Source organism: Cyprinodon tularosa, unplaced genomic scaffold (genome assembly GCF_016077235.1).
Source record: "Cyprinodon tularosa strain WSP-4 unplaced genomic scaffold, ASM1607723v1 ctg788, whole genome shotgun sequence".
Classification (NCBI taxonomy): Eukaryota; Metazoa; Chordata; class Actinopteri; order Cyprinodontiformes; family Cyprinodontidae; genus Cyprinodon; species Cyprinodon tularosa.
The window spans coordinates 1-144,179 of NW_024039549.1; the positions used below are offsets into that span (position 1 = coordinate 1).

At 37.7% G+C, this 144,179-nt stretch overlaps 5 protein-coding genes across 9 annotated transcripts in view; 2 read left to right on the forward strand and 3 right to left on the reverse strand.

The window, feature by feature from the left end:
• Nucleotides 1–4,118: 4,118 nt before the first annotated feature.
• Nucleotides 4,119–56,370, reverse strand: ank2a (ankyrin 2a, neuronal). Its single transcript, XM_038271012.1, has 37 exons — nucleotides 56,251–56,370; nucleotides 51,514–51,615; nucleotides 44,196–44,294; nucleotides 43,570–43,668; nucleotides 43,372–43,470; nucleotides 43,064–43,249; nucleotides 41,796–41,894; nucleotides 41,219–41,317; nucleotides 40,637–40,834; nucleotides 40,449–40,547; nucleotides 40,256–40,354; nucleotides 40,066–40,164; nucleotides 39,241–39,438; nucleotides 39,047–39,145; nucleotides 38,758–38,856; nucleotides 38,384–38,581; nucleotides 38,157–38,255; nucleotides 37,674–37,772; nucleotides 37,255–37,353; nucleotides 37,063–37,135; nucleotides 36,894–36,944; nucleotides 31,093–31,204; nucleotides 30,604–30,682; nucleotides 30,412–30,515; nucleotides 26,637–26,861; nucleotides 24,078–24,176; nucleotides 23,030–23,153; nucleotides 22,377–22,584; nucleotides 21,907–22,003; nucleotides 21,567–21,795; nucleotides 20,886–21,008; nucleotides 20,743–20,775; nucleotides 20,636–20,657; nucleotides 5,871–5,948; nucleotides 5,120–5,251; nucleotides 4,427–4,567; nucleotides 4,119–4,333 (listed from the first exon to the last, which is right to left on the reverse strand). Exons 1-37 carry the CDS (start codon nucleotides 56,368–56,370, stop codon nucleotides 4,119–4,121), a joined length of 4,434 nt encoding a protein of 1,477 aa, XP_038126940.1.
• A 24,884-nt stretch (nucleotides 56,371–81,254) lies between these two features.
• LOC119773838 (histone PARylation factor 1) lies at nucleotides 81,255–91,966 on the reverse strand. The gene is made up of 8 exons (XM_038271019.1): nucleotides 91,870–91,966; nucleotides 86,496–86,679; nucleotides 83,421–83,607; nucleotides 83,208–83,306; nucleotides 82,949–83,102; nucleotides 81,987–82,074; nucleotides 81,735–81,907; nucleotides 81,255–81,566 (listed from the first exon to the last, which is right to left on the reverse strand). Exons 1-8 carry the CDS (start codon nucleotides 91,906–91,908, stop codon nucleotides 81,432–81,434), a joined length of 1,059 nt encoding a protein of 352 aa, XP_038126947.1. The 5' UTR covers nucleotides 91,909–91,966; the 3' UTR covers nucleotides 81,255–81,431.
• A 2,888-nt stretch (nucleotides 91,967–94,854) lies between these two features.
• ppp2r2ca (protein phosphatase 2, regulatory subunit B, gamma a) lies at nucleotides 94,855–106,990 on the forward strand. 2 transcript variants are annotated; one of them, XM_038271017.1, is made up of 10 exons: nucleotides 94,855–95,072; nucleotides 95,611–95,804; nucleotides 97,265–97,362; nucleotides 97,480–97,663; nucleotides 97,907–98,019; nucleotides 98,189–98,366; nucleotides 100,557–100,721; nucleotides 100,822–100,991; nucleotides 103,712–103,803; nucleotides 104,036–106,990. In XM_038271017.1, the coding sequence occupies exons 2-10, from the start codon at nucleotides 95,741–95,743 to the stop codon at nucleotides 104,331–104,333; spliced, it is 1,362 nt and encodes a 453-aa protein (XP_038126945.1). In that variant the 5' UTR covers nucleotides 94,855–95,072; nucleotides 95,611–95,740; the 3' UTR covers nucleotides 104,334–106,990. The 2 variants fall into 2 exon arrangements, with proteins under 2 accessions (XP_038126945.1, XP_038126946.1); XM_038271018.1 differs by having other exon boundaries at nucleotides 94,855–95,068.
• A 226-nt stretch (nucleotides 106,991–107,216) lies between these two features.
• wfs1a (Wolfram syndrome 1a (wolframin)) lies at nucleotides 107,217–118,006 on the reverse strand. Of its 3 annotated transcripts, none has more exons than XM_038271015.1 (12): nucleotides 117,907–118,006; nucleotides 116,777–117,280; nucleotides 114,194–114,270; nucleotides 112,469–112,613; nucleotides 112,201–112,374; nucleotides 111,931–112,011; nucleotides 111,724–111,848; nucleotides 111,507–111,626; nucleotides 111,161–111,406; nucleotides 110,799–111,077; nucleotides 110,275–110,438; nucleotides 107,217–110,172 (listed from the first exon to the last, which is right to left on the reverse strand). In XM_038271015.1, the coding sequence occupies exons 2-12, from the start codon at nucleotides 117,273–117,275 to the stop codon at nucleotides 108,981–108,983; spliced, it is 3,102 nt and encodes a 1,033-aa protein (XP_038126943.1). In that variant the 5' UTR covers nucleotides 117,276–117,280; nucleotides 117,907–118,006; the 3' UTR covers nucleotides 107,217–108,980. The 3 variants fall into 3 exon arrangements, with proteins under 3 accessions (XP_038126943.1, XP_038126944.1, XP_038126941.1); XM_038271016.1 differs by having other exon boundaries at nucleotides 111,931–112,008; nucleotides 114,194–114,273; XM_038271013.1 differs by having other exon boundaries at nucleotides 114,194–114,273.
• Nucleotides 118,007–120,777: 2,771 nt separating this feature from the next.
• crmp1 (collapsin response mediator protein 1) overlaps nucleotides 120,778–144,179 on the forward strand; it is a 29,385-nt gene continuing 5,983 nt past the window's right edge. The window contains exons 1-9 of one of the 2 annotated variants that reach the window (XM_038271021.1): nucleotides 120,778–121,303; nucleotides 137,940–138,028; nucleotides 138,983–139,167; nucleotides 139,251–139,415; nucleotides 141,191–141,252; nucleotides 141,397–141,477; nucleotides 142,773–142,841; nucleotides 142,924–143,044; nucleotides 144,105–144,179. The exon at nucleotides 144,105–144,179 is cut by the window's right edge and continues 82 nt beyond it. In XM_038271021.1, the coding sequence (XP_038126949.1) occupies nucleotides 120,953–121,303; nucleotides 137,940–138,028; nucleotides 138,983–139,167; nucleotides 139,251–139,415; nucleotides 141,191–141,252; nucleotides 141,397–141,477; nucleotides 142,773–142,841; nucleotides 142,924–143,044; nucleotides 144,105–144,179 (1,198 nt within the window). In that variant the 5' untranslated portion in view covers nucleotides 120,778–120,952. Of the gene's footprint in view, nucleotides 121,304–136,751; nucleotides 136,995–137,939; nucleotides 138,029–138,982; nucleotides 139,168–139,250; nucleotides 139,416–141,190; nucleotides 141,253–141,396; nucleotides 141,478–142,772; nucleotides 142,842–142,923; nucleotides 143,045–144,104 lie in introns of those variants that run through there. The other variant, XM_038271022.1, reaches the window with a different exon arrangement.

The window sequence follows — 144,179 nt, forward strand, 5'->3', positions numbered from 1 at the left end:
GAGAAGTGTAAAGTCAAAGTTAGAAGACACAGAGTCTGGGGACATTGTCCTGTTGCTGAATAACTTGTCCAGTTCAGAGTCTGACACAACTGACTGGGGGGACTCTGGTCTTGTGTCTTGAAAAAGATTGTCAAGACACAAATCTGTGCCTTCCCAGTCTGATAATGTGGATTCTGGGGAACAAGACCTGCTTCCTGATAACACCATACTGCAATCCATGCAAGCACTTGTGAACTGAGGAACAGGCGACTCTGGAGACATGGGTCTAAATTCACTACAAGACCCCACTGAGCTAGGAGAATGACGGTTTAGCTCAGAAACCCAACCCTCGACCGACAAAGGGCGATACTCTTCCTCTAACAGGAAATTGGATGAAACATCTGTAGACTCCAGCAAACTGACACCAATTATAGGCTCAGACTCCGTTTTAAAGGAAACACCCCTTACAACATCTGCATATGTCATAGGCCTGGCAGCAGCATGAAGGGGAGATGAAGTTAAAGTTACTGCTGTGTCTTTAAGTCTTGGAGGAAGTGAATCTGGTGATTCTGTGCGGTTGTCAACAAACATCTCCTGATGACAAATGTCAATCTCCTCCGCATCTGACAGCATTGATAGCACTGATCCTGGTCTATCTACTGAATATTGCAGGTAATAACTGCAGTGTTGCTCATGTAACTCACTGAAAGTTTCAGACAAAAATTGACCTTCAAATGATGCCAAAGACTCTGGAGAGGAAGCTCTAATATCTAACTGAGGCCTTTCAGTGGAAGGAGGTGTAATCTTTCCTTCCATGGGAAGTGTGTTTTTGTAATCAAAAGTTGGAAAATGATTTGAATGGAGTCCTTTGGCCACATCATCTTCAATATTTCTAGTATCTTTACATTCACAACTTATACAAGTTCGTCTAGAGTCACTGTTGGGTAGAAACAACAAATTTTCATCTGATAGAGCAATGGGTGTATTCTGAAATTGTAAAATATATTGTGGTTTCTTTACAAACTCAAAAACTAAGGGAGTGTTGGTTGTTTGCGTTTTTCTTACAAGTGTAAAGGTTTTAACAGCCTTTTTACTTTCTTCATCATTATATGTTTCTGAGGATCCCACCTTAAAATTGACACATACATTTTCTGGTTTCCCTTTTTCCATCACATCATTTTCTGACTGACCTAATAATAATAGGTTTTTAGAAGATTGTGACCTAAGAGTTAACTCAGAGGAACCCAGGTAAGTTTGTACATTTTTATTTGGTTGTGTTTTGGTTTTGTCACTTGTAAAAGGAAATAAACCAAATGTTCCATCATGACAAAGAACTTCCTCACTTCTGATATTTGCAGGAGCCTCACCTTTAGAATATTTAAAATCCACAACTGCAGTTTCCTCATTCTTTTCTTTCTTTTCTTTTATCTGAAGTGTTACTGAATCTGGATCCCCCAAAGTTTTTTCACAATTCCAATCTCTGAAAGATGGTATTGGAACATTTTTAGACACTTCAGTATCAACACAATCATTATCATAGTTTTGTGAACATGGAATAATTGATGAAAGATTGTCTTTGGATGCGTTAAGAAGCAACATAGATTCATAGTCTGAGTTGACAAATTGTTTTCTTAAGGACATATCTGGATACACTTCCTCGCAAGGCATTGCAATCTGAACATCATTGATCAGTGTTGGTGTTGGTTGGTTACCACCTGAATAAAGTAAATAGTAGTTACAGTATTGGCTTCTCAGTTGCGAGCGGGATGGTTCTGAGTATATGAGATCAAGAAATGAGAAGCTACACTGAGAGGATTGAGATTCTGGGGAAAACGGTCTACAATCCTTCTCTGATCCTGGAATAGAAGTTAATAACTCATGTGAAAATTGACTTTTATCGCACGTAAAAAGCTCAATTAAAAAATCATCAAATACATCTGAGGCCACAGGCATTCTCTTTTCAGCCTTCATATGTGAAACATCTGGAACAGTTTGACCATATGTAGGAGTCTGAGAGTCAGAGGACAGTGGTTTACAGAAATTCCATATATCTGAATAATGGGAAGTTGTACCCAATTCTGAACAAATGTTTTGTTTATCTTCATATGTAGGTAGGTACAAATCATTTTCATTGTAGTTTAGAGTAATATCTGGCAAGCTGAGTCTATTGGGATTTGGAGAAGGTGCCCAAGAATCTTCCAGTGTGTTGGAAAAGTCTGTAGGAAAAAAACATTTTGTACACAGGGGAGAATCAGGAGACATTGCCCTGTAATCACTAATTGACATTACCGATTCAGGAGATGATGCCCTAAACATACAGGTGTTTGTCATCAATGTATCAGCTGTGAAAAGGCCTGGTTCACTAACAGGTGAAAAAGAGTCAAACTGTTCTTCTGACACCAAGAAATCAGGGGTCAGAGGATGAAAATCAAAGAAATTTGATGGTGTTGTCTTAGTCACTCTTTGATCAATTTGAAGTGGAATGTGTGAGACAAATGTAGGACAAAGGTTTGTATATCTATCAGTTGAGTCACATTCCAAATGAATGCAGCAGCTGTTTGTTTGATTCTGTGGAAAACTAGCCTGATTTTTCCTTTTTTTGTCTGGTTTCATCATGCTGCACAAAGCTGTACCAATAATAGATCTATTCGATATGTCATCTGTTTCAATGTTTTCTTCCTCAATGAAAGGAATTTGTTGGAGATACCCATCCTTTTGTGCTTGTTCTTTAGCATTATTGTTTTTGTATGACATGACAGCTTTGAGTTCCAAATCAAAACATGAAGCCTGTGGAATCTTGTAATGACTTGACAAGACATCATCAGGTTCCTTCTGAGATATCCTACTTTGGCGCACTACATCTGTGGCATCTTCGGTCATGGCCAAAGTTGGCTTATTCATCTTTAGTTCTATTGCTGGTGACACTGGTTCATAAAGTTCAGTTAAAATAGATCTTGTTGCTTCTGTATTTCCAAGCATAAGTGTGCAGTCTAACTCTTCAGAAAGCTCAGTAAAGTCACTTTCAGCTTTGTCTGACTCAGACAGGCTTAAACCAAAGTCCCTGATAGATATAGATAAAGGTACATTCATAGCATTTGGTATCTGGTTTTTCTTATCCATAAACCCGCACTGCTTCAAGGGTAAGGTCTGACACCTGTCCAGTTTGAATAAGAGGTCAGCTTTGGCAGACCTTACACAATCATCTTTATTACAGCAGGAAACTTGGGCCTGAGCTGCTCGGCTCTTCGATGTCTCTTCTTTTTTACTGAAGCATGTACTTACTCGCTCTTCTGTATTGTGACTAGCAGAGTCTTGTGCCACCATGTCTTCTGAGTTCCATAGATTGGGATTCAATTCACTGTTAAAATAAAGAGATAGGTATAAAACAAGATTTTGATGACAGAAAATAAAGGGTAATAACTAGAAATGTAAAACAAATCTGGATCAGTTGAGGAGACAATAAGGACATAATGTCCCACACAGTGTTTGGGGTTGAATTTGCCATGTCATACCTTGATAACACTTAATTACACTTCATTTGACCAATCAAACCCAAATGTGTACATGTGCACCTCTTGTATTTGACTGGCACTACCACATGGCAATGAAATCAACAGCTGAAGTGTGAAACCTTGGTTAGTTTCCTTGGCACTGACTCTATCAGAGTGTTTTCGTTTTTTCAGACAAATTTGAGCTTTAATAGGCAGCGGTTTCTTACAAACAGAATGATCTGGAGCAGTGTATCTTGCCATATGAACCTGTGTTTAACTTGATGAGCCTAGGAGACCAAATTCCAGTCAGTTGTCTGGAGTTACATGCCACTGGCACATTAAAGTATAGGTCAAGCCCTGCCACACCTGACTTGGGCCTGGCAGGGCTTGATCCACAATTAAATTGTTAACCAGAGCAAAAAGAAAAACCTGATGTGAATAACATTTGATTTAAAGTATTATCTTTGGATTAGACATCTCTTTTATTGCGGCCAGTCCATTGAGTCGCTTGATGAGGAATTTTCTATAAAAATATGGGCCCCAATAGATTCTGTTTACTGACATTCCAAAGGTTTGCAAGTATGAAAATAGTTCACATTTCAGGTCCAAGCAATATTGCAGATTAAAGAATAAATTCAAATTCGTGATTTACTGTGGGATTTCGAGCTCCTCCAATAAATCCCCATGAATGCTCTCCGAACGGGTTTGTCCTGCAGGTTCTGCCCATGAAGGGATGTCCAGTAAGGAAGCAACTGAGAGGTCTTCTTCAGAGACGGCTGGGGGTGGTCTCCGGTCTGACTCTACCCTCCTCACAATTCTGGGGCTGTCTGTATCATCTTGAACTGAAGATAGGGCTACTGAGACTAAAACAAAAATGAATAATGGATTAGACTACAAGAAAACTGACACAAAGGTTACTGTAGTGTTTAAAAGGACCCTCAAAAAGGTTCGGCTACCTTCGCTGTGATCAAGGGTCTTTTCTATCTCTGCATAGGTCCTTGAAGTTTGCTCTTGAATTGACTTGCTCATCTGGGTTTCAATGAGATGGACAATATCCATACGGTTGATCTTCGTTAGTCTTTTTATCAGACAGTCCTCTGCAAAACATATAAAAATAATTTTAACAACCATTTACTATTTAGGTCTGCGTGATTTTTTTCAGATTTTTAAATTATATCCAAACACTCTTTGTATCTGGTACTAGTACTAGTAATAAACCATTAAAAACATAATAGAGAGATTTATAAAGTTTCCTGTCTACAAAATAGCTTTTCAAGTATTAATGTAGATTATGTCAGTAAAAAAGGGTATACAAAATGTCCTTCAACAATTGGTGAACTATGTGATGGTGAGATTGCTACATTGCAAAAAAGTAAGTGATGGAACCTAAAGCATTAAGGAAATTGAAACTTTTTTACAGCACATATTTTTGTGACAGCACAATTCAAAGAGCTGTATATGAAATAAACATAAGAAAAGAAAACCAAACAGAGAAAAAGCGCATCACAGTGGAATAACATAGGGAGAGACCCGATTGCTAAATCTCCCTTAGAGTGTCTTAATGTTCAGTGGCTAAAGTTTGTATGAACAAATGCAACAAAATCTAGAGATTGCCACATTAAAACATTTGTGATAGCATTTTTAAATACCTGTGGCATGTTTGCCTTCGCGCTCAACCCATCTTTGCAGCAAGGCATGACTCTGCTCTTGCAGGGAATTAGGATTCTCTATTCTTACTCGCTGAATATCATCCTCGCTGAATTCCAGTTCCCTTGCCAGCTCTGGGGTGATTTATAAGAAAGAGATTAAAATTCTGAACACAATATACTGTAGTGAATACAGGGAGGTTAACAGTGTTGAAAGTGGACAATGAATTACACTATATACAGACACACAAACTTTCTAAGTAGCATTCATTTACAATGGCACCTCTGTTCAGATTTTGTTTTCACTAACAGCTTCCTGTTTAAAGAGATAAAATCGTACTTTTTTTCTCATGAAACTACAAAATTTTTGTGTCTGATTTAAATATTCAATCACAAATAAATCGGAAATGGTAATGCCTATAGTACAAGTTCCACTGAAAAACTTTATTTTATGTGTCACCTTTGCACTTATACCGAAGGTAGGCATTTGGACCTAATAACAGTGATTCTATTCTTCATTTTATTTCTTGTATATTCTTAATGTGAATACCTCACAAAAAAAGGAAAATAGTGGCTTTGTAAGATTTTGATCAGTCTGGTGAATTAAGGCACACTCTACCTGAGGAAAATGAAAGTTGAATCTCCAAAAATCTAATCATCTTACAATTATATATATATATATATATATATATATATATATATATATATATATATATATATATATATATATATATATATGTAATTAACTGCTTACCTGTCCAGCTGAATCCAAGAAGATCTGCAATTATTGTCAATGTTTCCTCTTTCCTGTCAATGTCATCCTGCCAGTCAGCTAAAAAAAAGAAGGCAACCATAACTGAAAAAATAAATGGGGATGTCCTCCTGTTAAAGACAACAAACTGTCTCATATGCAGCATATACAAAACATAAAAAATATCCCTTTGTATGGCAAAACATAACTTCCTCAGGAATCAATGCTATAGGCTGTAAGTTCAATGAGGATATGTGATGTATTCATGGATGGTAACACAAAAATTGGATTACTTACGAACATAAAGGTCACATAAAGAAAACATGCTTTTAGACCATCAGTGTTAGCGTTGTTATTAATGTGTTGGTTAATATGTAAAAATGTAGAACTAGGTTGGTTAACATTAGTAAATGTGGGTGACTGTTACTTATGATTCCAACTGTATAATAATGCTGCATCAAAATTTTCAGCTTTTGTATCTTGAGATTGCATTTTCCCTCCGAGATAGTGGGAACGGATTAAATGCAATACTATTACTAATGTGCAACTGTGCCAAAAGAAATAAGGCAAAAGTACAGAATGGAAGGAACCAACTCCAATGTCAAAATAACAGCAAATGAATAATGGTGAGACTGTTGTTTGGAAGAGGAAAAGGACCTTGCTTCTAAAGAAAGAAGATAGACTAAAAGCCAAATTCGCCTTGAGCCATACCTGCTGTAAATTCTGGAGTCTGATCATCAGCGATTCTCTGCATCTGAGTTTCCACTGTATCATCCCAGGCAGGCCTCGATTCAAACACATCCTCTGTTCCACAAGATGGATGCACAACTGGCAGCTGACTGCCATCAGAATCTGAACTATGGGAGGCTTGTATGTCATATGTAAATATAACAGAATCTGAACTCATGTGACTGGCGCTGCTCATGTCATCAGCCTCTAAGGAAGACCTCAATGATGTTTCATTTATTGGTGGAGAACTTGAAATCTTATCACCTAAAACTTCCTCTTGGATAATTGTATTTGAGTTGGATGGGAAAATAGTTAATATGTTTGAGGGTTGACTGCTCTCAGAATAACTCCTACCATCTTTAATAAGAGCCCTGGTTGGTTTATCCTCAGATCTAGTTCTACGACTTGATTTTAGGATTCCTTCTGCTTTTTTACTAGTCTGAACCAGCTCTGAAATATGTGGTTCTCGCATTGATGATTCCACTGCAGCCTTGGGAATTTTTTGGATTTCCTGGGGTGGGGGGGAACCTTGACGATATGTAATTTCTATTACCGAGCACTGGTCTTCATCTTCATCAAATTCATCATCATCAGAAGACGAGGAGTCAGAACAAATCTTTTCAGAGTCTATCAAATGGTCAGCAACAGAGCTGTCTGATTGAAGATCAGCTATTGTTGTGTCCAAATAGCCTAGGCCAAGGCATTTAAGACTTTCAGCCTCTGCAGAAATATCTGTAAGACTCTTAGGAGCAGTTGGAGAAACAAGGTTAACGTCTGTAAGGCCACAGGGATCAATGTTTTCAAGCGATTTCTCAATTTCTGACCTTTCAAGAGTGGTTTCGGTGAAAGGTTCAGATGTAGGACTAGAAATTACATCACAGACATCCTGACTCAGATGTGGTTTTAGAGTTTCTTGAAGGGTTGTATCTGAAATAGCTGCCTCCAAAGCAATATACCCAACTTGAGGCTCCGTAATGTGAAAGAAAGAATATTCTTCCTCTTCTTCATCATCGTCCCTTTTTGTCATGTCAATGGCTCCACCTCGAGTCATTTCAAATAGTTTTCCTTCCTGAAACTGAAAAGGACTGGGGCTTTTCTCTCCACCTGGTTTCTGAATAGGTACTTTTTCAGGTGTTTTTTCCTCTGCACTTACAATACATATTTGTTCCTGACCTACATCCTGTTCCTTTAAGTCTACAGAATTGCGACTATAACACAATGTTAACTCTTCAACTTCTGAAGTTGTTCTGTAAGCCTTGAGTTTATTAAAAAACTGTGCCCCTGCTACTGGGGAACTCTCCTCTTCTGTCATGTCTTTGTCTAATTCTGCTATCAGGGGCACTGCGATGCTTTTCTTTGCTACCTCTTTCTGACTAGAAGTTACACACAATGAATCATCAACTAGCTGGATAAAGCTGCTCTCTTCAGCATATTGTTCACAGCTGTTGTCCAATATATCTTTGGAAGAAGTTTGTACAGCAGGGTCAAATTTTAGATCTATTCTGCTTTCCTCATGATCACCTTCCTTGCACAGTGTAGGGGCATCTAACAATTTGTCTGTCCTCACTTTTGATTCCTGTTCCATTTCATCAAATGTTTTTATCTTTATGGCTATCTTAAACATCTCTTCCTCTGGAGTGTATTGTTTATTGATGGTATCACTCACACTGTCATTACTATGAAGGGAGTCTTGGCTGATGATTGAGTGAACATTCTCATTTGAGCACATACTGACCCCCATTATTTGGTGTGTAGAGCTGGGATACTCATCATCCTTTATTTTACTTTCCACTTGTGGGACTACAGTTTTGTTCTCTAGTGCATTTTCAACACATTCATCTGTGTCAATAATTTTATCAGAAGCAAAACATGCTTTGAGCTGGGAAGCATAATCTTCATACACAGCAGTCCGTACTGGCATCGGTAATTGATTTTCCTTGGGTTGAGTAGGACTTCCTTCAAGAGAGTCTTGACATGGAGATTCTGTGTTAGGGCTTAGCTCAATTGAATCAGGAGACTTCTTTGATGACCTGTCTTCCATCACAGGGCTGGCCTCTAATGAATCCAGGTGGTATGGCTCTGGATCTGATTCATCAAACCCCTGAAACTGAAGGTTCTCTAGATCAGATGGTCGCTGTAATACATTATGAGAACAGGAAACCTGGAAAGAACCTTGTTGGAACTTTGAAGTAGCCTCTTCATATTCAGTGACCTTAGCTGAATCTTGGTCAATGTTTCCATGTTTGTCAATCATCTCTTCTAAATTGTCCCTTAAGAGGTTTGTTTCTTTGCAGGTCTCTCCGACCAGATCCTCTTCATAAAAGCTTTGTTGTGTCACAGATACTTCTTCAACATATTCATCTAGGTTACTTGTGAGATGAGACAGCATAGTTGATATATCTTTTTTGGCTACACCTTTTTGTGGGCTTCCTCTTCTTTCAACATAAACTTGATCAAGTTCAGGCTCAGACATTAGGGTTTCTTTTTGTTCTTTGACCACAACTCTGTCGGTCTTAATCTTTCCCTCTTCATTAAAAATATCGTCCATTTTATGCTTTATCACTTGCATTTCTTCGTAGCTCTCTTTGACCATATCTTCTTCGTGGTGACTTTGTCTTGTGACTGGCATTTGTTTAACATATTCATCCAGGTCACTTGCGAGATGAGACAACATGCTTGTCACATCTTTCTCAGAAATAAGCTTTTGTGGGCTTCCTTTCCTCTCAACACAAATTTGGTCAACTTTTGACTCCAAAACAATGTGATCTTTGACATCAGCTAAATCCAAATCAATGTTTTCATCTTTATTCTTGTCTTCTAAATGGTCCCTTAAGAGTTTTGTTTCTTTGCAGGTCTCTCTGACCAGATCGTCCTCATGATAGCTTTGTTGTGTCACAGATACTTCTTCGAGATATTCATCTAGGTCACTTGTGAGATGAGACAGCATGCTTGACATATCTTTTTCGGTTACACCCTTTTGTGGGCTTCCTCTTCTTTCAACATAAACTTGATCAAATTCAGCCTCAGAAACTGAGGGCTTTATTTGTTCTTTTACCACAACTTGATCATTCTTTATCATTCCCTCTTCATTAAAATTATCGTCCATATTATGCCTTACCACTTGCATTTCCTTGCAGCTCTCTTTGACCATATCTTCTTCGTGGTGACTTTGCCTTGTGACTGGCATTTGTTTAACATATTCATCCAGGTCACTTGCGAGATGAGACAACATGCTTGTCACATCTTTCTCATACATAAGCTTTTGTGGACTTCCTTTTCTCTCAACACAAACTTGGTCAACTTTTGACTCCAAAACAATGTGATCTTTGACATCAGCTAAATGCAGATAGATGCTTTCATCTTTATTATTGTCTTCTAAATGATCCCTTATGAGTTTTGTTTCTTTGCAGGTCTCTCTGGCCAGATCCTCCTCATAATAGCTTTGTTGTGTCACAGATACTTCTCCGATATATTCTTCCAGTTCAGTTGTAAGATGAGACAGCATGCTTGACATATCTTTTTCGGCTACACCCTTTTGTGGGCTTCCTCTTCTTTCAACATAAACTTGATCAAATTCAGCCTCAGAAACTGAGGGCTTTATTTGTTCTTTTTCCACAACTTGATCATTCTTAATCATTCCCTCTTCATTAAAATTATCGTCCATATTATGCCTTACCACTTGCATTTCTTCGCAGCTCTCTTTAACCATATCTTCTTCGTGGTGACTTTGTCTTGTGACTGGCATTTGTTTAACATATTCATCCAGGTCACTTGTGAGATGAGACAACATGCTTGTCACATCTTTCTCATAAATAAGCTTTTGTGGACTTCCTTTTCTCTCAACACAAACTTGGTCAACTTTTGACTCCAAAACAATGTGATCTTTGACATCAGCTAAATCCAGATCAATGTTTTCATCTTTATTCTTGTCTTCTAAATGGTCCCTTATAAGTTTTGTTTCTTTGCAGGTCTCTCTGACCAGATCGTCCTCATGATAGCTTTGTTGTGTCACAGATACTTCTTCGACATATTCATCTAGGTCGCTTGTGAGATGAGACAGCATGCTTGACATATCTTTTTCGGTTACACCCTTTTGTGGGCTTCCTCTTCTTTCAACATAAACTTTATCAAATTCAGCCTCAGAAACTGAGGGCTTTATTTGTTCTTTGTCTTCAACTTGGTCAGACTTAATCTTCTCCTCTTGATTTATATCTTCTAAATTATGCCTTACCACTTGCATTTCTTCGCAGGTCTCTTTGACCATATCTTCTTCATGGTGACTTTTTCTTCTGACTGGCATTTGTTGAACATGTTCATCCAGGTCACTTGTGAGATGGGACAACATGCTTGTCATATCTTTTTCATAAATAAGCTTTTGTGGACTTCCTTTTCTCTCAACACAAACTTGGTCAACTTTTGACTCCAAAACAATGTGATCTTTGACACCAGCTAAATCCAGGTCAATGTTTACATCATTATTCTTGTCTTCTAAATTATCCCTTAAGAGTTTTGTTTCTTTGCAGGTCTCTCTGACCAGATCCTCACTTTGGTGGTTTTGTTGTGTCACAGATACCTCTTCGACATATTCATCCATGTCACTTGTAAGATGAGAAAGCACGCTTGACATATCTTTTTCAACTACACCCTTTTGTGGGCTTCCTCTTCTTTCAACATAAACTTGATCAAGTTCAGGCTCAGACATTAGGGTTTCTTTTTGTTCTTTGAGCACAACTCTGTCGGTCTTAATCTTTCCCTCTTCATTAAAAATATCGTCCATTTTATGCTTTACCACTTGCATTTCTTCGTAGCTCTCTTTGACCATATCTTCTTCGTGGTGACTTTGCCTTCTGACTGGCATTTGTTGAACATGTTCATCCAGGTCACTTGCGAGATGAGACAACATGCTTGTCACATCTTTCTCATAAATAAGCTTTTGTGGACTTCCTTTTCTCTCAACACAAACTTGGTCAACTTTTGACTCCAAAACAATGTGATCTTTGACATCAGCTAAATCCAAATCAATGTTTTCATCTTTATTCTTGTCTTCTAAATGGTCCCTTATAAGTTTTGTTTCTTTGCAGGTCTCTCTGACCAGATCATCCTCATGATAGCTTTGTTGTGTCACAGATACTTCTTCGACATATTCATCTAGGTCACTTGTGAGATGAGACAGCATGCTTGACATATCTTTTTCGGTTACACCCTTTTGTGGGCTTCCTCTTCTTTCAACATAAACTTGATCAAATTCAGCCTCAGAAACTGAGGGTTTCATTTGTTCTTTGTCTTCAACTTGGTCAGACTTAATCTTCTCCTCTTGATTAATATCTTCTAAATTATGCCTTACCACTTGCATTTCTTCGCAGCTCTCTTTGACCATATCTTCTTCATGGTGACTTTTTCTTCTGACTGGCATTTGTTGAGCATGTTCATCCAGGTCACTTGTGAGATGGGACAACATGCTTGTCACATCTTTTTCATAAATAAGCTTTTGTGGACTTCCTTTTCTCTCAACACAAACTTGGTCAACTTTTGACTCCAAAACAATGTGATCTTTGACACCAGCTAAATCCAGGTCAATGTTTACATCATTATTCTTGTCTTCTAAATCATCCCTTAAGAGTTTTGTTTCTTTGCAGGTCTCTCTGACCAGATCCTCACTTTGGTGGTTTTGTTGTGTCACAGATACCTCTTCGACATATTCATCCATGTCACTTGTAAGATGAGAAAGCACGCTTGACATATCTTTTTCAACTACACCCTTTTGTGGGCTTCCTCTTCTTTCAACATAAACTTGATCAAATTCAGCCTCAGAAATTGAGCGGTTTATTTGTTCTTTGTCTACAACTTGGTCAGTCTTAATCTTCTCCTCTTGATTAATATCTTCTAAACTATGCCTTACCACTTGCATTTCTTCGCAGCTCTCTTTGACCATATCTTCTTCATGGTGACTTTTTCTTCTGACTGGCATTTGTTGAACATGTTCATCCAGGTCACTTGTGAGATGGGACAACATGTTTGTCACATCTTTCTCATAAATAAGCTTTTGTGGACCTTCTTTTCTCTCAACACATTCTAGGTCAACTTTTGACTCCAAAACAATGTGATCTTTGACACGAGCTAAATCCAGGTCAATGTTTACATCATTATTCTTGTCTTCTAAATCATCCCTTAAGAGTTTTGTTTCTTTGCAGGTCTCTCTGACCAGATCCTCACTTTGGTGGCTTTGTTGTGGCACAGATACCTCTTCGACATATTTATCCATGTCACTTGTGAGATGAGAAAGCATGCTTGACATATCTTTTCCGGCTACACCCTTTTGTGGGCTTCCTCTTCTTTCAACATAAACTTGATCAAATTCAGCCTCAGAAACTGAGGGGTTTATTTGTTCTTTGTCTTCAACTTGGTCAGTCTTAATCATCTCCTCTTGATTAATATCTTCTAAATTATGCCTTACCACTTGCATTTCTTCGCAGCTCTCTTTGACCATATCTTCTTCATGTTGACTTTTTCGTCTAACTGGCATTTGTTGAACATATTCATCCAGGTCACTTGTGAGATGGGACAACATGCTTGTCACATCTTTCTCATATATACTCTTTTGTGGACTTCCTTTTCTCTCAACACATTCTTGGTCAACTTTTGACTCCAAAACAATGTGATCTTTGACACCAGCTAAATCCAGGTCAATGTTTACATCTTTATTCTTGTCTTCTAAATCATCCCTTAAGAGTTTTGTTTCTTTGCAGGTCTCTCTGACCAGATCCTCTTCATGATGGCTTTGTTGTGTCACAGATACCTCTTCGACATATTCATCTATGTCACTTGTGAGATGAGAAAGCATGCTTGAAATATCTTTTTCAGCTACACCCTTTTGTGGGCTTCCTCTTCTTTCAACATAAACTTGATCAAATTCAGCCTCAGAAATTGAGCGGTTTATTTGTTCTTTGTCTACAACTTGGTCAGTCTTAATCTTCTCCTCTTGATTAATATCTTCTAAATTATGCCTTACCACTTGCATTTCTTCGCAGCTCTCTTTGACCATATCTTCTTCATGGTGACTTTTTCTTCTGACTGGCATTTGTTGAACATATTCATCCAGGTCACTTGTGAGATGGGACAACATGCTTGTCACATCTTTCTCATAAATAAGCTTTTGTGGACCTTCTTTTCTCTCAACACATTCTAGGTCAACTTTTGACTCTAAAACAATGTGATCTTTGACACCAGCTAAATCCAGGTCAATGTTTACATCTTTATTCTTGTCTTCTAAATCATCCCTTAAGAGTTTTGTTTCTTTGCAGGTCTCTCTGACCAGATCCTCACTTTGGTGGTTTTGTTGTGTCACAGATACCACTTGGACATATTCATCCATGTCACTTGTGAGATGAGAAAGCATGCTTGACATATCTTTTTCAGCTACACCCTTTTGTGGGCTTCCTCTTCTTTCAACATAAACTTGATCAAATTCAGCCTCAGAAACTGAGGGCTTTATTTGTTCTTTGTCTTCAACTTGGTCAGACTTAATCTTCTCCTCTTGATTTATATCTTCTAAATTATGCCTTACCACTTGCATTTCTTCGCAGCTCTCTTTGACCATATCTTCTTCATGGTGACTTTTTCTTCTGACTGGCATTTGATGAACATGTTCATCCAGGTCACTTGTGAGATGGGACAACATGTTTGTCACATCTTTCTCATAAGTAAGCTTTTGTGGACTTCCTTTTCTCTCAACACAAATTTGGTCAACTTTTGACTCCAAAACAATGTGATCTTTGACACCAGCTAAATCCAGGTCAATGTTTACACCATTATTCTTGTCTTCTAAATCATCCCTTAAGAGGTTTGTTTCTTTGCAGGTCTCTCTGACCAGATCCTCTTCATGATGGCTTTGTTGTGTCACAGATACCTCTTCGACATATTCATCTATGTCACTTGTGAGATGAGAAAGCATGCTTGACATATCTTTTTCGGTTACATCCTTTTGTGGGCTTCCTCTTCTTTCAACATAAACTTGATCAAATTCAGCCTCAGAAACTGAGGGTTTTATTTGTTCTTTGTCTACAACTTGGTCAGTCTTAATCTTTTCCTCATGATTCTCAACACAAACCTGATCAAAATTTGACTCCAGAACTATGTGATTTTTTAAAACAGCTGAATCTGGCTCAGTGTTTCCATCTTTTTCAATTTTGTCTTCTAAATTATACCTTAAGAGTTCGGTTTCTTTGCAGGTCTTTCCGATCGGATGTTGACATTGTTCTACATTGAAGTCCCCCGTTTTAGAAACATATTCCTCTTTTTTGTCTTTACTTAAAGGAAGACCAAAAGTTATTTGATCGCAGCTTTGGTGGATATCAGAATTTTCTACTTTCTCTGACCTGAAATGAGAGGTTGTTGAGTCACCACTGTTGTCTGAGTCTGCCAAGCCTGCATGCTCTGGACTTTCAGGACTGCTGGAGTTGATGTCTCCACTATAAAAAGGGCTGTACTGAGACTCTAGATGTATGTCAATATCGCTTGATAACTGTTGGTCAGTTTCATGATCAAACAGTGGATAACTGACATTTGATAATGTTTGAGTCTGCCTAAACTGCTGATAATGAATATTTTCTTCCAGCTCAGCCTTTATGACAGGACTGAAGTCCTCAGAAGGTCTGCGATCTGGGCTGATTTGTGTTTCCTCAGATAAACCCCTAGCAGTGCTCAAGAGTGATCCATCTAAATGCATTTTCCCTGGGCTCATCTCTGACAACGCTGATGTCACTTTCCCCATGCCTATCCTTTCATCACCGATAGGAATTCTCTCAACCTTTTCATCAGCCTTTCTAGAGTAAATATCCTCAGAAATGAGTTGGGATTCAGTTTGAATCTCCTTTTGCATTCCAAAAAGAGAACCATCTGAAACTTGCTCAGATGCATGTTCATTTAAATCTGCTGGTTGATTCTCTGTGTTGCTGTATAAGATGGGATCACCATGTGAACTCAGATCTGTGAGGCTCTGAGCTTGTTCCCTGGCTCCAGATTCAGACACAAATGCTCTACCAGAAGAAGCTAAGACCTTTTGAGGTGAAGGTTGTGAAGCAGTTTCTGAAAGATCTTGTCCATTTTGGAAAATTTTCATACGGTCCCTCACAGACAATGTCCCTTTGTCTTGCAGCTCACTTTCTATGCACTCAGACGTCAGGCCATCACTCCTAATGTCAAACTGAATTGTGTCAGCAAACTTTACTGTCTTACCAATGGAAGGTTTTTCTGATATAAACTTTGTTTTCTCAGTAATAATTTCGATTGAGCTAACCTGTTCATCCCTTATGCCCCTCTTGACCATTTTACCCACATCTGTTTGTTGATTGAAAATTATGTGGCTTCCATATGCTGAATCTTGCTCTACCACCTGTTTTTCTTCAGTATCTGTAAGCTTGTTTACAACAGTTTCACTATTATAAGAAACGGGTGCCTTATGCTCAAAAAGCCCAGATTTAGATTTTGATGGGTTCTGTCCAGCCTTAAAAGCTTCCATTATGTCAGTCACAGACATTGTCTCCTCTAATCGCTCTGTCTGAGATCTTGGAGATTTAGGGGATTTGGGAACTTTGGGAAGTTCTGGCATGACTCCCTCTTTCTTCTTTTGAATGACTGAATACTTTTCATCATGTGCTACACTTTGAATAGTTTTTTGTGAGTCCCCTTGTTCAACTTTGACCTGTAAAGCTTTAATTTTGTCTTTTACTGACCCAATAGGTGTCTCAACAACTAAAGGAGAAACAGGGGGCTCCATAACAGAGCTAGATGGTAATCCACTTGTTTTAAGGATCGCTTCACCATCCAAAGATTCTTCAGAACTCACCCTTTCCAACTCTCCCTCTGAACTGCTACACCTGGATAGCTCTCTTTCTCTAATTTTTCTCCTTACAGGTTTTTGTATATTTGGCGGATGTTGTCTGCTGTGTGGTGCTGTTTTCGCGATGGTAGCTTTCTCAGATATGTCCTGGCCAAGATCTTCTTCAGAACTGTATCTCACATCAGGTCTCTGCCCAAAAATGTCTCCCTTGTTTGTGTTGACTTTCGAGACCATGCCTAGCATTCCTTTCCCTAACTGACTACTATAAGTAAAGTCTTCTTTTTGTATCCCCCCTGTCTTTTCAGACCTATCTTTCAAGGGTTCCACTTTGGCAAAGTGAGGTGCCACTGACACTACATCTCTAGCTGTCTCCTCATCGACATCTGCTGGAAATACTGATATGTCTGACAGAATGTCCGGACTTGCAAGAGTTGCAGGATCCATAGGTTGGTTTGTCTCAGTGAACTCAGACTGATCATCTTCAATGAAAAAAAGTTTTCAGAACCAAAAAGGGTAGATAACATATGGGACAAATCAAGTGGGAAAGAGAGACATCAGAAAACTTTCATCAAGACAATGCCATCAAATATCCATCTTCAGTTCACAGTGAAAGGAATCTGAAAGGGTAGAAGATAAGGAAATCTTGTGGGGAAAAAAAGGCCAAAAAGGGGACAGCGTAGTCCAGAAAGATTTGAAAGGACATAGAGCAGCAACAGCATAAGCAAAAGCCAAGATTGGTGAAATAAGGTAGAATGTGGACAAGAATCTAATGCTATTTACAATACATTTGGGTTTCTACCACAAACTATACCAAAAGCACTGAAAGTAACAAAAAAAAAAAAAAATCAGTGAAATTAATTGATAAGAAAAAATAACAAACATTGTCAAGATTATTGCTGACATGGTCATATCTAACTATAATTTTCAACCTTAAGTAAATCAGGAAAATTACTATGTTTTTGTAATAAATCAAGCATTTTTGTTACTCATAATTAACTGTGCTCTTTAGGTATCCTAATGTCAGCTTCAAGATTAAAATAGTATAGTAGTTTTTAAGATCTAAATTAGAATTATGGAACTACATTTTTACAATTTGAATAATACAAGAGAACTGGAGGGAAATGTTTACTTGAAGCTACTATTTAGTGCAGGGAGGATTAGGCAAAATGTGTGATGTTAGCTAGAATAATGTTTTTGTTTGAACAAAGAACGAATAAGATGATGTTGTTTGTAATATGCAACCCAAAATCAAAAAAAGTTAGACCTTAATTTACAATACTGCTTTAGACGCAAAAATGTGGGTTTCTACATTGAAACTGATCTGATGTAACCAAAGAAAGCAATACTCAACTATAAAGAATATAATAATAAGTAGGCTATAAGAAATCCAAGCCTTTGTGGGTTTTGAGATATGCTGGAATTTACTGCTCTTGGAATGTTTCTTCCTTAATGCTTAAATTCAGAGCAAAATGGAGTAAACTATATTTTAGCTCAGTAGTAGTGTATTTAAATTCAGGCACTTGACACTTCCTCAGTTTTTAACATGTTCGTTTTTGTCCAAACCAAAACCTCTGAGGTCTGTGTAAGGAAGTCTTGGTGGAGAACTTCTCCACTCAGATTAAATTTTTGACTCTCTGCCTCCTCATAAATTTGATTGAAGTCCTTTGCTGCCATGTATTATGTTTCTTTTTATCTGTTTCCAATGTGTCTAAAGTGTTACGTAGGGAAGACCTCATCTGATTGGCAAGCGTATGTATAGTACTTTAAAGAAAAAAAACAACTCATTTAAATTTGTATTTATTGTTTCATTACAATACAGTCATTGTAATGTTCATTTTGTTTAACTTTCAACATAACTGAAGAATTTCAAATTTGGACAGTAAACCCTATACTATAGGCAGAGCGAGTCTGCAGAGCAAACTGCTATTGTCTGTGATCTCAAGAGGTTAATAAAGCACCTAGAAACTGTCTTTAAAGTCAGAACTGCATAACAATTAAGTGGTGTGACCTGAATAACAGATGTACAGAATAACAGATGTGATAGTATAAGGCATGACTCAGGAAAATATCTATGCTTATTATCTGCTCTACTGTCTAAAATAAAAATGCATGAAATGTTGTAAGAAATGTAGAGGGCTTTCTTGTTTTGGATGATTCTAGTGTTGTGTAAAAGAATAAAAAAAAACTTTATCTGTGAATCTAATAACAGCACTTTTTGAAAGGTTCTTAAAGGAATAGTACACCCAAAACATGATTAGCCTTCATTTTCTACTCACCCCCATGCTGAACAACACCCTGGAGTACTTTTTTGATATCTCAAATGCATCTGGAGATCTGGGAGGCTTCTTGCTGTCTGCTGACATTCAAATAATGGAGGTCTATGGCGCCCGAGACAGAAAGGTCCACAAAAGTCCACAAAAACGTGTCAATATTCCTCCATACTGCTCGTCCAATGTAATCCAAGTGTCCTGAGTGGGTAACGTCCATAATTTACTCGAAACGAAGTCATTTAGAACGTTTTAGAGCATAAACAGTAGTGTATAGGATTTCCTAATAGCGCCCCCATGCGCGCTCACGATTCTACGGAAGCCGGCAGACCAAACCAGCGCATTCAGCTCGGCAAAGAACTCATGCTCTTCCTCAACACTGAAGTCCTCAGACATTTTTCTTTCGTTGTTTCTTTCTTTGCACAGGTAAACAGCACATTTCTTCTTCTACGCTTGCATTATCGGCAGAGCAGACGCTGAATGCGCACTTTCTTCCGGTTTGGTCTGCCGGCTTCCGTAGAATCGTGAGCGCGCATGGGGGCGCTATTAGGAAATCCTATACACTACTGTTTAGGCTCTAAAACGTTCTAAATGACTTCGTTTCGAGTAAATTCTGGATGCTACCCACTCAGGACACTTGGATTACATTGGACGAGCAGTATGGAGGAATATTGACACGTTTTTGTGGACTTTTGTGGACCTTTCTGTCTCGGTCACCATAGACCTCCATTATTTGAATGTCAGCAGACAGCAAGAAGCCTCCCAGATCTCCAGATGCATTTGAGATATCAAAAAAGTACTCCAGAGTTTTGTTCAGCATGGGGGTGAGTAGAAAATGAAGGCTAATCATGTTTTGGGTGTACTATTCCTTTAAGAAAATTGTCCTGGTAAGCTGAATTGATGACAGTACGGAGATAAATAGAAACACATTTTGTCATATTTTATGAAAATGCAACATTAGAGCAACATAAATGGGATTTAGTCAGTGCTCCTGTTAAGGACTAATCTTTGGAAATCTTTGAAATAAAAAATGGAAGGAGGGCTTAGTTTAACCTCACACCTAAAAAAAACAAAAACCTGAAGAACGATACAATATAATGGCTGCACTTTTCTCCTATACATATCCTTAAAGCCACAGGATATTGTATCAGAAAGAAATGACTGCATTATAATATGGAATGCATTAAATTTATTGGGTTGATTAAAATAAATTAAAAGCCAGTTTAGCATTCATTACTTATTTATTTGATGGATTTGTTTTTTTCCTTGTCGGACATTTCAACATTCTTTGATCTTTACATTTTAAGTTAAATGTTTGAATGTTCTTATTAATGACTTGAATTATTGGAGAAGGTCTACTTCTGGTAGTTTGACTGGCAACCTCACATGTGGTTGTACTGCTGAACAGAAGTCAAGTTTTGTTTGCATGCTTCTAATGATGACATGAATTGGGTATAAACAGAGAAACAAGTCAAAATGAATACTTTCTCTCTTTTGTTTGCAAAAATTGTTTATGAAAATATTTACTATAGACATTAAATTAAATGAATTAAAACAATTTTATGCCAAAATGGAAAGTATTATTTTGACCATAACATATGATTGTTAAAAAAGCAAAGCAAAACAGAGAACAATACAACATGCTAAAACATGGAGAGGGTTAGTTGAGTCTGCAGTGAGGGGAACATAGCCATAGCATAGCTGCCATTAACCATCATATTACTACACTCTGTGTTAGTGGAGCAAAGTAAGAAACACAATTCATTCAAATTATTCTATCATTTTACGCTAACAGCAGTTAATAAAAATTCAGTTACAGAATGAATTTAGAATATCACTTTATTACAAATAACTGAAAACAGTTTAATATCATATAAAGCCCTAATATGATCTTCATGCTTGATGTTTTAAGTTATAACTAAATAAAAACTTACATTTCTTATCACTCTTCTCACTCTGAAAAGAAAGGATTAAACAGTCATCGTTATGACCCAGTTATTCTCATTGGTACTTTAAAATATGAAGAGAAAATCTTACTAACCTCGTCTTCCCCGTCTTGGTCTGAATCAGGGTCCTGAAGAAAAGAAAGAATAAACATTACTGCAATCTCTAAGATTTGAAAACATAAACATTCCTGTAGAAATCACAATTAATTAGAATAGTTCCAATTCTTATCAAAACTACCTTTGAGTAGGTAGGAAGAGTGATGTTAAGGTTGCAGATAGCATTGTGATGAAGGCTTCGGTATGTGCGGGGTTCCTTGGTGAAGGACAAGCGACCACAGGGCTCCTGGGCAGTATCACGAATCTGTTCATAGAAGAAATGGTTGTATGTAGGACATATTCAAATACATCTTAAAGGACACCTCAGAAATGTGTATTTGTTATATGGAAATACTTTAATAAAGAGTGCCAGTCTGTTCTCTTTAAAGGCAAAGAAACTGAACACATGGTGCTGTCCACTCTTTGTAAGAGGAACAAGGTTTCCGAAGCAGTCAGCATATATGGGCTTTCCCTCCAGCACCTGTGGGTGGATAATACATGCATATGATACAAAACCATAATTGTTTCATTCAGTGACATAACCACCTTTTTAGTACTACTTTCATGAAAAAAAATGCTTCTCTGCATTTATTTACACATAAAATATTAAATAATTATACGTTTCACACCTTTAAATGAGTTTCACCCCTTTTTCAGACATAAGCACAGAATGTTTGTGTGTTAAAATTGAAATTTAATGGAATGTCTGAAATAAAGTCATTCATTTTTTTCATCAATAGAATTTTCTGCTGAAGGTTAATTATAAGAATAAAAATGCTCTTCCCTTCTGGAATCTTTTTATCCTAAGCTTTTCCAATCGTACCTCAACATCTCGGCTACGCGCTACTTCAGTGAAGTTTTCCTGCTGCTCCAAGGTTTTGTCCATCTTGTCATCTGTCATGCAGAAACAACGCAACCGTGCCTCTATTGGATCCAGCGTTTTGGCAAAGATGACAAACTTAGCCATGTAGGGTACACAGATGAGTTCTCTGTAGAGCTGTGTTCCAAAATTAACAGACTCCTGGATCTGTCTGCAGTCTATGAGCCAGAACCTGTGAATTTCATTGACAAGCAACTGGTAACCAGCAGACTAATGAGAAAAGAACATTGAGTTTAAAACACAGCTGCAGCATTCACCATCTGCCCTACAAACGCCACTTTACCTTGCTGACACATTGGTAGTGAAGGAAACACATTGGTTAACAAAAGTGAGTGGTGTGGAGCCAGTGATATCCTCCCATTGGGCAGGTGTGGTTCCACCTAAAACACAGAATAATGCCTTGTTAAAGAACTGGCAGTACAATAAATTACATTACAGCAATCAAACCTGACATGAAAATGTGTTGATAATAATCTCATGTTTTCAAATTACAATGTCATCTCAACAAATGTTAATAAAAAAAAATCACCAAATGTTTAGTGAACTTCAAATGGGATCCTATGAATAACTGATACTGATTATCTAGAAATGTATTGACCTGAATGGATAAAAGCACAGACTGTTTTACTATCCTTTTAACATTAGCAGTTCATTTATCTCAAAAATTAATTTGAACTATTAATTTAACTTTGTTTTGTTTTTTATCAAGTAGTATAGGTGTGATCATTTCACAAAATGTATTTGCCATATTACCTGTTATACTGCAAAGCAAACGTAAAGTGGGAGTCTCTCCACTAAACACAGCATTAGGTCCATCAGTGTTGGAGGTTTTTGGGATGGGGATAGTCATGGTGATCGGTTTATGGAACTTCCTCCGTCTCGGCTCTAATGTAACAATTGGGCTAAAAGTGGCTTTGTTGCCAAGAATCTTTTTCACAAGCTCTTCATCAATTGGTTGAGCCTAGAAAGAGAGAAACGTTTGTTATTAGGGTTCTGGAAACCTAAACTTACCGATCATTTTTGAAAATGATCCAAACACCATAATAATCAAAAGTGGAGGTGCAGCCAGAAATCATCTATTGATTAGAATGGGAAAAATTTCAGGTTTATCTGGACCTGAACAATGACCAGTTATTTTAAAAAGTGTATCCAATTCCTTAGCACTACAAGACTGGACTAAAAACTAAATTATTTTATGAATATAAAAAAAACACACCTGCTTATGTTTACCAAAGCCAACTATTCTAACCTTAGTAAAGGCTGCTATAAGTCTAAAGATAGATAAATTCATTAACTGTAAAATTCTAAACAAAATGTATTATACTGTATGTATTATTGGTATTATCTAATGTATTGTTAGCCATATCTAAAAACTCTCAAATGATTTCTTTTTCACATGTATATACCTGTAGCCCAACTCTGATCTTCTTGGTGAGGGCGCCTTCGGGGAAGACCGCCTGGACCTGGGGTACTAGAGTACTACTGAGCACGCCACCGTCTGGACCAATCAGATGGCTATCCTGCTTAATCCTGGATACCACAGCGAAATACTGAGGAAAGTCTCTGGTGATAATCCGACAAATTCTCTTCTTTTCGAGCTCTTCAGGAGAATCAAGCTCTGGAAAATGTGACAAATACTCTCCATTACTATTTACTCTCTTTAATCAATGAATTGTTTAATCATATAATATATATTGAAATCAACATAGCAGCCGTTATCATGATTTGACGCTAAATTCTAGCCTTTTTTAAATTAATCTTCATAAAATCTTTCCTTTTACAAGCTGTGAGATCTTGTTTTCTATCAATGTCCCTTACTTTCATCCATGCCATTAAGAATCTGGTTCAGCTCCTCCTCAGTGAAGTCACAGTGATGTTCTTTCCAGTTTTCTCCTGTTTCACTCCGCAAAATCACAAGTTCCCTTTCAGTACCCCGTAGTGCGGCAAAATGGGGAATTTCTACAATCACAGGCCTGGTATGGATTTAAGAGGCAAAACAAAAGAGCACAAGTAGAATTAGAAATAACAGAAGCCTCCCAGGGCTTATTTTAGATTTAGAAAGTTATACAATTTATGAAAAATCCCATACAAAAAAAATAAATGTTATAATCTTGAGGATTTCATGCTAAATGTAAAAAACAACAACATCATGAAATAATGAAAAACAATGATTATAAACAGCATTAGCTATGTGAGATTGGCAGAACGCAACAAAAAAACAAGGGGTAACTAAGCAACTGAGGATAGCAGGTCAGGAGTTCTCGCATCACAACATTTTTCTTTCAGGTAAAAGCAAAAACAAAATAAATCCAACTGAAAAGGTATAAAACTTCAAAAATGTTGTTAAAAAAAAAAAAACTTAATCCTAAAGTAATCGTAGTGGCAAAAAATAAAAGAGTGTCTATATGACCCAGATTCCAAGATGGCAGTGTTCCCCCCTTCCAATGATCCTACCCGAGGAACTTTGTTCCTGGAGGACCCAGCTGCAGGATGCGACTGACCAGGCTCTCGCCCTCATTCAGAGGGGGCGGAGCGGTGGGAAGGTGGAGCTTACTGATTCCGTACGCAGCACAGAGGAAGGAGTGAAGAAGAAAAATTTGAACACAAAGCTCCACTGAGAGTACACAAAGTAAGACACATGTACTTGCAGGTGGGGGAAATCTACTTTAAATTGTATTTATTAACATAAGAGATTTGTTTTATTAGGTCTCGTAATTTTTACTATTTCATTTCATAAGCTAAGCAATTCTATCACAGGCTTCTTAATGTGCGTTAAAATATATACAGATGAATCTAAACAATAACATAAACAATTCAATTATTATTTTCTGTCAGTATCATTCAAACTGAGGTATATTTTGTAAAAAATAATCATAATAATAATAATTTAACACAAATTTCTACAAAGGAAAAGTGACGGATTCATGAATAAAGGTTCTGTTTTTATTATTAGTTTATCCAGTCTCTCTCTCTCTCTCTCTCTCTCTCTCGATTTTTTGTTTGTTTTAGGTTTAAGGTTGGCAGAAAAGTGAAAGGAACTTTAAGTTTCATAGGGTACACTGCACGTACATCTTGTGAAATAAGCCATAAGATAGAGCCATATATAGAACAGGAAAAAAGTATCAACTGTGTTGAAAAAGAATGTTTACTTTTTGAAACTACTTGCTTTTCTGTTTTGTGGTTCTGCCACCTCATTCCTTCTTTCAGCTTGGAGGTTTGTGGCTTTAGGTCCAAGGAGCTTCAGTCAGAGGTAACCCTCTGCTATGACTAGCTTTGGTATCTCTGAGGCTCCTTATTTTCTATCTGAGGTGCTTGAACCATTTGAGGTGCTTGTTATATAGCATGTTAAGGATGTGAAGGAAGACCATTTCATTTTACTGAATTTGGCATTTCATTTTACAAAACATACAAAATACACAAATATTACAAAGCAAACACAAAAACGTTTTTTGTCAGGGCTGGAATATTTATCAGGCTTTCTGGCTGGATTGTGCAAAAACCTCTGGCTGTTTCTTTTTCTGTCTTCTGATCCAGAACTCAGCTGCGTTGCTAGTCAACAGCCTCCAGGAAGGAGACGTCACAAGGTTCCTGACGTCAATGGACTTTAATGAGCTAGCGGTATAAAATAATACTAGATCTACTGCTTCTGATTAATGCAGGGAAAACCAAAGAACTAGTGGTGGACCTTCGCAGAAGCAGATCCACCCCACCGACACTGGTGAACATCCAGGGAACGGACATTAAGATAGTGGACTCTTAAAAGTCCCTAGGTGTTCACCTGAATAACAAACTGGACTCACAACACATAGGAAAGGTCAGAGCAGACTCTTCCTGCTAAAGAGACACATCTTTTTGAGTGCAGGGGGCGCTCTTGAAGACCTTCTATGACTCTATTGTGGCATCAGCCATGTTCTGTGGAGATGTCTGTTGGAGCAGTGGCTTATCTGTAGCTGAAAGAAAGCAGCTGGATAAGCTGATCAGGAAGGCCAGTTCTGTGATTGGATGCCCTCTGGACTCAGTGCAGGAGATGGAAAACAAAAGGATCCTAACTAAATTAACATCTTGGTTGGATAATCACATCACATGCATGAAGCTGTTGCAGAAATTTAGAGGTCCTTCAGTGACAGACTGTTGCATCCTAAATACACCAGCGAGCGTTATCACAGATCCTTCCTCCCAGCAGCTGTAAGACTCTGTAACCACCACTGTTCCCAACAACCTCAATAAGATGTTACATTCATGCTGATTTTGCAGGTACTATCATTGTCAGTTAAATAACATGCTGCTGTCATTTTGCACATCTCTGATGTTGCTGCTTTTTAAAAATATACATTACTGTAAAAATGTCCATAGCTGTAAATCAGTTATTTACTCTCCAGGTACTGTTTTCATATTGTTAAAACACTTTACAATACTTTATTTTGTTGTTTATGTTTTCACTCTTCACTAGTATGTGATTCTAATACATTTTTCTATGTTCCACATTTGTGTGACCATTATTTCTATGATCTATTTTTCAGCTGTAGACACCAGAATTTCCCCATTGTGGGACAATAAAAGGGATTTTCTATTCTATTCCTTTCTACATACCTTAAAAAAAGACATTTATTACCTAGTTTTCCAGCCCTGCTTTTTAAACACAGGAAACAACCTTATTGTTTATTTATCATAGTGGATAAAAATCCATCCATGTATTTGAGGGGTTTCTCATTCAAGAGTTAAATTACTTACTTTATGGTAAATTAAAATAAACAAAATTTTATTGATTATTATTAACATTATTTCTGTTTTGAATATAGCAGTTGCTCTTGTTTTCAACTCTCACGTGTGAAAAAGAAATTAAGGACTCGAGACATTAAAAACATTGTATAGATGGTTAATTGATTGAAATGGTCTCCCAATATCATATTGAGACCTTATAAATTTTCAAGGTATTTGATGAAAAAAAAATTGAGTGTATTAGAAAAGCCAGATTTTAGAGTTTGTGTTCATTATACTTAAACATTGACCTACCCGAGGAACTGAGCTCCAGTTGGTCCAACCTCTATGATTCGACCAGCAAGCCCCTCGCCCTCCACCATGGGGGGCATTGAAGCCAAGCGATGTCTCTTAACCAGCCTGCAAGTCACACGAGTAGGTGCCGAACACTTCCTTGGCGGCACGATGATCCGTAGGCCGTTGTGACGGCACCCCCGCATGGCTCCGCCCCTTGCATCAACCATAAAGCTTACCAGGAAGCTAAAGAGAGGGCCCAGAAAAAAGGGTTGGCAGGGTTTAAATACATCTCCACACAGAGAAATTGGATGGAAGAGAAAATAGGTGGAGACATTTACAGCAATTAAAAAAAGGATTTTAAAATCAGATTTCCAAATTTACATACACTGTATTGAAGACATATGACCATATTTTTATGCTATCATCGGACTTTACCTTTTACTGTTTTAGGTCAGCTAGGTTTACCCTACACAAATTAGAAGTTTTCATAAATTTCCTATGAATTTGTCAAAATTGCCTTTGGCTTTTGGAAATTCTTAAGGAGGCTTAACGTTGTAGCTTTATGGAATCTCAGCCCATTCATTTTGACACAACTGCTCTGTCAAGTTTTGGTGGGCTTGACTCTGCACAACTTCCTTTCTAGCCAAACATCTTCAATGGGAAAGAGATAAGGAATTGGTGATAGTTCCTCCAAAACATGAACGCAGTTGTCCAAAAGTCACTTTTTTTTTTTCAAATGTGCTGTATAATTAGGATAATTTTAGTCAAGAAGACCGAGAGCTGTGTTAGTAAACAGAAAACCCCACATAGATGTCATAATCTCACGACTGTATTTTACCGAAAATTGTGCTTTAAAGTTTGCATCCTCATTTTTCTCCAGATACAATGATAGATTTTTGGGCCAAAAAACTTTCATTTACGTGATGAGACTACTTACTTTGCATTTTATTATGCTTTTTTAGAAATGCCTTTTACTTCTTTAAGTGGCTTTTCAGGTCTGGACATAACAGGAGTTGTTTCACTACAGATGATGATCTTAACAGCTTAAACTAGTATCCTTGTTAATTGCTTCAACAAATTCCCCTTAACAAGAATAGTGTCATCTTGAAATATTTTTAGAGATGGGTGAGAAGTTAACTGACATTTTGTGAGCTGATCAGAAATGTACAAAGAATTGCCTTTATCTTCTGGGCTATCTCAAAGCTGGATGTAGCATAATCTTGGTGTATACCAGGAATCTTTCATTCTAATTCTCAAGATCCATATCCTGGATCTGACTTTGAGAAAAATTGTCATTTTGGTACTGCTAACTGACTCAACACAGGAAGAGGCTGATTTGTTGTCCGATGATGAAAGAAATCAGGTTACAAAGGTCTTTAATACAGTGTATATAAACAGTAGAATCTATTCATTTATAAAACAGCAAACAAACATTTGCCTAAAGTAACTGACTTTGAATGTTCTATATTAATACTGGGAAAGAAAACGGATTACTGCACATTCATGAGAACCTTGCAAGAAATACAGCAGAAATATACTTTTTTGTAAATAATTATATTATAAGTATTTCCTTTTGACAATATATCCATAGATTGCAAACTATAATATTTCTAGAGGATAAAAAGGCAACAGTTTAGAGCTACTTTTTTTAATTTCTAAAACCAGTTCATATAAAGTCATGCATTGGCAAACCATGCAGAGAAATAGGATGGAGGTAAAATGTCATTAAAGAGGACTGAGGTAATTGGATACAAGCACAAAGGAGCTTCACCTGCTGTTGTCATGGTCTAGGCATGGAGAGGAACGGCTAGAAGCAGAACACAGCAGTGACACATACAGACACGCAGTCACAGACATAACCAAGAGAAGACAATGGAAAGAAGCAACAAGAGAAGAAGAGAATAAAGAATGAGTAAAAGTGGAAACAAACCCAACCAGACATAACAGTACACTCAAGCATACATGGAGAAAAAACAGAAAACGCACACCAAAAAAAGAAAAACAACAAAAGAAAAACTGCTGGCTTATTCCATTAATCCAAATGCTGGGTTCATGTTGTGGTAATATATAATATATATATAATAATATAGGTTAGGCCATTTTGATCAAAGGTTTGGTCAAACTTGAAACTGAATTTGATCAGAAGAGACTAAAATGCGCTTCATTCTTCTTCTGACCTTATCAAAAACTTGGTCAGACTGAAACCTCCTTGTCACCATAAAATACACAAATGTTAAAAGATGCAATAATTATAGATGTCACCGAATTTGATTTATGACTAGTTCCCATTAGACAACACATTAGCTTCTGCAACCTATGTTCAACATCCTCTTTTTACCAGGTTTTCCTTAAATCTGTTCAAAGCACCACGATTAGTCTAAGCTGCGTCGATGTAGTGCTTCCATTTGGCAGGTAATACAAGATGTCTTGAGGTGATCAGTGATACTTATACAGCACAACATATGTTGCTTTTTTCAGGAATTTATTATTACACAGTGATCTTGTCATTTCTAAGGAGTTACACTAAAAATCAAAAAATTTTTAACACTGTTTAGTATTCCAGATTATGTCTGTAATCACTGAAGTTGACATTCTGTTTTGAAATCTAAAAGGCTGAGTCTCAACCCATGATCCAACTTAACTATGTTAGAGCAACCCAGGGTTTGGATTAGTACCTGATTGGACACATAAATGCTTTATAATATAACCTTAATGAACATTAACCCGGCAGTTTTCAAAGTGAAGGAAACATAGTTGTGAAGGACTGTAAAAATATAAAAAGAAAAAAGTGATTGTGACAGGGCTTCTTCACATCTAGTTATGAAATAATTATAGCTAATATGAGGTTAACATTTAAAGATACATATTTTGTAGCATTGCAAAAGCTACCCCAAGGTTCTAATCAAGTATGGCTGGTGGTCAAGAAAACAGCTATTTGCCTTATATTACACATGTCTTCATTCAAAAATAAAATTCAAGTTTCAGTTTAAAATGACTAAAATTATGAAAAAAATAGGCTTAATTAGGAGTTTATTTTGTTTATATTGCCACCAAACACAGTGTGGATGATGGTTAAAGGGGATTTAACATATAAAGAAACCTATTGGATATTCTATTAAAATAACTACAGTATTTAATTCAAGTTTAACATTTAATTTTTACGCTTCATCAGACAGTGTCTGAAAAGGTTGCCTCCAAATCTAATTACTATTCAGTCATCAGCAGATATGTCTTAAAACAAAATCCCATTTACTGTGAAGCTGCTGAAGGCCTGATTAATCTGATTGTTTTGAGGAAAATATAGCAACATAATCACATGTTCGTACTACAAGCAAGACAACAGATGCTCACAAACATGAAGCAAACATTTGCAACTGCATGTATACATGTAACAAGTACTCTATTACTAAATTACATCTAAAAGTCTTGTTTCTGGATGCGCTATGGCCACACATAATTTATTTATTCCATTTTCTAAAGCTGGCAATGCTGTTCAAATTTGAGTGGGTTACATGTAGTAATAATAATCCTATTCAACATGCATTTCAGTGGTTTAAATCCTTTCATTAAGTAATTTTTTTCCCGAGGTTTTCCCACTGGGATAGTATTTGCAACATGTTCTTTAAAACTTTTTCCCAAATTGACAAAATATACTCTGTGCCATCGGCTAGAAATTTGTTTGATAAATGGGGTCAAAATTGTTATTAGACCTATATCTTATAACATTTTACTTATATTCATATTTTATTAAACTACATCAAAACATTGAATATAAGGCAGGGTGTTCATATACCCAGAGTGCAGCAGACTAGGAGGCAGCATGACGTTATCGAGGTGTTCAGCACCCCAGCTCAGTCGGAAAGATTCCTTGTCATGCTCTCTAGACAATGCTGATACCTAAAAGAAAAACATACATGGTCAACTGGACTGGGAAAAAAAACAACTCTGGGAAAGCTTTAAACGACATTGCTACCTATTCCCTCACCTGGTGGCTCTTCAGGATATCTTCAATGAGAACTTCATCTCTCTGATTAAAACTTTGGTGAATAGGAGTGTGCTGGGTCCTTTAATAAAAAGCCACAACTTCAGACAACCTAAAAATATGTTTATTTTTAATTTAAATGACGTAGGCTTAATAGGAAAACAGTTGTGGGAGATACAATTGACACATTACTCCATGCATTTGTTCAAACGGCAGAGTTTCCTCTATTTGAAGAGCTTCTCTATCACTTGGAGTGTGATTTCCTCCTGACATGCACAATCATGGCAGCAACAGAAAAGATGACACAGCCACCTACAAAATGAGCTATAAAGTGTTGTGAGGACAGCAGCACTCACGTTCCTGTAAATAGCAGCCATAACTGTTCAAGTCTGTATAGATCCAGATCTAGATAACAGCCTAAGCACTTTAGTCCCATCAATGACAGCATTCCTGGGTGAAATGGTGCAGTTGCATGCATGTTTTTTTAATCACCTGTCCAAGGAATAGTTCATGTAGCTGAAGCTGTCCAGAGAATCGTCCTGCAGTTTCCATATGTCCTCTGCTCTCAGGTATTCCCCTCCATCCCCCGTCATTGTATCCTCACCTGGAAGCATCATATGTTAGCTTAGAGAAGCATTTTGTCTCCTATTCTTTTTATGTGTACATGGATATTTATTAAAGCATCTGCAACGCTGTGGGATAAGATGTGTTGCTGGTAAGCAAAGAAATATCAGCTCCTCTATGCAGATTATTTGATTATTTCTAGTCCTTTATGTTAGGAATCCAGTTTGTGTGGGTTGTTTGTGTGTTTTTCTCCCTCCACCACCAGGGGGTAACCTGTTCCTCGTTGGGCCTCCCTGCACACCTGCGGCTCATTGGATCATTACTGGAGGAGTATTTGAGCAGTGGGCTGTCACTACCTCGACGCCAGAGTGTTTGCCAGTTTTGGGTACTCTTTAATTCTAGAATATGGAACTGTTTTAGCTTTTTTTTTTTTATTTCTGAATTGTATTGTTTTATTTGATTTACTCATATTTCTATTTGGACATATTTGAGTCTTTAAAAAGTAATGATGATAATGAGCAATTGTTAATAAAAATAAACTTTGATTCAAACAAGTTTCAATCACAGTGAAAACATCCCTCTTACTGTAATCTCCTTAGTATAATTACCTCTGTACTGTAGGCTGCTAGTAGTGACACAATAGTGGTACTTTACTCTTTTTTAATTGTTTGCTCTGTTTTTTATTATCTAAAAAACATAAACGTATAATCCTACAACAAACAGAGAATCTTCAAATCACAATGTCTCGTTTATAAAATCTTCTTTTTACAAAAAAGGAGCTGTTATATATCAAATAGCATCCACAACATCAGTAAAGTATTAAAATTCCATTATACTAAACTGTATATTCTAAATCTAAAATGGGCTGCAAATTAAGCACTGCTTAACTGGTCTGCTAAGACATTCCCCATAAAATCTACAGTCTAACTTGTGGCTCACATTTTGTTACCAAATGCAAACTTAGAATAGCAACATTCAGGTAAACTATAACACAGATTACACCCGACTACATCTCTGAGATACCAATTTGTGGCAACATACTTAATCCTCAACTTACGGCAATATAAATCAACATCCCCATCTTCAGAATAAACAAGGATATAGTCAGATTACAAAGAAAGAGTCAGCTGGCGGAAAATAACATTTGACAGTGTATTACACTTAAAAAGGAAGCCTCTCTCAGATGAAATGCTGTGATGAGTAAATATTACTCCATCACTACTCAAATAGGAATAAGAAGAAAAAACTATTCACTACTTCCAATAAGTGTAACTTCTAGGCTCTGGTTTAGCTGAAAACACAAACAAATTGGACACTGAACCCTTTTTCTTATTCTACAGCGTTGGTAAAGGTTTCATTAATGGCATCCTCATCATATATAACATTTGAGATACAGAGAATAGAAAATCTAATAGAAAATCACTTTATTGTCCCACAATGAGGAAATTGTGGTGTTAAAGCAGCAGCAGCAAAAGGTTATAGCAGAAGTGGTCACACAATGTTAGAAAGTGTATAAAAATAACTGTATAGATATATATAGATATATAAAAGTACTGCATAGAGTTTTACAATACTCTGTATCTGTAGAATAAATAATCAATAAACAACTATGAACATTTTTACAGTGATGGATGTCACTACCTGATCCGTCCCAGAAGCACGTTCCATTCTGCGCATGCGCGAACATATATACATCTGGGCAGCGGCGTAGGAAGCGGGGGGGACGGGGGGGACATGTCCCCCCCAATATAAAAGCCAGGTGGATATGTCCCCCCCAAAAAATTGTACCGCAAAATATTAGATTTTGACATTTTTTAACTAGCGTGCTTTTATTTTGAAGGCGCAGCATAGCGTTACGTCACTGTACTCCCCCTCCCCTCTCTGAACTGCTGAGTGAGAGTGAAGGGAGGGAAACAGCGATACAGAAGTCAGAAACTTGTGAAAGAGGTAGAATGGTCTGTCGGGATGCTGCCTATTTGAAACGTCTTTGTTGTCAGTTCACTTTCATATATAGAAACTGAATCTTTTTGGTTTAGTCATCTTAGTCTTGTACGAAAGAGGATTAGGGCCACTGGAAAAAAAAAGTTAACTGATTTTTAAATTTTTTAACATGGGTAAAAAAGTAAGAATTCTGACTTTTCTCAGAATTCTGACTTTTTTCTTCTGACTTTTTTCTCAGAATTCTGACTTTAATCTCAGAATTCTGACTTTTTTCCTCAAAATTCTGACTTTAATCTCAGAATTCTGACTTTTTTCCTCAAAATTCTGACTTTAATCTCAGAATTCTGACTTTTTTCCTCAAAATTCTGACTTTAATCTCAGAATTCTGACTTTTTTCTCAGAAATCTGACAGATGATTAATATTTCTAATCAATTTACAGTGTTTTTTTTTTTTTGGGGGGGGGGGAGGCTTGGGGTACTATACAGATATATAAAAACAAGAAGGTTTAACTAAAAAAATAACCAGAATATATGTTTAGAGTAAAGATTTACTACTTGTACACAAGCACACAATTTCAAATCTGCTGAGCTTGCTGTGCAAGAAAATGTAAAATATACGTATAAGGAAATATAACAGGAAGTACTGCTAAAACAAACTAAATGTTAAATAATGTAGATATTGGTTTAAAAAATTCTTCAGATTTGGAAATTTGGAAGGAATACATAATTTTGAAATTAATCAACAAATCTGGTAAAAAATAAATAAATAAAAAACAAAGTTGCACTTTTTTACTTGAGGAATTTGTTGAATAACTTCATAATTATGAGTTTAACTAGTTGGAGGTAATGCTACACTTCTCTGCTTCCTGTCCTGCTCATAAAAGGTAAACATAATAAACCCACCATTCATTTTCTACACTATTTGGAAAACACAACACAAATGTAATATAACAAAAGTATGTTTAAAAACAAACATGTTCGCATCAAGCCATAGCCATGTCTGTTTTAGAGACTAGCTCTCTTGTTTTAATGACCTTCTGCTCCTCCATTTATAAGGGGGACCCCTCGGGCACGTAAAAAGTTGCCTAATTCTGTAATTTTTCACCAATATGTCACTGGCCACCTCAAACAACTCACATCTTTATCAGTGAAGCTGAGTGCTCCACATCTCTTCCTTCATGGTGACCATCTACATTAAGATCCAAAATTCTGAGATTAAAGTCAGAATTCTGAGAAAGAAGTCAGAATTATGAGATTAAAGTCAGAATTCTGTGAAAAAAAGTCAGAATTCTGACTTTTTTCCTGTATTAAACTGAAATAAAATTTAAAAATCACTTAACTTTTTTCAGTGGCCCTAATCCTCTTCCGTAGTCTTGGGCTGATCACTCATCCAATATTTAACTGCTAACTTTCTCTAGATGTTTGCCACGCTAGCCAAAATGTTATTTTTTTATATATATCTCATTTCAGTACAATGCCACCACCAACTAAAAGGCTTAAACAGCAGTAGGACTTACTCAGATTTTAAAAAAAGAGAAACGTCAGTGTGAGTAACAGTCACCTTACACAACTTGTGTTGAAATTAGCCCGGTCTGGGATTTTTTATTTTTTGTGTGGTTTTGATTTGCCGAAATGGAAAGATGTTATACCTGCCGCGCTCCTGATCGTTAGTTAAAACCACAGGGAGAATTAATTTTAATTCTTAGCAGCGAACTGCTGCACAACCACTAATTAACCAACTAATTAACTTCTGCACCTTTATTTCCTCAAACTGCTGGCTCCTCTTTTTAGACTATAAACAGATTAACACAACATTGACAACTCTGTAGTTTTCTCTGTTCTGTACTGCAAATTGGAATTAAAGACGCCATTTCTACCAAAGGTCGGGACAGTCTGGCGCACCAGCACCTCCTGACCCCACTAAGGGACAGGGTGTACAGAAAATGGAAGGATAGATGGATTTCTACCAAAGATTTAGAATGCGTTTTTGAACCAGATGCTTCAAAGCGCCCTGTCCATAATTCTTCACCACACTGTCAGCTCCCTCTGTCAGTCAATCTATATAAATTCATTTTTGACCATTATTGCAAGTTTGACAAAATAAAACATATCAAACTTTGCACTTGTGTGGCCTACTGAATTGTTTTTAATCCAACTGAAATATTTGATTTTCTAGTGCGTATGCGGACACTAAATATGCCAAGGGCTGAAGCCCTTGAAAGACATCTCCCTTTGCTTAATAAAAGACTCCAGTCATTTTGTTTGGTGATATGCCCACATCTTATGAACAAATGCATTATGTAAATTTTAAATGCATTATTTTTGCAAGACACATTTATAAAGGAATAAAGTAAAAGATTAAATAGCCTTTTTTTAAAGTAGCATACTTAAGATATGTTTCTGTTGAATATTTACGAATCTCAGATTTCCGACATGTGTCCCCCCCAATTGTAAACATATTCCTACGCCCTTGCATCTGGGTGTCCATAAATAATGTAATTATGGTACTAAAACTACTTATTTCTATCCTTAGCTCACTAAAGAATAGCAAAAAAATTTATGACTTTTGTAAGACAAGTTTTATGCTTTTTACATTCTCTTCATTAAACTGCTTCTCTGATGTCATGACGGGATATGCTCAGAGCAGTCCAGTGAAATATGCTTAAACCATGTTTATCTGCATTTTTGTTGTTTCTTTCTTTAGATTACGCACTATATGACATAAGGTTAAAAGGAAACAAAAACATAAAACTCAAAAACACTAGATTTATGTTTAAATCCAAAGCCTAAAAAGTTAGCTCCCGGAAGTAGCGTAGGATCCCATTTCCGGTGCAGATCGGGCACAAACAAATGATAACACAGAAAGGATTTTAAGGCATTTATTTTCTCAAGAAATTGATTTATTTTCTCAAGGGTTAGGTAGTGACAATGGATATGTGAAAATAGCAGCAACACCAGAGATGTGCAAAATGACAGCAGCATGTTATTTAACTGACCTAGACAGAAACTGCAGAAATCACCACGAATGTGAAAAAAAAAAAGGATTTTTGATAACGTTTTCTGGTGTATTCAGGGTGCTTAACAACTTTAACAGATATGGTTAAAATAGTTATGTCATGTCAGCATTTTAATTAAAGCACTGTTATTAAAAAAAAGAAAATGACCAGAAAATGTACTTGAATTGAGCATTAGGTTCTATATAACCTGTAGCAAACTCTGATCAGTTGAAAACCACTAGCTTAAAATGCAGCCTGGGATTTATAAAATATATTTTGCATGTTACTGAATGTATTTCTGAGGCTCTTAAGTCCCCACACTCTTCTATTTGAGACCATAAGTTCTGTTCCAAGAAAAAGTTTGGCTCAAACTAGATCATGTGTAATTGTTAGAAAACCATATTGCTCATTCCTGGTTATCTGCCAAATACATATACTGTATCTTTTACTTATCAGCCATCAAAATACTTAAAGGTAATCAAGATGGCAATACCAAAACCTCATGGAAAGATCTAATGACTATAAATTTATGCATGGTACAGTAAGCTGATATAATCAACTCCACAACCCAATGTCACTACAGTAAATTTTCATGCAGTTAGTGCTTTGCAATTATGGTCAGAATTGAAATAAGAAAGGTGGTTGATCTTTAAAAGAAAAAAAAAAAAAAAAGATTAAACATAAAATGGATAAACACAACCAAACTTAATTAACTTAATCTTTTAATTTTATATTTATATAGTTATTTCATGGTTAAATAAGTCACTGCACACCATGCTGACAGAGCAGTACCTTCCAGGGAAACAATCATGTCAGATAATGGTTCATCATCCACCTTCAGAACTATGGGACATAAATTTTTTAGACGCATAAAACTCCATTCTTTATTACTATTTGCCAAATAAAAAAAAGAGAGTACATTCTCTACAAAGTTGTTTTATTTGAAGCAACTTTAACTCACCTTCCTCATCTGATACATCTAGGATCTCCGTCATTGTCTCAGGAACGTTGAGTTTGTGTTTCTCTGTCACCGTCTGACATGACACACGGTCGCAGTCACATTGAAGAAGGATAAATCATTAAAAATTTGGAAGCTATGCAAAAAAAAAGAATCCAAATTAGTCTAAAATCTGAGATTGTATCACAAACCTACCGTTGTGGTGGTGATGATCTCTTCTGTGACGACTTTCAGTGTGTCCACCACAGAGATGTAACCCAGGCGTTTAGCGATGGACAGAGCGGTGTTCCCGTTCTGAAAAATTAACAGACATACAAATAGTATGAAGTTGATCAGTTTATTGTCTAGATGACAGACGATAAAAGGTGACAACAATATAGTCTTACCACTGTAGTTGTGTTGGGTTTGGCCCCATGTTGCAACAACACATTAATTATGTGTGTGTTCCCTTGTTGAGCTGCCTGGTGGAGTGGAGTGTAACCATTCTGTAAAAGAATAATAATAATAAAAAAAAGTGAGATATTTTTGATAAAAGGCTTGATCATGAATATAAAGTAAATATATTTTCGATTTAGCTGAGTTTGTCTTTTTTAAAGATAAAAAGAAAATTGTACCTTGGTTTTGGCATTGACGCTGGCACCCTGCTGTAGCAGGAAGTTAACCATTTTCAGATTTCCATAATGACATGCCACTATTAGAGGAGTATATCCAAGCTGAAAGGGGAAGGATAGCAGGATAAAATGTTGATTTCCTGACATGACAAAATTTTTATAGAAATTAATTAAAAGGAGAAACATTCAATAATGTTATATGAACCTTCTTATATAAGGAGTTAGGATTACAACCAGTTTTATTGGGATTTAATTTATTTATTTACTCATGGTAAAATAAAAGTTTCAATGGTTTTTATAATTCTTTTATTTATTTTTCAAATTATAGGAATCCTTACGGTTTTACCCCGTCTAAACTCAACTGTACCCAAATATCTTTTAGAAGTCAGTTAAGAGGTATTTGTGCAGCGTTTTAATTCTCCTTAGAAGTCAGAGTGGCATTGTTTAGTACTTTGTTTCTGAGTACATAGAAGAGTTTGTTCATACTTTTGTCTGCTGGTCCAGGTTTGCATCATGTTTGGCCAGAACCTCTGCTGCATTCACCCTCTCCTCCTGGGCTGCTAGATGCAAAGCTGTAAGTCCACTCTGTAGAGCATAAAGTGCATAACTTATGAGGTTAGCAAAAGCAGTTGACACAAATTTTATACAGCATACATAATTTGTCATTACATAAAGTAATTAAAATAAATAAATGTGTTTTTTTTGTGTAAGACCTTGGTTGCAGTGTTGACATGAGCTCCTTTGCGCAGGAGTAGGCTGACCATATCAGCATGTCCTTCCTGGGCTGCCAAGTGCAGGGGACTGACTCCCTGTTTGGTCAGAACATTGGTCTCCGCTCCGTACTGCAGCAGTGCTACTGCGATGTTGGTCTGGTTTTTTTTGGCTGCGATGTGAAGTGGGGTGTAGCCATTCTAGACAAGACAGGGGATTAATAGTTAAATGTTGAAACGTATTTTTTTTTTTTTAAAACAAAACCACCAAATCCCTGATAGATTGGGGCAGGGTGTTGGTGAGAAAACAAACTGCTGAAGAGCATTTACGCTCCCTCTTACACAACATGGAGCCTTTTTGAGAAACTTTGACCAACCTTTGCAGTGGAATATGGTGAAGCTCCCTTATCCAGCAGCAGCAGAGCCACCTCCTGGTTGTCATAATGAGCTGCTACATGTAATGGAGTCAGGCCATTCTGTGAAAGAATGCATTCATGTAAATCTACCTTTATCATTTTATTACCTAAATTCATGTCAATTATCAGTAGAGTCATACTTCTTTCTATTGTTTTAAACATTCAAATACATTTTAAATCATCTGACACATTGTTAGCCTGAAATGAACTGAAAGATGAGAGAAAACACAGCTATATATCTTCTGCTCACCTTGCCAGCGTCGTCAGGAAGTGCCTTCCGTTGAAGGAGAAGTTTAGCTACATCAAGGCTTCCATATTTTGCTGCTACATGTAAGGGTGTGAATCCCTTCTGCAGGATTTGAAATTGAGAAAACAATTATATTTCTTTGTTTTCAGGCAGTCACCTCTCAGTCTATAGGCATCATTGTCCTTCCCCCAGCTCACCTTAGTGGCCAGTGAGTGTGAGGCCCCGGCCTCCAGAAGCACAGCCGCCGTCTCTACCTGACCCTCCCTGGCTGAAATGTGTAGAGGAGTGTAACCATTGGTGGTGGCAGCGTCTGGGTGGGCCATGTGCTGCAGCAGAAGCTGAACAATATCGGTTTCACCCAAACGAGAAGCAATGTGGAGAGGTGTCTGGTCCTCCTGTTGATTGGTGTAGGCAAAAATATCATATTTTAGCCAAGAAAGAATTTGTTTAAAGAAAAGTTTTTTTTAGGTTTCCAAACTGGAAAGCAGTAGGGCTCAGACAGCAGTTTGAGCACACAGATCGGTAAATACAATACAGTGTTTTGTTGGGATTTAATTTGATAGACAAGTAAATGTAAAATATAAGAAAAAAAAAACACTTTTTGCAAATGATAAGTAAAACAACCCACAGCTAATATAAGGAGAACTGATGGATGTGTGCCCTACAGATCTATCCTGTTAGAAAGAGCAGCAAAAAGAAAGGCATTCAAGAAATCTATCAGAAAATCCCATTTATAGTTTACAAAAAGCCGTTTAGGGACACAGCAAACTACTGTAGGTATTCTGAACTCCAGCAGGGAACAACAACTTGTTTCAAATCCCCTGAAATGTTTTATTTCATTATTATATATATATATATATATATATATATATATATATATATATATATATATATATATATATACGTAATTATATAAAATGTTTAAAACTTAACAAAATGTGGAAGACTTCATGGTTCCCTTCCTCTTACAATAACATTATCAGTTTTTTAAGAGGTTAAGTAATGATTTTGAGATGACTCACCCTGGCCATAGCATCCACCAGAGCTCCATTTCTCAACAAACAGCGGACCACTTCCATCTGACCGGCCCGTGCCGCCATGTGGAGTGCTGTCTCCCCGCGCTTATGTACAGCAAAAGCACAACAGTCAGCAACATTAACACACTAAGCTGAGGAAAAATATTACAACCAAGCTGCAAAAACTACAACTCACAATGTTGCGGATATCAGGAGAGGCTCCATTCTGCAACAGCAGCAGAACGATGTTGAGGTGACCCATGAAAGCTGCTACATGGATGGGCGTCAGTCCGGACTGGGATAAGGAAAAGTAAAAAGCAAAGGTGAGAGATGTTAGTGGGAAACACGGGGTTGTTCGTAAACAAAAATCATACAAAAACGTACTGTACCTCTGTAATGGCCTGGATGGAAGCGCCATATTTAATAAGCAGTTCCATCACCTTCACTCGATTCTTCTTACAAGCTATATGGAGAGGAGTAAATCCATTCTAACGCAAAGGAAATTGATAGATTAATACAATTATTTTATAATTGCTTAAATACAAATCTATAAAATAATTTTTTTTTTCTTTCTTACCAATGCCCTTGCGTTAGGGTTAGCCTTTTTGTCCAAGAGGAGTTTGGTGACTCTGTAGTGGCCACAGTGAGCAGCAACATGTAGTGCTGTCAGGTAATCCAGTGTGACATCATCAACAGGTGCCTTGTGCTGTAGCAGAAGTTTTACACACTCTATGTGATCTCCCTGGGCTGACATATGGAGTGGAGACAGTCCGTTCTGTACAGGGCAAGAATAAATGCAGAACATTTGATAATACAGCTTTTTAAAAAGTTATTGTTTAAATGAAAAAAACAAAAAAACAAAGAAAATGAAGCATGAATACACAGTAAAGGCACAGCAGTGTTTTACCTTAGTTCTAGCTAAAATGGGTGCTCCTCTTTCCAACAGGAGCTCCAAGGCCATATCATGTCCACTCCTGGCAGCACAGTGTAATGGGGTAAGGCCATCCTGTAAGGGAATTAGATAGACATAAATAAATAGTAGAACCAGCTAATCAAAAAGTAGTAGTCATGTCAAGGAACTACTGAGGTTACAAGTTGACATCATAAAAACCGTTTCATTCAATAAAACCTGTAGCCGCAAAATTAATACAAGCCTCACCCTCGTTTTAGCATCTATCTGAGCTCCTCGATCCAACAGTAAAGCCACCATGTTGGTATTTCCTCTCTTGGAAGCAACATGGAGAGGAGTTATCTCATTCTGACAATGAAGAGAAGACGATAAGATTGTCATTAATACAAGTTATTTATATGTGTGCATTCTAAGCAGTAAGATACAGGTACTTAGGTATAGTACAGTATTAAAGTATTACTAGTTAATGTCTTTATTGTTGAAATCTATTGATAGCATAGCGAGCTGTGTAAATACGATAAAACATTCAATAGATACAGCTATCAATATCAATTAGGTATGATGCAAATCAGCATCATCTGGCATTAGTGGGCATGACTGTTGTTAAACTAAATATTTAGTGTCATGAAGTTAAATAATTTTTTGTGCTTTTGTTGCTTTTGCTGGACAGTTTTAAAACTGTATTACAACATACTGTAGCTGTTTGTCCAATTCATTCTGATACATCTCTGAAACATGCTAAACAAATTAAAATATAAAATCTAGCTGTTCTAGAGTTTTACTAGTGTGAGACAAATTGTTTTGGAGAAGGGAATTGAGACTCTACCCGGGCTGTAAAGTCAACGGCAGCTCCTCTGTTTAGCAGCAGTGTGGAGACATTGACGTTACCGTAGTGAGCTGCAATGTGCAGCGGGGTGAAACCGCTCTGTTCACAACAGACAGGTAGAAAGCAGAGAAGAACAGAATTAGATAAATTATCAGAAGTAGACAAACCAAAAACCCTGAGAGCTGAAGCCATATAATAGCAAAGATGCATGCTTTTGAAATACAGAAAAATGCAAAAAGCCAAAATATCTCATGCACTGCTCTCTATAGCAAAACCCTTACAAATATTTCATGCAAAAAAAAGCAAACAAACAGACAAAAAAACAATTATTTCTGAACTTTTAAAAAGACTATAAGCAAGTTGTAATGAAAAGAAAATACAAAAAAAAAAGTGATTCTGCAGAGACAGACAAATGAATCCTATTAAGCTCCAACAGATCTGCTTAACACACTAAAAGTATGTTTAACTCCTTACCTTCCCATTCTGGTTGACATGGTGCAAATTAATTAAGAAACATAGTTAACTTAAAGATAAACAAAGTGTTTCAGAGAATAAAATCAATAATAACATGCTGAAAAGTACACATGCTGTAGGTTTGTTTCTGATTAAAAAGAGGCATGAACAGTAAAAAGAAGAACCACTACCAATAGGTATTTGATGAAAAACTATGTAACAAAGAAACGGCTTGTAAAGAATGATCAACTACTACAGAAAAAGAAACCTCTAAAAATTAAACATGATGTAAGCTCCTGGAGTTGAATCAAACATTCCTCTTGGATCAGGTAAAACAGCGCAAGTTTTTCTTTGTCAGCCATGCAGTGTGTGATCTCCATGCAACTGTATTAAAGGTACAGAAGTGTAACATGCGGGAGTTGTGGATGTCACAACAACTCCCATGAATTTAGGGAAAAGTTTTAGGATAAGCTGAAAGAGATGGTCAGAAGTGACAAAAAAAATCAGAGGAAGAGGTGACGAGTCTGTATACCTCTGTGGTTCTATTGACCATCATCTGGTTAGGAGGCATAGAGAAAGAGGAATGGGGTTTAGGGTTGTTAGAGAATGGATCTCTGAATGTCATAAAATGTACAAGGCAAAGACACTGAAAGACAATGAAGAGTACAAGGCAAGGGGCCAGAGGACTAAAACTGGCATGCTTTTTGTTCATTATTGTTCGCTCCACCCTGCTTCATTCTGTCAGGTAAATATGTCATCATGTGTGTTTTATAACCACTCCATTTATCAAAATCAGCATGTTTACTCTCACTAACCTTGGATTGCACATCAGCGTTATGGTCATTCTGGAGCAGGAGAGCAGCAGACTTGGTGTCGTCTTTGCGGGCCGCTATGTGCAAGGCGGGCAGGCGAACCTTACCCTTGGTGTCATGCTCCAGAAGCAGCGAGACCACTGAGTTGTGGCCCTGTTGGAGGGCGATGGCCAGAGGGGTAAAGCCATCCTTCAAGAGCAGTGAATAGAAAAAGGAAATAAAAACTTGGTTCTATTATTTGAGTAACACTAAATAAAATAAATATTGTAAAAAAAGAAAACACATAAAATATATTTTAAATGCAAACCCACTTCAGTTGCAATGCTTTGGTTTCCCTCATTTTCCAGCAAGTATCGCACCACCTCCAAATGATTTTCTTGGGCTGCCATGTAGAGTGGAGTGAAGCCATTCTGCAAAGACAAAACAAAACCAAGTCAAAACATGCACACACCTATGATACAAGTGTTACACAGATTTAATTAATAATGTTTATGCTTATTAAGTCTCACCTGTGACTGAGCATTCACATCTGCCCCTCTGTTCACCAGCAGTCTAACTACTTCTTTTTGTCCAGCCAGCGAGGCAATATGGAGGGCAGTGTTTCCCTTCTGCAAAGGAGAAAGGAAAGTCAAGCAAGTTTGGATCCTGTATAAATGTTTCAAAAACTGAACTTAATTTAACTTTATCAAAACATCCAGTAGATGCACCAAGTTCTATGTTAAAACACCCAGTCATTTTTAGGACATGAATGTTGCAAATAACCCTGTGCTGATATATTGATTCCAGTCCAAGGACACAAACAGCATGGTGACAGATGCCATGTTGACTGTTTAGTGTCTCATAGTGAGCAGATTTCCAAGCAGCGTACTAAATGACACTCATCCCCCTCAGTCTGATTCACCCAAAGTGAAATATGAACTATAATCTAAGTATGGACTCACTCAACCCTTTTTAAAGTTAGGTAATTGGAGTAACTGCAAAAAGAAGAGGACATCCCCTTTACTTCCTTTGCTTTTACATTCCAAATATACTTGGTAGCTAAATATCAAAATGTCTATGTATATATCTATATAATAAACACAGAACAATATAATCATTGATAACTTGTTTGTGTACCATTGATAACATTGTGTACCTTGGTCGAAGAGTCGACTGAGGCTCCTCGTTGTAACAGTTCTTCTACTAATTCTTTGTGTCCCTCCTTGGCTGCCAGGTGTAATGCGTTGAGCCCATTCTGCAGTAAAGACATTAATGTAGGTTTAAACATTGGAACACTGTTACTAGAAAAACAAAACACTGATATAAATTAAATCTGTGGATAGGTTGTTTGGTTTCTCCAACAACAACCTCTCCACAGACGGATGGCCCAACACAGAAGAGTGACCTCCTCTGGACAAGACTCTGCAGTACATCTACATCTTGTGGACAGAGGACATTCTTTTGTGGACCAGAATGTTCACATTTTGGACAAAGAAAATAGGTGGTTTGAGAGGGGTGTGAAGAAAGCAATCTATGTTAAGAGAGAAAAACCAACCTTAAACATAAGGGGGTGGACTCAGATTCCAGCTCTGAAAAACCTACAATTAAGCAATTGAGTTGATTCCTTCCAGATGTCATCGCAACCCCCATCCCATTACAGTCAAACAGAGCACCTCACCTTCCCAGCCAGGTGAACAATCCCCTTTAACAACCCCCCTTTCAGAATCATAGAAAGATTTCAGGTATTACAGACAAATGGAACCAAACAACCCCTACTCTAAAGGGGCGGACCCGCTCCTCAGGTTCAATTGGCATTTTCTAAGCAAAAACAAGGCTTGTTTTTGGTCCACTCTATAAAGCCTCAAACTCAACTCATCCAGACATTTTGAAGTGATAGAGCTTCCTGGATGAGGAGCGAAACGTCTTCAAACTTGGAAAAGAAAAGTCCAGGGGATTGTTTTTTTTTTTTTTTTTTGAAATGACTATGACCTGAATGACTTAGAATCTTCACCAGCAGTGGAGAAGCTGCAAAGTTAGTGAATTATCAATTACAATGGGGAGTTTACAGAGTCAGAGGAAGCATAGTTGTGAAAAGTCATTTAAAATCAAACAGTATTTTCTATAGAGGCACAACTAGATTTTAATAAATCTAGTTTAATAAAAATTGAAGCATTTAAACAGTGAGAAAGGCTGAAATCTAGGAGCAATTAGGAAATCTTAGAAGTAAAAATAATAATCTACATTATCTACAGGGGCCTCATGGACATTGTTGTTTTGTTCATGCTAGCTGGGCTTATCCAGTAAATCCCTAATATAAGACCAAAAAGATGGTTTAAAATATAATCTCCGTATAATTTTGTCTTTGGTTTAAAATAGCAGTTTAACACAGTTTCACAGCAACTCTCTCTCTCTCTCTCTCTCACTCATACACAGTCTGATGTCTTGCTATTGTAAATAGGTAATGGTCACTTACATGAGGAATCCCTGAAAGCAAAAACATTGAAATTTTTCATACTGTTTAAAACAAAATAAATAAAAAAAAGAAAATAATTCAGGACTGGCCTATTTTGGTTTCTGCAGTTCAAAGCACACACACACACAAAAAACGAAAATATTTCCCAAAACTCCTAAGGGGAGGTTTTCCTTGAAAAGCCGACTTATTTTTAGTTTTGTCCTTCTTTCAGAAATAGCAAAATGCATCTGCAGTTTTGGAATTCTGGTTTCGATCTGTCCTACATTTGTACATACATGGGAAATTTTTTAAAGGTATAAAATCATTTCTCTATTCTTTGACAGAAATTAGTTTTACAAAATGAGGTAAACTAAGTGTTACAATATAAAACAGAAATAAACTGTATCATGACGTGCATGGCTGTAAGTCTTCAATTCCTCAAAATCTATCTTAAATCTCTAATAGAAATAACACCCAACAACACAAGACATACAGAGGTTTTGTTTTACCCTCTAGTGAACCAAGTTATTTCCTAGTCTAAAAAATGTTTTGGCCATGATTAATCCTGTGAGAAGTTATAATAAGATACAATCTCTGTCTTGATGGGAAAATCTACATTTTACATCAAACAGTCCATTTGCAGCAGCAAAGTAAGTAACTATTGAAGTAACTACTTCAATACTTATTAATGTGAAGATTTTAGAGATAAAGTATCCGTTCTGTAGAAGAAACACATAAATATATATAATCTCTAACAAATAAAGAGAAGAATGCACCTCATCCTCTTTTTCATCCATTCTCTTTGATGCGTCTTCCAATCTGAGAAAGAATATATAGCCAAATGTTCACGCCTCAGATTCTTTGCTCTTTTAAATCCTCATTCCTCTCAGGCGCAGTTTCCCTTTTGCACCAGAGTGTCTTTTGATCTTCTCTAGTTTAATTTTCCTCCAGTTCTTCTGTGCATACTACCCAAACCACTGCAGGCACAGACGTATAGATTACAGAAACAGGAGGAGCTTCTGGAGGTTCTTCGGGTGGATCTGATGTAGCAGAGGAGCCGTTATGTCGCTAAGGGCCTACATCTTGCACAGCATTGGTGTATGCAAATAAACACTGCCAAATAAAAAAATAGACACGTGCCTCACACCAGCTCCCTGACTTGTCAAATGTCAAACAGCCAGCAGGGGTTTAAAGTTTCTGCCCAGTCATAGGGAGCATATGGGACACACACAGACATAGATAGTGGCCATTTTTAGGGGTAACTAATATATGTCAACCGCTCAACAAGGAAAAATTGGGCAAACATTAAAGGCAAAGGGTTCTTTAAGTGAAAAAAGATATAAATTAAAATATGATATGTACTGATTGATACGGAAACACAAAATTATTTCAAATGTCTTGGCGTAAGATGTTTTTTAAAATTGTATATTGTCTTTGTTCATCCAATTCAAATTATCTAAGAGAATTTAACTGATTCTGTCTTCCATTTACGAATATTAGAGAAGACAGAGAAGTTGTGTCAGTTCTAAAATGGCGGACGATGACACAGCAAAAAAAGAAAAATACCGCAACGTCTTTGTAGTGTTTCAATCACATTTAAACCATTATGTGTTCAGGCAGAAATGGGCAACAGACACACATATGTGTGCACTCTGCCACAGACTGATCTAAAGCCCCTTTTCCTCTCTGCGCTGAGCCATAAGCGAAAGCTTCATTTAGCTAATGGACAGCCTGCGTCACCAGTTCGGACAGAAACCGCTGAACTGTCCAACACAGATTAATATTCATCTGCCTTCTGATCGTTGACCTTTGTTATGATCACACATAAGTGGTCATAGTTAATTGGGGTAGATTTAAGGACTGGAGTGTCACTTGAGGATAAAATTTTGATGGCAAAAATAGGAAATGCAGATTAAAGAGCAATATCACTCACAGAGGATTAACACAGGGCAGATTAAAGGGAGATTCTGGTCATTGTACAGTAAGGACGAGAGAGCCCAAGCAAATAAAGCTGATTCATGCAGATTTTGCTACACACCAATAGTACCTTAGCAATTCCAAGATTATAAAAGTTTGGGAATAATATTACCCCTTTGTTATATATGTAGCCTTCATTCATTCAAGCAGTACGAGAGGTATCTTTGGGCCACTACAGCTCAGGCAGGCTAGAAATAGATCTCTTTCCTTCTCTTTTACTGACTTGGAAGGTCCTGTCTTTGGCACGAGTCACTGGGCTCCAGTGTGGTTGTTGCTTTCTAGGACTGAGTACTTCAGTATGTAATAAACTCTTTGCTGGGATTTCAGCTTTGACAAGTTGTGTATTTTACAAATATAAAGACTGAATAAAACTGTTTCTGCAAAAATAGTCCTATTTTGTTATTGATAGCATACAAATAAACTAGGATTAGAGAAAATCCTTTTAACAGCACTTCTAATAAAGCCTTCAGGGTTCATAGAAATTCATATTGGTCTTTATTATATGACCGTTGTGGCACTGTTAATATCATTAGGGCAAAAAGATCTGATAGAATGATTTTCTTTATAGGAATACCACAATACTGAATAAAATATTAAAAAATAAGAAAAAACACACAATAAAATGGCATTTAAAAACGAAAATGCAGCTAAAATAATATACTATAGTAATGTTTATTATTAATATGAGAATGTATGGCCGTGGCTTTCAACAGATATTTACATATACAGTATTGAATGAGCCTTGAGTTTTGCAATGTCAGTCAGACTAGAATCCTAACTGACCTAAAACAGGAAGAGATTTCTTGTTACGCAATGACAGAAACAAAATTATTTCTTTTTATGCATGCATGCTTTAAGCTCTATGTGCCTGTGATTTACTATATTTTCTTGCTTTTATTTTTACACAAATATACATAAAGAGCCATTATTGAAACACCACTGAATGTTAATTAAGTACCAATTCACCTATTGAAGTTCCTAGCTCCAAAATACATGTTTCTTCAAGCAAAGTATTTCTTTATTTAGTCTGTTCTCTTTAAATTATCAGTTAAATAATCAGGTGTTAGCTAGTTAATTTGTAAGGGAACCTGCCCTGCTAATGAGTTGCTCTAAAATGCAAACTCTTGTAATCTTTTGCAAACATTTTTCCATAAAAAAAAAAAAAAGAAAGAAATCTACACCCTTAAAAAAGTAATGCACTTATAACAACTGACTAAGCTTGGTTTGTGCTCGATGCATGTGCAATGTCTGTTCCTTTAAATTACGGAACTTTTGAACCGACGCCCCTATGCTGGATACACATATGTTCCACAAAGAAATGAGACACAGTAGCTACGTTTACATGGACACAACTAATCGGATTGAAGGCCTGATCAGATCAAAAATGTTTCATGTAAACATGTCAGACTGAAGATTCTAATCCGATTCGGTCCGATCGGATCTAAATTTAATTCCGAAAGAGAGAGGTGGTTTTTGTCGATCGCCATTCCGATTGGCGTCCATGTAAACACCCATTCGGATCTTAAGAGTAAAATAATCTTCACTGCGCATGTGTGCGACGTCAGCGTGACGTTTTTCCGCCTTGTCAACAACAGGAAACCACCGGTCGCTCTCGCTCTTGTTGTGAACAACATGGCGGGAGGAGTCTAGTCTTATACACTCAAGTTCATTTAAAGCTGCAGGAAGCAGGAATTTATCCTCCTCCTCTTCCTCTTTTCTCTCTCCACAGCCCACTCGCTCTCCCACGCCGGTTCAATCTCTCATTCTCTACATTTTCTCTCAGACATTTCGCTGCCAAGCGCTTTTTTCCTCCTCTCTCCGTTTTTCTTTCCGCTCGCTCCGAGCGCATCGTTTGTCAGGCCTCCCAAAAACCAGACGCAGACAGAACTGCCAAGTTTGGCAGGAAGTTCTGCGCATGCTTAAAAGATTTAATCTGATCCAACGCTTGGTACATGTATACGCACGTCATGATCGGATCATTTCATTTAGTGTCCATGTAAACGGAGATTTTGAATTTCCGATCAACCAAGGTTTGGATCGGATCGGGGAAATTTTACGCATGTAAACGTAGCTAATGTCACCAGCTTTTATACTCTGTGCAACTTTTCCCTATTTACCCAACATTCTAGCCAACTCTAGGCATAGCATAGGTATTTTTTAATACTTTTAAAGCCTTCTTGTAGAGTAATCTTTTACCAAAAGTTTTTCAAAATCTGTTATCGTGGTGACATGTATGAGCTAAATAATAAGATGTTTATATTAGTCAACCCACTCCAGCAGAAGCTGCGGCTCGTCCATGTTTTTCCATGGAGAGCTTTTCATTCAGTTACAAATTTTCCAAGGTTTATTTCTACCAAAATTATTGGTAGTTCACCAACTTACACACTGTTTTTAAACAATAGAAGTTTAGGTGGAAGGTTTTTCAGTTATAAAACTCAGCTGAATGATAGCTTCTGCCATACACCAGAAAATAATAGAAATATATAAACTATAAAGAGTACAAAGCCCGGAATCAAGCGTAGTTAATTGGACTTTACCTCCCTTGACTCTTGCAGGGGCTCAGAGGAGATTTCAGGGATAATGTCAATCACATTTTTAGTCACCTGACAGCATCTCACATTTGGTCATCTGACCTGAAGAAATACCTTCAAAGGCATGGCTCTCGTGTTACAGGGTCCTGTGTTTGTGTGTCTGTACTTGTGTAGCCAGTCTTTCTCCCCGACCCCCAAAACAAAACCATGGTCCCCATGGTAACAAGCAGTACAGCAATGGGTGGGCATCTGTGCTCCCCGGGCTACAAACCAATTACAATCCAGTTTATAAATATTTGCTGTTAATTCATGCCAGGATTCTGAAAGGCCAACAGAAACAACAACGGGGAATGTAACGCAGGAACTCACACACATAATACACATGCTCACGTAGGCCCACTCGATATCCATCTGTGGGTTGTCTTGTGACTGCGGCAAATCACAATGACACAGAGGGGTTGACAGAGCTACAAACAGAAGTACCCCCCCTGTAATACTCCGCTTCCTAGAAAAGAATGTGGCTAAGTGTGGGCAGTCGGGGGGGGGGAGAGCATCTGTCAGTGGGCCACAGACCCCTAATATTATGCAGAATGGCCCCATGTTTGTTTGGTTATTTATTTACAAAGGTAATTATTGTGATGCTTTTGCATGAGTGCAAAAGCTAGCATTAGCAAATAGTTTTTCTCTTATGTACCTTTTGTTTTTTGGTGCAGCCGATAAAAAGATACCCAGTACAGGTTTTGGTACAATGCAAAAACTCATCAAATATTTTAAGAATAAATCATATGCTGCTTCAGTTAATGTCTCATTCAAACATTTTCAGAGCCCCTGAAACTAACTTCAACTTATTTTAATGGGCGATTATGCGACAGAGCAATAGAAAGTACGGCATACTTTTTAAGTGGAAGGAATACATCTGAACCAATCTTTTGCAGTTCTATCAATTTATATAATATAGAAATGTGGGCTTTATAAATCGTATGTTTAATATCTGTCTGATGTTATTTTCAAAAGATACTTTTAATCTGATACATCAGTATCATATGGACACATTTTCTTTTGTTGTCTGACCTGTTCAAATAGTCACAGTATGTAAGCTCTTTTTTTAAAACTTTGAATACCTGGTCAATACTTTGTGCATTTGTTCTAGTTCATTTACAAGTGCAAAATGTTCTTTCAAACTTGGCATTAAAGATTTAGGACTTTTTAGGTTTGAAGGATGAAATCTCCAATATTTATAGATATGTAACAACTGTTGATCTCTTGTTTTTGAAAAACTGCCTGTGCAGTTCAAGATAAAATTCAGCAGCTTGTAAAATCTTGATTTAGAATATCACTGGCTAATATATTTTCTGACCAACATATGGTAACAAAGTGCTTGTAAAACAATACTTACTTAATTAGATACATTACATATGGCACCTTAGCTAAATTGTAAAACTATGCACCCAGCACAAAGCAAAAGAAAACGACAGATGTAAAACAGTTGTATTATTTGTTTTAAATAGTCTTACCTGGTTGCAAGTGCAGATGTCTACTCCATTTTTGAGGAATTCAAGGACTTTGTCAGTGTTGCCGGCACGGGCAGCCCGAAGAAAACTGGTGTTACTGTCGGACTGTAGAGAAAGAGACATAAGTAAAGATAATACAAATCATCAAACCAACTTCACTTAAATGTTGTTTAAATAAATGATCATTTTTAAACGAAAAAGAAACAATAAGACATTATCATTACATTACATTACATTACATCATTGAAGAAATTACAGGGATTTAGGGCAGCAGAATGTCAAGAATCCAGTTCAATTTTGATGCCAAATGCAATCACCTTTAAGGGTTAACTCACATTTTCTCCCCAGTTCTTCCCACGGCCTTTGTCCTTCTGTGAGCTTTAGCTTTCAGCAATAACCCTTTTAATCAGAGGTGGACCTCAAGGGCACTGAGATCACTTCCAACTGACCAGATCTGGCGTTAAAAGTGTATGATTGCTTGGGACTTTCCATGTTATAGACTATGAAATAAAAGCACCTTGCAGTGGCATTTATGCACATTGATATTGCATTGATGGCTGTGATTTCACATATTATAAATCTATACTTCAGTCCTATTAAAAGAAATTAAAAAGTGTAGTAATTTCATTTGCATACATCTGCATTAAGACATTGCTTCAAATGAGAAGGTGTTGTGCAATTTTGCAGAGGGTTGTAAGATAAGTCTGAGTAGGCCATTCTAAATTTAACCATAAAATCTGTTCAAAGCAGCAAAACACAAATTTACACCATGCATCTCTTCCATTGTCACTCCCACTGTTAAAATTAGAAATTTAAAACTCATTAGCTTAACTTAACAGCAAAATAAACACTAACTGACGCAGACTGCTACTATCAAATATTACTTTCGCTCCTTTGAAAAAGCTGTTATACCTTGTGAACATTTTGTTATTCCGGCATGCTGCAATCACAATCTTGAAAGTAAATATTGAAAATAATATATATATTTTTTTATAGATAAATGCGATATACAGTACCCTTTGTACCCTTTTTCAAGTTTATCTATTGAGACCATCCATGTCAGAGCTTTGAAGAAAAGTATTTTTCTATAAATAAAGTCAACTAAGTGATTATACTTTGTAGTCCTTACCCTAGCATCACAATTCTGGTTAAAAACAAGGACGAGGGAAATAAAACCACACCCCCTGTGTAAGGTCAGAAGTCAAACCTCCTAGATCCGAGGTCATCCCACAAATAAACAGAAACACCACTAGCAATGAGGTCAAAAATAGGCAGAACTCTGTTAGTACAGGACACCAGAAACAAAAGACACTAAAGCGACAGAGATTTTACTATTCCTTCTCTTACCTGGAAATCAACATCCTCAGGTTTAGAGTCTGCAGACTGGTAGCATTCAGGTAGTTGGTTTGAATCACTATCACTTCCATCACTCTTTGAGTTTTGATCTGATCCACAGGATTTACAGGATGTGGAATTACCCATAGTAACCATTACATTTCTCACCTATACAGTACATGAAGTCCTAAAGTTGCTGACTGCACATCCTTTGGTAGAATCCTTTTCATTCTGCTTCGAGGGGTAAATGCGGCAAAAACTCACCAAATTCTTTATCCTAACTTTCAGAACCAGTTAAATCAATTAATAACTCCATAATGACCTTATTATTTTTATAGCATTAGAAATTCCATGTTCCACAACTTAGCTTAGTCTCCGTCCAGCATGCATTCAAGGCCTTGGCCTGCCTGGTCTGCCTCTAAGTCTCTTTTTTGCAGGTTAAGCTCTCCAGCTTTTGCTATTTTTAACATTTCAGATCATCAATTCTACCGTGTCCGCAGACCCTTGCAGCTTGAGGCCGGAGTTGGGTGGGTTGGGATGGTATGACAGCTGGGGTTAAGAATCAGAATATGGACTGCATTGCTTGTGGTGTTCCATAATACAACCCAAAGAGACCAGTTCGGATTTTTTGGAATAATTTAGACTTAACTGTTGTCATAACTTCACACAACTGTAAAGTGATGCCTTCAAATGTGTCTGTCCAATTTTCTTTTTTATTTCCGTGTTTTCCAGAGTCTTTCAATGTCTTTCTTTCAGTTATTATCTACATTAGGGTCTTCTCTATTTCAGCCATTTATGGGCTTTTGAAAACCCTCTTCACATTTCAATATAATTTTATCAAAGTAATCAAACATTCCCAGCCTACACTTTTATGGATTAAAGGTCTTGTTCTGGCGTTTGGATTTTTTGGTTTAACTTTGGGATTGTTTATAACAGCACTGTGTAAGTTTTGACCCATTTAAGCTATATCAAATGATTTTTAGGTCAGCAGTGAGTACCCATGCTCTGTGCTCCCTTCTCAAAAACTCGCCAATGTAACTTGAGAAGAGGGTCGGATATATGGCTGTAAGTGTCATGCGACCTAGACTGCCACTTTCCGTCAGCGTGAGCTATGCTATGCTAAAAGTTATTGTTAGACAACAAAACAGATGTGACACAATAAATAGAAAAGAACAATTGGGCAGGGGAATGAGTTCAGTTAAAAGGTGATGGGGGGACTGGCGGACTAGTGGTTAGGGCATAGACCACAGAGCTTGGTTCTCAGTTCGAGCCCCACTTCCACAGACTGCCACTCTTTGTTTCTGAGCAAAGACCATAACCCCCTATTGTTCCCCGAGCGCCCCAGGATGGCAGCCCACTGCTCCCCAAGCGGATGGGTTAAATGCAGAGGTACATTTCTAGAATGTGAACTCAATAAAGTTCAGTTACTGTTATCAGCGACATTCCATCAAAATGGTACATTAATTCTTGCAAGAATGAGAAAAGACAAGCATACAGTCAAACCAGTGTCGAGTTACTCATTTTTTTAGCTCCTTCAGAGTGTAGCATAACTATTAGCGTATTATCTGATTGTGATACTTGATACTTGTGATTAGAATTTATTATTATTAAACCAAATTATATTACAGCTATCTTTCTTTATTACGCTACGTTATCATGATTCTGTGTGACCTTTATGATCTTAACCAGTAAAAATATACATAAATTGGGCTTATATGGCCAGTTCAACTGTGAAACTGGAGACTTTACTCAAAATATAATTTACCACCAAATATTTATCCAAGAAGTTCTTCGCAAATGCAATCCTTAACTAGAGATAGAACAGTATATTCGGCTGATATTTTGGACTGATATTGATATTTGTTTCCTTGCATCAGAATAAGCCATGCAATTACTGATTCATTAGTACATTCAATAGCCTTGCCTTGAGATCAAGTGAAGCGCTTGTATTGTCACTTCTATATACTATCCAGTGTTAATGTTTTGATTGATTTGTGTATAAATGTTTATCTGTGCAGCTTTTGTTATAATTGTGTCATTTCTATAATGTAAATGAAGGAAGAAAACAAAATATTGGCTTCAAAAATTTGACCCCCAAAAAGCAAAAGCAGATATTGGGAATTGGTTATACTGATGTCCAAATAGTATCGGCATCAGCTTTAAAAACCTGTACAGGTAATTTTCTATAATATTGCTGATAAATGTGGTTTAATACATCATGCTGCTCTGTTTAATATGTAATTGTCTTTCTCAGATTATCCTGATCATATTTCTTAGATTAGACAAAAACAAACGAAAGTAGTCATACTCTTGGCTTAATTGCTCATTTCATTCACCTGTCTAATTCTGCCGGGTTTCTCGTTGCTGCTCATCTGATCCACCTGCTCATGGCTCTATTTAAGCTGCCTCATACCAGTCATCAGGGCCATATTATTCTATTGTACCAGTGAGAGAGGGTGTCCAGCATTATCTTAAAGTTTCTGATTAACTGTTCTGCCTCTCAACCTCTGAGCCTGCCTGCTCATGTTATGATTCTGTTTGCCTGACTAGTCTTCGGAGTCCTGCTGGATTCTGCCCGTTAACCTAAACTGGAACCCCTGTTACAGACCTGAATTTCCCTTCGGAAACTCTTCGGACCTCTGATCTTCTAGTTCTGAATCAACGTCCTCCACACCGGCTTTGAGTTCACCCTGTGGATAATCCTGCCTACCTTCGTCTGCTCAGTTCTGATCTCATGTCTGTCCTCCGAGCACACAGCGGAGTTCTACACCAGCGTCTGGCACTCTCTGTGCAGCAACAGCTGCGTCCTGTCAGCTACTTCTTGATAATCATCCTTTGTCAGATTATCATGGCCACTAACCTGTGTTTCCTTTCTCCAGAGGTTCCTGCTTTAGAGCTGTTACTGTCCAGCTGTTACTGCAGATCTGCAGCCCTGAATACTGGATCCTCTGTTCTGAGCTTGACAAAAGTATGATATAAACTCGAGTTGTTTATAACTGATAATTTTTTCTTATTACTGGGCTTTAAAGGCCTGGGGGCTTTTGATATTCCTCATTTTGCAATTAGAATTATATGATTCATATTTTGAGTATACATATAATTGTACTTGAAAGTTTACAAAACCTTACATTAAAGACAGAAAAAAACAGCTGTCAGTAAAATTAAATAAAATGGAGAAAAACAATAAACAATTATTTTACTTAATTAAAATCTTGGTTATATTGGTATGAAACCCTGATACTTTATGGCAATCGTATAATTAATAACTCCTACTCACTCATGTCCAGCTAAAATACTCTGCTACATAAACAGCATTTAGACATATTGGAGGGTTTATCTACAGTACTTTCAAACAAACTAAGTCAGGAAACAACATCACAGAACTTTAAACTACAAAGATTTTACCTGACGTTTAGCCTTTTCCCGCTTCCTTTTCCTCCTCTCCCTGGCTTTCTGCAGAGCTCTATATTCTGGATGTTGCTCAAGCTCACGGGCCTTCTTCAGATGGGCAGCTGCATGTGCCATGACTTCACCCCTTTGACTTTTTTGTCACAATCAAAAATGGTTTCACAACAAAAAATGTTCTAAGCTATGTATTAATACACATAAACAAGTCGAGTGGCTCAATAGAAGCCTTTCTATGGTCAGACAGAAATATCTGAATTAATCAGAATTAAGTTATCACAAAAATAATTAAACTGATGCTCATATTTCTTTGAGTTAGATCGTTTTTTCTTGTTGTTCCTTTTTTGTTGTTCTTTTTTAAATTCTTGCTTTATCTTTTTTTTTCCAGTTCTTTTCCTACAAGATCCAGGACGTTATTTTCTAGTTAAAAAAAAACAACAAATTTTGCAATCTGTTAGAGGTCCAGACTTTTAGAAGAAAATGTCCAATGAAACACAACAAATAAAAATCATCTATTCAGAGGAGCACCAGCATTAGAACTGAGCAGGGCTGGTGAATGGTTCGAAAAATTACGCATCCTCACACTGATGGCATAGAGCACCACACACACAGATACTCGTACATCCACAGGGAAATGATCCCGACCAGATGTGCATACAAATCTCAGTGAGTGTGAACAGCTGCAGCTGTAAATCCCCTGTTATTGTGCAATTTGTATGTGTGTGTCAAGTGTGAACATTTTAGCATCTAATGTGAATGTTAGTGGACACGTGACTTACAGTCAGCGGAGATGTGTGTGGAAACAGCCAGCTCACTGCTGCAGCACCAGCTGCAATAATGTTCCATGTACAGAGAAAAAAATGACACAAGGGAAAGAAGGCTGGGTGAAAGCAGGATGCCCATTTAGCAATGGCATCATGACTAGCATACAGATCTCCCCCCTCTGTCATTTCAGATATTCCTCTCCTATACGTGAAATTGCAGCTTCACAGAAGGCACAAGTTTGGGACTAAGTTAAACTAAGTTTGGGACTAAAATGCAAATACAACATTATTTTTGAAAAAAAAAAAAAAGATCAAGAAGAATGAGTATGAATATTCTTTATAAATCCAATTGTAAAAATAGGACACATTCTAACATTTTTAAATATCAGCTACTCTTTAAAAAAATCTAATATTACGGCCTCCCTAGAGCAATGCAGCGGATGCTTGCAGTTTGAAATTCCAGCACAAGGGACAGGGACACCTTCTCACACCTCTATTTCTGTTCACACATTCTTCCTGACGTTTTGCATGCGTTGACATCAACAACATCAGCAACATATTTTCCCGTAAGCTACCATGACACGAGCCAGATGTGCTGAATCACATGCCTGTCTACCAGGCATATGATGACACCACTGTTTGAAATGTTTAATACCAGTAAGCTGATGATAAGTTACACTGCAATCATGCTGACTTTTTGTGAATGTACACTTTTCCTGTACCGCTCTCTGCTGGTGAGAGGGGCTATTGCAACATGTGAATACTAAATTAATCCAAGAGTCAGAAGCACATATGGAAAATGTAGTACAGCATAAGCTTGCTGAGTTCTGTTTCAATCATACTGGCTGAAAAATATTCTCATTCTTTTATTAAAGTCATACAGTTAAATCTCATACAATTATGACAAATAAAAAAATCACTTTTTAGCCCCAAACCTGTTAATTTAGACCATTTTTACTTTGCATTAATTAAATAATCATTTTTTTTTATTTAAATGGGGTACTTCAGAAATGCTAGTCCATTTTGATTACAATGCAAATCAGTTTCAATATCAGTGAATGAAGACAATCTATGATCGTCAATTTTTAAGTGTTTCCAAAGATAGTCAGTTGATATAGATCTAAACTTTGTCGAGGCCCTTCTAACATATCAATTTGTTGTTTCTTCCAAACCATTCCATTGCAATCGTACATAATCTTAAAGATGTTGCTTAAAGAGACAGCCAGAGTGGCAGTCTGTGGGAGTGGGGCTCAAACTCAGAACCTCAGGATTCCAAGCCCTAGCCCCTAACCACTAGGCCACCACTCTCCCACTCCAACCTTTAACAATTGTGGCTAAAACATTGTTTAATGAGGAAACTGAAACCTCAGTAGTTCAGTGCAGATGCGTCTATAAGCCTGTAGCCTGTTTTCCTGAATTTCCTTTGGGGCGGACATTCCAGCACTATTTGGCTCATGTGAAGTCAAAGGCATCCGCGTTGAATAGGTCCAACCTATTAACCAATCAAAGCGATATATTCAAGATGGATTTTGTGGATATTCAGTATTGACCAGTATTCAGCTCAACTCAGACATCAATCGCAACTCTATGTAATGGTAAGAAAGTAAAAAAAAAACAAAAAAAACAGAAAAATCTAAAAGTTGTCTAGTTCAAGCATGAGCTAGGAGGATGAGCTGAAGAGTGCTGCAGTTTTGGGTTTTGGTCACAGGAGGCAGCCCCGTTTGCTCTAAGCTTTGCACTTGAACACTGGGCTCTATGCACAACTACACTACTTCCTAAATTTAAAGATCATTTTTGGTTTCCTGTGTTTTTTTTCTACTGGATGAACTGATTAATCCAGGTGTGCCTGACCGTTGTAACCATGGCCAGGCACACCTGGATTAATCAGTTCATCCAGCACATTGTAACAATGAATACAAAAACACATGCAAAACATATTTATGTAGAATGTACTATAACAGATTTATAATTTATCAACTACCCATTGCTTTTAGTTTACAAAGTGGTTTTCTTTACTTTTGGCTCTTGCCTGCTTATCAGGTGGGTTTTTTTATTGTAGGAATTGTGCCGTCTCTGTGTTGACCTTTGATGCGACCCGTCCAGGGTGTACCCCTCCTCTCGCCCATAGACAGCTGGAGACAGGCACCTGCCCCCCACGCCATCCCGCATGGGATAAGTGTGACAGGAAATAGATGGAGGAATTGTGCCTGTTTTAGGAAATAATCACACAACCAATTTTGGTAGAGACCTAGATTCACCAAGGAGTCATCAGTGATGTGTTGATCACAAACACAGTTCTATGGGTTTGGAGTGTGCTTCCAAAATAACATTTCTGGCAACTATGGGCTTCTATAGGAAGGGTGAACAAAGTCAACACGTTGCACAGCTGAAAACACACTTTTGAGACTTTGATATTATCTATAGCTAAAAGATTACACTGGATATTAAGAGCTTAAGGAATGCACAATCTAATAAAGGAGCAATAAGTCATAAATCATTATTCAAGATTGAAAGACAAAACAACGTTATGTGAAGAACTAAAAATATCTTTTTAGATTATGTGACATCTCACATCATCTTTCTGTGTTTTTATGCATTCTGTGTTTAGAAGCCAGACTGGCTGCTCCTATATGTACGTCCATGTTAACAGCTGCTAATCAGAGCCAAGCTCCCCTTTGGCTATAAAATGCCAGCATAGCAGTGTGGCAAAATGGCTGGGAGTGCATCCAGTGAATCGAAACAATCACAACCATTGGACAAAATGAAGTTCTCTTTCCAGCAACGTTATAAAGCTGAGGTTGCAGCTGGAGTTGAGGTGCATAGAGAGGAGTGTTGTTTGTTACAAATCTTACTTGGGTTGCATACAGTGCTCAACAGCCCACCTGAGGTCAAATATCACTTATTGCTCTTTTCAGTGTGGATTTTAAAATCAATAATTGACATAGTTCCTCCCAGAATTCCAATGTATTTGTGATGCTAGCTTTAAAAGTCCCCTAGAGCGGGACAGTAGTAGATGAAATGTTTTTTTGATGTGTAATGTTGTTGGCTTTCCACAGCGAAATGCTAAACTAGGGTGAGCCAGGATGAGGCTGGAGGTTTAAAGGATAAGTTCGGTTTTTAACACTTTTAGCCCATTTTCTGTAGTGTCCAGGATGAAATCGAATGATCGACACCAAAATTTTGACAATTGGTCCTGTCTCTGCTTTTTGGCTCATTTAGAATCCACCCCTGGCTGCTTTAGAATGGCTTCCATAGAGCATGTCCGATAATGTCCTTAAAACAACCTTAAACGTTCTTTTTTTAAAATATGCTACTCAGCGGGTCGTCAGCGCTGTTCAATGACGTTCCAAAAAAAGTTTCGTGAAGAAAAAACGTTCCTGTAGTGTTTTATTTAGCATTTTGTAAATCCCATTGAGTTCTGTTGGAAAAGTCAATATTCCCCTGCCACCTGAAACGGAAATGGGGCCTGTTTACACAGTTGTAGTCTTTTCTCTTCACTCTGTGTACTCCGACGTCGAGGTGCTAACGTCTCTGTTAAACACTTTAAAAAACTCTGAAAATGGAATACGAAAGGTGGATTCTTGATTCTCGACGTCGGAGTACACAGAGTGAAGCGAAAAGACTACAACTGTGTAAACAGGCTCCATTTCCATTTCCGGTGGCAGGGGAATATTGACTATTCCAACAGAACTCAATGGGATTTACAAAATGCTAAATAAAACACTACAGGAACGTTTTTTCTTTACGAAACTTTTTTTGGAACGTCATTGAACAGCGCTGACGACCCGGTGAGTAGCATATTTTAAAAAAAGAACGTTTAAGGTTGTTTTAAGGACATTATCGGACATGCTCTATGGAAGCCATTCTAAAGCAGCCAGGGGTGGATTCTAAATGAGCCAAAAAGCAGAGACAGGACCAATTGTCAAAATTTTTGGTGTCGATCATTCGATTTCATCCTGGACACTACAGAAAATGGGCTAAAAGTGTTAAAAACCGAACTTATCCTTTAAGCCCCTGCTTTACCTAGACAGCTCCTAAGAGTCAGACTGGATCAGGAAGCCTGATGAGCTTGGTAGACTTCACCTCTTTCTAAACTATTTAACACCCATTGTTGCAAATATGCAACAAACCCTTTGTATTATACACACAGCCAAGAAAGCATGTGCATTCCCTCAGTCCAAGTTATAATGTGAACCAAGGAGAATTGGCAAGCTCTTATTTCCATTACAAATAAAAATAAACCAGTAGGATGTTTTATTTTACATACAACCAATGTCAACAGCTATAAATGCAGTGTTAGGGGTGTGTTTTGATTACTCGTGAATTGCAACTACTGGTATAAAGAGTTTTTTATTCCATATCTGTTAGTGTTAACTGCTTTTGAATTGAAAACGCATCCTAAATGGGAATGAAAACCTCTTCAAACTTTGAAAACAAAGCTCAGTGGTTTGTTTTTTTATTTTGACCTGGATGACTGAGAATATTAACCAGCATAACTGCTTAAAGGAATAGTACACCCAAAACATGATTAGCCTTCATTTTCTACTCACCCCCATGCTGAACAACACTCTGGAGTACTTTTTTGATATCTCAAATGCATCTGGAGATCTGGGAGGCTTCTTGCTGTCTGCTGACATTCAAATAATGGAGGTCTATGGCGCCCGAGGCAGAAAGGTCCATAAAAGTCCACAAAAAACGTGTCAATATTCCTCCATACTGCTCGTCCAATGTATTCCAAGTGTCCTGAGTGGGTAGCATCCAGAATTTACTCGAAACGAAGTCATTTAAAATGTTTTTAGAGCATAAACAGTAGTGTATAGGATTTCCTGAAAGCGCGCCTGCGCGTTCACAACGCTACGGATTTGAGATATCAAAAAAGTACTCCAGAGTGTTGTTCAGCATGGGGGTGAGTAGAAAATGAAGGCTAATCATGTTTTGGGTGTACTATTCCTTTAATACTTCTAAAGGTGCTTTATGTCGATCTACAGTGGACCAATAAATACACTTTAAAGCATTGAATTTAACTCCCAAGGACTTTAATTAACACTTCAAAATTGGCTGTGGGCTAATGACTTTTATAAATTACCTTTGGAAATAATGATGACAATTAGGAATATAAATGCAAATATAGTAGGGTGTATGTTATGTGTTTCCATCCATTTAGGATTCAGATTACAGACTGAAGATTCTGAAGCTACGATGAGTTTCGGTTTCTCTTGCTGTAGCAAAGTGAGTTAATGCTCTTCTGTGCACTTTATAGATCCAGAGGCTTTTATTTGGTCCATTAGACTCAAATGATAGATAGAGATGAGAAACTCAAGAACCAGCGTGTGCAACCAAGCATCTACCTTTACAAGTGTTGTAAACTCTAAATCTATAAGGCCATGAGTGCATTCAGGAGCCTTAACACACCCACAGATGCAGCTTGTTTACCAACAAAGGGCAAAAAACCAACACGGTTTAAATAGATTAGTTTAGGCTGGTAGAGTCTGTCAAGATTTTTCGCAAAAAAAGTTTTTGCACAGCTTGATTGATTGCTCATAAACAAGCAACAATCATTTTAGAATGTGTCTCATTTACAAGAACTTAGTAACAAAGCACAACCTATAAGATCACAAAGATAGTTCTGCACAAGATAAAGCAAAACTTCCCTCAAATGAGGAAGAATGTATTTTTTAAAATGTTTTATTTCTTCTTTGTGACGAAATGAAAGCTTATTTTTGCTTTCAAACACTTAAAAATCTTTTGGAAGAAGCCGTTTGTCTGCCAGCTAATGGAGCTGCAGTGCTGACAAGTGAAGTTTTCCTTGCAGAGGTGAGCCTCATGTAATGCATTGAGCAGTTAATGGATGGATGATCTTTTCTTTCTGAGCAAGTCATTTTGATTCCTTGGAGCTTCTATGTTTTGTTAAAATTTTCTGCAACGTGTAATATGCCTCTCCCAGTTATATATATATATTTTTTTTTTTTGTTAGTAAATGTATCTAATTCAAACCTAAAGTTATGTTGGTACATCATAAAAAAAAAAAAACAGGTTTTGTCTTTTTCCATATAGAACATAATGTGAAACAATTATGTTTTTTTTTTTGCATTTCCTTTGCTATGTCTGGCTCTTTGGGCGAAATGAGAAACTGCCGCTGGGCTAAAAAGTCCAGACAAAGGACTGTCTCTGTAACCCACATAAAATTATCTGACTTATACATCCGTTTATTAGATGCTTTTGCAATGAATTGGGTGAGTAGTGAGAGCCAAACAGACTTTTTGGGGGTTAAAGCATTAAAGCAACAGGAGCCAAAAAGGGAATCTTTACAAAGAAAAGAGTGTGAGGCTCTATGCAGAAGTCAATCATGGTTTAAACACTAATTTAAAAGAGTTCACTAAAAATGTGTCTTTTATCTTGTGTCCGTGATTGGTGTATCTTTACAACTGAATAGTCAGACTCACATTCAGGTTGCATGTTAGTGCTTTATCATCCAAGGTGTTTCATAATTTATGGTGGTGAGGGATTAAAGTGGGAAGAGAATATCAGGAGGTGCGTGATGGTTTTAAAAGGGTTTAATGATATAAACAAGAAACTCAGGAACAACAGAACCGCAAGATGAGCAAGGTGGAAATGACGAGGCTCAGTTAAAATGGAAACTGAAGACACAAGCTTTGAATAACAAAGGGAGTAAGTGAGGACAGATGTGAATATTTAGCTTAAAATACAGACAGGTGTGAACCATGATGGTCATGCATGGGATAAACCGGCCCATGCATGACCAAACCATGGTTCTGGGCAGCAAGGTTGGCAGTGTGGCATGCTGTTTATGGTGGGTTTCTCTCTGCTTTGATGGCACTCTGCCATAAGAAGTGGGAGAGGAGGGGAAGTGGTTGAGTTGACCAGTTCCTGGAAGCAAAATGACTAGCCTGAGCCCCAGAACGCTAAACTCCACTCCTCCTCTTCCAAACCTGGGTGTGAGATGTTCTCAGCCTTCCTCAGGTGCTGAAAATGTGTTAGTGTTTCTTCCTGTGCTACCTTGTCTGGTCCTACTGCCATTCTTTGACATGTTGAAGGACTAAAGTGGGATCAGGAAATCTGGAGTTGCAAAACGGTGATGATAAGAACCAGAAATTAGGTAGCAACAAAATTATAGCATGATAAAATTACAATGATTAAAAAGTAGGATTTTTTTTCTTATTTTCCCCCTCATTTTTGAACCCCCGCTAGCACCCACCTGCAGCCCTACTTTGAAAAACACTGTTTAAACCTATGTCATGGTGTTGGACCAACTTTGTTCTTTCATTTAATGAAACTTCAGGTCTGATAGTATGTTGCTTTTTCTAAATTTAACATTGGTATGGTTTTACAACACTTTGGGCTTCAGAAATATTTTAACAACTCTGATCAGCAGGAGAAAAGAAACACACAAAATCAAAAATCCTGCATGTATTCACATATTTGACCATGTATTCAACAATTTCCCCCTCCTAAATTAAATAAATGAGATGTCATACAATCTCAATAGCAGCTCAAACAACGTACAGGAACAGATATTATGGGCAGGCTTATGTCAAGTCATCTGGCAATTTTACTGCTTTACGAAGGTCAGAGCCATAAAGTGAATTGTACATACAGTCTCTCCCTCTCTCTTCTGGTTCCTCGCTAAACTAAATCATCCAGGGTCAAATTCAATAGCAAATACACACAGCAAGTAATCAAGAATCAAACCAGACCACACCCAAACAAAGCCAGTAAGCATTCTGAGATGGCTGGGGAGGGGCATTTATACTGTAACCTTGGTGATGTAACATTATATGCCCAATGAGAAAATGAAGTGAAAACAGAAAAAAAAATAAAGTAACCACAATATCTGAAGGTACACTTCTAGATAAAAAATATATTTAGTAAAAAACAAAGCAGCTCTATTTGTTGTTCACTGCAAGAACTACACTATATTGCCAAAAGTATTTGCTCACCCATCCAAATTATTGGAATCAGGTGTTCCAATCACTTCCATGGCCACAGGTGTATAAATTCAAGCACCTAGGCATGCAGACTGTTTTTACAAACATTTGTGAAAGAATGGGTCGCTCTCAGGAGCTCAGTGAATTCCAGCGTGGAACTGTGATAGGATGCCACCTGTGCAACAAATCCAGTCGTGAAATTTCCTCGCTCCTAAATATTCCACAGTCAACTGTCAGCTGTATTATAAGAAAATGGAAGTGTTTGGGAACGACAGCAACTCAGCCACGAAGTGGTAGGCCACGTAAACTGACGGAGCGGGGTCAGCGGATGCTGACGCGCATAGTGCGAAGAGGTCGCCAACTTTCTGCAGAGTCAATCACTACAGACCTCCAAACTTCATGTGGCCTTCAGATTAGCTCAAGAACAGTGCGCAGAGAGCTTCATGGAATGGGTTTCCATGGTCGAGCAGCTGCATCCAAGCCATACATCACCAAGTGCAATGCAAAGCGTCGGATGCGGTGGTGTAAAGCACGCCGCCACTGGACTCTAGAGCAGTGGAGACGCGTTCTCTGGAGTGACGAATCGCGCTTCTCCATCTGGCAATCTGATGGACGGGTCTGGGTTTGGCGGTTGCCAGGAGAACGGTACTTGTCTGACTGCATTGTGCCAAGTGTAAAGTTTGGTGGAGGGGGGATTATGGTGTGGGGTTGTTTTTCAGGAGCTGGGCTTGGCCCCTTAGTTCCAGTGAAAGGAACTCTGAATGCTTCAGCATACCAAGACATTTTGGACAATTCCATGCTCCCAACTTTGTGGGAACAGTTTGGAGCTGGCCCCTTCCTCTTCCAACATGACTGTGCACCAGTGCACAAAGCAAGGTCCATAAAGACATGGATGACAGAGTCTGGTGTGGATGAACTTGACTGGCCTGCACAGAGTCCTGACCTCAACCCGATAGAACACCTTTGGGATGAATTAGAGCGGAGACTGAGAGCCAGGCCTTCTCGTCCAACATCAGTGTGCGACCTCACAAATGCGCTTCTGGAAGAATGGTCAAAAATTCCCATAAACACACTCCTAAACCTTGTGGACAGCCTTCACAGAAGAGTTGAAGCTGTTCTAGCTGCAAAGGGTGGACCGACGTCATATTGAACCCTATGGATTAGGAACGGGATGTCACTTAAGCTCATATGTGAGTCAAGGCAGGTGAGCAAATACTTTTGGCAATATAGTGTATCTGTAACAACAAGGAGATGGACAGATATACAAGAAAAAAGTAGAGCTACATTGATTAATTACTAACAAAAGATACATTTAAGAATGAAAATAATCTTAATGGGGTCATAGCATGATTCTATAGGATATTTGCTACTGGTCCTTAGGTCTCTGAATAGGGTGTGTAAAATTGGTTGGGCTGAAAATGGCATATTTGCTGTTCTATGAGCCCTAATGCAAGCCTGGTTAAAAGCCCCAGAATGAAACGACAGGTTTTCTCCCTTTTATGGTATGCTCATGAATATTTAGATGAGCTGTGCGCTGATTGGTGGATTTACAAAGAGCAAAGCTGCTGAGCAAAGATGGGATTTTTGTCGACTGCAGTGCAGCAGAACCGAGCTGGTCCGGGAACTCCGGCGGAAAGGGGGAGGGAGCCAGCAGGCGACGGAGCAACCGAACCCGACCCTGTGATGGTAGCCATGGCCTTACGGTGGGAACAGCCCCTCGTTTCAGTAAAAGAAATTTAGCAAATCCTGCTTTGAACTATCCAAAATTTTGAAAGCTGTCTTTGGTAAAATGCTTAGAGCAAATGAACAGCTGAGCATCAAACTTTGCAAGGATCTTCTGATAGACAAAAATAATCCATGCCTGTCAAGTCTTCGGATCCTTGGGAAGACTGTGAAAATTTTCCCATTTCTTCGTTCAGCCTGTAACACAGCATTTAAGCCATGGTTCTGGCTCATTTTCAATAGAGAAACTGCCTGCTTTGTAATTCTTGTAGAAGTAAATCCAACTGTAGGCTTAACTGCTAAACTGGTGTCTTACATCTACCTATACTCATTATTCTTGGGCCAGTGAACCAGTGGGCTGGTCTGTATGTCAATTTCAGGGTGTGACAAAAGTTCAGCCAAGAACCAAAATAAGGAATTGACATCAATTTGGTGCTTCGTTTTAATTAGCCAGTTTTAGGAACTTAAGAATTGTGTGATTTGCAGAGAAAGGAGGCATCGATGGGGTTTGAACTTCTCTGTACGTCCATTTCACCCACTGAACTATCGTTATTCCTCTATAACAAGGTAAACTTGGTTTTGCACTGCCTTTAAAATGCAAATGCTTAGGTACACAAAGTCCTAAATTATTACCCACTCATACTAATTTATGACATCACCTATATTTTACTCATTGAAGTGCAGCATGTCTCTTGGGAACACATGATGTCAGCTTGCCATTTGGGGTAATTAGATGAAAGGGTCTTCAGTTAACTGGTGTAAGAGAAACGGCTCCATGCTCAGCCTGATGCTGCACACAATACTGATATTAAAACTCAAAATGCTAAAAAGCAGGGTCTAAGTAATTTGAAGACTAAATTCGCTATTTTGTTTTTAGTTTTAGCAAAAGTGAAATTTAGATGCTTAAAAGCGAGCGCTAACACATACCTACACACATATTTTTCCTCAGCCTTACCTTTCACACAAGGATTTGTCACTGCTTGCCATTAAAGTACAAACATAATGCTAAGCCCTTTAAAACACAGTAAACAAATGCTTAAGAACCGAAGTATTTTTTTAAGCTTTAACATCATGTGATCACCACTGTACAATGAAGAACGAAGCCTGTGACCTGATATTTGCTGCAACGCACAGTAAGCCTGGGGCTGTTGAGCGATGCTGTCAGTCTTAGAAAGACAAGAGAAAAAAATAAATAAAACAAGGACTGAAAATAACTGTCAATCAGCGGGAGAGAGATGTGGCATTCTGCTTTACAATTAGTAGATATTATTTCCAGTAATATATATTATATATATTATGAGTTATTGTATACATTTATGAGTTTGCTCTGAAATCAAAATGATAAGATATAACAACAGTATGAGTAAAAGTAAACTAGAGCAGGTCCACTGCACAGCCAGTCTCCAACAGCCCAGTTTCTCAGTTACGTCATCTGAAAAACCAGGCTGATGTTCTGCTGCCATGTGTTTATCTGCATTTATCAGGTGCTTAAAAAATCCCCTCAAATTATATATTCACAATAAAAATGTTAAAGGTGCCAGACAAAGAAAACATAGGAAGTAGCTAATAAGGGTGATTCATTTGGAGGTTTTTGAGTTTAGTTTCTGAGAAATGCATTGATCACCAGCCACGCCCAGTTCTCCCTCTCCTCTTCCTTCTCTTTCTCTCTAACTGGAAGCAGCGTCATGAGGGCATGATGAATAATTAAACTCTAAATGTCTCTCACTGCCCCCGTCAAATGACAGCCAACCTCTGCAGGGCATAGGACACAGATCAAGCTAATTTCATATAGTTAGTGTGCTGACTATCCAGTTTTGATAATTGTATACATGTATACTAGTAAAACACGGCTCTCTATAAAATTTAATGTAATTTAACCTCTGGTTCGGTACTTTTTCTATTTGCTGTAATCGGAAACAGAGGTTATTATAGAACTGAAAGAAGATTTACTTAGATAAGCGGGTATAGGCACTGGATGGATGGATGGATGGATGGATGGATGGACGGACGGACGGACAAACAGACGGACTACAGCAAAGAGTGGGATGTTGAGGTCAGGAAATCTCCATAGCAGCCATTAGACTCTAGATCAGGGGGTGCTCTCTAGTCCAGTACTCAAGAGCTACACTCCCACAACTTTTTGATGCGCCCCATTTTTTGAATCCAGTGAGTGGCTTGTAAACATGCCTGTGCTGAGCCCAATGAGGGGAATGAGCCTTTAGATTCAGGTGTGTTAGAGAAAAGATGCATCTAAAACTTGCAGGATGGAACCTCTTGAGGACTGGACTTGAGTAACTCTGCCCTAGATACATGCAAAGAGGTTGTTTGTGTTGGATGCCAGAACAAAAAAGTCATATTGTTGTACAAGCAAACTTGTTGAGTTTGTTTTCCTGGAAATTCAACAGAACCTGTGGGTTTTGGTCAGATGGCAATAAGATTAAGCCTCTCTGGTGAAGCTGAAGTGAAGATAATATAAGAGAGGACCCATAACTGCGAGTTACCAAGAAAACTTTCTCTGTCTTCATAGTATCAAACGTTATAGAACAGTAAGCGCAGCGATATTGAATAAAGAACCATCAATAGGTGGGAAACCAGCAAGGATGCCATAGATCTATGTTTAATAAGACCAATTATCTACATAAATAGCATGGGTTTTTAACTGGAAAATTTTGCTCAAATGTGTTTCTTTTTATTATTTTCTAAAAATTGTGAAATTATCTGGATAATACAGGAGGGTGTTAAATCCTGCTTGGCATTTCTGCCTGTCGCACCTCCTCCGGTGCCCATGGGTCAGCTGCAGGGTCATCAGCCAGGAACCACCATTCACCAACGTTTCGCCCCTTTAATCCTGGAACGTCTCCTGGTGGCGGGGCAGTGACAGGGACGTCTCCCTGTCACCCCCTGCAGCTGAAAGATATTATTCCCTGCAACTGTTATCTGGGGGTTAGGTGTTATTCCCCCAGGTTCTGTCCTTCCTCCGCAGCCAGAGCCAAAAGCTCCCTTTCTCCGCCTCCTCAGCCAGTTCCTTTGTTGCCTTCCTCAGCCTTCCTCCCCTGACTCCCACGTCTTTCAGGAGGCGTATGGTCGACAACCCTGTGAAGCCTCGGCATCCGACCTCTACTGGGTAGATGGTAGTCTTCCAGCCCGCCTCCCGGCACTCTGCAGCCAGCTCTGAATACTTGGCCTTTTTTCGCTCAAAGGCAGCTTCGATCCCTTCCTCCATTGGCACAGTGAGCTCAATGAGGGCTACCGCTCTTGCCTTTATGGACCACGCCACAATGTCTGATCGGAGAGATGTGGTGGTGATTTCTGTGGGAAACTGAAGCTTCCTGTCCAGGTCAACCTTCATGCTCCACTCCTGGCCAGTAGTGAAGGGCCTTGAGGTTTCTCTTTGCTTGAAGCTTCTGATTCCTCCTTCCGCGACAAAGATGGTGGGGTCCTCTGCTGGCGATGGTGTTCTACTACCCTTTCTGCGCTCCTCCAGCACTTCGGCTAGCTTTCTCAAGACCTGGTCGTGGCGCCATCTATAGCGGCCCTGTGAGAGGGCCACTTTGCAGCCTGACAAGATGTGCTGGAGGCTTGCGTTGGGAGCATTGCAGAGTGCACAACATTCCTCGTTTCCGAACCACTGATGAAGGTTCCGAGGACAGGGAAGCGTGTCATATGTTGAGCGGATAAGGAAGCTAAGTCTTGCCTGTGGGATCTTCCACAAGTCTGACCAACTGATGTTCCTGGTTGAGATTCCCTCCCAGGTTGTCCAGCTTCCTTGTCGTCCCTGAGACACAGCCTTGATCTTATAGCGGTCTTCCTCCATCCTCATCACCTCCGCCACCACCATTTCCTTTCTTTCCTTGTGTTGGGCCTTGGACCAGAAGCGTGGTGCTTCTCCCCATCCTAGGCCTGCTCTTCCTACCTGCACCCTGCCTACAATCTCCTTGTGCTGCAGCCGGCTTACCGCTTGGTCGACCTCGGTCTGGGCGTTCCACTTGCGGCCAGTCAGGACCCTGGCATTAGCATTCCTAACCAGCTCATCTGTGGACTCCCGTAGCTCGAGCACCAACCTGGTCTTTTCTTGCATGTAGCCCAGCTGTAGCGATCTTAGGGGTAGCTGGAGCATGTTCCTCCCAAATAGGCCAGCTTCAGAGAGGCACCGTGGCAGCCCCAACCACTTTCGGATAAATGAATTGGCTTTCCCATCCATCCTACTCACGGTTGATGAGGGGATCTCACTCATTTTCAGGGGCCACAGCGGTCTCTGGTAGAGTGTAAATTGGTAACACCAGACCTTGTATTTGCCCGGTAGTTGGCTTTGGTCAATTCTCGTCAAGCCATCAGAGAGCTGCTTCATAACGGTTTTCCCCATTTGCTTGTCAGAAAGCTCGGCAGTGTACTGCCTCCCAAGGCTTTTGATGGGCTGCTCTGCAAGGAGTGGGATCTTCTCTCCCCCGACGACGAAGGTGGTGCTGTCGTTCCGGACACCTCTCCTGAGTGACAGGCTACGGGACTTGGAGGGCTTGATCTTCATCCTTGCCCATGACATCAGCTCATCAATCCTCCTCAGCAGTCTTGCTGTACATGGTGCTGTCTGAAGGAGGGTGGTGACGTCGTCCATGTAGCTCCTTAGCGGGGGGAGCCTCTGGCCAGTTGGCAGTATTATTCCTCCTGCCATCTGCCTTGCACCGATGAGGATTATTTCAAACGCTGCTACAAACAGTGTAGGTGAAATGGCACACCCCATCGCTATTCCGACTTCAAGCCGCTGCCATCCAGTAGTGAAGTCAAGGGCAGAGAAGCACATTTGCAGGTTGTTAAAATAGCTTTTTACCATGCTTCTGATGCAAGCAGGCATGTGGAAGAACTCCATGGCGTAGATGATCAGCTGGTGTGGGACAGATCCATATGCATTGGCCAGGTCAAGCCAGACGACATGCAGGTCAGTCTTGTCGCGCTTAGCCCTCTGGATCTGGTCCCAGATCATTGTGGAGTGCTCCACACATCCTGGGAACCCTGGCACCCCTGCCTTCTGACAGTTGGTGTCGATGTATTTGTTCTGGAGCAGGTAGGTCGTCATCCTTCTGGCTAGCACCGAGAAAAAGATCTTTCCCTCTACGTTTAGAAGGGCGATGTTACGGAACTGCCCTATGTCCTTGGAGTTTGTTTCCTTGGGAATGAAAACCGCTACTGCTCTTTGCCACTCTGCTGGAATGAGTTGTTTTTTCCAGGCAGTTCTCATTAGGTACCATAGCAGCTCTAGTACCTTAGGGCAGTTCTTATAGAGCTTGTAGGGGACACCATTGGGGCCTGGTGCAGAAGAAGACCTCGCTTTCTCCACAACTTGCCTAACCTCACTGAGCTTGGGAGGCATGGTGTTAAACTCAACAGTTGGTTGTGCAGGCTGCGGTAAATATCCTGGTGTTCCTAAGGGGACATTCCTTTGTGGATCGCTGTACTGCTTTCTGACATGCTGTTCCAATTGCTCCCTGGTAGTTTCAAGCTTGCCAGTCTTCTTTTCCTCCAGCAGCTGTCTGGCATGCTTGAAGGGATCCTTGAAGAAGCTGGCTCTCTCTTTCTGCTTCCGCTTGCTGCGTTTTCGGATGCGCTCAGCTCTGCGAAGCAAGGCTAGTCTTTTCCTGACCTCTTCCCATAGGGCTTTCAGTCCTTCTTTCTCCACAAGAGTGGCCTTTCTCCAGCTTTTCCGGAGTTGGCGACGCCTTTGTACCAGCTGGAGGATTTCCTTCTCTCTCCTTCCCTTCTCTCTTTGGATGGACCTCTGTCTGGAAACGATCTCTCCAAACCTGTCCTTGCAGGTCTGGTATATGATGTCCCCAATCCGATTCAGCTTGGCCTCTGCCCCTCCTTGCAGTGACTCCTGTAGGGTCTTGATCAGGTATGTGTCCAGTGCACGCCATGCCTCTGCTTCACTAGACTTTGGCCACTTGATCTTGTTCTTTCTGGCGGGTTTCTTGGTCTCTGCGATTGGCTCTGTTCTGTCTGGTGTGGTGAGGACTTGGTCTTCGTGCTCACGTGGGGACTCGTTCTCCACCAGTGGGCCTTATTATCTAACTATAATAAAGTAATTAATTGGTATAATTTTCTACAAATCTTTACCTAAATGTGAGTCTGGGATGGCATGCCATTTTAAAAACGCTTTGTCGATCTTTATGGAAGCCAGTAGGAGACTGTGTCAGTTTTAAATAGGACAGTCCAGTTATTTCAGGGGAACCATGGTGACGAAGGACGAGACCGAATGATGTTTGCATCCAAACATAGATTCGCTGATGGACCATATGTAGCTTCGGAATTGGGACACAAATACCAACAGTTTTTTTATGGCCATGTCTCCCTCACATGGAATGTAAACACACATGAAATCCATGAATCATGTGACTGTTGCATGTTGATTGCATCAGGGAATGCTGTTCAAGACCTAATACGGAGAGCATGATATCTTTTATTTTAGCGTTGTCTCCTGCAGCACAATAACTGGACTTAAGAAATATGCTAGCACCAACAGATTAGGGAAAATTCATTTTTTTTTTCAAATGCAATTACCAGCCACTTATTGCTTTCCACTTTTTAATTTACTTGTCTTTGCAACTAGTCTTGATGACTTGATGAAGCTCCAGAAATTGGATTTAGGTGACATCTGAATCCTGTTTTTACATGGCTTTAGATATCTGACAGATTGATCTGTACATCTCTGAATGCACAACATTTTAAGCCTCAATGCAGATGTGCTACAAACGCAGAACACACACTAACTCATGCTTTTTGTATAACCCTGCATTAAAACATGTGGCGGTTGTAAGCCTTTGCAGTGAACTCAATGCAGAATCGCATAAATTACAGTTATATATATACTGTATATAGTGATAACCAAAATCTTATCATTATCTCAAAAGTTCCAACATTTTCAGATATCACATTTTCCAAGTATCATGCTACCTATTGTTCATCCCTTGGTGATATTATTATTATGACATTAACTTCTGAGGGCCTCTTTTGGGAGAATAATGCAACATGTTAGTTAACTAACTTCCTTGAACATATAAATTTATATTATCACCACCTAGAGTTAATCATCATTTGGATTTTAATTATTCTGGTTTCAATTCTGAGTTCTGAATTCAGTTCCTATTGATTCTTGATTCTTAAGAGGAAGGATAATAAAAGTTTGCATTTTCTAAATAAGTTGGATAACCAGAGTTCTGTCTGGATGAAATAGACTAAACTTCTAAATGAATTTGAATTCCTTAAAGTTTTAGCTTTCTGTTAATTTTACTGTGGATTATTACATGGTTATTATAAACCAGCAAGAACACATTTTTATTTTCTTTTTAAAGATCACATTTTCACATGGAGTTTTCTTTTTGAAAACGTCATTTAAAGCATAATTACACTTTTCCAGTACCTGATGCTGCAGGTATTTATGGCATATTAGACAATTTTGATATTTTATTTACCTGATTCCGATTGCAGCGCAGTACTAGGCTGAGTGTCAGTGCTTTTTCTCAGTTGATCTAATTGGACTCCAAATTAGGGATGTAAAATAAAATTTTATTTATTTATATTTTAAGAAAATATACAATTCTAGGAGAGTTGAAAAGTAAGTTCTGTCCGACCTTACCTGCATAATACCCAGATCTCAATCCAACAGAACACTTTTGGGATATGAAACAAATGACAAATAGATGACAAAATAGACCAAAATTAGATTTAGGGTCAGAAAAGTGAATTGTTGCCAAAATTAAAAGATTTTTTTTAAATTCTGAGTAGTCAAAATTCTTGAGATGTGAAAGGTCTGTAGAAATTAAAAACAGAGTATAGACACATGGAAAATGTTTGCACAGCAACACAACTGTAAGATTTCACAGAAAGCAGTCAACATCTACAAACGAGATGGTGGGTGGACTGTGGTTCTTGCAGGTGTCTACTAAGCATTTCTTTTTAACAAGGAAGTGCTTTAAAAGCTGCATTAATCTCATGTTTAATACAATGCATGACACTGCAGCAGGCGCAGGCCTAAACTCCACCTGAGGATGCACCCTACAGTCCAACATTTCTATTAGGCATCATGGACAGGAAGACAGCTGCAGTTCGATGCGGGGTGTATTGATGTAGTTGTCCATAAGTAATGTAATGAAGGCCATGACTCCATTAGTACTCCCTTCCTGCACAACCCCATCCTACCACTCCCAGTGGAAAAAGACGGATAGACAGATAGGCTGGCAGATACAGAAAGCCAGAGATGTTTACAGAGAGAGAAGCAGAAAAAAAGAGGGAGATGAAAATGTCAAAGGTTACTGCGTAAGCCGACCCGCTAGAGCTTGGACCTCTATGTACGGTAGATATGGTGCAGGGAAACTGGAGATGGGTAGGAATGATGGCTGGGATGACAAGGAGAAATCTGGGATAAAGTGTCACGTGTTTAGGCAGTGAGAGAAAATCGGTAGCTCCAGTGAAGAAAAGATGAATGGTATGATGGCCAGAAATAGTAGAGGGAATGTAGTGCAAGATGAACTGCAACCATGGGGGTAGTTAGTTCTCAATGAGCATGTTGACACATACACACATTCAAAGGAAGTGATGAATCATCACACATTTACTTAGAAAGAGGACAACATGTTGCATTTCTGCATCAGAATAATTTGTAGAAAACCTAGTACAATAGGACCATTCTGATCTGACACACTCGAATAGGAAGAAGCTATTTTTCTTCAAGAATACCACACTGGAGACAGGCAGTATTTTTAGACCTGCAAGTAAGATCCTTGCATCACGTGTTCTTTTGTCATTTTCCCTTTTTCTCTCTCACCTATGTTAGAAGTGTTACTCCTGTCAACATTATGCTATAATGAAATCTCTATTTTAGTATCATTGCTATTTGAAGTTGGAGAGCCTTTTAATGGTGAGCACTGCAGAAACACATAATCGTGTCTTCCCTAAATCATTTAAAAACTAAAATGCTGGAGCTAAACAGTATTTAAATGTTTTATTTCAAAAGTAACACAATGTAGGAACAATGTCTTAGCTTATCAAGTTTTTAAAAGTCCATTTATAGATCTTAGTGAGCAATTCTTGAGAGAAAATTAGAATAACGTCTCTACCAAGGTCAGGAACTCAATTTCACTGAGGTTAGTGGCCTTATTCGCCGACAATAAGCACATTCAGTGAGGTAAAATTTGTTTTTTCTTTGCAATTTGAGAATCCTAGTGATGAAAGCCAATGGCTAAGATGCGGATCTCTGTTGGCTGAAAGTGAATAAACTATTTACAATGACGCAAAGCAAGGATGGTTGAGGAACCTCCTCTCATCTGCAGCTTGCACAGAAACAGGAGTTTTTTTAGGAGGAAAAAACTTAAAGAATATAAAAGAGTCATAATCTGGTCATTTACATATTCAATCCTTCTGAAATTGTCTTTAGATTCATATTTAATGATTTTTAGGAGAACAAAAATTAAATCGAGCTAATTGGGACCCCTTTTCATACCCTTTTGTTTTCTCAAAAGGCTATGCATGAGAACTAGACTTGTTTGAATAAGTTTTCGTGTGAATCTAGCGTTAGCAACATCATAAGTTTTTCATGGTTTGTTCACGATAGAGACTGGATGTTACCACTTTATGTTAACATATGAAAATAAAACCTGAGGATATAGGACTTTATATGCAAAGTAAGTCTAGGGACTATGAAATAAATTAAAAGAAGATCCCCAGTTGCCGCCTAGGTGGGCAGAGATGATTGTGCTTTTTTACTGACACTACAATCCATCAAAGTATCTGATCTTAGGAGCCCCACCCAGTAATAAGACTCAAAAGTGTGTATGTGTGTGTGTGTATGTGTGTATGTGTGTGTGTGGGGGGGGTAGTACTAAAGTCCATTACTGAAATCATATTAGTTTTTCAGCGTGCACCCAGGGAGAAAACAAACCTATATCATCTCTTGATTCACAAACATCGGTCAAACAAACAGATTACACAACCAAGAATGGCTGGATACTGGGCATGCTTCATTAACAGAGTCTCTCTGTAACCTAACCCCTGGGAAAATTACACGTTTTACTGTATTTGCACAAAACCTTCAGACAGTGCCAGTTCAAATAGATGATTGTGAAAATGGTGACTCTGCCAATCACATGGCAGCAGCTAAAAATTATCTGGATGAAGCAAAGACAACTCAGATATCCATCGACGGATAACGGATGTTTTAGCTGGATATCTACGTCACAGTTTAAATCATCTTAAACTGGCTCCCTAAATATGACAATAAGTTCGCTGTGGTCTAATGGCATCAACATTCCCAGATCTCAGGCCTATAGAGTCTGGGACACAGGGAACAGAAGATTAGCGTCTTGGATGTGCCGCTGACAAATTGGCAACAACAGTGGGATACCATCATGTTGATAATAACTAAAGTGGAATGTTTCCAAAAACGTGTTGAATCTATGGGACCCAACAATATACGAGAAAGGTATACCTAAAGAATGCCCAATGAGTATGTGATATGAAAGGTTTTTGTTTTTCAGATTACAACAGTTACTTTAATTATTGATATATTTCATTGTATAATTTTATATAGGATTAATACACCCCAATCATCCACACCATGAGAAACAAAACAGGTTTTAAAACTGCTGAATTTTTCTTCCTTATGAATACTGTAAAGTTGTAGTTGCTCTCTTTAAGCAAGTCTTCCCAGAAGTGCACAGCAACAGGTAGGGGTGGGGAACTGATGCTGCATCATATGAATAAACACTGGGAAAAATTCGATGCACTCCAACACTTTTTATGGTATTCCATTAAAAGCACTAATTAACAAAATATTATGACTGAAAATGAAATTTTACATAAGTCAGCAAATACATCTTTTTTTTTTTTTTTTACTTTTGAAAGGGGCTTTGATAAAAACATTCAGCAACAACAAAGCAGGGCTTGGCTCAGTAGCAGCAACATAGAGACAAACGCACTGGTAGATTTCATGTGGGTGACATTGCTCAACCACATCACCAACATCATTCTTTACCACACTTGGTTGAGGACTTTTTTAGGACAGTTTCAGTTATCATTATTTTTTTGTTGCTGTTTTTGATCCAATGTTATCTGTCAGCCACTTCCGAGTCAAACAAGTATTCTGTCATGTATGTGCGTGTTCTGTTAGGGAGCTGGGTCGCCCACCAGAGTTAAGTACAATGTAAGCATTGTAAGAAAATATGACTGTAAACAAAAGCTGGCAAAATTTGTAAACTAATCTGCAGTTTCTTTTCTGAAACAGTAAAGCACCAGAGCAACAGCTTTAAAAGAAATAAATCAGACAAGATCAGCTCATCTACAGCTAAAAAAAAATCACAAATGCCTAAACAAGACAAACATGATCTTTAATGGTGTATATTGTACAACTATTTCTTTGAAATATATTTTTATTGTTTTAAATTTAAGGACTTTTTTTTAACACAGAGCAGAATTTATAATCTCTTTTTGTTTCTTTTGGTTTTATTGGCATTAGGAGCACCTTGGAGTTGTTATTGAGACTCAGACCTTGTTTGTCCTGCCATGAAAGAACCACCTTTGAACAGATGATGTGCCATGCAGAAACAGTCAGTGGATCCTTCTATAGCAGCATGATGTAAATAAAAACTGCATCAAATTAATTCACTCATCTAAACTGAAAATACTGGAATACGTCTGCACACATACATTATGACTGCCCGAATAAGAGAACAGTGTGAGATGACTTTACAGACACTAAAGTCCTAGTTTTACATTTTAATCCTCTTTATCACTGAGATCTCCGAGAAGGATGAATGAGAAAGAGAAATCTGTGCAGATTTGACTATAATAACTAAAACTAATAACTAATTAAGTTTGTTTTAGGTCCCTCCAAAGCTGCTCAAATAAACCATATATGCAAAGAAAAGAGATATTCTGTAGTCTTTTTGTTGCAGGGAGCAGCAAGGGGAGCAAGTGAGAGGATGATCTAAGGTGTTTTCATACGGCAACGCCTTAGGAGAGCCCAGCCTGAGCGCAGAGCATCATCGGAGATGTTGACTCTGCTCACAGGGCCGTCAGCGCACAGAGCAGGTAATGGACAGAAACCCACCTGCCGTATGCGGCTCTGGTGCGGCGGCGGATGTTGAAGTCCTCCGTCTAGGGAGGTGTTGCTCGAGGAGGCCCGTTTGGAGTCGCGGTCAGAGCCGGAGCAGTAGCCACCGCCCCCGGAGCGACTTCCTTCGGGGCTGTTCGACATTCCGTCTTGGGCTGACTGCCAATAAAAAATATCAGTGCGGTCAGCGGAGGGTCTATGTGCCGGTGCAAGGGCCTCAGCATGAAAGGAGCACAGCGGGGCCCCGCACCATTCTGCGTCGTTAGGGAGAGTCTGAGATGTTAAGGAAAAACCAAGTCAAGCGATTGCTGAAGACCGTCAGAGCAAAGGAAGCGCTCTCTGCACAGGGATGCTCCCAGTGTGCAGCTGGAGCCTGCGCATGTATGTGTATGGCCGCGTGAACGCGCTTCCGGCTGATGCGCATTCCCGAAACTCCGCAGGATCCGTGCTGCCTTCCATGACCGTCGGATATCTCTACACTTCTCGATTAATGGAACCTAGAATCTTCTAAGAATTGACCATTTGCTATTATTGTCCTGTTTGTTTGAAACTACGTACTTTACACACACAGCAGCTTTTAGTTCAGAGGAAAATATTTAGTTACTGAAAATACAGCGCCACCCGTTTATTTCCAGTCAATGGCGTAAATATCGGCAAGCAAATATTTACAACTGGTAGGCCTCCTTCGCAGTTGTGGAATAATAAGACGTATCTTTGCAGTTGAAATGGTGGGAAATATTCCTCTTATACCCGTCTGATACTAAGAAATTTGACCGGACCTTATTTAAACCCCAACAAATTTCCAGATTTGATTTCAAAATGATGGTGAGCCGTTTAAACAGGACACCAATGGCAAATCAGATAGTGGTACTTTTAATTACTATGTCAATAACTCTATATAGTCAATTAGACGGTTGGTTAAAAATACACTCATATAATATGTTTCAAGCCGCATTAAAGATCTAATGTATTTGAGTATCTTATTTTGTACACTGCAACTTGGAATTATGGGTAATCCAGAGCTTAGATTAAAACCATAACCGTTACGTATGATGTGTTAGCGACGATGGATACCAAACTGAGGTACTTAAGTGGATTCCAGAAAAGAAAAAGGAAAGAAGAGCTGCTGGAAGAACGGAATAAACTTCCTAATGGGGGGAATGGGGTGTTGTACCTCAAATGGTGCCCACCCAGATAATGTTGCTTACGGGCCTGTTGTTGTGTCGTTATGCCATTGTCTTTAGTACATATGTAGGCACATATTTTCAAGGCTCAGATGTTAGTCTGCCACTTTAAAAACAATGAAGTTTGTAGATTTAACAGTACAAAATGTAAAGAATAATAAAGGAGTATGAGGAATACTTTTCATTTGGTCTGTGATTCAGTTTAAATTGGATAGTCTCTATAATCGTCCTAATTTTTCATCCACTAACCTGACCTGGGCTTCTTCACTAACTACACATTTAATGGGAGGCTGGCGAGACTAAATCAATACAAAGATCTTTACAGCATAGAACATGACTTGAAGAGACATGAAGTAATCTAAAACGGCAAAATACTGCTGATGTTCAGATAATCTTTTAATAGAGATAGTGGCTGAAATGAAAGTAAAGTCAGACTTTTTGTCTTGTCTCTTTTGAATGGAAAAATCTCATTTAAAAAAGAAAAACCCAGAGATAACTTATTTTCTCTACTCTATTTTTAGCCAACCTTCATTTGCTACAATACTATGTTGTTGTTATGCTGTAATTAAATGTCTAAACAACTAACAATAAATATTAACCAAGCTAGGAAAATAATCATAAATATCTCTACTTGTGAAAAGTCATAAGATTAGGCCAATTTGCACTAAGAGAAAAATATGATCAAGCTTCGATCTAGCTTGTTTTATTTAAACCAAATGTTCTTTTTTTCAAGCTCTTAACTATGTATGAAGCTAAAGAATTTCTGTAATAAAAAAATCAAAATAGTACCATGTTAATCCAGTAGTAATCCTCTCAATTCCAACCACTTTTTACCTGACAGCTCTACTTTTGTTTACACACAAATAGGGCAAACTACACCATCATCTGCAAGTTCAAATTACTACCACTGTGGAAAAAAATAAAAATACATTTTTATGGTCTAAGATCATCACAATTAAGCTTGGGATTAGTTTAAACCTGTGGTCTTGCCTGAAGAAAACCATACATCAATGAATCTCTGCATAGAAGTTAAATCCATGATGATAATACTGATTACAGTAAAAAATACAGCTAGGTTTACTGGACCAATGGAATAGCATGACTCAGTAAGGTGATGGGAATGTTATTTGGACACTAGTTCATAGTGCAAATTTTATGGGACCATAAACGCAACACTGCCCTACATTTCCATTACAAGGTGTTACAATGAAAGACTTCTAACTCATCTAATACAGTGATAGTAAATGCAGTATCCAAAGAGTTTATCAGATGCCAATAAACAACAGACATGTAAAAATATAAAAGGGCTTTATTACACATGTAACTTAGACAAACAAGATACGGCTGAACAGATTTCATAACGGAACCGCTGAAAAGCATTAACCATAACAAACACCAGTCATCAGAGACACATGGTGGGAAAGCTTATAAGAACCAGAATGAGAACTTTTAAGGAGAGTCTTTTGTTTCAGTGTGCAGAGAGTTGGTCCAAATTGTCATGGCTGCGACTGGTCAGGTGGTTCTCCAGAATTTCTCCAAACAAATTCCTTTTCAGTAAGTTGTAAGCCATTGGTAAAAGCTGCTTGACTACCTTGTGAAAGTACTGGAAGAAAAGAAACAAAATGAACAACTGATTGCAGCTCTTGTCTAAAAACATTTGTCTTTATGTTGTGTCAGAAACATAATTATGTTTTGTGTTTTTTCTTTTAAGTGAACAACCTTCTAACTGGAGGTAAAAGTTTACTACAAAGGGTTATTGCTCGAGACTCACATGGGAACCATAACAGAAGAGGTCTATTCCAAGTTCATAGCCCATTCCATAATCGCACTCATCGTTTGCAAACTGAACAAACGTGATCATCTCTTGGATCGGACCAAAGGCCTTGATGCGTTCTTCATCGTTTCTAGCTTCGACAATGGCTTTGCAGATCTTCTTGAGAACGGCTAGTAAAAAGAAATATATTTTAAGTTCACATAAGAAAAAAAAGAAATGGCCAAAACTCCAGAGGGAAATTGGGCTCACCGTCTGTTTCTGGTAATTCTCTGTACCCTACATCATTCTTGTCAACAGGCACAACGATACCAGCACCATGGAAGGTCTTGGTAACCACCTTTAGTCCAAAAAAATATGTAAACATTAATAGACTAAACCAAACATTTTAATATAGGGATCAGATTATGATTATGCTTCAGTTTTAATTAGGTAATTTTTCTTCAGAAAAGATTTGATTTATTAGTAACAATGATTAGCTGTGTTTGTAATTATTCGACTGCAACCATAGTCCACTGCTAAAAAAAGGATTAGTACGCTTTTAAATACTTATCATTCCCACAATAATGCAAAACAGGATATATATATATACATATATATGCTTTTCAGTTTGGCTTTGTAACTAATATAAATCCCTGTTTCCTGAAAAGGGAGGACCAGATGGCAAACGAACAAATATGATAAAAATCAGAATGTGCACGACAGAAGGGAAAGCATCTGATGAAGCAGACGGATTTTAAGGATTAGGTCAGTGATGATGTAGGGTTGAGGAAACCAGTTTCTTCAACCCTTTGGAAACTGTATTAGAGAAATTATTTTGTTCATTTAAAGTATCTGGATTTCCCTAAAAAACTGAATTCAATTTTCATCCTTGAGTTGCTGCAAAGAGACTATTTCCAGTAGTACTACAATAAATTTGGACTAACACTCAAGTCGTCTGGGATCCATAAATAAATAAATAAAACTTACAAGTGGAAGAAGGAATGATGGGGAAAAAAAGAGGGAAATAACAATACAAAGTAAAAAAATAAAAGAAAGGCAGGAGGAAACTGTTGGTATAGAATAAATGGAAAGAAAGTAAGTAAGTAAGTACGAAAGAAAGAAAGCAGGATGGATGGCAAGAAAAGAAATCAGTTATATACAGCATTTAGGAATCAAGCTTAAAAGAAAAAACACATTTTCGAGTTTTTAAAGAAACCATGTCTGTCCATCACCTTTTTGTCCCGCTCCTTCATGCCTTTGGTCTTCTGCTCTAAAGAAAAGCCTAAAGCCTCTGCCTTGTTTCTCAGCTTCGACTCCAAGCTTTCCAAAGCTGTCTCCTTTGCTGTCTTACTGCTCCTCTCTTTCTTTTTCCTCAGCAAATACAGGCTAAAATGAGAGCATAGGTAGGAAGAGTCATTCACAGAGAGAGAGTCAAAAAAAGTCACAATTCTTATTCCTAACCGATCATGCCATGTAGTGTTTAATACTCACTAGACAGCTGCAAAGATGTTATCTCCCATCTGGGTTATGCTGCAGCTCTTCTTAGCTTGATTTTCCCCAACAAATGAAGGGAGGGAGTCTGGAGTATCTCTGACATGTTTGAACAATTCAAATAATTAAAACCTGTCTGGCTCATCTGTCTCACTTTAGTAAAATTATTATTTTCTGGAAGGCTGTAGGACTTTAATAACTTCAGCTGTATACCTGTAGTAGCCCATGTGGTGCTGGGTGTCCTCGCTCCCTTTGAGCACAGTCTGAAACTCGGGAGGGTCATAGAAATACCTCCAATGAAGGTGGAAGTTGGGGTGAGGATTCTTAGCGTTTCTGTGATCTCCGGCCAGAATGTCGAAAGGCCCGACCAACTGTAGACCCAGAGGGTCTTTCAGGGCATCTGAAAGGGTTTGAATGGAGACAATTAGCATAGGAAAAAACTGTGGGGGGAAATTATTTTTGAAATGTATACACATATATACTTAAATATAGTTATAATCAGTGGCGGCTGGCCAATAGAGGGTGCTAGGGTGCCGCCCCACACCCTATGACCCTGATTAAGACATAAAAAAAAATATATATATATACACTATATTGCCAAAAGTATTTGCTCACCCATCCAAATTATTGGAATCAGGTGTTCCAATCACTTCCATGGCCACAGGTGTATAAATTCAAGCACCTAGGCATGCAGACTGTTTTTACAAACATTTGTGAAAGAATGGGTCGCTCTCAGGAGCTCAGTGAATTCCAGCGTGGAACTGTGATAGGATGCCACCTGTGCAACAAATCCAGTCGTGAAATTTCCTCGCTCCTAAATATTCCACAGTCAACTGTCAGCTGTATTATAAGAAAATGGAAGTGTTTGGGAACGACAGCAACTCAGCCACGAAGTGGTAGGCCACGTAAACTGACGGAGCGGGGTCAGCGGATGCTGACGCGCATAGTGCGAAGAGGTCGCCAACTTTCTGCAGAGTCAATCACTACAGACCTCCAAACTTCATGTGGCCTTCAGATTAGCTATAGAACAGTGCGCAGAGAGCTTCATGGAATGGGTTTCCATGGTCGAGCAGCTGCATCCAAGCCATACATCACCAAGTGCAATGCAAAGCGTCGGATGCGGTGGTGTAAAGCACGCCGCCACTGGACTCTAGAGCAGTGGAGACGCGTTCTCTGGAGTGACGAATCGCGCTTCTCCATCTGGCAATCTGATGGACGGGTCTGGGTTTGGCGGTTGCCAGGAGAACGGTACTTGTCTGACTGCATTGTGCCAAGTGTAAAGTTTGGTGGAGGGGGGATTATGGTGTGGGGTTGTTTTTCAGGAGCTGGGCTTGGCCCCTTAGTTCCAGTGAAAGGAACTCTGAATGCTTCAGCATACCAAGACATTTTGGACAATTCCATGCTCCCAACTTTGTGGGAACAGTTTGGAGCTGGCCCCTTCCTCTTCCAACATGACTGTGCACCAGTGCACAAAGCAAGGTCCATAAAGACATGGATGACAGAGTCTGGTGTGGATGAACTTGACTGGCCTGCACAGAGTCCTGACCTCAACCCGATAGAACACCTTTGGGATGAATTAGAGCGGAGACTGAGAGCCAGGCCTTCTCGTCCAACATCAGTGTGCGACCTCACAAATGCGCTTCTGGAAGAATGGTCAAAAATTCCCATAAACACACTCCTAAACCTTGTGGACAGCCTTCCCAGAAGAGTTGAAGCTGTTCTAGCTGCAAAGGGTGGACCGACGTCATATTGAACCCTATGGATTAGGAACGGGATGTCACTTAAGCTCATATGTGAGTCAAGGCAGGTGAGCAAATACTTTTGGCAATATAGTGTATATATATATATAGTTTTAGATGTGCAAAATAAATATTTAATCTTTAATGGATAGTAAAGCATAATTTCATTTTTGTTGGACTGGTGATGTCTTCCCACCCTAGGGTGCAAAAATCTTTGCCCATTGACTCCCGTTAAAAGTTGAACGTTTGCAGTAGCTCCTCTGCAATACAAAGGTATTGGAAAGCTCAGGGCGCAGCACTGGTGCGCCCCGAGACAGGAAGTGTATTTGCTCACCACCTCCCGCCACAGGGCAGATGTTTTATGGGTGATTGACAGGCCGAGTCACGGGGGTTGGAGACGGATTGGAGAGAGAGAGACATGGTGCAAGAAATGTTTTTTTTCCAGGACCTGGTTTAGCTTGAAGGCTTGGTTAGCAGCATGTAGCTTTATTTTGGTTTCCCTACATCCTTTTTCAAACTTCAGAATCTGACCCAGCATGGATAGAGACAGCTAGGACTGATTTAAAGCACTTTTTAGGAAAGGCAAAGACGAATGAACAATCTGGGAGTCACATGGAAAATAATATAATATAGTTAACTTTTTCTAGATGTTTGTTAATTTGCATAGTTGCTCATAAATAAACAAATTCTCAGAAAAAAATTATTATATATTAAAAAAGTATAAAGCTGACCAATGGCTTCTCCATTATTGAACTGGTACATTGTACAAGTGTTTTCATAATTTTTGTTGTTGTTGGTATTTATATAAATATGCTGGTGTAATAACTTAGTATATGCTTGATTAGTTTGATGAAAAAAATAATCTCAAAACAGATAATAGTTTCACTATCATCACACGACCAAATGCTCCTCTTTATGGATCAGTTTGTCATCAGTTGAGATGTCATGTTGTGTGTTGTGTCATTACGTCAAACTTTTTCTGTGATTTTACATTTATATCCAACGCCATGTCTACTTTACAAGCAGCTACAAGGGAGATCCAATATGTGAGCGTGACAGCCCCCCATGCAATAGGAAAAATTACAGATCACAGTCTAATAAAATGACATACAAATGAACAGATAATTTGGTTTCTTTATAGCCCAGGTTTGCACCAACTCCACCATCTTGGTGTTCTGTTCCCCAACACAAGTAAAAGCCATTCTAATAAATGCAATAATTCCCACTGGTTGTTTGGTGCTGAAGAATAAAAAAAGAGTCCTCCTCTTTCAGAGTTAGGGATTGATTCCATTTTTGATGGAATATGGAGCAATATGAGTCAATTTCTAAAGATCAGATGCTAAGGACAGGAAATCAGATGCAAAAATGTAAAATGGATCTGGTAGAATTGAAAAATATAGGATGGGCTGCATTGATGCATGAACAGATCCTTTAAGCACACAGTAGGATTGAGAAAACAATATGTGATAACATATATCATGATAGAATAAAAAAATAAATAATACAGCAGTAATATTGACAGCACAAAGTAGTTTGTAACTGTATTTACCACGGGGGTTCTCTGGACTGAGCTCCTTGCAGAAGTCCCAGAAGTGGAACAGATCCTCTGGCATTTGAAAGCCATACAGCTGTGTCAACTCATTACGTTGCTCTGGATTCAGGCTTGATGAAGGGAGGGTTTCGAATTCATGAGCTCTGGCTTTTTTCACCTGTCCATTGGCCGAGCATGACTCCTAAATGACGAAGCAGAGGAATGAATCATTACATACAGTTAAGCTGACGAATGATCTGGGTTTGTTCTGTTTCTTTGTGATAACTAAGAGTGTAACAATACCTTAGTCCACACTGAAGAAATCCAATTAGACCAATACAAAATAAAACAATGACCCCAATCATATTTAAGATATATCTTTATTTTGAAAACCAACCAGGAAACCATTAATATAGGAAACCATTAATATAATTTTTACAATCAGAATAATGCAGTTTTTAATTTGAATATCTGATACCTGAATGACTTAGAAATAAAATGATGAAATCATGTTTGAGTTGTTTTTGTGAGTTGACTCATGTGAATGCAAATAACTTTGTTAGATATGCAGATGAGATTGCATGACACTGATCACAAAGAGATGAATGAAAACCATATCATCACAAACTTTGATATTGGCCAAAGTTGATTTACATCTCAAATCATAAACAGAGCTTTCTTTTTTTTCTTGTTTTGTTTTCTCTTTTTGTTACATTTCGACCAAAGACAGCATTTAATGTAGTTTAGATGGCTTTCTTGGACTAAGTTCTACTATGTTTTAAGTGGAAGGAAAGGGTTTAATTATTTTCTCACATAAAAAGTAAAATAATAATCCAGAGCAAACAACTTCCGAAATCACCAAAGTATTAACTAATAGCTTAATAGTAAATTGATGCAAATACGAATACATCTTCTCAGATGATAGTTAGAATAAATCAGGATAAGGAAAGCCAATGAATAGACAATTTTGTCCATGTTAAAGGTAGTGGAAACACCATGCTGGGGGAACTTTTCACCACATATTTATATAAAACAAAAATCGCACAAAAGGGGACTCTTAGAATAATAGATGGCAGGAAGACAAGTGGAGGCACTTCATTGTTATTGAAAATATCAGTGTGAAAGGATAGAAAAAGGATCCAAATGGATCTACTTTTTAGATTATTTCACATAAACACCCATGAAAATACCAGGGAGCGTTATCACAGATCCTTCATCCTAGCAGCTGTAAGACTCTATAACTATCAATTAGTTGTTACATTTATGCTGACTTTTTGCAGTTTTTGTCTTATTCCCTTAAATAACCTGCTGCTGTCATTTTTGCACATCATGTTGCTGCTTTTTTTTCCACAAATCCATTTCTGTAAAAAAAAAATAAAATAAATAATCCACAGCTGTATATTGATTATCCATCCTTTCCAGATGCACAGTATTTCTACTGTAAAAACACTGTATAGTATTTTATTTTATTAAATCTGTCACTTACTCTGTTAATTTTTATGGTCCACATTTGTTATAATCTTTTACTGCTTTAACACCACAATTTACCCATTGTGGGACAATAAAAGGATTTTCTATTCTAATATGAATACTTTGAAATGAGATATAGGTTTAGTGGATTGATATCGGTTCGTAGAATAAATGGAGTGAAATATACTTCCACATGTGATGTAATTATATAAAAGTTTGATATATAAAACGTTAAACAATTGGCAACATTTACCGACTCAACATTAGCAGGCTAACAAGCTATTTTCGCGCGCTTAGGTTAGCACTGATTCTTGGGAATTTGGATAAAACAGGTTTTAATTTTGAAAATAAAAAGTTAGTTGGATTACAAAATCTGAAGGTATATTGTTATAGACCAAGGTCTTGGCTGTTCAGCAGTGTACAGGTGCAACCTCCTCATTTTGTATTTCTTTCATAAAATAGGCATTTTTCCAGTTATTACTTTGTTTTTGTCAACACCATCAGACACAATAAAAAGCTAATTATTTTTTATTTATTTGGTCTAATAAGTATTTAGAGTTTTTAAATCTTTATCTGGCATTGTTAGCACACATTTATGCTGTTAAATGTTGAATATTCATTTTTGTTAAATTTTTTTTAACTGTTTCACGTGTAGTCCTTTAAAATATCTAACATCAGACAACGTTTACTTTAAGCCTAAATAGAAAAAGTCATGTTTTTTTATTTAACAAACATATTTTTGTATTAAAAGAGACCATTACTTTAATGAGAGAACAGCACTGAAGAAACATATTGCAAGCATATTCATTTAAAACGAATAAAAACCCTCTGACGGTGGTGACAGTGGCCTCATTTCAACATACAATTCCAAACTGTATACAATTCAAGTCAATGGTTTCTTGCTTATTAACTTTATTTAACTATTTGGTCCAAAAAATAACAATCATGAGCACTGTGACAAATATTTTTCAAGGAATATAAGGTACAATTAAGAAATATCATTATCAGTCAGAATCATTCTCTGATGCTTTATTTTCTTGCGTGTGATTGTGTCCTGTTTGTCAGTTGTCATTCGTGCTGCATTATGGTAGAAATTTTGAACCTTCTGAGTAATTGCTTGAATATATGTAGGTTTTTTGTCAGTAGGCCTTCACACTTCTTTTGATATTCCCTGTTTCTTTTCCTTCTTTCCTTCACAGATAGCTGCTTCCTAGCCATAACTTCCTAAAATACATAAAGTCAAAGTTGAGTGTAATGACTATGAAATTGGGGGGAATTACAGTAAATGTTAGATTTGGTTAAATGTTGCCCTGCCATAGCTTACAAGGAATATTGTATACTATGTGCTATGTAGGTAGGTAGTAGGTGCACTATGTGCATCCCAAATGATGTAAACAAAATGAACATGGCATAATAGTGAATTGAGAGACAGGGAAGGCACACCCCATCCCCTAGGGTTATACAATATGGAAGAAATCTAGGCGGAATTACATAAATAAAAATATAAAAGAAGTTAATGAAACATTACAGATCAACAATTATTTTCTAGCCTCCATTGAGAACCATTTGTAGTTTTTTGTCACCACCGTCAGACAGAAAATCTGACGGTGGTGACGTCTGACGGTGGTGACAAAATCCTACTCTTTCACATGATATGCATGAGTTGTTCCCATTAGCCATCTTGTTTCCCCTCTGTTGCTAGCTACTTTAGACCTCTTCTTAAAAAGTAAACATTTATGTCATAATCTAATCTAATATTTTTTATACAAAAGAGACGGTGTTGACATGTTATGGTTGTGACATTAGCAGTGTCCAAAAATATGAACAAGTTTAAGAGAAAATAGCAAACCTACAGGAGCTTGAGTGACCTTAAGGCATCCAGTAGAGCTGAAGATTTGAAAATGGGGTCCTCAGGCATGTAGTTGACCTTTTAGTTGCCTGATTTTATTGCGTTTTATAAATATCTGACGGTGGTGACAAATACACTATATTGCCAAAAGTATTTGCTCACCCATCCAAATTATTGGAATCAGGTGTTCCAATCACTTCCATGGCCACAGGTGTATAAATTCAAGCACCTAGGCATGCAGACTGTTTTTACAAACATTTGTGAAAGAATGGGTCGCTCTCAGGAGCTCAGTGAATTCCAGCGTGGAACTGTGATAGGATGCCACCTGTGCAACAAATCCAGTCGTGAAATTTCCTCGCTCCTAAATATTCCACAGTCAACTGTCAGCTGTATTATAAGAAAATGGAAGTGTTTGGGAACGACAGCAACTCAGCCACGAAGTGGTAGGCCACGTAAACTGACGGAGCGGGGTCAGCGGATGCTGACGCGCATAGTGCGAAGAGGTCGCCAACTTTCTGCAGAGTCAATCACTACAGACCTCCAAACTTCATGTGGCCTTCAGATTAACTCAAGAACAGTGCGCAGAGAGCTTCATGGAATGGGTTTCCATGGTCGAGCAGCTGCATCCAAGCCATACATCACCAAGTGCAATGCAAAGCGTCGGATGCGGTGGTGTAAAGCACGCCGCCACTGGACTCTAGAGCAGTGGAGACGCGTTCTCTGGAGTGACGAATCGCGCTTCTCCATCTGGCAATCTGATGGACGGGTCTGGGTTTGGCGGTTGCCAGGAGAACGGTACTTGTCTGACTGCATTGTGCCAAGTGTAAAGTTTGGTGGAGGGGGGATTATGGTGTGGGGTTGTTTTTCAGGAGCTGGGCTTGGCCCCTTAGTTCCAGTGAAAGGAACTCTGAATGCTTCAGCATACCAAGACATTTTGGACAATTCCATGCTCCCAACTTTGTGGGAACAGTTTGGAGCTGGCCCCTTCCTCTTCCAACATGACTGTGCACCAGTGCACAAAGCAAGGTCCATAAAGACATGGATGACAGAGTCTGGTGTGGATGAACTTGACTGGCCTGCACAGAGTCCTGACCTCAACCCGATAGAACACCTTTGGGATGAATTAGAGCGGAGACTGAGAGCCAGGCCTTCTCGTCCAACATCAGTGTGCAACCTCACAAATGCGCTTCTGGAAGAATGGTCAAAAATTCCCATAAACACACTCCTAAACCTTGTGGACAGCCTTCCCAGAAGAGTTGAAGCTGTTCTAGCTGCAAAGGGTGGACCGACGTCATATTGAACCCTATGGATTAGGAACGGGATGTCACTTAAGCTCATATGTGAGTCAAGGCAGGTGAGCAAATACTTTTGGCAATATAGTGTATGTGGGACACATTTTGAGCAATCACAAAATAATGGTTATTATTGTTCAAAACTCACTGTTTGTAGTTTTAAATACATATTAAAATGTACCCTTTCATTTGGTAGATATTATTCAATTCAATTATTACTTTTTGTTTTTTTTAATGAAGTTGAAATGATTATCTCCTATCCAAGGACAACTGATTTTATAGGCAATGGGCCAGCATATAATCATTAAATTAACAATAAAATAAAATAAACTTTAAAAGAACCTTGCATTTGTGCAAAGGACCCCCTGATTATAACCTTGATTGTTTTTATTCATGAAAATGTTATTTCTTTCCAACAGAATTAGCACTTTTCTTAGTGGGACATGTTTTTGCCAAAGTTTCAAGAATCAGTGTTAGACAAGATAATGTTATAATTCTGAAGGCGTGGTAATGAAAATGAATATGTTAGACGGTTTAAGCATTGTTAAACTGACGCTTTTATCACAGGCCGGGTGTTAGAGAAGCACCGAGCAGCTGCTGCCATGATGGCTCCCACCGCTGCAGCTCACTCAGCGCATCAAACACTTCTGACCGTTGCTTATATGTGAAGTATACACATCTTTATATTCATAAACCACACGGGTCCAACGCTCATAAGCGCGCTTTTTATATGGACAATCAAAATCAGGGATAAGATGCGGTAACAAGAGGTTAAAATTACCTGATTTGATTTGGTTTTTCTTTTTGCGCGCCCTGTCATTTTCCACCTCTTGTCTCGCCGTCGACCTCTTCTTCGGCGGATGTACCAAAGCGGCAGTAACGTTAGGTTAAGTCAATGCAGCGCCCCCACGAGCTCCGGTGGGGGAAGTACTGTTTCTCAAAAATATTGCACTCGGAAATTAGTAGAGGAAAGGAAATACTATAACAGCTCAGTAACCGTGATGGAATTCATGAAAAGAGGCATCTATAAAAAAAAATAAAAAAAAACATTAAGAGAGAAAAAAAGATTTTGGTAAAAATTAGATAGATAGATAGATAGATAGATAGATAGATAGATAGATAGATAGATAGATAGATAGATAGATAGATAGATAGATAGATAGATAGATAGATAGATAGATAGATAGATAGATAGATAGATGGATGGATGGATGGATGGATGGATGGATGGATGGATGGATGGATGGATGGATGGATGGATGGATGGATGGATGGATAGATAGATAGATAGATAGATAGATAGATAGATAGATAGATAGATAGATAGATAGATAGATAGATAGATAGATAGCAATCAATACATGTAAAAAAGGTTAAAAAAAAACACCAATTAGATAGGAGATTTGATAAGACAGGAATACCAGTGTCTACACCGCTCAGACTAGTATTGGATTGCACTATGCATTTATCCTACAATCTGTAACTGATTTTAGAAAGTCAAGTGAAGTATACAGCCTCTTCATCTTGTTGTTTCACTGTTTCCTTTTAATGAAGTTTACCTTGTAAGGTACATATAACCCTGCTCAGAAAAAACAAACAAAAAAGTAACAGCAATAGAACTTGATGCATACATATACATATTTTTTATACATATATAAAAAATGTTTTAAAAACCCTGAGTGTTGTAACTGTAACTATACAGTTTTATCTTTACATCTAATACTACAAACTGAAGGACATTAGCTTCCTACTTCCTCAGTGACCTCTATACTTGCCCTCCGACCTTAGTGATCCGAACAGTCTGAGCATACTTACTCCAAAGCCAGGCCTCACTACACAGCCAGGTCCCCCAAGAGTTGTTCATCATATCAGTTAAAAGATTGCACTTCTTCTGAGTATCTAGTCTGTTTGTTCATGAGCTGACACAAAGCTAAATAACAGATAAACTACTGATGACCACAACAAAAGATATTCTTTAACAGGAGACACACTATGATAGACTAACGTGCAGATTAATACAATGCCTTTCATAAACAAAGCAAAATAAGACATGAGCAACCGCTTTCACATTTCTCTGGTAGAAATATTACCTCAGTAATTGCAAGTTGCTTGAAGCTCCCACAATTAAGGATTAAAAACTAGTACTTAAAGTTCCAAACATCTCAATTTCTAGCAGAGCCTGACAGACACACATACCAATATTACATAAACCCAAACACAAGTTATTCTGCTTCCTGGCTGGGTTTAGCTTCTTGCACTAAGCTCTCACACAGATGAATGTTTTGCAAAAACATTCCCAACACATCCGTATGGTTGGATAACACCTTACCAATTAGATTAAAACAGTCTCATAAACATTTCTCCAAAGAAAGTGGTTAAAGCAATAATCTGTTGCATTAAGATAATCTCCTTTCTAAACAAAAAGATCACCTAAGTTGCTGTATTTGGATCAAACCAAAAAGAAAATCAACTACTGGGAATCAAATTATCTAAACATGAAAACTGATGCTGTGACTCAACCCAGTTCATGCTGTTATAAGCAAATAAGGACCAAAATGTAAATATATATAACAATATAAGAACACCTCTACTGATAAAACAATGAAATTTAAATAACAATTTTTATTTTATTTTCTATCTAAACTGATGATGACATACAATATCTATAGTCTAAGTGGAAATGCTGAAAATAGTTAGCTCTATTTTACATAAACCCGTGTAAAACAAATGTTATTGGAAGTAAATACACACCCTCACACTCAAGTTTTTATATCTATCCATATTAAGACTTTACATTGATTTACATTCATTGAAGTTATTGCTTTTAATATTCACCCTAACCCTAACTATTACCAGTATATTCCTAAACCTAATTTGAATCTAAAGTTAATTCACACCATACCTCCATACTTACTCTGTAACATTTAAAATGGGAATCCACCACTTGTCTTATGTCTTATGGGACAACATTAAAAGCTGGTGAAGGTTCTCAGTCATCCAGGTCATAGTCATTCAAAAAAAAAAAAAAAAAAAAGAAAGAAAAAAAAACAATCCACTGGAATTGGTTTCCAAGTTTGAAGATGTTTCGCCTCCCATTCAGGAAGCTTGTTCAATTCAAAATGTCAGGAATAGCGTTGAGGTTTTTTCTTTTTTTTTTCTTTTTTTTTTCAAAAGTGAAGGTTAAAAGTAATCTTTTAATTTTCCCCAATGTTTTCCCCAACCTAAAGTACTGGAAAGGTTGTAAATAATTTGAATTTGTAATTCTTATTAAAATATTAATTTAACAAATAATAATTTATTTCACAATTAAAGATTTCCTGCTTACGTTTTATTCTCTATTAAAATGTACCTTTCCAGTCAGAAACTACAGTGATACTCAGTAACAGAAGTGATACAAATTTGAACCTGCCAGGGTTTTTTTTATTTATGAGAAAAAGAAAGTATAATCTAAAATTTTCTGGGTGATCTCATTTGGCTTTTAACTCCCTCATTTCAGGAAATGAACTATGAACCTAACCACCAACACACACAAAAGATTTTCCTTGATACAGGTAAGATTCACGAGCTGTTTGAAGCAAATTTCTTTCCTTTATTTATTATGTTTTTACCAACCCCTCTACATATTACACATGCTACAGTACACACCAAGCACTCACCAATAAATGGCTCCCTCTGCTGGCCCACTGCTCCTCTCACCACCTGCAGTGGGTGGGTTCACCAATGACAGCTGTGCTGTGATTCGCTGCTCCAAGAGGAGGCTGCCATGACTCGCTGGATGCTGCACAGCATCCCATCCACATCATCAGCAGCAAGAGCTCCTCCATCCTCCTTGCCATTCCTCCGTCTTTTCTCTCCTTTTCTGCTTCTCCTCCTTATACCACCACCCTTGCATATTCATTCCCTTTCTCTTTCCCCCCGACAGGAGCACGTTGAAGCAGAGGACTGTGTACACAGCAGGAACGGCAGCAGCGGGCAGACTTGTAGGTGAGCTGGGGCCTGATCCCCCATTACCCCCCATCCTCCACCTCTTTTCCTGCAGCACAGGCAAGACATTGCATTCTCCTCAGATCTCTGTCAAGGACTATCTCTCTGTAAACGGTGTGTGTGTCTCTGTGTGTGTTTGTATGTGTTAGTACCACACCCTGGGATCATTTCTACTTAGCTGATGGAGTACATGGGTGGAGGTATATATTTATATTTGCATAGTCTTCAACCTGATATTTCTGCATTCATACTGATACCAGCACGTCTCTTACTCTGTTACGGTGATGGAGCTGTTTGTTATTTTGGCTCCATTGCACAGTTAGTGCATCCTTTAGGCCTTGGTAACATCTTTATCCTAATCTTATGTAGAAACTGAATTTCTGGCACCACTTCATGTCTTGACTCTTCTTCATATCTTTCCCAAGCTATCCTCTTCTTTAGGTGCTTCATCTGATTTTCCTTCCTCCTGAAACTCCACTCCCTCCATCTTCTTCTCCCTCCTCACCCTTCTTCTCCTTCTTGCTGTTCACTGTCTCAGGATGCCTAGGTTCAGGATGCTTCAGTAGGCCCCAGCAGCATGGGCGGAGCCTGGGTGGGAAGAGAGATTACAGATTGGAGCCTTCCCCTCCGGACGGGCGAACTGGCGGGCCACCCTTCCTCTTCTTCAGATGGGTGAGGACGCTGAGAGCCCCAAAATCAACCATACCTTCCTGAGAGACTACGTTACTGAAGGTGGGTCAATGCTCTGGCTGTGTGGGTCACAGATTTATTACCCTTGGGTAGGAAGGGAAGACATGCTGATTGAATTACATTTTTTGGATTAAATTTCAAGGATTCATTTTACAATTTGTTCTCTAATTGGTTTCGTATATTTTGATTTAGAATTTGGTTTGTGTAGATTTTTATGTTAAGACTTGGAGTTGTTGTTTTTTTTTTATATATATAAATATTGTTTGTTCATTTGCTTATTTCCCTATTTGCTCTGCACCTGCTACACATTACTCAGTATTAAGGTTTAAAAGGGTTAAGAAAATTTGTGTCAAAATCTCCAACATATTCTGACCCCTAAGAGTTGAAACATTTTTTTAACCAGCAGCAGGACCTGCCAGAATGGCCTAAGATATTAAGGGTTTTTCTCTTACCATCACATGTTATTTTAGGCCTCATGGCAGAGAGATATCTAACCCACTGTCTCCTATTTATGAGAACAATTATTGTGCTTATTGAAGGAGCCTAGGCCTAGTTTTTCAAATATTAAATCTAAGAATAAATTGGCATGTGTTGGCATAGGCCAGCCGTCTATATCAACACATTTAAAGGGCAGAGGTTAAAAAGCCTCCAATTTTCTGCCTTGAGTTGTTTTTTTTATTCAGATACAAACAAAAGCGTTGGGATGACCAAATTATCCTGCCGTATAGAGCAGAGATTGATCGGTGCAGTGTTTTTTAAGGATGATATAAATTATTTTGGTATCAGTCTAACCGATCCCCGATATGTTCTGTTAATTTTTTTGGGGGGGAGAAACTTTTCTAAAGTCTCAATTTAAACAAAAAAAGAAACATTTGTTAACAAATTGTTCATTATATAACAATTAATTAGCAAATGGAAGTATTTGCATGCATATTGGTCTAAACATTTTGCACTTTAAAATTAATGTATAAACTGATGCATTGAAAAGCTAACTGCAAAAGATATCCAAATGTGTGAAACAGCTGCACACTGCTGGTCAGCGAGCTAAAACACTAGTACTACATTTTTTCTTCACAACTAATAAAAAGGAAAGAAATGTCCATTTGCAAATAACGCAAACAGTTCAAGTGAAATGATAGAAGTTCTACTAGGTTAAATCAAATTAGGACTTTTGTTTAAAATTACTGTCTAAATACTTGGTATGGATTCTTATAACTACAACTGACAACTGGCAGCTGGAGGAAATGACAAAATGTTGAGAGCTTTTTCCTGCTTTTTTAACCATAGAGACAGTAAGTTAGCTCAAAGAAAACACTGATGCTTTTCCTTCACTAAATGGTAAGATTTTGCAACTTTAAAATATTTCTGATTACAAAAAAAATCACTGTATTGAAAATGAAACTAGTGTCCCCCTTAAGAATCTCATTCTGTCTTTCTTGATCATCATTTGTTTTTTGTATCATCCTGAATAACTGAATCCAATGTCCCTGCACCCCTTCCAGCTGATGTCATCTCTACAGTGGAGTTCAATCAGACAGGGGACCTGCTGGCCACAGGGGATAAAGGTGGCCGAGTGGTCATCTTTCAAAGAGAGACCGAGGTCAGGTCACCTTGTGGTGATGACAACTCTCAGTTTCTGGCACATTCTTCAGAATACATTAATATGAATGCTAAAAAAGTAGCTGCTGGCTTGTGTTTTCCTGTTATTTTTTCTTAGCCTAAGGGTGAGTTTGAAGAGGCAGGCGAGGTGGGGGACTCGGGAGAGTACAACGTCTACAGCACCTTCCAGAGCCACGAGCCTGACTTTGACTACCTGAAGAGTCTGGAGATAGAAGAGAAGATCAACAAGATCAGATGGTTGCCGCAGCAGAATGCAGCACATTTCCTGCTCTCCACCAATGGTACATAACTGCTTAAGCTCTAATAGGAGGCCTTATTGATTTTGTCATTGAAGCTTCAGAAATCATTTAGGTAAAGTCCCAACCTTTCAGGCTCCATTTCAACAGCGGGTACTACAATTCTAACCTTTTGTACTCATATTAAAGAGAGACAAAATGTCTTACTTGTTGAGGGAAATAAGGGTCAGAATGGCCCAGTCTATATCTAGTTTTGAATAACTGTGCTCTTGAATATTTCTGTTGCAGATAAGACCGTCAAACTGTGGAAGGTTAGTGAGCGAGACAAGAGACCAGAAGGATACAATCTGAAAGATGAGGAGGGACGGATCAAGGATGTTTCCACCATCACCTCTCTGAGGGTACAGCAGCATGCAAACACACACACACTGTTATTTCAAGTTGTTTTTTTATTCGCGTCACAGTCAACACACAAACAATTTGTTTGCCCTTTATGCGTTAGTTCTTTGAATTCTCATTTTTAACTGTACACATTTTTACCCGCTTCCATTCTTTATCTCTCTGTTTAAGGTGCCGGTGTTGAAACCAACAGATCTGATGGTAGAAGTTCGTCCAAGGCGCGTATTTGCAAATGGACATACATACCACATCAACTCCATCTCTGTCAACAGTGATGGGGAGACCTACCTGTCTGCTGATGACCTCCGCATCAATATGTGGCATCTGGACATCACCGATCGTAGTTTCAGTATCCTCTGCGGTTATGATTTGTTTCACAGTATTTACCCAAATTGAATTTTAGAATGGTCAGTTGAATTTGGTTCAGTTCAATTTCAATTAATTCATTCTACTTTAAAAGGCACATAGGTCCAATTAATTTTAGATTGTGTATATATGTTGATTCAAATACCTTTAAACTTGAGACATTCCAATATAAGCTAATCACAAGCTAATCTCTGTGATTACACAGAGCCCAATGATGTCCACATTATCAACTAATACAGACAAATTGATTTTATGACATAATCCAAACTGGTAAAAAGGAAGGAGGTTGTTTCACCAAGTTGTTGATTTTGCAGCAATACCTTTTTCTTCACTGTGGCAAAAGTGGAGAAGAAAATCTCTGTGTAACTGCCATCTGCTCACAACAAGCTGGGTGCTGAAAAGGCAGGAAGTAATTACATTCATTTTCAATGCATCCATTCAGCTTCTGCTGCTTATCCATCAGTCTCAGGGGGCTGGTGCCCTCCAGCAATCTAAATATAGTTCACCCTGGACAGGTCGCCAGTCCATTGCAAGGCTTATTTCAGTTTATGTACATATTATACTGCCAGTTCATATGTGCAGTCTCATGGCACTTAATAGAAAAAAAAATACAATTCAAACCAGTCAGGCAGACCGATCCCAAGTCAAGTATATAGATTCTGAATTGATCTTACTTATCAACTATTGCAGACAGGTTTATTGCCTAAACTGGTAAAGTTTAGACAGCAAAAACAACAACAACAAAACAATAGTGTTTGATGAACCCAGGAAACCCAACAGATTTCAATGATTTACTGCTTTCCAGCCTATACTTCTCCATGTCAAGCAAAATACGAGCCAGAGTGATTTATATCACAAGAAAGAAAAACTAAGCCCCAGTTAGCGTTACCTTATAAATTATTTTCATATTTGTTTATCACTTAATCTCTTGCAAGATGTTTCTTCTCAGATTAGGTAAAACATATCAATTTAATCTTTAGAACTGACCAATCTAGTGGAAGGGTCCAATCAATCTTACTTTTCTTCAGTAAATGTAATTCTGTTCAGTTCAGTTTTATACATCATGTTATTGCACTTTGAAAGACCAAAATGTTGCATTTTTCCAACTAAATTAATGTGAACTTTTATTACTTATGTATCTAAACGGCTGTGTTGAATAAGGAATATATCTTAAAAATATAACCATTATGGATGCACTTGAAAATGTTTACATTTTTTGAAAAATAATAACTGATGATATGTTAACATTGCCAAGTAAAATCCAATCTGTGTTATATTATGATATCTCATTTGTCATATTATGCAAAAAACGTTATAGAGGCAAAATATATTGTAAATTAAACTTGTGTGCAATCCTGCTCCTTTAGAAAGGACTACAGTTTCTGTAGTTTAGTAATTCTTCAATCTGGATTTTTTTATTTTCCTTCCACTGTGTTTCTGAAAAATATTCTATTCTATTCTATTCTATTCTATTCTATTCTATTCTATTCTATTCTATTCTATTCTATTCTATACCCTTATTCTAATGTATACTATTCTATACTGTTCTCTTCTGTTCTATTCTAAAATGTTCTGTTCTAATCTATTCTATTGTATACTGTTCTATTCTATTCCGTTCTGTTCTGTTCTATACTTTTCTATTCTATGCTTTACATTTCTATTCTATTCTATTTTATACTGTTTTGTCCTGTTCTATTCTCTTCTTAAATAGTCTTGTTTTGATAATGTTTCAACCACATTAAGCAGCATAACCCTTCATAAGGTTGTGCTAGTGAATAATCTGTTCATTAATTTGGGTTCGATAAGAATTCTACACACATTGTGATTTCAGTGCAGGCCACAGCATGTTGTATAGACTCCCTTTAGTGTTTTCCTACTCAAATCAAAGCTGACCTAGAAAATCTTAGATGCACTATGGAAGAGAACTTGAATAATTCACTCTCTGCTGAGCCTCATAGGACCAGAGAAACACAAATAGAATGAAGTGAGGAGCACATTGTGCATCCATGTTCCATCTTAATTGGATGCATTATTTGTTGATATTTATTTATTTGTTATCAATTTGACTGTAAAAAAAAACAGGAACAAAAATAACAAGATGCAGAAACCCTAACAAAACACTATTGTTATTATAGTTTATTGCTTAATTTTCCTTATTAGAGCTTCTTCTCAGACATTGTAGACATCAAACCTGCGAACATGGAGGACCTGACGGAGGTGATAACTGCAGCGGAGTTCCACCCTCACCACTGCCACCTCTTTGTGTACAGCAGCAGCAAGGGGACCCTGCGCCTCTGTGATATGAGGGCCTCGGCTCTCTGTGACAAACATACCAAACGTGAGCATGATTTCAAATTAGGAAATGTATTGTGGTAAACAACAGAAAAGGGCATCAGGAAAGTCTGCCTCTGCTTAATTAACTACTTGTGTTTTTTCAGTTTTTGAGGAGCCTGAAGATCCAGGGAGCCGCTCGTTTTTCTCAGAGATTATTTCCTCTGTTTCGGATGTTAAGTTCAGCCACAATGGGCGCTACCTGCTGACAAGAGACTACCTGACAGCTAAGGTGTGGGACCTTAATATGGACAAAGGCCCAGTTGAGACCTACCAAGTAAGAAAAAATTTTGTTCATATCAGTTGAGCTTTTTACCTTTTGGCAGATTTAGCTTTAAAGTTATTTATATCATTCCTATTTTTGTGGTTTAAAAGCCAACTTACCTGTTCAGAAATAAGCTAAACAGTGTGATGTCTGGATAGTACAGCATTTAGGCACATTCTCTTTATGTGTGGATTCTCTCTTCCTCCCAGTCTTCAAAATTGTTTAGGAGATATCAGTATGTTTATACAGAAATAGTGTGCATGTATAGATTTTCTTACATTATGCATCTGTCTAAGCATTCTTAGACAATAGATGAATGTTATATTTGCCTGAAAGTAATCTTAACTTTTTGTAGTGAACCACTTCAGAGTCTCAATAATCTGTTCAGGGATATAAAAATAAGTGTGATGAAGTCACAGTTTATCGTCAAGGACTAATTATTAAGATTAGAGTGGAAAGCTGTTGTAATAATGGTATTATTGCTGGAATGCCAATAGAAAATGTCATCAAATAGCGCATAAATCATTTTTGACATGCTATTTTGCAGTAGAGAGTGCATAAGCACAGATTCTACATGTTAAGAGATGTCTGTCTGATGTCCTAAAAATTGTTCTAATCTAAACATGCCAGGGGTACATGCACTGTTACATTTAACTATGTGTAACCAAGTTCTAGATTCACCAAAAATCAACTTTACAGACATAAATAGAATCTATAGCAAGTTCTTACTTACTCATAATGTAGGGAATCTCTGTGTTTAAGGCTTTTTCTCCTTGCATAAAAAAGTATGTCTGCTATGTCAACTAATTTGTATTTTAGGTTAAAGCAGGGCAATATGGCAACATCATATATCTACATAAGGGCAAATTCAATTCAGTTCAATTCAGTTAATTTATATAGCGCCAACTGACAACACATGTCATCTCAAGGCACTTTACAATTCACCAGATCATACAGTCCAATTGATTCAAAGTTTGCTATCTAAGGAAAACCAGTTGATTGCAACGACTGATTGACTCGAATGCAATCCCTCACACTAAGCATGCTTGTAGCGACAGTGGAGAGGAAAAACTCCCTTTTAACAGGAAGAAACCTCCAGCAGAACCAGGCACAAATCTGTTCTAAAACATATGTTTGAACAATATACGTATGTATGTAAACATTATCTCTAAATATAATGTATATTTTAATATTTAAAATGTGTTTGTTATTGTTAAATTCAATGGTGATCTGTGACTACATCCAAAAGCAGGCTGAAAAACAACCAAACTTAATTTCTCTAACCACGCAAGCCAACAAAAGAAGTGGCTTTTAGCCATTCCAATGTCAAAACTAAAGGAATGCTGCAGTTTTTCTTTTTCAATGTTAAAACACCAGACCAGTCTGGTAAATGTAGTTATATTCAATAAATTTAATAAATTTGAAAAACACTTTTTTTTTAGTTACTCAAATTACTAAGTGAAAAAAACACTATATATGTGGCAATGTACTTGACAGAGACTCTGGGCAGAATTTGATCCCACAGACTCACAGGTGAAAGTCGAAAACCTGTTGGACAAAAGAATATCCGTGTGCCTAAGTAGCCAAGACGCATTAGCAGTTGGAACCATAGTGACAGTACCACACTGTCACATCTCTCCTCTTTCCATAAGCATGTCTTCGTGTTCCACACTGGCTGTCACCACCATTTATGAATCCATGGGCCGTTTGCCGGTGTTGCACATGGATCCTGCCAGCTACGCCAGAATGTGGAGCACATGATTTTCACCCAGGATCTGTTTGATCAAATCCCACCTGGGCCCTCCATTGTGTTCCTTGTCATGTTCAGATTTAAGATTAAAAAAATTGGGATAAAGACATATATGTTTAATTCAGAGGTAAATATTTACAGATCTGATAAGATAATTGTTAAAACTTTGTTTCAATAAACGACTTGGTGAGTTCCCTTGAAAGTCCTTCCTAAAGCAGTATGAGGAGCTGGAATTTAGTATAAAAAACAAAAATATTTATTTTAAAATTCTTAAAGACATAAAAGCATCACTTAAAATGAAAGAAACCAACTACTGTGTTATTTGATGCTGCTTGTAATATTACTACACTCCTGGTTGATTTATTTTGTAAAAATGTTTGTATCCTCAACCAGTAGTTTAGGTCATGAGTCAATTCTGATACCATTTTATGGGTCAGAAACTGAAACGTTTGAAAACCTCAAGAATAAATCACTGCTGCTTCTCCCGGAGAAAGACAACTTAGTAAAGAGCCAATTTTTAAAAAAGGACTTGTTTAGTCTCTGTAGTGCAAACTCAAATCTGATCTCTTTTGGCAGTTTTAAAACAATTAACTCCTAAACAGCTATTAGGTCACACTTTGCCATTTATAGTAAAAAAAAAAAAACTTTGCTTCTTTGAGGCTCTTTGTCCAATGCTTTCATTTTTTTATTTCTTCTTCTTTCAAAAGCAATTGATCCTTTTACAAACCTGACACTTCATCCTTCACTCATCCATATTTTTAAGGAACAGTTGCTTTCATGGTCATATACTCTTAATGAACGTTTCGTCAAACAATTAAAACTAGACTCATAAATATAAATGACTTAACCCGCTCCCTGGAAATAGTGTATAAATAAGGAATGATTCTGGGCTTTTTATAGTACTATATAGACATCCTTATTTCTGCATGCAATATACCATAACCTAGCATAAATAAAACCTTACTGTCCCCACCATCCCCAGGTCCACGAATACCTGAGGAGTAAGCTGTGCTCCCTCTATGAGAATGACTGCATCTTTGATAAATTTGAATGTGTCTGGAACAGCTCAGACAGGTAAGTGATGGGTAGAGACAGTATGCAAAAAAATCTGAAAGCAAATTAGATGAATCTGTGACTGCATGTCAGTTTGATGCTCCTAATAGCTTGGCTCTGACATTATCTGACACTGCAATCAATGTTGGAGTCTGTGGAAACATCAGATCAATCTCCTCACCATGTACATTTTCCTTGTTATCCACTTCTCTGGTCCACCATAAACCTTTCTTGTTCCTCTCCTATGACCTAGTGTGATCATGACGGGAGCGTACAACAGCTTCTTCCGCATGTTTGATCGCGAGACAGGGCGGGGTGTAACCCTGGAGGCGTGGCGGGAGAACAGCAAGCCCCGGGCGGTGCTGCGTACCCGCCGGGTGTATACGGGCGGGAAGCGTCGCCGTGGCGATGTGGGTGTTGACAGCCTGGACTTCACCAAGAAAATCCTGCACATGGCCTGGCATCCAGCAGAGAATATAATCGCCATAGCAGCTACCAATAACCTTTACATCTTTCAGGACCGTGTCAACCCTGATGCACAGACACAGTGAGAGGAACGCAAACACAAACCTGAAGCTATTTTGGTGTTTAAAGAATGCATAAGAACATTTCAGCCTCTGGAGATGAGGTGGTTGATTAATGGCTTAATCACCGACTGATACTTAAAATGAAAGGATTTATTCACAAAAAAAAAGGTGTTGTCATTTTTCTAACCCTGAGATGTCCTCATATCTCTAGGGGTTATTGGGACTTGATTTTCTTGCTGCACTCTGCTCCTACTTTTCCAAGATGTTTGTGTAATTTCCCTCTGCCTGAGCAGTGAAGGAGGTGCGGGGACACCTCCACATCTGCAACGACTCAGTGCTGTTAATCACAGTGTCGCACCACTCACTAATCAACTCTTTTAAAACAAAACAGAAAGCGCTTCAGTGAAGAAGTGTCTAATGCTCCTGAGACAACCGGATGACTTTACAAGACATCAGTTTTTGTTTGTTTTATTTTTTCAAATGTGGAATGTCTGCTATGGTTAAAGGGAATGTCTCTTTGCAACTTTCTTTCTTTTGTCTACCTAGTAACAACAGGTACTGACCCTCTCCTTTAGAGCAGTGCTCTTGGAGATTACACACAAGTCACACATAATATATTCACACTGAAATTGTATCACCAAGAACAGATAAACAGTATTTCTGCTATAGATCATAAGTCTTTTCCTTCTACATGTGATGTATACACTTTTTACAGTCAGGTGATTTCTTAAAAAGACTATACCTCTTTGTTTTAAACATGTTTTGTTGTGTCAACTGTAAATGAAGATCAAATCTCATGCAGAAAGGTTCTATGATCTTTTTAACAATGTAATTATTGTGTAGCAATACATATAGAGTTAATGGTGGATGAGAGGGCTGGGTGAACAGAATATAAGACGACCCGAAGTCTTTTGTTTTTGTTTTTTACTAGTGTCTAGATTAAGGAAAGTGCCGTGCAAAAGCATTCAGGTCCCTTAACACTTCTACATTTTGTCAGGTTGTAACCGCTAACTACGTTTATTTTTTTTTATTTTTTTGTCGAAATAAAGAGACAGACAGCTTTCTAATTTGCGTCCAGTTCTCCATAAGTTCATACTTTGTTCGACCATTGGCTCAATTACAGCTGGAGGTGTGCATGTCCTCATAAGCCCTGCACATCACAAGTGGAGTTAGTTCAGACTTTGACTTGGGGGTTTTGGATAGACGTTAATGTAAACCATCCCCCACTAGCTCTGGCTGCATTTTTAGGGCAATCTGTAAGGTAAATCTCCACCTGAGACTCAAGACTTCTAGAGCCTCTATCCACCTCCCATCAGTTTTCGCATCTGTCTTATTCCTTCAGCGTTTTGCATTAAAGCTAATAGTTCATTTTAAATTTCATGTGATAAGAGCACCTTTTTCATCATGTTTACTCTGTGTGGCATATGGTGAAGTGCAACCAGAAGTTCTTATGGCTACCTCAGTGAGATATCCAAAGTTTGAGTTATTGTTTTATCATCCTGCTTTATTTCTCTTTAGGATGCTATTTATTTACTGTTATAAGATACATACTGAGGTATTCACAGAACAGCTGGATACCATTATTACTAATTAGTTAATTTGATTTAATAGAAATGCAAAACATACAGAGAACTATTTCTAATTTTATTTAACCCTCAGTTGTTTTGCTTTTATTTCACAGCCGTGTATTAAGTTGTTTTGGTTCTTGCATACAATCCCAATATAATAAGGAGAAGGTTGGGGATATCAAAAGACAAACTTGTGGAAATGCTCGAGGTATATGAATACTTTTGCAAACCACTGTGAAGAAGACAAAATGTAACTGTTATATGTGCAAAAACAAAATGAGCCTTGTTCATTTTATAACACAAAAGCACATTATGAAAAGGAGTCAAAATAATTAGCACACTGTTTATTAAAGAGAAACCCTGGTCGGCTAACATGCTGACATGGCTATGTTTTTGTCTAAGGAGTGTTTGGGGTCAGAGGTTATCATCAGTGCAATAGCTCATCATATGCATCATTGAAAGATCTTCAATGTCCAATTACTATAATGTAGATTTATCATAGTGTATCACAGGATTTAGTTCATAGCCGATATCTTATCGCACAGTTTGCTGCTTTGGGTTGTATTAAAGATGCAAAACGTGATGGACTGCTTTATTGCTTAGGATGCAGTACTTTGTTCTCAAGTGACCTTGGTCCTGACATGATTATGAAGAGGTGTAAATGCATTTTCATTAGAAATGGAGGAAAAACACATTTTAAAATGAAATGGGGGGATATGATAGGATTTTTTTAAACCAGAGGTTTGACTCTTGTGGAAAAGCTGTGAACTTAGGCCAAAAAAGGATTTTCATTGAATTTGTTTTGCTCGTCTGCTATCTATAAACCTGCGTTCTGTTTCTGCAAATGAGGAAAAAACTTGTGTTAAAAATGTGAGGATCCACAAATGAAGTAGTTTAAATGTCATCGAGTGACGTATAAATGCATCAGACTCACCACCATAGTGCAGGGAGAGGATTCGTGTTCATGATCACAGCAGCATCTGCAGCATGTTACCATTAATCAGTGCTTCTTACCTGTATATGTGTCATACTAAAAAAATATGTAAATTTGCAAAACATTCACGTCAGATGACTGAAAGGAATGTGCATTAATAAAATTATCTGAAATTAGGACATTTTTTGTCTTTGTGTTTATCTGAATCTGGCCATCTTTTATATTTAAAGTAGGGGGAAATACTGTGGCTCCGTGGTTATCTAAACCTAGCATACGTCCCACTGACTATCTGTCTAACAGGTTAGAATATTTTATATTAATTATGCTTTTAAAAGTTTAGTTGATTTCACCAACTATTTACGCAGCTAAATGCATCTTTTCCTTTTAAAAAGATAGCTCAACACAAACTGTTTTCAGACCTTTATTTCTGCTAATAATCATGTCTTCTGCAAATATGTAAGGAAACCAAACTGTTTAAGACAGCAATTGTACTTCAGGCTAATAAAAAACAACATTTTAATATAGAAACGTCAGCTTAGTAAAATGCATATTTAATACCTGCTTCCAGGATGCTATATGAAAATGTATTGTTAATCTGACAAAGACCCATCATTGGAATGTATATTCCAATCTATGTAATATATAAAGGTATATACATTAATAGAGAATAAATCTCTCAGTTGGAGAGATAAGTGGCATCTTTGGATTACAAAGTCTTCATATTAAACATTAACTTTAAGGCTTTTTTTAAACAACTTTCCTCCTTGTTCTACTTTGTACTTTATTCTGCTATATGATTCTCAATTAAAAACAACAATTTTCAGCATACAAACACTGTATTGTAAATAGACACAATATATGAAAGACAATATCAAAACATACAATAAAACAAGCAGCATCAACATTGATTTGACAAGTTTAACCTTTCCAAGCACAGTAATTTCATGGCAGCATATGTATACACCAACCATCTCTGTTTCTCCAGAGGTTTTGAGGCTTTGAACTACAGCACATATTAAAAAGGAATATTCAGGGTTGATACAGTTAGAAATACATTTTCATCATGCACATTTATCATGCAAGTTTGTAAAATTAATATTTGATAATTAATAAAAAAAATACAGTTCTTGCTTTATTCTGGTAAAATAAAACAAACTTAACACAGCAAAAATTATTTTACAGAAAACACAATTTCTGTTCCAGTAAAAGTAAGGCTGTTATGTTATGTATGTTATGTTTTTATAAATTGTATCAGCCTAATTAAAGTTAACAGTTATACGACAGGTGATTGCAAACGTTTCTCTGTTGAAGTAAATATTAAGATTTGCATGCAGTTGTAATTGATTTTGCTTTAAAATTAATGCTAAAATAAACTTCATTACCTGTGGATGTCACAGGAAAGATTTATGCAACATTGTTGGAAAATTGGCTCTATGCACAACTCAACTACTTCTTTGTTTCCTGTCTTTATCTACTGGATGAACAAATTAATCTTGGATTAATCCATTAGAAAAAGCATAAAAAGTAGAAAAAGACAGGAAACAAAGCAGCTACCGTACATTCAGGAAGTGGTGGAGTTGTGCATGGAGCCCATTGCAAACATTTGATGTCTCAATCACCAACCCATAACCATATTTTCTCTTTGGAAATCAGAGGACAGACCAGCTGACATTGATGAAACAGTGTTGGCTAGCATAGACTTTTTTTCTGCAAAAGAAAACCTAGCTGAGATTGTTATAATACAACAGATCAGTTGATTAGTTTCAGTTTTTTAACTGTAAGAAATGTGTTTTATAATCTATTTTTAACTTAAAGGCGACAATAACCATCTTGGAATTAAATTTTTAAATGTTCTGTGATTTACCCACAGTGGTCAATAATTTGGATTCTTTAAAGAGTCACATTATTTTACAGTAGAAGTGTCTGAAGAGTGTTGAATAAGATTACATAATATCATCCCTGGGTCAGTATTTCAGTTGCATCAATTCTATTGCAATACTGAACATGTGCAGTAATTACAATGCATTACATTTGCATGATTTAGTAATTTATGCTCCATCCATCTACAAGTTATATGTTCAATTGGTTTTGAACATTCTTTACAAGAAAAGGTAGTTACAGAGATTTCATCAAGTTCTTATAATAAGATTTGGTGTTTCCTTCTTCACCTCAAGTATGGATTTTTGCTGATAGAAACGGTGAGAAGAAAAAGTCAAAAGCAAACTTCAAGGCTTTAATTGTGGTACGCCTGAAGTCTCTCTCAATCTTCACCTGCCGGCCTCCAGTCAGCCGTGAGGAGGGGCAGTCGAGGCAGTGGATAGCCTTAAGCTCAAAGGCTGGAGCCTTTGTTCCTAAACGGCCGTCCAGCTTAGTACTGAACTCCACTATGTTACCAGGTCTCAGATTAAGCAGAACTTGTTTAAATTCATTGCTAGCCATTAAGATTATATCTTTGGCTGGATCCCCTAACCCTGAACTTCCATCCTGGATAATACCCACTGTCACTTCAAATCGGTAGCTGTCGAACCGCTTGACATGGCAGGAGTGTTTGGCTAAAGCTTTTACTTGACACAACTCCTCTTCTTCTTGCATTTGAAGCAGCGTGGCTAGAGAAACTGAAGCCGACGAAGAACTGTTTGTTTTTTCTGCTACTGAGTTGTTTGCCAGTGTTGTATTCTTTGGCTCACACTTGGGATATGTCTCACCATACAAGCAGCGCATCCAGTCCCCAATAAACACTGGCAGTATGTTAATGACAGACTGTGCTCCATTTTCTGTCTCAGCAATGCGGGTGTGCCTAAAGCGCCCAGTCCAAGTGACTCTGTGTCCTTGCAGGTGGCTACAGAAGATCTGTGTCTGGGCCATGCCTTTGCTCTCCCATGCTGGAGGCCCACAAATCTGACTGTACTGGTTCCATGTCAGGGTGGAGTTGTACACCTTCTGTCCTTCTGCATGGTATACATAAACTGAGAACAACAAAATCACCATGGAAATGCAGAGTAGGATGAATTTGACTGGACCCCAGTGCATCAAGGAGCGGAAAACATTCAAAATAGAGGTGCTGAACCGTGTCCAGAGCCGCAAAGTGACAGGGATTGCACATATCACGAGGGTCACAATCACCTTTGTCAGCTCTAGCTCTATGAACCACTTGAAGATCTGGATGAACAGCATGGTGGCAAGGCCAAAAACCAGAGCAGGAAGGGCAAACAGGAACAGAAAGTATGCGACGCAGGTACGGATTAATCCCACGGCAGATGAATTCTGGAGGAGGACCACTGAAAATTCACACCACATGAAGCACACAAGGTATGGAATCAGAAAACAGTACGTCCCCCTAAATCCACGAGTTCGTGCCATGCTGAGAATAGGAAGAAAGAAAAAAATACAACATGGATAATTAGTAACTGAAAACCAGCTACTACAGATTAATGGCATCAAAGTTTAGTTTACCAGCACTCACCTGAAAAACAGGTAAAACAGGTAGACATATAGAAGGCAAGGGATGCTGAGCTTCAGAACCACAGATTCCCCCAGTGGGATTGTGGCAAATGTATGTCCACAAAACCGAAGTGTTGTCATGTTCTCTGGCAGAAGTTGAGTCAGGCAACACAGATTCGAGGCAACCTAAAAAGGATGAGCAATATTTTTCTGAGTAAAATAACAGTACTAAATATTTCAATTAACTTTTACTTCACATTCTAGTTAACACTGGACTTGAACTGGGCCATTCTAAGGCATGTTTGGATCTATATAACTTTACATTGTAGATGTAACTCCAGGTTTGCAGTTGTTTAGCAAACTTTCTTTATTCTGATGACTGATTAATCACAGCTCTTTATGATGCTTTTTATGTACTAATGTTCTCTCAAAGCATTAGAATTATACAATCAAGTGAAACAAAACTGAAATATAATGCAGGATCTGCTTTTAAAGGTCACACATAAGAAACACTAGCAGTTCATTATCTGTCCTCATTTATGATACCTCTATGAACATTGCCTGACGTGCATATGCTGCTGCAGCCGGGCTAAGGCTGTAGTAGCTGAGAGCGGTGAAGAATATGGCCACAGTGGAGAGCTCAGAACAGGGGATCCATTTCTTATCAGCAACGGGGAAGGAGAAAATGACAAAGAAGACAGAAATTATAAAATAAACGTATTGTTCCAGGTTGTTCCAACCGAAGTTGGTCTCAGCCTGCTCCACGTCAAGACCCGGTTCAAAACGAGTCAGCAGAGTTGTCAGGGCTCTAAAGTTCTCCCATGTCTGGAACAAAGGAGCAAAGGTTCAGTCATTTGATTTAAAGAAATATATACTTCCAACACAAAAGAGGAAAGCTTTAGATTAACCTTGCTGCTCTGGAATATCCTCAGAGTGCAGATAATCATGGAGACAAAGGACAGGTAGAAGACAAGCAGGGGTATAACAAAAGCAAACAAGTCAACAGTCAAGTTGCTGATGAAAAAGAAGAAAATGAGCGCATTGACGTGCTGTGTGGGGATGAGAGTGCTCAACCACTGAACTCCGGCCTTCGATGCCCAGTCAAAGAGATGCTCCTTCATCTCTATTACTGCATGGAGCGGGTATTGCAGCGTCTGAGGTTGAAAAACAGAAAGTAAGAATGGGAGTGTCATTTTCAAACCAAAAAGACAGAGTATAATTGATCAGACAAATACATTCTTTCAGTCATAATACCATCAAGTGTGACTTCATGGCATTGGCCTGGTCAGCGTCTGGCATCATCCCACTGTAACCAAAGCTCCAAGAATGTTTCCGGGCTTTCTTATGTTCTTTCGGGAGTACCTCTGACTTGTCCTTGGACACATAACAACAGGCGACTTCGTCATTACTTAAATACTACCTATAAAGATATTGATAAAATAAATTGCAGCATTACCTTTCTATCACTCACAGACTGGGAGGGGTGCCTAGTTTTCAATGTGGACTGGCTGCCATTTTTAGGGGTACTAGGGACAATTCCCTCTGCATACATTTTCGTCATCTCAACAAAGTCATCCAGGTCCACCAACTGTTTGGCTGTGAAGTTTATAACAAGTAATTACACAGAAAGTCAGACAGCACTTTGTAGCTTTTCCTTCTTTTTTATTTGTATACCTACAGTCATTGCTGACCATGCTCTCTAATACTTTCTGAGTTTGGCCCGAAGTTGGGGCAAGCATTCTGCTTGCTGTGCCCCCTGCTGATGAGAAATATCCAGAAAGTTGATGAATGGATGTTGGCATGTAATGGGATATTTGTCAACAGCTGCAAACATTGCCTTAAACTAAAGCGTGTTATAGCAGGAAGCAGCACTCTGAGAAGCATGTACCATATCAGACACAAGTGGTTTCACAATGTAAAATCTGCCGTAAATATATCCGTCACCTACCCTGGACTGAATTGACCTGGCTGACATTCTGTAGAAGCTCAGAGACAGCCACCTTCTTCTTCCTATCCGGGTTGAGTCTCCAGTACATCATCATGGCTGCTTTGCGTACTGCCAACTCAAACTTACCCTCCTTAGACAACTTGCGCACGTCAGCCTCATTTTCTGGTGTTATACCTGGCAGAAGATAGCAGAGTGGTAAAACTGCTAACAGAAAAAAAGAAACAATTTGAATGATTTTAACCCATTCACTTATTTGAAAGATTTTTACCTTTTTTCTGAATCCAACAACGCTGAAGAAGTCTTGCAGCAGACTTTCTTCCCTGTTTGGCTGCTTTGATTAGCCAGTTAACTGCTAGGTGGTTGTTAAAGTCTGGGTCTTTTTCTTCAGCAAGGATCAAAAAGTGCTGACCCAACTGAAACGTAAGTGGTAGGGGTGGAAGTATGGAGAATGTTTACAGGTCATTGCTTCGGTTTATTGTTAAGTTGTACAGAAAAGGATGGATTTAAATTTCTATGACAGGTTTTCTGACCTTAACATAAACTACACTACATTTACCCTTTAAACTTTTCCATTATCTGTCAGAATGTATTATGAGACTCAAAGTCATTTTCAGGGTTTTTTAAATTAGTGGCCCAAGACAATGTAATGTAGTAATAGGTATCAATTAGTAAATGTGACCAATTGCTATCAGAAGTCACCATATTATTAGAGTCTATTTAAGTTTTTCTGTGTGGATTGAAGAATCACATAATTGCATATAGGCCTTATTATTAGCAATAGCTTTAAAGATGAGTGTGTGATTGAAAGATAGGATTCTGACATCTGGCACATCTCTGTCGGCATGCACAGTAAGCAATGACTGCATGTTTGCAAATTTACTGACGGTTACAAAGGCACTCCCAAAACTATAAATAATGGATTCACCAAAGATTGTATTACTTAAATCTCTTTGTGACAACAGATTTGTAACTTGCTTATATTTTTAATGTGAAATGTGAAGAGGATAATTTATGAAGGATAATTCAAATATGTCTAAGTTTACAGCGGTGTACAAGACGCTGCAAAAGAACTGTGGCTGTTTCAATTAATTTCATTAAATGACTACAAAACCCAGAATCCTATAGTCCCATTGCTGAGTGTGATTCTGTCTTGGTTAACCAACAGGGGCAGCTGAGCACTCCTGGACATATCAAATGACTGTTTTCTAATCTTAACCATCTTCACATAGCTTTCTTCTAACACACTTATTATCAAAGGTGGCCACTGCTGTTACAGGAGCTCTGAAGCAGATACATTATAATGTCTATGGATTACCAAATATTGTACATAATGTACTAAAAACCAACCAAATTTCACAGAGTAATAGTAAACACTAGTGTCTTACTATGTATATCTTATTTTGCGATATGTCTGACTTTGGAATTCAAGTCCATTTCTTTTTGTACATCGTAACAAGCAACATCATGAAAGATCCATAACAGCAGAAAAACACATTCCATATCATCTGCAGTCCCATGTTATGTTTTGTTAATGACTGAAAGTGTTAACAACTTGTGCAAATTCAGAATATTTTGGAAAACAGATCATGTCTCTTAATGATTTATCAGCAGGGCAATGTGTTATGTAGTAAACTGGAATCCAGGGATCATTTTGCGAGCGGCAAAAAATAGAAATCCTGCAAGACTAAGTCTTCCACCCAGACTGACAACAATGCCACAGTGTGGATGTGTGTTTGTGTGTGGGCGCTCCTGATTTGGAACATTTCACTATCAAAATTGAGGACTGTTTGATTGCTCTCAATTAGATTTTTGACTGAAGAATGATTTAGCTTGTATTGAGGTTAGAGATAGATATGCATTAATAATGGTTCATCTTTAAAGATATTGTTAGGGTTGAGGCATAGATAGGGTTGAAAGTGACCAGACATCAATGGAACTCAATGCAACACATGGTCCTAAATACATATAGAAAATAATGAGTGTTTGTGTTCACCTGGGTCTGAGCCCTTGCATCACCCGTGTTGGCCTTCTCCTCCATCTGCTCCAAACTCAGCTCTACTTCTGGTTCTTCTTCTCAAATGGCAACAGACAAGGTTAATTGGCATTAAGATCAATTAATTTGAAGCAAACCCATTTGTTTACATGTCAGAGTGAAATAATATCTTCTAACAGTGTTACTAAGATTGGATTATTTTGCACTCACATTTAAGTTAAAATGCAGTCCTGACGGACACAAACCTTGTAACCCAAGATCCAAAAGAAGAAAGGTGGAGTAAATGTAAACTGTGAAACTTTAAACACGTCTGCCTGCCTGGTAAACTATATGCTGACAGAATTTAAACAATTAAGCCACTTAATGAACAGACACTTTTAATGTCACTGCAGTACTTGGTAATTATGTGAACTGATCCTGTGCCCGATGTGTGCTTTATCACAAAGGTTATTTTCTATTTGTAGAATGGTCTTTTGTATAAAGCCCATAACCAACCCTAAGAGTCTGCATTTAGGTTTCACTCCTAGAATCTTCAATTATAAAAAGGTTTAGGCATTGCAGCCTTTAAATTATGGTTCAAATCATGAACAAGGCTACCTTGAGCAACATTTAGACAGTATTGTCTCACTGAACACGTGTGGGTTCTGTCCAGGTATTCAGGCTTCCTCCCATAGTCTAGAAATATTCATGTTAGATAAACTGACCAAATTATTGTTAGGTGTCAGCATGATTGTGCATTGTATGTCCCATGTGTTTTAAGCTGCCCTGTGATGGATTGTCTAGGCAAAATACTGACTGATAGGGAACCTACAGTACACCTTAAGGTGTCAGGTTTCTGTTTCTGTTATGTTTTTCTTGTTCAGTTTGATGTTCAGTTTTGCTTTGTTCTTTGTTCCACAGTTTTTCATGGTTTAATTCTTATTTTGTTGTGTTCCTTGGGTTTTTCTTAGTTACCTTCTCAGTCTTGGTTCTGTTATATTTTCTTTTGAGTGTTCAGTTTTGCTTCCCTCCATGTTTTATAGTCTCAGTGGTTTAATTCTTTTTTTCAGTTCTCAGATTTTTATTTGTTGCCCTTTGCTGCCCTCTTGAGTTCTCCTTTTTCACTTGCTCCTTGTTTCTGCTCTGCTCACACCTGCTCCTAATCTGCTCGTTAACCCTCTCTTTGTTTCAGTCTCCTACAAATACTCTCTCTGTTCTTCTTTGCTGGGTCCTCGTCAAACCTCTTCAGTCTTCCTCCACTTTGTCTCTCTGAGCCTTCCTCGTTGAGTTTGATTACCTGATGTCTCCATGGTTTTCTGGTTTGTTTTCTTCTTATTTTTTCATGTTTTTTATTTTTGGACTCCAGGTTTCATGTTTGTTTTTTGGACTTTGTTTTCATTTTGGATTTTGGATTCTACGTTGCCTGTTTGGACTTTGCTTTTTCAGTTTCCCCTTCATTAAAACAACCATAAATTCACCTCTGCCTGCCTGCCTCTGCTTTTGGGTCCTCAACCCTCAAACAAATCCTGACATAAGGGGACTAAGGAAATGAACGAATGGACATTGGGTACAAAGGAAACACTAAAAAATGGTTTTCATTCTTGTTTTTCTTTTAGTCTGAGTCTGAAATAATTTCATTTTAAGGGTTTATTTTATTCAGTTTAATTTGTTTATCAGTTTTATTAGTGGTGTAAAGTGGGATTCTACTTTAATCCCAATGCCTTACTGTGGTTATCTTTGAAACTAGATGCATGAAAAATTGAATGATTTGTTGGATATCATTTTGAATAGTTTATGATTTTTTTTAATCTCTAGCTTTCTGTAAAGTATTCAGTATTTAAGACATTTGTAGTTGTATAAATGATATCGATTTAGGGTTCTCTAACAATTACCATTTAGTTATTATTCTGATTAGAGTGTGTTTTATGCAACACTTGAAAGTGTGCTACTTTTCATGCTACGAAATTCATTTAGATCAAAGTTTTTTTTATTGCATGTATAATAATAGCTACTTCTGTAGAATTTTAATGAATATACTTGAACAGTTTAGACTTAAATTTATTGCAATGGAAAACTTAAGAGAGACCATCAGGGCCTTTTTTCCCGACACCCTCAATAAATATTGTTTTTGTGAGGGAAATTATTCCAGTAACTACTGTAGCATAGACATGTAGAAATACGATGTTCAATTTTATAATTGATAGGACATTTTAGTCTGCTGTATGTATGTATAATAGCCACTGAGTCTGCTGTACTCTGTACTATTCTGAGGACAATCTTTTTTTCTTCAAACAAAAATAATGAGTAGTGAGTTTTTCTTTAGGAATACTGTATGTTGTTGATTTAGACATGTGCAAATATTGGCCAATTGTTGTTGAACAATCAATAACAACATTTTATTCTGTAAATATTACCAAGGAATTATTTTACCAACTTGCGTATGGCTTTTCAAACATTTTTAAACAAGTTACAGTAGCATAGCACAAAACGTCATGATAGCCCACGATGGGTTTTTAACCTTCCCCTTATTACAGAAATTGAAATATCAATCAGCATAGCTTTGCCTGTAGATTTATCTCTTCATCACTTCACATTGATTCTTACCATCCTCATCCTCGTCTGCATCCTCTTCCTCTGCTCTCCTGAGTCTCTCCTGCATTATTACCCTCTTGGCTACAGAGGCAAAGTTGCGTTTAGTAGAGGCAGCTCCAGAGGGTGATGTGATGGATTCAGTCATCGTGTTTGAGCCAGGACTAGGTGATGGAGGAGAGGCAGATCCGAACTCCAAAGAAGATGACATGTTGGAAGAGGCCAGTTGAGGTTTTTCAGCTCCTTCAGCAGTGAACTGCTTTGACACAGATGGAGTAAAAGGGACTGACTTTGATTTCTCCAAAATGACAGTTTGAATGGGTGATGAAGAGGAATCAGATATATTTCCAGGATTTGACTGAGAAGGTAACTGGTTAGGATGAGGTGGTGCAGTAGGGTTATTAGGCATGAGGGTAGAAGGAATCTGTCTGGAAGCTGAAGGAGGGGGTCCCCTCAGGACAGGGCATGAATCTGTAGCGTTGACAGAGGGTGCAGACGGTGTATCCTTCTCCATTTTTTCTAAAACACTGATAACAAAACAGCGTTAGATGGTTTAATTAGATAACTACATTATATTTTTCAGTTTCAAGTTTAGAGTCAATGTATTAAAATAGCAGGAATATAGAAAAGTTAAATAGTATAAGTTGTTCTTGAAAGTTTTTTTTTTGTCAAAAATGTTTTGCAAATCGAACAGGTTCTACTTAGAAATTAGGGAGGTTAATAACCTGTCAAGAAAATAACCCAAGCAGGGTACAGTAATTTTCAATAATGAGATTTTAGCCTCAGATTGAAAGTAAATTTTGAAAAAGACAGCCTTTAAACAAGTATTGATTTATTTTCATTAAGCTGCACAAATTTTAATGTTGATTGTCATGTTTTCTATAGCTGTAAGTAGAACATCATCACAACTAACATAAATAAATCGTTAAAAAACCATAAGGCTGTATTTGATTATCTGTAAAATGTGTTTCCATTCTGGAATTAATTTACTGAAATCAGTTGAATGTTTAATAACACTGAAATTTGTTGTATCGCTCTGTGGAGCTTTTGGTTTATAATACTTAACAGATGAAAACAATGCAATGTAAACTGCCAAACCCTTCACAGAAACTGCTGTCACAATGTCATAAAACACACTTACTTACCAAATAAGCAGACACGAAAACCCTCCTTGATTCAAAGGTTTCAATCCATGCCCAGTCAGTAGAAGAAGGGTCCCAGTAATAAGACACTCACAGGCTGCTGTCAGACTGGTCTATAAACAACACCACAACTTCATGACCCGCCCACTCCTAAAATAGGCCCACTGTTATTAGCAGGAGCAATAAATAGTAATCAATCAAAAATATTTCTTTCATCGATAATAAATCCTGTTAACCTGTTTTGTGAATATAAACTATATAAACAATCATATGAAGTATTGTTTTTTTTTTTTTTTATCTGACATTTTCACATTTCACTTGATTTTCAAGAAAACTAAGAAAATTACAGGAAAGTTTTGGGGACTGTGGCCTGTTGAGTTCTAGGATTTAACATTTTTGCAACAATAACTATACAAGGAGATTTCAAGGTTTCAGGTTAAAACTGAATTTGATTAAGTGCTGTGCTCACCCATGTGGCACCAGTGGGGGGAAAACTGTTGATGTTCAGGAGGGATTGGATGCTTGCACATAAGTAACTGTTTTTAAACAAACAAATGCTTTTTGGAGGGTTAAAAACCTCCACAATTATGATGGCTTTATCTTTTAGTATTAATGCGCTACCAAGTTACTTTGAGAGGCAATACACTTTTTCTGAATATATTAGGTAATGTTAATGAGAAACACTCTATAGGAGGGAAAAATGTATTTTTTGACCTACTCTAGAAATGAACAGGATGGCAATTAGGGACCTGCTCATTGAAATATGTAAATACAGTATATCTCTCCTATGTAAATGGATTAACAAAACATAAAAATGAATTCTAAAACTTTTATAGTGTTGTTTTCTCTTCTAATAAATAAAGACAACCTTTAGATAAAGTATAGACTGACAGAGAATTAAGCTCCAAAAAAGAAATGAGGAAAATAATGAATGCAATAATAATACAGAACTGACTTAATTCATTACTTTTATGAACACTTAAGGAGAGGATTGCTACGCTAGGCAGCACGTCTCATAAAGACATTCAAATCTAACATCTCTTCAGGGATTTTATAGAGAATAAATACACAACAGGTCTTGTTGGACTGGCTGGATTCCAAGACTCTGTGGCTTCCTTTTCCTTCTTCAGTTTCTTTTGCACTGTCATTTTCTCTCTCGGACTCTCCTTATCTTAAGCACTTAAATTTGTATAACTTTCATCATCTTCAGTTATTCCTCCTGCTGTTGCACTTTCAGTGGCCTCCCTCACCTTTGACCGTCTGGTTTTATCTCAGTTTTATTTTCATTTTCCAAGGAAATATGCTGGTGAAGATTCTCAGTCATCCAGGTCATAGTCATTCAAAAAAAAAAAAAAAAGACAGAGGAGTCAGTGGTCAATATAGGTCAGAGTCAGCATATTGAGAAAGAAAGCAAATATGTGGTGGGTGTATATGAGTGTCTCCATGAGGGAAGGTTTTATGGTAGGCAATAGACAATAAAGAGTACTACAGGTTAAGAAGAGCTTTAGGTTTCATTGATTGTATATTGCAGAGTCTTTAGTTATTTTCTTTAATGTTCGATTGCCTCTGGTTTTCCCTGTGAAACATAGATCTGCATTATGATAGTCTTAAATAAGAGGCTTCTCCAGATCCAGTGCAAGACAAACCGCTACAGAAGAACCTTCTGTTCATCAGCTATCAACACCTACAACATCAGTTTAAAAAATAACCTATGTGTTACTGTAACATTTAATTTGCCTTGGGGAGTAATAAAGTATTATTGAATTTAACTGATTCTTCTCATAGGAGGTGAGTTGATTTACAACTTTATGAATTTCTCATAAAGTGGAACTAATTGAATTGAGTTTGCTGCGTCCCAAATAGTTTAACTTATCATTAGCTTTCAGTGATTCTATATCTTTGTATGTAAATAATTTATCCAAAGCCCAGAAGGTGAATATCATAAGGCTATTTTAAGGAAGATAACATCAAAGCACCTCAGTGCACCTAGCCATCAATATATGGTCAGAAATATTTGGTTCATTAAATCTAACCTTTAGCATGGAAAAACAAGGTTTTAAGTGACACTGAATGTGGAATTTTTGATAGTCTTAGACAATGGGTCTAAATAGAACTGCTGGTTAATAGAAGTCTTCACAAAGGGGAGTGGTGGACTAACGGTTAGGGCATAGAGCTTGAAATCCTGAGTTTCTGAGTATGAGCCCCACTCCCACAGACTGCCACTCTGGGTTCCTGAGCAAAATCCTTAACCTTAAGCTCCCCAGCACCCTACAATGACAGCCCACTGCTCCCCAAGTGGATGGGTTCATTGCAGAGGTAAACTTCTCCAATGTGAAATCAATAAAGTTCAATTACTATTATTATAAATATATTGCATTAAAATGTTTTTCATAGAGAATAACCAGCCAGTTTACTCAATTGTTTGGATCCAACCCCAAGTATTAGGCTTGATTCAAATAGGAATCAAAGCAGCAGAATTGATTGAACTGCACAAAGTGCCTTGTTATAAACCATGTATTATATTATGTATTTATGTTTACTATATAAATAAAATCAATGGATTCTAAAACTGAATTTGATCAATAAACTGCACAGAGAGATTTCTAATTCAATGTGGAATTGCCTCTTGAATGAGCTTGATCTGCTCTTAACTCACTAAAGCTCATTTTTGTTTTCTTTTTCCTTCAGATTGTGTACTCATCCAGAAAGCATATGAAACAGCAGCATCCCCCTTTTAGCTCCCAGATGTAGGTTAAGGATGACACATGCTTCTTTAATCTGCACATCCCCCACAGTAAAAGAGAGAACCAGACCGCGATTGCTTAATTATCTCCGGTGGGTTATTAATTAATACACTGAACTTAGAAGTCCTTTTAAACTGAAGCGCTACGTTATAATTGGTGTGACAGAAAAGGAATATATTCTCGTTAATTTCTCATCTCACGGCAGTAAATGAGTGCGCCTGTCTGAGGAGGCGGGACTGTGACCTGCTTATTGACGTAAAACATCAGAACTCTCCTCGTCGATGCAGACCGTATAAGCCACCATCATGTCTGACTGCAGGAGGCAGTGGAACCGGGAGGATGAACTGCCGGTTTACCTCGCGGGTCCGATCAGCACTGGGCCGAACCAGCGGAAATCCTACGGGATGTTCAGCTCCGTGGAGGGGGCGTTCGACAGCAAGACTATTGACTTCGACAACTACGCAGTGGGCCGAAAGGGGAGCCGCACCCCGAGAAGCGGGAGCCGGGAGAGGGTCTTGGACACCAGTGACCCTGTGGGGAAGACGCCTGGGGAGGCTAGAGAGGGTTCAGGGAACAGCCCAAGTGGGGATGCAGAGGATGCTCGGAGCGGTGTGGGAGTGAGATTCTCATCAGAGAAGGAGAGCTCCAACGGAGAGGTATGGCGATTTTTTTTTTTTTTTTTTTTTTTTTTGGCTGCGTTCTATTAAATATAAATGTCGAGCATTTAAAAGGCCTAGGGCAAAAACACATCTTATTGCGGCTTGAGACAACCTGCTCTCGATCCTACTTGGACCAGCAATTTTGTTATGAAGAAAGTAAAACTGGAATAGAGTATATGAGGTCCCAATTAAACTGCATAAATATAAACCCTTTTTTTGATGTGTGTGTGTGTGGGGTGGGGGGTAGTGGGGTTAGGGTTGCAGTTATTTAAGTTGATGCCTGCAGGGTTTTTAGGGGGAAAAAAAAATCTCCCCTCGAAACGATTCCAGCTGAGGATCTAGGTGCTGAAAATGTGGTGCTGAAATGGACAGCGACACCACATTACCTCCTCTGTCTGTTCTGCCAGACTGGACCAACACCAGGCGAAATTAGATGAACATGTAATGTAAAAAAAAAAAAAGTATGCAAGCCGCACATTTTCTGGGTCTGAATAGACTTTGTCTAAATTTGCATTTCTTAAGAGTTATGTTAATAGGTTCCCGATTTAAAAACTCTTTAAAAGTAAAAAAGTATTTTGTGTATATTAACTTGCATCTGAACTTTAAAATTAGCTAATGCAAATAAAGAGAGGAAGTAAGCCATGCATTTCTTCCTTTTAACAAGATGACTAAATAAAACTTAGAATGGCATGATTGTTTTTGTCCCAACATTTTCTAGAAACTTTACAAAATAATCATTCTACACTTTGGTGCACTTTTTTTGGTTCATTTTTTTGGTAACATGCCCTCACATCAGCACTTACCCCATTGGATAATATATCAGTGATGCTTTTTTCACCCCTCTGGATGCTGACCTTGTGTCTTTAACTACTGATACACTAACTAAGCACATATGATTTTCATACCCAAATTTGATTTTAGAAATGAAAGGACCTTTAAACATTTATTGTCATTTATTACTAAAGGACACTTCCATCTTGGACATATTTCAACCTAAGTACTACATGCTATCCTTTTCCCATTTACCTGCAGTTATTATCATAAACATAAACCTGTAGGGCTTCATGTAAGTGCAGTTGAAACGAAAACTCGTTATCCATCTTGCTCGGTGACCAGTGGATATAGAAAGACTAGATATAGAAACACTAGAATCCACTAGATGTGGTGGATTGGAAGGCAACTCCCCCAACATCTAGTGGTTGTCCCACAATGCTAATTGTTTCTTTCAGTAAATTAGCTCATAGTTGGCTCACTAAAAAACTGAATGCAAACTAACCAAGCACAGCTAAATGGAAACCTTGGGATCAGTGGTGGAATGAACTAAAAGTGATCCCCCATATTAAATGCTGCTCAGGTCCTCATTCAGTCTGGGTCCGGCTCTGCTGTCAGGTGAGGTAGCTGCGTGGCCATATGCGTGCAGCTCTATGGCAAGCCAAGAAGGTCATATTTCGCATTGAATTGTCGCGTTAAGATTGAAGTTAACCCGCAAAAAACGCGCGTTCTCCCGAGATTACGCCGCTTTTTACGCCGTCTTTTACCAACAAGCGCCGCCTTTTACGCGCGTCATGATAGTACCGCAAGACGCGCGTTAAATACGCGCGTTGTGTCGGTCAGAACGCGCGTTAAATACGCGCGTTGTGTCGGTCAGAACGCGCGTATTTAACGCGCGTTTTCCTAATATGATAATGATGTCCTCCCTTCTTTTCCCACAGCCAATGCATTTGAACTGGTTGCATCCAATCTCTGATCAAGGCAGCCAGACCAAGAAAGTTCAGCACAGATCTGCTTTGTGGAAAACTGCACAGACCTCAATGTTGCAGCATTGCCAGAATTCACTGCATTGCCGTTTCACAAAGCCTTAATTTTAGGAATATATCCACTACTTACACTTTGCTGTTATTTTGAATCCATTCCACGCCTATTTTCACGTAAAAACGTTTTGCATCAACATGCATCGCCAACTAATGTTTTGTATTCACAGGTATTAGAAGGAATGTTTCACCATTTAATACTACCGAGAGGGGGTGTGGTGTCTTAAGTGACCGCCTTCAATGCGATCCTTTTGCTTCGTGGCGGGTTCGAATCCGGCAGAGGCCGTCCGACTTTTCCCTTTATATTCTGTCTTGTCTCCAACCAAGCCCATTTATTTATTTCTTTTTTTCTGAGAATATAATCATAAATGTAGCCTACTTCACTGTTTTTGATCCATCACCATGCATTCTGTCATGTAAAAACTTTTTATATTGTACTAATAAAATGACAATAAAGGGGACACTTGTCTTCCAGAAAATTTGTCGGTCTGACTTGTTTTCTGTATATTTTCCTGCATATCACCAACCTTTTTCCATAATGCTTTATACAGCCATGGAGCAACTGCTGTTAAAATTAAATTAACAGGAACATTTCTGATTAAAAGTGTTATTAGTGCAATGAGAAAAAACTTGCTTAGTTGAGCCAGTGGAGGTTTGATGATCCCCATAGCTCATGTTCTCTGTCTCCTACATATACATATATATATATATATATATATATATATATATATATATATATATATATATATATATATATATATATATATATATATATATATATATATATATATATATATATATATATATATATATATATATATATATATATATTAACCACGTCACATAAATGTTCTTTCAGTCTGCAGATGGCGCCATATAACGGGTAGGCTACTGGCAGAGCAGCAAACAGGTGTTTGCACCAAAGCTGGGGAACAATATAGGCAAGGTGTGTCTCTTTTTCAAGAGAGAACTGGATACTGGATTCTTCTATCTTTTTTATTTATTATGAACTATTATTTATCTATTTCCCACTACCTTTGACCACTAGTCAATACCTTTACTTATGTGTACTAGAACAAGATCCAAATGTGCAAGAGTCTAATTACATTTTCATTGTGGAGTAGGAGACAAGGTATGGGTGCAGCACCTTCCATTGGGGGTGTATCCAGAAAACAGGTACTACGTTACTTAGATGTTACATTTAATTTTAACTGCAGTTGTTCCGTGGCTGCAGAAAGCATTATGAGCTTGGGAAAAGGTTAGTGATATGCAGGAAACATACAGAAAACAAGTCAGACAGACACATTTTCTGGAGGATAAGTGGCCCCTTTAATGTCATTTTATTAGCACAATGTAAAAAGTTGTTACATGACGGAATGAATGGCGATGGATCAAAAACAACAGAAGTGGGCTACATATATGGATTATATTCTTGATTAAAGGCAAGAGAGAATATCAAAGGCATAGGTTTGATTTCAGCTTTGGTAGGGACACTATTGGTCTTCAGTTTCATTGGTCTAATGTCATTGGTCCTTTGCAAAAAGATGCATACTCTTTTTTTTAATGCTTAATGTGAGCATCAGGCTTTGATGTGTTTAAAGAGAACAGCATAATTTCTTCCTAGATTAATACAAATCTTATAAGCACTACACTCACTAGATGCTGTTTAGCAATGTTTGAAGCATCACTGGCTCTGTTCAATGTGCAATTAGGACTTTTTTCCACTTTGAAAATGTTTGCATTTAAACTTACCAGTAAGACAGAAGGTAAATACGTTCCTATTTAACCAAATATAGTCTAAATATGCCTGTTATATGTTGACGTATCGTGTTTTCTTTTGAAGATGTATAATTGTGCAGAGGTAAACAGGTGAAATCCACTCTTATTCTAGGCTAAAACAGGCGAAAGCTTCTGACTGCAGTTCTGTGAAGAAGCAGGAGATAGTTTGGATTTTTGGAACTTGAGAAATGAAAGTAACCAAAGTTAGGATTTCTTTTATAAAACAAAATATTCTGAGTCAGACAGGAGTTCTGAAAACTGCTGTTGAAATGAGCAGTCTGTAATCTATCAACATTTCTGATTCCCTTTCACCAATATTTCTTTTCTATTACTGTTTTCCTTTTTTTTGACGGCAGTTCAGGTGTATATAAAAGCTTTTAATTTATTTTGTAGAACATAACAACACGAGAAGGATGCTGACGTTCTTCAATTTTTTTGTTTTCCACTTAAAAATAGTTCTATTTAATTGATTCTACTTCTAGAAATAGGATGAAGACAAACAGAGGAACTCTATTTACACTGATTCTATTTTTCTAGATTTCCACACAGTACATAAGTAAATTAGTACATTAATCTCTGGTAAATAATGCTTCAATCTGGCTGTTTATTTTGGATACTATTACATTACAGATAAGATAGTGTTATATTGTCTTTTATAATTGTTAAAAGTGATTTTATATTTGAATAAACTTTGGCTGATTCTTAGTGTTGTGTTTATAGATGATGCCACTAAAAAAGAAAATAGACATAAGGAGCTATTTAAACAGCAAGCAATATAGGATGATGATAAAAGGTTGTTACATTTAATCCTTTACTATTATAGACGCACTTGTAGAATAGAAACATTATATGATTGTAGGAAACAGATATAATGATGCAGGGCAGCCTCAGGGTGAAGTAGCTGCCCTTCACTGCTGCATGATGGAAGAAATGTGTTTGGAACGTTACCATAAAATAAGGGTTGAAACTAATGATTATTCTGCAAATTGATTAATCTGTTGATTATTTTTTTGATGAATTGATTAATAATCAGATCACCCAAAGGTTCCTTAAAGTAGATTTTTTTACGAAATGACCCCAGGTGAAACAGAAACGTTTCCTCTGGAGGAGTTCTGGATGGAGAATATTGACAGACTAAAAATTTTTTTTTTGTCCTAAATGCAAAATATTTACATATTTTTTCATAATCTTGGTATAATTCCTGCTCTAAGTGGGTCGCTCTATTGGCTTAAAGGCACATTTTAGTGGCTCTATACTCCAGTTATTGATTAATCAATTACTAAATCAGTTGACGAATATTTAAATTATTGATAGATGTGATTAATTGTTTTAGCCATAGAACAAATTTATGAAATGGGCTACATAGACTAACTACAGCCCAGATGTACAACTTGTACAGTGAAGTTAATATTTCAAAATCCTCAGTGTCAGTTCCTCTTATAGTTCCAGTGCACATGTAAATACAATACATTTATTTGCCGTCCGTTGAATGTATTATTTTGCATGACACAGAGAGAGCATATTAGATAAAAAAATAAGAGTGGATTTCACCTGTTTACCTCTGCACAATTATACATCTTCAAAAGAAAACACGATACGTCAACATATAACAGGCATATTTAGACTATATTTGGTTAAATAGGAATGTATTTACCTTCTGTCTTACTGGTAAGTTTAAATGCAAACATTTTCAAAGTGGAAAAAAGTCCTAATTGCACATTGAACAGAGCCAGTGATGCTTCAAACATTGCTAAACAGCATCTAGTGAGTGTAGTGCTTATAAGATTTGTATTAATCTAGGAAGAAATTATGCTGTTCTCTTTAAACACATCAAAGCCTGATGCTCACATTAAGCATTAAAAAAAAGAGTATGCATCTTTTTGCAAAGGACCAATGACATTAGACCAATGAAACTGAAGACCAATAGTGTCCCTACCAAAGCTGAAATCAAACCTATGCCTTTGATATTCTCTCTTGCCTTTAATCAAGAATATAATCCATATATGTAGCCCACTTCTGTTGTTTTTGATCCATCGCCATTCATTCCGTCATGTAACAACTTTTTACATTGTGCTAATAAAATGACATTAAAGGGGCCACTTATCCTCCAGAAAATGTGTCTGTCTGACTTGTTTTCTGTATGTTTCCTGCATATCGCTAACCTTTTCCCAAGCTCATAATGCTTTCTGAAGCCACGGAACAACTGCTGTTAAAATTAAATGTAACATCTAAATAACGTAGTACCTGTTTTCTGGATACACCCCCAATAGAAGGTGCTGCACCCATACCTTGTCTCCTACTCCACAATGAAAATGTAATTACACTCTTGCACATTTGGATCTTGTTCTAGTACACATAAGTAAATGTACTGACTAGTGGTCAAAGGTAGTGGGAAATAGATAATAGTTCATAATAAATAAATAAGATGAAAGAATCCAGTATCCAGTTCTCTCTTGAAAAAGAGACACACCTTGCCTATATTGTTCCCCAGCTTTGGTGCAAACACCTGTTTGCTGCTCTGCCAGTAGCCTACTCGTTATATGGCGCCATCTGCAGACTGAAAGAACATTTATGTGACGTGGTTAATATATATATATATATATATATATATATATATATATATATATATATATATATATATATATATATATATATATATATATATATATATTATATATATATATATATATTTATATGTATATGTAGGAGACAGAGAACATGAGCTATCGGGATTATCAAACCTCCACTGGCTCAACTAAGCAAGTTTTTTCTCATTGCACTAATAACACTTTTAATCAGAAATGTTCCTGTTAATTTAATTTTAACAGCAGTTGCTCCATGGCTGTAGAAAGCATTATGGAAAAAGGTTGGTGATATGCAGGAAAATATACAGAAAACAAGTCAGACCGACAAATTTTCTGGAAGACAAGTGTCCCCTTTATAGTCATTTTATTAGTACAATATAAAAAGTTTTTACATGACAGAATGCATGGTGATGGATCAAAAACAGTGAAGTAGGCTACATTTATGATTATATTCTCAGAAAAAAAAGAAATAAATAAATGGGCTTGGTTGGAGACAAGACAGAATATAAAGGGAAAAGTTGGACGGCCTCTGTCGGATTCGAACCTGCCACGAAGCAAAAGGATCGCATTGAAGGCGGTCACCTAAGTCACCACACCCCCTCTCGGTAGTATTAAATGGTGAAACATTCCTTCTAATACCTGTGAATACAAAACATTAGTTGGCAATGCATGTTGATGCAAAACGTTTTTACGTGAAAATAGGCATGGAATGGATTCAAAATAACAGCAAAGTGTAAGTAGTGGATATATTCCTAAAATTAAGGCTTTGTGAAACGGCAATGCAGTGAATTCTGGCAATGCTGCAACATTGAGCTCTGTGCAGTTTTCCACAAAGCAGATCTGTGCTGAACTTTCTTGGTCTGGCTGCCTTGATCAGAGATTGGATGCAACCAGTTCAAATGCATTGGCTGTGGGAAAAGAAGGGAGGACTATGGCAAGCCGTTTTAACATAAATTCGGTTTCGTCTGACTATCCATAATTACGTTCCAAATATCTTAAAATACTTTTTGACTAGACAAAACCACATTTTGACTATCCGGAACAGTAATTTAAGATATCTCTATTTACAATCTGATTAGGAAGAATAATAATTCAAGATATCTTCAATCACATTTTGACTAGTCAAAATTCCTTTCAAGATATCTCAAATTACGTCACCGGATTCCTCATTTAAAGCGTCACACATCGGTAATTATAATTTAAGATATCTCGAACGTAATTATGCCTAGTCAGTATTACAATTTTAGATATCTGAAGTAAGAGATTGCGTGTAAGCCTCTTATTGGCTGTACTAAGCTGTTCAAACAATTGCCTGAAGATTCAATGGTGCTGGCAGTTTTGGACAAAATTGTGAGAAAATGCCACAATATCGAAAGAGTTTTTCATTCTGGGTTATGTGGAGAGCGAGAAAAAAAGCATTCTTGAAGAATGCTTGCGGAATTTGCAAAGAATTTCTGATCAACTTTCTGCCGACACACACAACGCACTTAAAACGGCTTAGAGGAGCTGAAAGTGTTAATATCGACCCATGTCCGATCTGAAACAATGAATATTCGGCAGCCCGGGCCGGTTCAGGTAATAACCAGATGCAGTTTTTAATACTGTGGTAAAGCTTTCTGCCTCTTCGGAAATTATAGTAAAGCCAACTAGCTTTTGATTTTGACTTGCTAGACGGCACAAAGCATTACAGCACCCTCCTTCAGCTCCTCTGAAAATAAAAGCGCACCTCCGCTTCATGTCTGATTCACACTTAGATTTTCTTTTTATTTTATTTTATTGAAAAACAAATTCAAAATACTATTTCAAACAGCAGAAAGGTACAATTGAACAGATGCAATCCATAATGGTTTTTATAAGATAAAAAACTATAAACTTAAACAGACAAAAATTTTTAAAGAATCAAAAGGAAAAAATAGAAAAAAAGAAAAACAAAATAAAACAAGTAACACAGGTTTAGCTAAAGTACACTGCTATAAAATCTGAAGACCTGAAGGATTCTTTATTTTACAGTAACTTAAGTCATGAAAAGTTTTGCTTGGAAATTGGGAGACATTTTAAAAAATCTTCACTTGTGAATAAATCATTTTCCAATAATGAATATAATATTACATTAAAACACTTTTAGTAAGCTTGAAAAAATTCCTCTCCAGGTTATCATTCCAAAGTAGTCTTTTTCTGTAGAATTTCATCAATCCATCCAGTTCATGAAACACTCCTATAGCTTTAAAGAAACACTACAGAAAAAAAGCATCTGTTGACACAAATTGTTTTCCTCCACTTTAGGAATGCAAAGATCCAGAGACAGAGCAGGGGGTCAGTGGGAATCCTACTGCTGCCACCTGGCCCTGGTTTGTCCTCATGGATGAGGTATTAGGACAGAGGCCCTCTGTTAAACCCACCTGTCCTAATTGCCTCCATCCCTGAGGACACAACAGGGCCAGGTGCTGCAGAGGCTGGGCAGCATCAGGGTGAAGAGAATGAGGATGAGAGAGGAGGGAAAGGAGGAAGAGAAGAAGGAGTGACGAGTTGGTTGATTTAATGAGGGAGGATATGAGATGGCAGAGGGAGGCGGGAAAGGATGGACAGATTATTTCATTTATTGGAGAGGATGGTGGACAGATGTTGATTTTTTGTTTTGTTTTGTCTTTTACAAGTGGAGGTTCTGTGTTGCTGTTATTGTTACATTAAATTATTAAATTGTTTATAAAAGTTATTGTTATCGGTCTGTCTTTTAACCTTTTTACATTATCTGTTTTATCACTTCTTTACAATTTAACCCCTAGAACCCTACGGACCCACCGGTGGGTCCAGCTGCTACGTGACCTCGTAATTTTACCAAACCCCCAGTATTGATGTAAAAAACACATTTGGCACAGTTTGGTGACATTTTTGGATAAATGTGCCAAAATGGCCTCTCCGCCTAAGAAATTTCTCACTAATACCATTCTAAAATAAATATGATTCATCTGATTGAGTCCAAATTTGGTATATTTTTACATGGGCGTAGGTTTGCATAGGGACCATAGGGACATGTCCCTACCAAAATTTTGAACCGTCCTAATTGTCCCTACCAATAATTGGATGTGAGCAACATGTTTATAATTTACAGCAGTAGTTGTTGCAGCAGCAGTCCCTTTCATGTAGCAGCGCATGGAACTGTGCTGCGCTGTTTAACTCCACTCTCATTGGTTGTTCTGCCTTAAGTTCCGCCTTCTCTCTCTCTGATTGGCTGTTTTCTAGTCCGCGTGTGCTTGGAGCACAACATTGAAAATATATTCACACTAGAATGCAGCGGTTACTACAATTAATATTAGGCTACAAAACTAGTCCCAATTAAAAAAAAATGAATATCTTGTACACTAAAAAACAAAAACCTTTTTTTTTCTTTTATAAAACGAAATATTCTGAGTCAGCCAGGAGTTCTGAAGACTGCTGGAAAAATGGGCAAATAAAGGCTGTAAGCCATCAACATTTCTGATTCTTAGCCACAGCCAACTAAAAAAGAAAATGTGAGGATTTCCTTTTTACTGATATTAAGTTGATATTACAGTTTTCATTTTTTTGTTTTTATTTTTACAATTTTGATATAATAACTGATCTAAGTGGGTTGCTCTGTGGGGAAAGGCACATTTTACATTTATATTACTGTATGTTTTAAAGTCTCTATACTCCAGTTAATGATGAATCACGTACTAAATTAGTTGACGATTATTGAAATAATCAATTAATATGATTCATTTTTTTCAGCCCCAGATGAAATACATGAAATTGGCTACACAGAGTAACTACAGCCCAGATGTTCAACTTTTATAGTGAAGTTAATATTTTAATGAATGTATTATTTTGCTTGATACAGAGAGAGAATAGTAGGTAAAAATATAAGAGTGGGGTTTAACTCTGCACAATTCTATATCTTCAAAAGAAAATACTGTATTTACCTTCTCTCTTAGTCGTTCAAATGAAACCGTTTTTAAAGTGGAAAACAGTCCTAATTCCACATTCATCAGAGCCGGTGATACTTCAAACATTGATAAACAGCATCTAATGAGTGTAGAGCTTATAACCTTTTTATTAATGGAGCAAAATGTTGCTTTTCTCTTTTAACAATGAATTCCTCTTATCAGTACGGATACTCACATCGAGCATAAAAAAGGGCATGCATATTGCATAGCACCAATGACACCAGACTAATAGTGTCCCTACCAAAGTTCAAATCAAACCTACGCCCTTGTACACAACATTTAGATTTAAAAGTCTGTACTACTTTTTTGTGCTATAAATAATATTTTGGTAGTGTTTTGCAATGTTTATTTCAAAGAAAATTTTGGCGAGGTTCAAAAAATGCAAAATATTTTGTCCCTAATATTTCAGGCAGGGTCAAAGCTACAATGGTGCTGACACCAGAAAACCATTCTATGACATCTTACCTTTACAGAGGTACTAAAAGTTTCTTCTTAAATCTAATAGCTGTGAGGCTATAAGTGATTTACTTTTGTGTGTTTTTGTCAGGCGGAAATTTATTTATTCCCCCCGAGGGTGTAAGAAGTTAAGTAAACTTAGAACAACTTCTCAGTGACAACATCAGTTTATTTTTTAGAGAAGCAAGTATTTACAATAAACTATTAAAAACATTTTTAACTACATTAGATTTTAAAATTAACTACTACTATTTACGGAAGATATACAATAATTATTACTTGAGAACATATATATATACACAATTGTCACTGAGCAGGAGTCCCTGGTGGTGCTGCTGGACTGGATGGGATGGGATGCCACACAGATGAGCTTGGAGTCTTCTGACTGCGAGTGGGAAATCATCTGGGGGGTCACGGGCTCCCAGGCAGATGTTGTGCAGGACAGCACATGCCATTATGACCTGTAGAAAAAAGGAGACAAAAATTTTTATTTTTATTCAGTCATCTATCTTTTTTCATTATCTTTGCTACATGAATTATTAGAAATTTTATTTTACCTAATCTAGATCCACTATTTAACTTTTTTTTTTCTTTCGTTTTTAGATTTAGAATTTTTTTTCTGTTTTCTGTTTTTGTTATATAATTGCAAATAAAATCAGGCAGTAAGGGGATAATTTAGACAAATAATTATTTATTTCTCAATCTAACACCGTTTGGGTTCTCAACACAACATTAGTAATGGTGAAAGTAGTGATTTAAGTCAGTTATTTACAGGGTTTGTACATATTTAACTATGCAATTCAAATTACTAAAGTTACAAACAAGCTTATATCAAGTCTTACAAATGAATCTAAAATTTGATAAACATATTCGTCAATCTGCTGACAAACGTTTGTTTAATAGCTGGTATATTCTGATCATTAGCAGGCCCCTGTGGGGGAAAATAATAACATGTAAATGTTACCTCTCCACTATGGAAGCCCGTTTCCGCCACTCTGTAAAAAAAAAAAAAAAAAAAAAAAAACTATCTCAATATAATGAGATACTATCTCATTATAATGAGATAGTAACTCAATATAATGAGATAGTAACTCAATATAATGAGATAGTAACTCAATATAATGAGATACTATCTCATTATAATGAGATAGTATCTCAATATAATGAGATACTATCTCATTATAATGAGATAGTAACTCAATATAATGAGATAGTAACTCAATATAATGAGATAGTAACTCAATATAATGAGATACTATCTCATTATAATGAGATAGTATCTCAATATAATGAGATACTATCTCATTATAATGAGATACTATCTCATTATAATGAGATAGTTTTTTTTTTTTTTTTACCAATTTTTTAAGTTAAAATTTAGTATTTTTGGTCAATAGCTCCCAGGTCATGTGACCTATTGATGCAAAATCAGTGTGAAATTGTTTTACTAGTCTCTGTAGATGGGGCACACTCATTTGTTTTTCATTTTAACTCTTTTTTTATTTTTTAGCAATTTTTTAAGTTAAAATTGAGTATTTTTGGTCAATAGCTCCCAGATCATGTGACCTATTGATGCAAAATCACTTGGAAATTGTTCTACTAGTCTCTGTAGATGGGGCACACTCATTTGATTTTCATTTTAATTCTTTTTTTTATTTTTTAGCAATTTTTTTAGTTAAAATTTAGTATTTTTGGTCAATAGCTCCCAGGTCATGTGACCTATTGACCCAAAATCAGTGTGAAATTGTTCTACTAGTCTCTGTAGATGGGGCACACTCATTTGTTTTTCATTTTAATTCTTTTTTTTTTATTTTTTTTTACCAATTTTTTAAGTTAAAATTGAGTATTTTTGGTCAATAGCTCCCAGGTCATGTGACCTATTGACCCAAAATCAGTGTGAAATTGTTCTACTAGTCTCTGTAGATGGGGCACACTCATTTGTTTTGCATTTTAACTCTTTTTTTATTTTTTACCACATATGGACACCCTTATGCTTGAACATGGTGTTCGTTATGGACAATCCATGACGAGCACAGAAGTCCAACAACAGAACACCACTCGAGTTCAGATCGGGGCGACCATTCCTCCCAACCATGCCCCTCCAGGTCTCACTGTCATTGCCCACGTGAGCGTTGAAGTCTCCCAGCAGAACAAGGGAGTCCCCAGGAGGAGCACCCTCCAGTTCTCCCTCTAAGGACTCCAAGAAGGGTGGGTAATCTGAACTGTTGTTTGGCCCGTTAGCACAGACAACAGTCAGAACCCGTCCCCCCACCCTTAGGCGGAGCCCTCTCGTTCACCGGGATTAACCCCAACGTACAGGCACCGAGATGGGGGGCAACAAGTATGCCCACTCCTGCCAAGCGCCTGTCACTGTGGGCAACTCCAGAGTGGAAGTATGTCCAGCCCCTCTATAGGAGACTGGTTCCAGAACCAGAACCATACGTCGAGGTGAGACAGACTATTTCTAGCCGGAACCTCTCAGCCTCACACACTAGCTCCGGTCCCTTCCCACCAGCGAGGTGACATTCCACATCCCAAGAGCCAGCTTCTGCAGCCAAAGATCGGACCACCAGGGTCCCCTCCCCCGGCCAACACACATTGCATACGACCCTTATGGCCCCTCTCACGGGTGGTGGGCCCATGTAAGGGGGGACCCAACAATTCACACTGATTTTGGGTCAATAGGTCACATGACCTGGGAGCTATTGACCAAAAATACTCAATTTTAACTTAAAAAATTGGTAAAAAAATAAAAAAAGAGTTAAAATGAAAGACAAATGAGTGTGCCCCATCTACAGAGACTAGTAGAAAAATTTTACACTGATTTTGGGTCAATAGGTCACATGACCTGGGAGCTATTGAAGAAAAATACTAAATTTTAACTTAAATAATTGCTAAAAAATAAAAAAAGAGTTAAAATGAAAAACAAATGTGTGCCCCATCTACAGAGACTAGTAAAACCATTTCACACTGATTTTGGGTCAATAGGTCACATGACCTGGGAGCTATTGACGAAAAATACTCAATTTTAACTAAAAAAATTGGTAAAAAAAATAAAAAAGAGTTAAAATGAAACATAAATGAGTGTGTCCCATCTACAGAGACTAGTAGAACCATTTCACACTGATTTTGGGTCAATAGGTCACATGACCTGGGAGCTATTGACGAAAAATACTCAATTTTAACTAAAAAAATTGGTAAAAAAAATAAAAAAGAGTTAAAATGCAAAACAAATGAGTGTGTCCCATCTACAGAGACTAGTAGAACAATTTCACACTGATTTTGCATCAATAGGTCACATGACCTGGGAGCTATTGACCAAAAATACTCAATTTTAACTTAAAAATTGGTAAAAAATAAAAAAAAACTATCTCAATATAATGAGATAGTAACTCAATATAATGAGATAGTATCTCATTATAATGAGATAGTAACTCAATATAATGAGATAGTAACTCAATATAATGAGATACTATCTCATTATATTGAGTTACTATCTCATTATAATGAGATACTATCTCATTATATTGAGTTACTATCTCATTATATTGAGATAGTTTTTTTTTTTTTTTTTTACAGAGTGGCGGAAACGGGCTTCCATACTCCACTGCACTCTCCCAGCCTGAGAAAAATCCGTCAACGGTTTTGCTGCCGCCGAAGCCGTCAAAGCCGACTCTCCTCCTCCAATAATAAGTAAATAAAAAATAAAATAAAATAAAAATTTCCATATCCCAGCCATCGGAGCCTTCGGAGCATCCTCCTGGGTCCTCCTAAGGCTGGGTAGGCTGGGTCCTTCGAAGAACACAGCCTGCAAATTGAGACGCAGCTATTGTGGACCACTGAATAGCACAATCAATTAGCTAGCAAGCCCAACACCTGTCCGCCAAAACGCTACGCAAATCTCTGACGTTTTTGATTTATGGCAAGATATCACTGATGTCATTTTGACTAGTCAGAATGTCAATTTAAGATATCTTTAATGGAAAAGCTGAATAATTCAAGATATCTTTAATTCATTTAGAGATATCTTAAAAGGAATTTCGAATAGTCGAAATTACAATTCAAGATATCTTTAAATTTGTTTAGTCTAGTCATTATTTGCTTTTAAGATATCTATAATTGAGTTTTCACTAGTCAAAACTGCATATCTCCTATCCTAAAATACATTTAAGATATCTTGAAATATGGTGGCATTTGAGATATCTTTAATTAGAATTATGACTAGTCAAAACTAAAATCGAGATATCTTCAATTTCCTTTATGACTAGTCGTAATTTAATTGTAGATATCTGAAATGTGTATTTCAGATAGTCAGTAATTAATTCTAGATATCTTAAATTGACGTCTCCATACAAGTTAATGGTAAATCTGACGTCATTTCGACTAGTCAGAATGTAATTAGAGATATCCCGAATAGGAATTTTGACTAGTCAAAATATATTTAGAGATATCTTAAATTACTAAAACGTCTAGTCATAAAACAATTTGAGATATCTTGAATGTAAAGGTGGAACAGCCGAATTTATGTTAAAACGGCTTGCCATAGGAGGACATCATTATCATATTAGGAAAACGCGCGTTAAATACGCGCGTTCTGACCGACACAACGCGCGTATTTAACGCGCGTTCTGACCGACACAACGCGCGTATTTAACGCGCGTCTTGTGGTACTATCATGACGCGCGTAAAAGGCGGCGCTTGTTGGTAAAAGACGGCGTAAAAAGCGGCGTAATCTCGGGAGAACGCGCGTTTTTTGCGGGTTAACTTCAATCTTAACGCGACAATTCAATGCGAAATATGACCTTCTTGGCTTGCCATACAGCTCCGTTTCCCGCACGCGCAAAGCTACACTCGATCTCGTCACTCACGTGCGCCAGGCACGGCGGAGGCTTGATCGCCCTCCGTCTCCGCTGCATTCGTGACAATAAAGCCTAAACAGAGTTATAGTGAGAGAAAAAAGAAAGGAGGTAAATACATCTAGCGAATCGCAGGGCTGCTGGACTCATTCCGATCAGTCTGAGGGGGGGGCAGAGGAGACGAAGGGAGCATGTCTGAGAGCAGCTATCAGGGGAATAACTGCATCCCCCATCAGACGGTAAGAGACCTGCAAATCCCCGCTGCAAGGCAGAAATGGGATTAAACTCTTAGTCAATGGCAAAGGACACCAGGCCCCTTTGTAGGCTATATCTTGCTTCTTTGCAAATCCGAGATAGCTGACAATTCCCCCCCATCAAATAAAGTAAACTTCGTATTCTCTCTCTGGACAGTGTTGTATAATCCTGTCGCCTGTCACTGTGGGATTAAAGCAATTGACGTGACGGTTGGACCGGGAGCTGAATTGCTTAGATAAGCAAAGCAGCATCGGTTACTATTTATGTATAAAAAAAACCCAATCTGAATGAGTTTGGGAATATAAAGCACACATAGTTCCTTTTATAACCTAAACCAAAGCGCTGATATTAAAGGAGCCTGTCATCCTCTTGAACAACGGGTAATCACTGGTTACCATGGAAACCCAGCATTTTCTCTTTTGCTGTTGCCAGGCACTCTCCATGGTGCTACAGGGTGGGGACCCTTGTTCAGTGGGAAAATATATTTTCCATATTTTGAATGCAAATTCAAGCTTTGATAGTTGATCACTTTGATAGTTTGAAAGTCCTTTCTCAAAGAGTTGGCGTACCAGAATGTTGTTAAAGTTTGCTGGTTTCAGAACTTGAGGAATGCACGGTCATAGATTTAAAAAAGTACCAGTTTTGATACAAAAGCAAAGAGAAAATATTGTGTAATTTTTGTTAAATATGAATACTTTGTTTAGTTTGAAGCATCTAATGAAGATTTCAAATATACTCTTAACTTGGGTCTATAACTGCCATTCATGCACAGTCCTCACTTAGGGATTTATTAACCTTTAGTATTTCTCTGGAGGAAATTAAAAAATATGGATATATTTTAAAATATGCATAACATAACCAATTATCTAATGCAGAACATCCGAACCTTTCCTCTCTCCCACCATCCTTTCTCTCTGATCTCCCTGCAGGGTGAAAATTTGCTGATCAAAGGGGGTAGAGTTGTAAATGATGATCAGTCTTTCTACGCAGACGTCTACATTGAGGACGGGCTCATTAAGTATGTACAAAAAGTTATTGTCACTATTACAGTCATTAATGCTAGTTTTATGTGCAGCCGGTGTGTCATATCTCAGTCCTATTTTTACATTCACCATGTTTACATTTGATCAATGTTGCACTTTAAGAAATGGAAATGTCTTGAGAGCTGTACAAAACAAAATGTTGTTTTGCATACACCGAATGTGTATAAAATGACAATAAAGTCTAATAGAGTGCCTTGCAAAGATATTCATGCCTGTTTACACTCACAAGCTTCAATTTCATCTCCCTATCAAATGAGATCAGACTGCAAAAACCATCAAGAATTAAGTAAAAAAAAAAAAATTGAGTGTATTTACCCTTAATTTTAGTAGATTAATAAGATGATTTGCCAATGGAATGTGCATTTTTACTCCTAAAACAAGATAATTAGATAATATGAACTTAAAATAAGACACAGCAGTTTTTTTTTCTTATTTTAAATGTAAATTGTCTTGTTCCATTTGCAAAGTATCTGAATTCAATTCAATTCAATTCAAGAAAAACTTAATTTTTTTTACTTAATTTAAGCAAAAATCACTCATTTAGATTTCCATTTTTTGCAATGGCCTGTGCCTACTGAAGAGCATTTAACTTTACTGGATACAGCTTGAGTAAAACTACTTTTTTTCCTTTTTAGCATAAAGCTCAGATTAGCACTAGATTACCACAGTATAATGCTACCACCACTATATTTTGCTGTATGAATTGAATGCTGAGAGATATATGCAGCATTATTCTTCCACCACACATAGCATTTAGCTACTAGGCAAAAAAAGTATTTTATATTGTCCTATCTAAGCCCAAATATTAATGAAATGTTTTTTTACTTGCAAGATGCTGCATGTTTATTAAAAACTTAATCACATGCTTCCTTCATGTGACTGCTTTTCTCTTTCTGTTCCCTCACCCTCTTGTATTTCCTCCTCTGCAGGCAGGTGGGGGAGAACCTGGCCGTTCCAGGGGGCGTCAGAGTCATCGAGGCTAAAGGCCGCATGATAATACCAGGGGGTATAGACGTCAACACGTGTCTGATGAAGCCTTACCTCAGCACACAGCCTGTTGATGATTTCTTCCAGGGCACTAAGGCTGCACTTGCTGGCGGCACCACCATGATCAGTAAGCTTGGACATTTTCAGGTCAGAATGTAAAAAAACAAATTAATTCCTTTCATAACGATTAACTTTGCTTTCCGTTTTCAGTTGATCATGTGACCCCTCAGCCTGGTGAAAGTTTGCTGGAGGCTTTTGAGCGCTGGCAGGAGGTTGCAGATAAAAAGGCATGCTGTGACTACTCTCTGCATGTTGACATCCCACAGTGGAACGAGAATGTAAAGGATGAGCTGGAACTGCTGGTGCAGGACAAAGGTGACACAACTGTGATTTATTTCTGCCATTCTTTACACATTACTCCTTTTGGCTGGCAACTATCAGGAACAGATTTGTAGGAATGATTCCAAAGTAGATATCCGAAGGCTTTATTATGTTACCAGTCTATGCAACTTTGTTATACACAAAAACACACAAAAATACACAAATTGTATTTACACAGAGAGGTGAACCCAACATGTATAATACAAACTTGCTACTTTGATAAAAAAAAAAACAACAACAAGATAACTGCTAACATTATTCAATATGTTGATTATTGTAATAATAAAATCATGTAGGGCTGCTCAGTGGCGCAGTAGCTTGCAGCAAGAAGGTTCTGGGTTTGATTCCTGGCCTGGGGTCTTTCTGAATGGAGTTTGCATGTTCTCCCTGAGCATGCTTGGGTTCTCTCCGGGTACTCCCACAGTCCAAAAATATGACTGTTAGCCTCTTACACCCTAAGGGGGTATAAATAAATTTCTGCCTGACAAAAACACACAAAAGTAAATAACTTATAGCCTCAAAGCTATTAGATTTAAGAAGAAACTTTTGGTACGTCTGTAAAGGTAAGATGTCATAGAATGGTTTTCTGGTGGCAGCACCATTGTAGCTTTGACCCTGCCTGAAATATTAGGGACAAAATACAAAATATTTTGCATTTTTTGAACCTCGCCAAAAATTCTTTTGAAATAAACATTGCAAAACACTACCAAAATATTATTTATAGCACAAAAAAGTAGTACAGACTTTCAAATCTAAATGTTGTGTAAAAATATACCAAATTTGGACTCAATCAGATGAATCATATTTATTTTAGAATGGTATTAGTGAGAAATTTCTTAGGCGGAGAGGCCATTTTGGCACATTTATCCATAAATGTCACCAAACTGTGCCAAATCTGTTTTTTACATCAATACTGGGGGTTTGGTAAAATTACGAGGTCATGTAGCAGCTGGACCCGCCGGTGGGTCCGTAGGGTTCAAGCGGTTAGGTTAATCGGCTTCTCTACAGTCCCTTAATGTGAGTGTGTGTGTGAATGGTTGTCTGTCATGTTTGTCTCTGTGTTGCCCTGCGATGGACTGATGACCTGTCAAGGGTGTACCCCGCGTCTCGCCCATTAACTGCAGGAGATAGGCACCAGCATCCCTCGCGATCCCACTCGGGATAAGCGTGCTAGAAAATAGATGGATGTATTATTATATAAATCATGTATTATTCTTTATATTTTTATGTTAATGCTCATACGTCTTGTGCAGAAGCTACATTAGACCACAACATGATACTTCTTTGGCCAACTTTTCCTTTTTAGAAGTCCTAAGTCTATCTAAAGCTGATGCATTAAGCTTAGTTAGAGTAGCCGTTATCTGGCATCACCATCTTAGCTGTCTGCAATCAATTTATTTAAAAATCTTAAGTATTACATTACTGTTAAAGGTATTACTTTTATCACTGTGTTGTGTGATGTTATTTAAATTCCCAGCAAATATGACTGTTCATGTTTTTCTGTGAATGAAAATTGTCTTTTTTCAGTGGTAGTAGCATTATCAGCTGACAGGCAGTAAGCAGCCACAGATCTTCAGTTGTTCAATTGAGTCATCCAGTCAGATTGGTTAAATGTTTTTCTTTTAAAGAAAAGCCTCCAGAGTGCTCTGATTCATGTTCAGAGTGTTCAGAGAACCACTCATACCTAGATCTCACTCTCGATTTGAAATACAGCCTTGATTATTACTGTCATTATCATCTGCTCACTTTGAAACCTTCCTTGTTGTCAGGCATCAATTCCTTTCAGCTGTACATGGCTTACAAAGATGTGTACCAGATGACAGACACTCAGGTAAGGTTCCTAATTAGTGATATAACCCAAACAAATTCTGCACAAGCTCAGTATTATATACTGTATTTTAACTAAGTACATTTCTGAATTTATAACTTTTTAAAATGTACATTTATTATTCTTATTATCCTCTCAAATCTGCAGTTGTATGAGGCTTTCTCCTTCCTGAAGCAGTTGGGTGCGGTGGTGATGGTTCATGCTGAGAATGGAGACCTGATTGTGCAGGTAACTGCTGCAGTTAATGATAATTCCTCCTTCTGGTTGAAAAAGGCCCAACATTGGCTCTTCTCTCTCAGGAAGTGAATGATCTGGACTCAGCACCTTGCAAACTTTGATAGAGAATCTGAAAACATGTTGTGTCTCAGGATGAGAGTGTGGTACAAAGCTGCATGGCACAGGAGAGACAAAAATGTACTATGAGTGGTGAAGAAAGCAAATGCATTGTGGGATGCTGTCTACAGCATCTGGCTCAGTTCCCCCCAATTAGCAGAAGTAATTTAGACGTTGGTTTTCAAGCTAAATCTGGTCGGTCCATCTTATTCTTTATTTATTCCGGAAATAGTTACTGAAACCTGGGCTGTGTTTGGTCAATCTGATTTGTCCCACTTTAGTTCAATAACAGATGTTTAAAACTGGGTTTTCAACAATCTGAAAATTACGGTTTCTCAACTTTCACTTTTTAACTAAATATATAATTTGGATGTTAATCATGTCGTCTTTTCATATCTTTTCAACTAATCTTTGTTGGGTGGGGTAAATGTGACACGAGTCCAGAGAAGTTCAAATGCTTTGCCACAGATCGCATCCACCTAGGCTACAATTTGTTTTGTCCTACATTTATCAGGAAAATAATTCCGGAAATTTACAACATAACAAATTAAGTTAATAATAATTTCCTGCTATTTCCCATGTAAACATTTTGATACCTTAAGGATTTTCTACTTACAGTCATTGATCCAGTTTTAACATCTGTTTTTTTTTTTATCTATTTGCTGTCTGTGTTTTATTCATGTGCATTCAAGCCAAGTGTCCAGTTAAAATTGTATGGCGTCCATCATGACTATAATGATTCTTGATTCAGTTTCCAGGCTCCAGTCTGAGGAATGTGCATGTTATGTAACTCACTATCTTTCAAAAGGGGTAGTTAGAGGATAACTGCTGCTGCTGTCATCCCTGACGTTTAATATCCTAATGGTGTTGATGTAATGGTGATTAAGATAGTATGTTGATTGAGCAAGTTAAAAAAGGATAAAGCAGCATTTTAAGATAAAAATGTAATATTTAACAATACACGAACAATTCTGAATATTATTTCCATATTTGTTTATACAATCACCCTGTAGAGATGCTATAATAACATCTGCTATTTGGAGCAATAATAAAACGCATTCATTTGAAGTCAATGTCTTAGGCAATAAAATCAAAAACATCACTAGAACTTCAAAAAGAACTTGTAATTCATAATTTAATGCTAACGGTTACTAGAACGTATGAAAATAATTCAGAATTTTGTGTTTAAGGAACAAAGAAAAATCCTTGGAATGGGAATTACTGGCCCTGAAGGCCATCCTCTGAGTCGACCCGAAGAGGTAATTATTCTCTGGTATTAAACCCTCACTGCTCAATGCACAATCACTGAAAAACACTGAAACACTTTCTTGTTTTATACAGCTAGAAGCTGAAGCAGTTTTCCGTGCCATCACTCTTGGAAACCGTATCAACTGTCCTGTCTACATCACCAAAGTGATGAGCAAGAGTGCAGCTGACACCATCACTCAGGCCCGGAGGAAAGGTACATCTGATCTTTTCCAGTTTATTCTTATTTTTAGGGTCTTAAAATGTATTACAAGCATGCGTACCCAGTACACTTTAACACATCTATCTCTACATTATAAACATAAACTCAGAATTTTATCAGGTAGACTAACACATAGTTGGGGCAGAGCTTATAAAGTGGATAGATTTTCATTTTATTTATTTTTTTATTTTTCAAATAAATAAATAATAACCCAAGTTAACCATTTCAGCCCCCAACAATCCAGTGCCACTAAGGAATTACTTAAAATGTCAGTAGAATCCACCTGTGTGTATCTAATCTCTGTATACATCCAACTTGTGTATGGAGAGTGAACAAGCAGCATCTGTGGAGATGTTAAAAGTATTGCTGTCTTAGACGGTACTATCCCAATCATTAAACCTCCCATAGGGCACTATTCAAAATTCAAGAAAATTACGACCCTGCTGCTGCAAATCTATAAAGATTTTGTTATCTAAACTGACAAGCTGAGCAAGGAGAGCATACATCAGAGAGCTAACCAAATGGGAAATTGTAGTTCTGGAAGAATTGAAGAGATCTGTAGCTCAGTAGGTAGAATAGTTTGACAGGACGGTGATTGGTTGTGCATTCCACAATTTAATTATTTTTCAACATTGATGGGGAGTAAAATAAGGCCATTGTTAAGATAATGCCATAATAGTCTTTGTTGAGAGCAACTGTACAAAGTAAGGTTCTTTGGCCACGGGGAAACAAAACAGAAATCGTCTTTCCTATACTGAAATTGGGTCGGCGGGGGGGGGGGGGCAGTTAAAAGACCAGAGCTACGTATCTGTATATATTTTGTGTATGATTTATGTTGTTAGTAAATGCATATGCTGTGTCTTTTTACATCCTTTTCACATATATACAATACTGTTGTGCTGTTCTATCTCATAAAATCCCATGATATACAATTGACATAATTTAGATGTGATTCAATAAGAAAACGTAAATCAATGTGAACATTTTAGGGAACCTGTAAAAATGAAAGCTTAAAATTTTTACCAAATGTTTCTGTCTCTATCATTCCTCCAAGGCTCTGTGGTTTTTGGGGAGCCGATTACAGCGAGCCTGGCAACCGATGGTTCTCATTATTGGAGTAAGAACTGGG

Coding starts and splice junctions, on each gene's coding strand:
- ank2a (XM_038271012.1), bottom strand. CDS start 56,370: ATGGCACATGCAGCTGCCCATCTGAAGAAGGCCCGTGAGCTTGAGCAA. Junction 22,585..23,029: donor AGATCAGAGTTGGGCTACAG/GTATATACATGT, acceptor CTCTCTTTCTAG/GCTCAACCAATTGATGAAGA. Junction 5,949..20,635: donor TGAGAAGAGTGATAAGAAAT/GTAAGTTTTTAT, acceptor TCTTTTTTTTAG/CTGACTGGCAGGATGACATT.
- LOC119773838 (XM_038271019.1), bottom strand. CDS start 91,908: ATGACAGGGCGCGCAAAAAGAAAAACCAAATCAAATCAG. Junction 83,608..86,495: donor CAGTCCAGAGAACCCCCGTG/GTAAATACAGTT, acceptor AAACCCTTTCAG/ATGCCCTGAAAGACCCTCTG. Junction 81,567..81,734: donor TCTTCTGTTATGGTTCCCAT/GTGAGTCTCGAG, acceptor CTTTTCTTCCAG/TACTTTCACAAGGTAGTCAA.
- wfs1a (XM_038271013.1), bottom strand. CDS start 117,275: ATGGAGAAGGATACACCGTCTGCACCCTCTGTCAACGCTACAGATTCA. Junction 114,274..116,776: donor TGCAGACGAGGATGAGGATG/GTAAGAATCAAT, acceptor TTGCCATTTGAG/AAGAAGAACCAGAAGTAGAG. Junction 111,078..111,160: donor GGATATTCCAGAGCAGCAAG/GTTAATCTAAAG, acceptor CCTTTGTTCCAG/ACATGGGAGAACTTTAGAGC.
- ppp2r2ca (XM_038271017.1), top strand. CDS start 95,741: ATGGGTGAGGACGCTGAGAGCCCCAAAATCAACCATACCTTCCTGAGA. Junction 98,367..100,556: donor CATCACCGATCGTAGTTTCA/GTATCCTCTGCG, acceptor GCTTCTTCTCAG/ACATTGTAGACATCAAACCT. Junction 100,992..103,711: donor GCCCAGTTGAGACCTACCAA/GTAAGAAAAAAT, acceptor CACCATCCCCAG/GTCCACGAATACCTGAGGAG.